Genomic DNA, 106,119 nt, shown 5'->3' on the forward strand with positions numbered 1-106,119 from the left:
CCACAACCAGGCCAAGCCAATGCAGCCTCCAACAGAAAAGGGAGAATTTGTATTTATTTATTTTTTACATTTATGTATATATTTATAGAAAGATGAAATATATAACCTTGTAAATAAATGTAGAAAACCCTTGAAACCTTCAAATAATTCAATAAGAAATTGGGTCACTGAATATTTTGTAATCAAGTTTTAATCAAGTTTAATCAATCTCTTTTAAAACATTTAGGATTTTAGTTTAGATTGAGAATTTTGAATACACTTTTTACCATGCAATATAAAGACGCTAGAGACAGTTTCGACAGTTCTTTGTGATAAAAATAACAAAACATCGGTATGTCTCTTTTAGTAAAAAAACAGAAAAACGGGGAAAGAGGGAGGTTTTGGGGCTCCTGTCGCGGGGAGGGGCAACTTCACTTCCCGTATTCCGACGCTTAACGTTGAACTGACCTCAGAAGACATTATATTTCACTCCACTTCTTGCGATTAATGCGATAACGACTGAGAAATAGGCTACTGGGCAAGTCGCTACTGGCAAGGTAGGGATACAACCTCAAGTTTGACATCAAAAATACTACGAGGAAAACTAAGGTTATGAAGTTTTGTGGAAGAGCTGCGGTCTCTTATATTGAGAGATCATCTCCCTAAACTTCATCCAAAAATCTGTCAATTGAATGTGGCCTTGGTTATCAGCAATGGTATATATGGTGTCTTTCGGGTCTTCTGGTAAATACGGCATATAGATAATCCACCACACAGCACTTCATTTCTATAAAATTTTAACTTTTAGAATTAGATTTCACTGCTCCCTACCGCCCTCCACTGTATATTTTGGTTGAAAAGTATTGTGGGAATAACAGGCGAACAGACTGTGGGGTCTGGATACAACGTCGATTGATTTATTGGATACCGAATTGAAAAGTGACGGTTAGTGATTCTTTTAAGATCTTAAATTATATTCTAGGAGGTGTGTACATATATAGATATGCAAGCCATTATTAACTTATCCGATTTTTGAGTGCCGTTTGGTTACGCGTCTTCTCCATGCTAGAGAACGGAACGTATCGGAGCTGCTGCGGTGACTCTGAGCAAAGGAGTCTGACGTAACGCAGAACACCAACCTTTGTCCAAATATGGACTTCCGGGCTGCAAGGTCGCCACAAATTCAAATTATTACAGTGAAAATGAGTGTGAATCAAACCCTTTTACAAGACTATAGACTTTGACTTTGTATCAGGTTTTGTTCATACCTACCAGTTATGTGCTTTGAAGCCCTTGCCTGTCCTCTGTTTTGTGCACTAAACTATTTGCATTTTCACAAGCTACTTTTTTTTTTACTTTTTTAAAGCTTACATACAGACACGTTCCCGTTTGTGATCGCTTAAAACAGTGATTCTCAACCTTTTTCATATCAAGGACCCCTAATTTAGTCCATATTAAAGCCACGGACTGCCATTTGATGAGATCTGAAAATTTTCTATTGTCACATAATCCTGTCCAGAATCCTAAGACTATCTGTATTGTAGGTAGAGGGATAACAGTGAAACTATGATCAAAACAATCATTCTTCTACATTCTCTAATTGTGTTAACTTCTTGTAAATGAAATAACAATTCATCAATTTGCTCGGGACCCGCTGGAACCCCCTCAAGGACCCCTAGTGGTCCCCAGACCCCACGTTGAGAACCACTGGCTTAAAACCCCAAGTTGGGTGCAACTGACAGTGCTATAATGAGATCATGGAGCTTTGTTAGAGCTGCCAATGGAAAATGACATGAAAGCAAATGTATTGAGGTATTGGCTATATGAATAACAACATACTTTTTATATTCCTTGAGTAATACTCTGAATAGAGATTAATAGAGATCCTGGAAATTACGCCCGAGCCATCTTGGGCCATGGTCTTGGGTTGGGCTTGTTCAGACCCTACTGCTAAAGACTGTTGCCTTTACATCTTTATTAACTTGAGCTTTCCTGATATCTGATTCTAAACACAATAGTTCATGGTGTTTCGCCCCCTACGAAATACACTGTGATGAGGAGAAATCAGACCTTTACTTTCTAAAAATATGTTTGCCGCTCTGTAACTATCCGCTCCAAAAGTTTACATAAATGAGATTTTAAAGCAATAGGTCTACAACTAGAGGAGTCTGATGGATCTTTACCAGGTTTTCCAGTTGGGACTATTACTGCCTGTTTCCACACAGTTGGCCAATGTCCCAAATTTTATTGTAAAATCTCTAAATTATCTGTAGTGTGCTACCTTTCATATGTGCCAGCATAGGCTACTATAGCTACTATATATCTATTGCAGGTGAGGTATGACTTGCACTAGGCATTGCTCTTCTGAATTCAAATAACCTAAATGGTAGATATAATGAATCTCCTGCTGATTCCATTTTCTCTGATATTACTGGATTTTCTACTAGATTTGTTCTCTGCACTGTTAGCCTCCAGTGACAGATTTCCTGAACTATGCACTTTAACAAACGTTTCAGCCAGAAGGTTGGCCTTTTCTACATCACTAATTGCTACTTCCTCTTTGTTTTGCAATACCGGTAGACCTTCATTTCTTCTTATTCCCTCCATTCTTTTGATCATACCCCATACACCAGACAGCTGCATGTCTCTCCCAATACTGTCACAGTATTTCCTCTAATGAGTACGTTGTGCTGTTCTTATTGTTCTTCTAACTGTAGCTTGGTCATTTTCATACTGTATTGACAAATATAAAGAGAGATGAGTTTTAACTTGTCTAAATACCCCATTTCTTGTTTTTATAGCTTCACTGCACTCAACATTTCACCATGGCACACCCTTTGCATGCCTAATCTCTGTACTTTCTGGTATTGTTTCTTCTGCTGTCTATATTGTAATATTGCTCAATTTGCTATTATATGTATCAACATCTAATTTATCTTCTAAAAGAAGTTCCACCACTCTACTTTCACTTAATATTTGGAATGTATCCCGGTCAACTTTTCAGTGTCCATCTTGGCATTTTCAACCCTTCTTACTGATGTAATTCTATTCCTATTTAATATAGGATAGTGAGCACTTCCAGTGGATTGATTCAATACATTCCATGAACTTACACCTGCAATTTTATCGGAACCTATTAAGTGTATTGCAGATTCTATATTTTGAGTGCTGTTATATCTTGCACCTCTACCATTGTTGATGCATACTAATCTAAGATCATCCAAGAATTCTTCAATAACTAATCAATTTACATCAGTGTCTTTACTCCCCCATAATGTGCTATGTGCATTAAAATCCCAACACCAAACAGCTCTGTTACTTATCCTTTCACCTGCTGTCTCTAATATACTCTGTTTAAACCTGTTGCGTTCCACTGAAGGATAATTAGAACCATTATGACGAACCATCCCATGACTGTGAGTTAGATGTATCTCCACTAAGAGTACCTTTCACTGTTGCCCAATGTAATCCTTTTATTCCAAGATATTTTTCTGCTGACTTGGTAATTATTTTGATTCGTTCAGAGCTCTGCAGCTCTTGACTGTGCAGAGCAGTTTACTGCATCTATCATGGACAGGATGCATTTCTTCTTGTCTACCATTTAAGTTTCTCCCTTTGCAATATCCTTGGCACTTTGCATTATTATCAACCCTTGCTTCTTTGGGAATAGGAACTGTTTCACTTATCTTTTTGACAGCTTAAGTGATTCCTTGTGTTATTTTGACTTGCTGTACCTCTGCCGCTTTCTTGCTGGCCTCACATCCATGAAATGCTGCACTATGTTCCCCTCCACAGGTGCAACATTTAAGCTTTGCTCCTTCTCTGCAACTTCTTCTCCAACATTTTTGTTTTCCTTTACATATTGACATACATGTCCATATTTTTGGCATTTAAAAAGTAACTAAACCCCAAACGCAAATCTGTGGTGAAGCCTGACACCTAATAGTGAAAAGTAGGGTACTGAACTGGTCATCTGCTATTGGCTGGTCTTTTTGCCAGGTGATGTCACCACCTGTTGTACTCCATAGAAGGTGACATCACCTGGCACAAACACCAGCCAATAGCAGATGGCCAGTGCAGTATCTTACTTTTCACCATTAGGTGTCAGGCTTCACCACAGATTTGGGTGGGGTTTGGTTACTCTTTAAAGCAAATAAGTGGCGGAGGAATGTAAGCCTCACTTCATAACTCATATACCCGATGCTAACCTTTGTTGGTAATTTAAATTGAATTCGACAGGGCTAGAGATTTTATTTATAAATTTTTCATTACTCACTAGTTGCTATTTTAATTAATACTAGTCTCTAATTCAGTTCTACTAGCTATTATGCATTACTAGTAACTATTAATCAGTGGTTCTTATTTCAGTTTGTACTTTTGGCTATTCTGCTGTTACTAGTAGCTGTTAAATATTGAAAATAAGACATTATCTCTTCAACATCACACCTGTATAATATTTGTACAGAATATCCAATGGTATACATTTTGCTAGACAGTGTCATACCATGTGGTTCAGTTTAGTGTTTTTTCACAAGTCTGTTTATAACAAAAGCTACAGAAGCATTTATTATCTGTATGTCTCAAGTGCAAGCGTATCTGCCCCTCCTGCACGGCTGTTGGTGGATAGACACTTTTTCCAGTGTGCATAAGAACCATAAGTTCACCTCAATGTAGGCTGTCACTCAGTATGAACACGCAATGGCTCATATGACAGTTTCAGTGCTGATTCATAGAAAATCAAGCGCTGATCTAATTTCACCTGTCCCAGAGCATGACTGGTGACTGTTACTGTCATGTTAATCACTCACACATGTTTAGTAGCCTAAATTCAAAATAACAATACATTGGTATTATAAACAAACTATTCAATGTTCTGAAATAGAAATTCTGTGTAATTATTGACAGCTATTAGTTTTAGTATTTTGTACCTGCATGTTTTTGTTTTTGTATGTACTGTTGATCAATCTCAAGCATGTTTAAAATCCTTGTTTTGATTTTACAGACATAAGGCTACCCTTTTGTTTATATTTTTATTTTCCAGTCACACACACACACACACACCAAATTTTCAGCTGTGTGCTTGAGCATCAAATACATGTGCAGTACAATTGTCTTCATTTCCCAATTCTCAGTTGTGTTGTGACAAGTTATTGTAACATAGGACTCCACGTTAAGCAAGGTCCAGGCATCCATTGAAATCGGTGTGAGGTGAAATTGTCATAATGTAAACTCAGTAATGGAACTGGAATAAACTTGTGTAAGGAGGCAAGATATTTTTCCCACTGCACATGATGTGTTTATCAGCCAAATTCAGGTCAGTTCAGTCAGTCAAACGCAGCTTCCTCACCTCATACTGAGTGATGCTTGCTGTTGTTAGGTATTGCTTTGCAACTGCAGTGGCTTATCTCTGTGTAACAAAAAGAATATTTGATTAGATTGAGCTTGCAAAGCTGTTTTGCCAAATAGTGGAATTTATTAAGTTTGGGCAATGTGAACAAAACATTTTCACTAACAGGCTACATACTGAAAGACAACTAACCTACCGGAGTGAAGCTGTAGAGTAGAGTGGACCTGTTCTTCTTGACAATACACTGGGTGAATGAGTCAGCTGAGTATGATATAACAATGTGGCAAAGCTGTAGTGTGTGTTGGTTAGCCACTTCGCCTGCGCTGCAGAGCACGCTTCATTGTGTTGCGATAAACAATTTAGCTTGGTCATCCGGCACAGGAGGCTATTGAAACCAATGTGGTGAGCTGGGTTTTAGATGCGAAGCACATCATGGACCTTTAAAGTAACTTTCATTCACTCACTCGCATACTCATGTAGGGCTGCAACTAACGATTATTTTCATTGTCGATTATTTTTTAGATTAATCGATTAGTTGTTTGGTCTATAAAATGTCAGAAAATGGTCAAAAATGTGGATCAGTGTTTCCCAAAGCCCAAGATGACGTCCTCTAATGTCTTGTTTTGTCCACAACCCAAAAATATTCAGTTTACTGTCATAGAGTAAAGAAACCAGAAAATATTCACATTTAAGAAGCTGGAATCAGAGAATTTTGACTTATTTTTCTTAAGAAATTACTCAAACCGATTAATCGATTATCAAAATAGTTGGGGATTAATTTAATAGTTGACAACTAATCGATTAATCGATTAATCGTTGCAGCTCTATACTCATGGTTAGCCTATCTGACCCCTTGTGGCTAGGAGGCATGGCGATCTCTACAGACAATACGCTGAACCAGACTTAGAGATGTACAGGAGGATGTTGGTTTGAATCCCCGCCTGTCCTCTGAGTCTGTTCACTGCAGCACAATGTTGTCTCCTCATCGCTCCACACTACGGGCAGTGGTGGGTAGAGTACTGAAAATCTATACTCCCATAAAAAATGACTCAAGTAAAAGTGAAAATTACCATTTGAGGAACCTACTCAAGTAAAAAAGGACCTGGTCAATAAATTACTCAAAGTACAAGGGTGTGTAGGGTGTGTGGGCCAGTGCAAAATAATGAAAAAACAGCACTTGTTGATAAAACTTTCTTAGCCCTTTATAAAACAGAATATAAGTCTGTTTAACTCTAGTGTTTACAGACATTGTCAAAGTAACCAAACCTATTACAGCCCCACAATGCAGTAGATACCGAATACAATACAATTAATTAAAACTCAGATTTTCTGTTCTGTAGTATTACTCCCTGTACCAAGACCTCAGTCAATCAACTAGAGAATGAAAACTTCTCTCCATTCACATTTTTCATTTGGGGATACCCATTCGTTGGAAGCTGCCTCTTGTTCTGGGTTTTGCTCCGTCATCATGGCATCGTGGTCAAAAGACAGGTGGAGCTTATTTTTCTTCCAGGCAGCTGGCAACTCCCCGCATTTAGAGCAGACTAGTTGTAACAAAGGTATAAATGGCAAATGTAGTGAAGTAAAAAGTAGATTACTGGCTCAAAAATATACTCGAGTAAAGAGTAGAAGTACAGTTTAAAAAAAGGAACTAAAAATACTTGTTCCTTAAAAAAACCTACTTTTTTACTCATGTGCGTTACCTGTAACGCGTTACTACCCACCCCTGACTGCGGGTCCTCACAAACTACAACTTAGAAAAATATTAGTTGGGGCACAGGGCCGTGAGGTGGGCAGGCTGTTCACTTCACAGTTCATAATGAAGGTGTTTATAATTGACTGTTCAGACTCCCTCAGTGTTCATGCAGTTCTAACTAGCATACAGTAGGTTCACTGTGGAGATTTTCCTTCCTGTTTATAATTGTTTATGACTATGGCATAAGCCTATGTTCATGGTTACATAACATCAAAGTTGGTGTTTTCATACTTCATTATTATTGATGTCACTGTAAACCACAAGTTTAATGCTTTAATGTCTTAACAATGGCAATGATTATTACAAGGGTTACAAAACTAAGAATTTGGTAGATTTTTTACGTTTAAGTCTAAACCACACCCACTTCCGCCCACTTTCAAATTTATCTAAATATGAATACAAGTTTGGTTGGTGAACAAAGACAGATACAAATACAAATAGTAGCATCTCTGAACACCCCTATGAACCGGGATCATACACCAAATTCCATTATGGCACTGTGTTCTTAGGACTACATGAAATAGCTGGCCTAACTTTGTGTGGAAATCATAGGTTTTATACAAACATAGTAATTATATAGTGTGCTTGATGACTGAGGGGCTTATGTTGCCACTGGTTGCGCATGAAAAGCTTTTCATTGTCCAATATAAACTGGTTCTAATCCATGCAGTGATATTCAAAAAGCAAAATGCAAATTGGCTCATACTTTTCACAGCATACATGTAATCTCCTCCCTGATCTGGAAAATGAAATTTTGTTTTTTGATTGGGCCGTTGAAACGGTGATCGTCCTATCACCGGCGATCTATTTAGAATGTGTGTATTGGCTAATTATGATTGGTGGGTGATCAATCGGTGCACCCCTGTTAAAAAGGCCTTGAGAAGCCATGGATTTACTTTAATGAAACTTGCAGACAACCTGAAATTGTACAGCTGACACCACTAATATGTTACTCAATGACGTCACATGATGTCATCGGCCCTCGTGAGAAGGACGTGAAAGACCAGCAAAAAATACAAAAAAAACAGGAAAAACCCTACATAGTCATGGTGTGTCTGTGTCTGTGTCTGTGTCTGTGTCTGTGTCTGTGTCAGGCATGGCGACAAGAGGCCATTCCTCCTGCTCCTCAATGAGTAACCATACCAAAGAGAGGGTGACAATGGCCAAAGTCACCCTGGAGAACTTCTACAGCAACCTCATCGCTCAACACGAGGAGAGGGAGATGAGGTAGGGGCCAACACACACGTCAATTGTTGTATACTTTCAAATTGTTGCTCAGTTCTCCAAAGTTGCCCATCTTAGCATTAAACAGCAACGAGTGAGGGCTCTGTCAAGAGAAAGCTGCACTCACCAACTGACTATAGTGGATTTCTGGGTATCAAAATTCAAAGTTACCACTCGCTGCCATTTGGGGCTGCCAACATGTGAAGTTGCCTAGTGCAACTTTAGGTGATAAGAATATAGAATATTCAACCGCGGGGGAAAAGATTCAGAAACGTGTAAAAAAAAAAAAAAGAAAAAATTCTGAGCTTGAGAAATGATTTTTGCAAATACTTTGAGACTTGCAGTGGTATATCACCATTTGTGAACGTGTGTGTTCAATTGCTGGCAGGGATGTTTCCACAAAATGCAATGTTGCAGGGCTGAAACCAAATTCACGTCTTGCTGAATGTGAATTTGGTGCATTACACTGTTGGTGTTCTCTCATTCACTCTGAAAAGAATACTAATAATAATAATAAAAGAAAAATGGCACAGTTTACCAACTGACTGTAGTCCTGTGTTTCAACACTGACCATTAGGCTTTACATGTGTGGCTAAACATGACTCATCAGGGCCAGGGACTGTGTAATCTATCGGGGGGGGCAGATGAGGGTGGGCTGAAAAAGCAGAAGTTTGACCAAAAGCCAAACGGCCCCAGTCAGTTCTATTTCCAGCTATGTCAGAAGAGGAAGTCTTCCTGTTCACAAACAATATTGTTCATACTTTCTGAGACCTATCAGTGCAGGAATGCAGAAATATATTTAATGTTGATGTTGTTATGTACATCATAATCAGTGTTGGGCAAGTTACTTGGGAAATGTAATCAATTACTCTTTACTTATTACTTCTTTAAAAAGTAATCTCATTATTTTACTTTTACTCTACGGGAACAGTAATTAGTTAGATTGCTCATTACGTTTCTTTCCATTATCCCCCCCATTCTTTATTCAACCTGTTGTCTTCGGGTCTCATATTCTACATTAAATATCAGCCTATATTCAGTGTCTTTAAATGTGACCATTTTCATTCCAAAAAATTGCATGTATTTAGTGTTTTCCCCAGAATATTTTTCTTGTCAGGGCAGAAAAGCCTCAAAGCAGCGTTCAGACCACAGAGCACTAAAACTTTCCAGTGAAATAACATTCATACATACTTTTGTGGAATCCAATCAAAAAGTGGCATTACAATCGAATCAAGTTAAGGGCTTCCCATTAACAACCAGTGTAGTATTCATTAATTCTACAATAAATATGTAATCAAACAAACTGATGGATCACTTTAACCCTATTACACACTTACAAACATTCAGACTTGGAAACTGCCCAGTACAACAGCCATGTACTTTGCCAATGCTTAGCTCCACTGGTGCAGTTAGGGATTACATCAAGAAGGTCCAGGGTTCGAATCTCAGCCCAGTTCCTCCCACAGTGCAAAGACTTGCACATCAGCTGAATTTGTATAGCAGCTTTTCATTGATTTCTCACCTTGCTGTTGTCCCTGTATTTGTCGTTAGGCAACAGAAGTTGGAGAGGGTGATGGATGAAGAGGGGCTACCTGATGAGGAAGTGAGTACTGTAATTAAGACCCATCACACAAACACAGACATACACACACACACACACACACACACACACACACACACACACACACGCATGCACACACTGAAGCCACTCTGTTTTGCAGAAGCGAATGCGACGCTTTCAGCACGCACGCAAAGAGACTGAGTTCCTTAGACTGAAGCGAACTAGACTGGGGTTGGATGATTTTGAGTCCCTCAAGGTGATTGGCCGAGGAGCTTTTGGAGAGGTGAGCAAACTTTCTTTTTTTTAATTTTTTTTCCTATTTTCTCCCAATTTTTGTCATTGCCAATTCCCATTGTGCTCCATGGTCCCCATCATCGCATGACCCCCCTCTCAACCAGGGAGGGTGCAGACTACCACGTGTCTCCTCCGATACATGTGGAGTTGCCAGCCGCTTCTTTCCACCTGGCAGTTTTTCTGGGATAGCGTACCGTGCACAGAGGTTCACGCTATTTCCTCCACATCTTACCTAGATTAGTTGTTGTAGATTTGATCGAGTCTGTTGCAGCCTGGAAGGTCGACCTTTACCCTCTGACTTCCAGGTGCGTCTGGTGCAGAAGAAGGACACGGGCCACGTCTACGCCATGAAGATCCTACGCAAGGCCGACATGCTGGAGAAAGAGCAGGTGTGTGTTGGCATTTCACTTTCTCAAGTCCACTTGTTAACTGTTGCTGCTCACCATCAGCTGCCTCCTCTGCTAGACTATTCTCATCAGCTGTGCATTTACAACTGGCCAGGTCACTGCAATACAAAAGATATTTTTAAAGGGCAACAATAAACATGTCCTCACTCTGATGCAGTCCCCCGTCTAGGCCAATCAGGAAAAAATATTATGTCACCTCTTGGTTGTTTGCTGTGTGGTACAGCAAGAACTGTAGTAGGTAGTGGTAAGACTGTGGCGGTAGACATGTTCCCTATTAATACACAGGGTTTACCGCCTCAGTTTTACCACTTGCACTATTTTGTCACCACTGCCAGTTTCTGATCCTTTGCATGTCCCATAAGCGATTCATAAAAGCACACCGCTGCATGAAAAATACCACTTGCTTTGGCAAGGCGGTATAGTTCCAACCTATGATTATCTATGTTTTGTTAATAAACAAAACATCTGTTTCACTATGTTTTGTCAATGTGTTTCACTGCTGTCCTTGGAAACAGGATGACCATATCTTTTCTAAACTATTTTGCATTGAGTGACACAACCTCTTCTGTTAATACACAGAGTTCTGCTGGCGAGAACTTTCTTTGTCTTTCTGACATATCTAGTTTGCGATCCATTGTGCTTGCACATAGGCATGGATCACTGGTGTAGCTGAGACCATACACATGTATACGCACTACATATCTATAAAACAAATTTCCGTATATTGACCTAATGAGGAGTTTAGGCATATACCCACTTATTTTTCTGGTGTACTTATTAACAAGCTGCATCAGCAGCATACAAACGTATGCAAAAAACATACAAAAAAAAAACAGCAAAAAAAAAAAAATCTGTGTGTGACCAATGTTAATTTGCAGACATGTAACACAAAAAATAGGCACAATTACAAGGCATGTGATTGGTTAATTTCTGTCATCTTCAATGTCACTGGTGGAGCTGCCAAAGTTGGAGCCAGTCTGTTGGCACTAGGGCTGGGCGATATGGACCAAAAATCATATCTCGGTATTTTTAGGCTGAATGGCGATACACGATATATATCTCGGTATTTTCTACAAAGTGGGCTAAATGTTCAGTTGTAAGTAGGGCTGGGCGATATGGACAAAATCAAATATCACAATATTTTTGACCAAATACCTCAATATCAATATTGCGACAATATTGTAGGGATGACTATTGGTGCTTTCACAAAATATGTACACAATGAGATTTTTGATAAATAATCATCAGTAATGTGGATATGACTAAGTGGGTAAAGGCAAATAATAGAACAGTCTGGTAAATTCAGAAAATGACATCACTTTACTGTAATGCAGCCTTTAAAACCAGGAAAAGACAACACTTATGCCATATCAAGATATGACGATATCCAAAATCTAAGACGATATCTAGTCTCATATCACGATATCGATATGATATCGATATATTGCCCAGCCCTAGTTGGCACCACATCTCCAAAAGTGATGGGGCGAAATTTGATGAAGACGTTCATGCTATTGAAAACGGGTATCATGTCCCTGTGAGGGATGTTTGCAAGATATTTCATGGATATAAGTGCATTTCAAACACTTTAAACATGCCACAGTTAGGGAAGATTTTTTTGAATAGTGCAAGACCTAGATATTTCCTCTGTAACTTCAGGGTTAGAAGGTTACTTCATGGCCAAGGAGTTCTCTTCTAAAATCATGTTGTGGAATAGTCTTAAGGCCCATTCACACCTAGAGCGATAACTATTGTATAAAGATAACTATAGCCTACACTATAACATACACTGTCGCTCAAGCATTCACATGTGACAATGATATTCTATTCACACTACAACAATATCGTAATTTCCGCGCCGAATATTACTTTACCGACGTGCTTTTATTTTTCTTGCTCTCTAAAGTAAATAAACAACACAGCTGGAGGATTTTGGTTCATGGATTGCTGGCAGCATCAAATGTCCTTTTACGAAGGGCAAACTGTTCTACAGTCTCATACTTACTGTTTTACACAATACTTACATTTTTAGCTACACATCATACCTAAAAACCTAGTAGTAGTAGACGCTTAGTAGTTTAGTAATCTAGAATCTTAGAAGTTTAGTAATCTAAAGTATATTGTAATTACTGTGTTACAGGGTGATAAAAAAAAAAAAACAGCGTGCACCATAAACACACGCAGGTGACTGAATGCGTTGGTCTGGCCCAGATTTATAGTATACCCAACTTTTTTTCTTAGGACTACACCACTGGGACAGACAAAGAACAGTCCATAGTCCCCTAAAATCTAAACTGAACTAAAACTAAGCTAAAAACAATTGAAACAAAGATACTTACTCTTACTAAAACCTTATCACCTATGATCAAACTTTCCAAGGAGCAAAAAACATTTCCACTGACCAACAAACATAAGCCTGGTACATCAAATGTACTTGTGCGAGCTGACTGTCACTGTGTTCTCTGTCTGTCCAGGTGGGTCATATCCGTGCAGAGAGAGACATCTTGGTCCAGGCTGACACCCTGTGGGTGGTCAAGATGTTCTACAGCTTCCAGGACAAGATGAACCTCTACCTACTCATGGAGTTTCTGCCTGGAGGTACAACAAACAAGTGTGTGTGTGTGTGTGTGTCTGTGTGTGTGTGTGTGTGTGTGTACCTCTGTCTTTGTGTACCTTTATGTATGGGGTACCACAGCTTGCACAGGAATGGGCATTCATATGCAGTATCACAGCGGTAAAGAGTCTGCAGGTTTTCGTTGCAACCTACAGACTCGTTGAATGTATGTTAATCAATGAAATGAGCTGTAGTGTTTGGCTGGAATGAAACCTGTAGACTCTTGAGCCTCCATGGACCACGGTGCGCATCCTTGGCATGTGATATAGATATCCACCCATTGTATCCCAGCAAACATTTAGACATTGAATAGATGTTGATATGATGGCCTGCACCAGCGTTGAAAGCCCATGTACATAGAGCACCAAAATGAGACGTCAGAGACACCATCCATAACTGCTACCTGAATTGTTTAGTCAAGTAGAGACCCGGATATCTTTCTTATACCAATTCAAAACTGTTTCCAAAGGTGTTTTAATATGAGTTTTTGTGTGCTATAATACCATTGTGAAATTTTGTGCTTGTTTGGATTGATATTGAACCTGTCGGTCATAGGCTACCTCTTGCATGTTGCCATTTGTCAAATTTGCTGGGATATCTGTCATACATGTTTGCTTGCTTGCACTCAGTACACCTTTTGTATAGCTGTCAGTAAGGTGTGTGAGCTGCTATCCCAGCTAACACATTACGTAAAGGCTACGCAATTTATTGATAAAGATAATCTCCCAGTTAAAAATGTTTACCCACTATTGTTATTGTTGTTCATTTTATTTGTTTTATAGCAAACCTGCATGGCAGGGTAAGATTCTGTGTTAAGTGAAGTAATCAGTGCATTGTCTTGTATCAGTGTCAAGACAGGCCAGAGCAAAAGAAGTAGAAGTTCTAATCATAGTTTTCAAAATAAAACCGCTATTGATGAACATAGGTTGTTTTTTGAGTAATACAAATTACCAAAATGAAAATAAGGAATACATTTGAGGAGGAGTCTGTATTACAATTTTAGCCTTTTATTCTAAAGGCAAAATCGCCTAGGCTTATCCTGGCTATCTCTGGCTGCTTGACTTAGCTGCTGACTGTGTTCCTGGAGGTGCTATGAGGCCAGGTGTTTACTGATTGGTATGGAAGTGGGATAAATGATTCTCGTTTAGTTTCAGAGTAGTTTACAGTGTTACAAATGTAATAGTTACAGTCACGAATGTAAAGGGAAGTTACACATCAGTTTATAATTCTACAGCAATCTATGTTGTTTTGATATCAGCTAAAACCGCAGCATCTGTGGTAATGCCTTGGCCAAGAGAGTCCCGACGAGCCCTTAGCAGTAGAGTGCTTTTACTGGCGCTGTGTGTACTGATCAAAGAGCTCTGCTCCTTGGTAGCAAGTAGGGCAGTATGGAATCTGTCCTGTAGTGGGGTTACTGCAGTTATCAGTACTATCAATTCAATTTAATTCAATTCAATTTGCTTTATTGGCATGAAAGTTTACAAACAATGTTGACAAAGCGTGAAGGTACAGTTGTGTGTGTGTGTGTATGTGTGTGAGTGTGTGTGCGCTCGGTTAGCACTCCATCATATAATGACTATCAATAGTCATAAGAGTTCAACAATAAATAATGCATTCAATAAAGCAAGAATCAAAAACACAACACATTGGTCAACGTGTGTGTGTGTATGTGTGTGTGTGTGTGTGTGTGTGTGTGTGCGCGCCCACATGTGTACAGTATGTGTGTATGTGTGTATGTGTTGGTCACTCTGTTCCTCAGGTTGTGGCAGGTTAACACATATTGTGCAGTCAGATCTGCTGTGTTTTTGCCTGGGTCCAGACCTTTGAATCCGCCCAACGAGTTGACAGTTCTGTCTGATATCAGGCAAGCTGTGTTTCCTTCTCTCAGGACAATTCCTAGTCTGGACTTGTCATCCAGCTCTTTGAAGTTGTGAATTTGGGAGCTGAGTTTGTTATTCTCTGTTTAGGGTCAGATAACATTCTAATTTGCTTTGACTTTTGGTTTCTTTTTTCCAATGTTCCAAATTGTTTCTTTGCATTGTGGCTTACTGCAATTTTCAAATCGTAGGATGCGCAATATTTGTTAAAGGCGAAATGTGTGTCAAAATACCATTTTAAATGAAATATTGTCGTGCTGCAGAGATGTCCTGGCCTACACATCATATTCTACAGACTTAAGAAAACATCTTTGTTTGGTACAGATCCCCGCAAAAATCACACCATAATCATTTTAATATGTTTTTCAATGAAAATGAGAATAATGAGGTAAAAATTATCATTCCCTCTAATATCGCAAATCATATTGCCATTGCAATATCAGTCAAAATAATCGCAATTAGATATTTTTTCAAAATTGTTCAGCCCTACAATGATCCCTTCTTTTGTAACAGGAGTGGACACAAAATGGCGACGCCTTACCTCCAACATCTTCTAGAAATCCACAGACAACACAAATCGTGGTAATGTCAGTATAGAACATTCATTGTTGATAAGTCCACTTCCGTGATTCTCCATTCAGTAAATTCAAGTTCGATATAGCCCTTTATCACAAGCATGTCTCAAAGGACTTGAGAGAATGAGCCTAACTAGATCTAACTAATCAACAGTCAACCATAGAACAGAATGATGTAAGACAAATGCAAGGAAGCAGAACAAAGTACAAGACCCACAATAGCAGGTTTTAGTAAGACATAACAGCCTACCTATTCTAACCTACCCAGCACTACCAGCTTTAGACCCTTGAAGCATACAAAGAAAAAATTCCAAGATTATCAGGAAAAAAATGAAAGAAACCTTGGGCAGGCCGAGTCAAAGAGGAATCCCCCACCGGGACGGCTGCCAAGCTAGTTTAAAAAAAAAAGAAAAGCTACTGAATGGAGCCGGAGGAGCTTCGTTCCAGAGTGCAATTTGACAACAAGCTTTAGAAAAGAGGTGAAAACAGCAACACAGCTGGCCAGCGTGTGTGTATATTGGTGTGTATCATATCTCAATGAAATCTCCACATAGCACACATTAGTTTCAGGATTGGTTATAAGCAGTAATCGATTTGTACAAAAATTTCAGGGGGGATGGTGGGGTCTTATGGGGACAAACAATTTGATAGTGGCAAAGACAGCATGGAGGGTGGGGGACCAGCTGTTTACCATTCTGTTTATATTGTAACGGCACAAAGATAATTCTACACTCAAAAGACACGCATGTTACGGATGTTAGGTATCAGATACTCCTGCCATTGCCCTTAACCAAGGCACTGGCCTCAGAATTGGGGTTGGTCCCTGGGCAATGCATTGTGGCTGCCTACTGCTCCTCAGTAGTTAGGATTGGTCAAAGACAGAGGACAACTTAACGTAACTTAATGTTATTCCTCTATGCTATTACAGGATGCTTTGCATCGATGAATCCTGTAATGTACTGTACATATCACTATACAGTTTTTAACCCATGAATGTTAAATTGATAAAATTAAAGATTTTATAACATAGCCTACCTCTGTATATTTTAATGGAATTCTTTTATATATATATATATATATATATATATATATTATAATTTGATGGGAGGTTTCCATCACACTGAGAACCAACAGCTGCAAACATAAAAAAAAAAAAAGAAAAAAAAGTGCAGCCCGGTCTGGATTTGGGGTTTGGTTGGTGTGGCTGCTCTTTGCTGTCTCCCTGACCCTGACTCCCTCAATCTCTTGTTGCTATGATACTGATAGAATGGACATTAACTTTAAAAGGTGATCGTACAAAATAGCATCCATAATATTTATTATACAATGGCCTGGCTGAATACTTTATTCTGATTGGCTGGAGGGATGTTGGTCATTTCAGATAACCACATGGCTCTGACATAGCTCCTTATCATAAGGATGCCAGTTAGGAGATGGGCATCACTTTTATGGCATCAACAACATCAAACCAGGAATACACTTATTTTAGCTTTATTAACGATATCAAAGAGCTTTCAACTCGGAAGAGACAGATAGTATCTGTCTCTTCCGAGTTGAAAGCTCTTTGATTTTCCACAAAGTGATGGATGACAAATGGATTTGACATGTGTGCAACCTCATATTTTGACCCTAGTGAAACAAGAAATGATGAAAGCAATACATTTTCTAGATTCTGAGATCAATAAAAAAAAAAGATTTTTTATACAATACATTTTGCTCATTTTCATGAAGGGTGAGAATAATTCTGGAGTTGACTGTATATGTACCGGTATATGTATCATGCAATTCCTGTATGCTCATTTCTGAATTTACAGTGCATCAATTCACAGTAAATGAAAAAAAAAGACTGACATGGACTGATTGCAATGCAACACTGAATTTATTTTTTGCAGTGGGATTTCAGTCCCTCTCAGTTTCCTCGGCTGTTTTCCTCATTGTTTGGACCAACCGACGGAAGAAGCGCCAGACTCTGTTCTTTTTCTTCTTGGTCTTTTTGATCTCTGAAAAATAAACAATAGACAATCAATGCCTCAATTCATCTTCATGGAAGTAGACATGAGCTACAGTGTGAGCGGACCTGATGAAGAACTCCTACCAGTTGGGAGGCTCAGAGGAACCAGAGGAGCTTCAGTAGGGAGGCTCACAGGAACCACAGGAGCTTCAATAGGGAGGATCACAGGAACCACAGGAGCTTCAGTTTGGAGGCTCATAGGAACCAGAGGAGCTTCAGTAGGGAGGCTCACAGGAACCACAGGAGCTTCAGTAGGGAGGCTCAGAGGAACCACAGAAGCTTCAGTTGGGAAGCTCAGAGGAACCAGAGGAGCTTCAGTAGGGAGGATCAGAGGAACCACAGGAGCTTCAGTAGGGAGGACCACAGGAGCTTCAATAGGGAGGCTCAGAGGAACCAGAGAAGCTTCAGTAGGGAGGCTCACAAGAACCACAGGAGCTTGAGTTGGGAGGCTCACAGGAACCACAGGAGCTTCAGTAGGGAGGATCAGAGGAACCACAGGAGCTTCAGTAGGGAGGACCACAGGAACCACAGGAGCTTCAGTAGAGAGGCTCACAGGAACCAGAGGAGCTTCAGTAGGAAGGCTCAGAGGAACCAGAGGAGCTTCAGTAAGGAGGGTCAGAAAAACCACAGGAGCTTCAGTAGGGAGGTTCACAGGCACCACAGGAGCTTCAGTAGAGAGGCTCACAGGAACCAGAGGAGCTTCAGTAGCGAGGCTCACAGGAACCACAGGGCTTCAGTAAGGAGGGTCAGAAAAACCACAGGAGCTTCAGTAGGGAGGCTCACAGGAACCACAGGAGCTTCAGTAGGGAGGCTCACAGGAACCAGAGGAGCTTCAGTAGCGAGGCTTGGAGGAACCACAGGGGCTTCAGTAAGGAGGGTCAGAAAAACCACAGGAGCTTCAGTAGGGAGGCTCACAGGAACCACAGGAGCTTCAGTAGGGTGGCTGACAGGAACCAGAGGAGCTTCAGTAGGGAGGCTCAGAGGAACCAGAGGAGCTTCAGTAGCGAGGCTCAGAGGAAACATAGGGGCTTCAGTAGGGAGGGTCAGAGGAGCTTCAGGAACCACAGAAGCTTCAGTTGGGAGGCTCAGAGGAACCAGAGGAGCTTCAGTAGGGAGGCTCACAGGAACCACAGGAGCTTCAGTAGGGAGGCTCACAGGAACCAGAGGAGCTTCAGTAGGGAGGGTCAGAAGAACCACAAGAGCTTCTGTAGGGAGGCTCAGAGGAACCACAGCAGCTGAACCAACAGCAGAGTCCATTTCTGGGCTTGGTGTTGTGTCCTCTTTCAGGCCGGGCTCTTCGCTTAAATCTCCATCAAGGGGGGTGGAGTTCACGGCTCCATCCACTACAGCTGGCTGGGTGGAATCATCTAGATCCACCTAAAGAGGGAGAGAAGCCGTTTGAATTTCTTTTTTATTATACAGTATCTTATCCAGCTACTCGATCATACATCTACGCAGGTCTTCTTACCTCTTTGGTGGTCAGCACTTGTTTCTGTGGCTCAAACATCACACAGATTTCCCCCACTGTGACGTCAACGATCCTGGTCAGCAGCTCTGGCTCAAAGCGCTTCAGCTTCTCCAGCAGGACATCTGGAGTGTACTTCTCTCTGACCTTGTTCTGGATAGTAAGGACCTTCTCATCCCGGATGGAGCAGGAGAAGGCAGCCTGGCGGTCCGCGGAGGTCAGAGTGACGGAGAGCTTATCCTCAACGGCCTTCGTGAGTCCGACGGCCAGGTCGCTGAGCTGCAGTGGGGGTACGGATAAGAGGATCGCCGGATTAATCCAGAAGCCCTGCAGCACTTTAGGCACAACCAGCATCACCACCTCCTGGGGGCCGAGGAGGCTGGAGCTGGGCTGCTGCTTCTCCATCAGGCTCCTGATGGCTCTGTCAGCCAGACAGATGATCTGAGGGTCTCTGTCGAAGAGAGACGCTCAAAATGAGTTGAAATACACATTTTCTGAAAAGACACAATTTCCCCACGGAAATCATTCAAGTTTCATCTTATCTCATAACTGTGACTTACTGAAAACAAGGACTATTGGCTTCAGATGAGTTCAGCACGATTCGGGCTAAAAACTCAATGACCATCATTTTCATGCTGATGTTCACCTCCCACATCTGAAACAAGAAATGGGACGTACCATTAAGATTTGACATATTTACAGGATCAATCTAGTGTTATGTGATCATTTACTCCAAACTGAGTCTTTTCATGATCTTGGTCTGGCGTGAGGAGAGGCTGGACACTTGTATCAAAACTCTCAAGATCAAACCTCCACAATCTTCAAATGGAAAGAAAAAAGAAGGTTAATCTTAACTGTTGCTCTATTTTCTTCTCATTAGTAACAGACATAGCTTAAAGGAATAGTTCAACCAAAATTGAAATTCTGTCATTATCTACTCACCCCCATGCCAGTAGAAAATCATAAAAAAATAAAGTTTGTTAGTCCATACAACAGAAAAAAAAAATAACGAAAAATAACCATAAAATGGCTCCATGCAGCTCTTACAGCATAATCCAAGTCTCTTAAAGCCAAAAGATCCCAAAGTGACATTTACACCATTATTTAGCTGAAATTGCCACTCTTGCTGTTATTTCAAAATACATCACGTGTGCGCCGGCCTCGATAGGTAAGACTAGCTCGAATTAGCAGAAACAAGACTTCAGGTTTGGCTGTTTAGCCTTCAAAATAAAAACGAAAAAAAAAATATAAAAAAAATACTGTTTTAAAGTAATGACTTTGTATTTAATTGTCAAATTCAGTAAGTGAGCACCCATATTAATGTTTGATGTCATAATAATAATGAAAAGGGTTAGTGCCATTTTTAAGTATAAACGCTGTATGTATTACACTGTGCAGAATACATACAGAACAGAGACTAAAGTGGACATAAAACATTAAACCGATTTTCTACTAGCATGGGGGTGAGTAGATAATGACTGAATTTTCATTTTTGGCTGAACTATTCCTTTAACATTTGCAGAGTTGATGACAGATTGAGTGGTGGACTGTCTCACCGCTCCCTGAGAGATGTCTTGCCCTGCGCCAGCAGCCAGTCAGTCATGTCCTCAGCTGTCAGCTCAGATGGGACCTGCTTTTGTTGCTGAAGCCTCAAAAACTGCACCATCATTTTTTTCTACAAGACGATAGAAAACATCAGATGTTCTCATATACAGTATAATCATAGGAGATAATTTACCAGAATTTGTCAGGTGTTTTATTTTGTGCGGGCCTGATCTGTTCAGGCAGAGATGACCAGGGAAAATACATGTCTGGGCAATTATGATGATCAAGATCGATCAATAAGTTGCCTTTACATTTTTTATTTAATCACACAGGAATGTCTTTTTGCAAGGCAACACTTGAATAGATGTTAATCCTGTGTTTTGACTTGGTTTGTTGGTTGGTATTGGGAGTGTAGCCTACATTGCCCTAAGGTCTGATACCGCTTATTGCAGGTTTAAGCTAACATGTAAATTTTGCCAAGCTGCTATAGCCAGTCAGTCTGAGTGTGGTGCCCCCTGTAGGTGACATGATGACACTGCTGATGAAAAAGGACACATTGACAGAGGAGGAGACCCAGTTCTACGTAGCTGAGACGGTCCTGGCCATCGACTCCATCCACCAAATGGGCTTCATCCACAGAGACATCAAGCCTGACAACATCCTGCTTGACTCCAAGGTTAGGAAAGTTATGTAAACGCACGCATGCACTGAGTCTGTAAGTTGCTTAGCAACCCTCAACGCTCCCACAAAATGTTCCAAGTTTTTACCTTTTTTTTTTAGTTCTTTTTGGAGGCAAAGGATCAGCGTTGTTGTCGTGCCTCCTGTCAGTACCTTTCTGCAGGAAAGCTAATGATCCTAAAACAATCAAACAATTAAACGACTCTTCTCTATTTCAAATATACCAATGGTGTTATTCTAAGTTCAAATTCCAAAGAAAAAAGTCAATTCCCGCACACACTTATCACCTCTGCATTGATTTATTAAAAAGAGTCGACGTTTCGGTCAGAAGGACCTTTCTCAAGACATATCAATCATAAAGTGACATTAGTGCTTAAATACAGCCCATGATTGCATAACAGTCCACAGCTGTGTTGGAGGTGTGTCCATGATCCCATACAACAGCTCACTCATTCAAGATTCCCTCAACATCCACAATCGTACACATCCAAAATCCTTTTGATATTACTAACAAGCAAAACATTTTTTCCCTCTGGTTAGTGGTATATATATATATAAGACATAGCCCAAGTCTATAGTATACAAATACCCCATTACATGGGGTCCTATAACTTCAAAATCATCCATGTATAAATATGCAAAATATATATATACCAAAACACATTTTCCGGAAGACATGCCCACCCAAAAAAAGGGAAACAAGAAAACAAAAAAAACACAAAACAACAAAAGGCAAAAGAAGTCAATCTCTATGTAAAATAGTTTATACCATGGTAGAAAAAACTTTTTATATATAAAAAAACACGCATTTGACAGTAGGTTGGATTTGACAGGACATTTCACAGGAAGACCCTGAGATCCAGGTCCTCGTTCATTCCCAATGGTGTGAGAGTCTCTAATTCAGTAATCCAATATGCTTCACGTTTCAGGAAGGCTTCCTTTAAGTTGCCTCCTCGTCTGGAAATTTGAATTCTCTCAATACCAGTATACCAGTATGAGGTCGGGGGATGTTTCATATGTGCAAAATGAAGGGCAACTGGACTGTCTTTGTTTGCATTTCTAATAGCAGAACGATGTTCCGTCATTCTAGTCTTCAAATATCTGGTTGTCATGCCGATGTATATTTACCACAAGGACACTTGATGAGGTATATGAGTCATATACCTCATCAGTCAGTGGTTGTACAGGAAATTGTGCCCCGAACCCTGTACTCTTTTCCTGTTACAGGATGGAAGAAAGAAGTGCACTTAGTTGTATGTTGGCACTGTATGCATTGACCACATTTGAAATTACCTTCTGGTAACGGTGACAATAGTTGGGTGGGTTTGGTATAAAGGCAATCTGAGTGTACCAATTTGTCTTTAAGGTTTCTTCCTCTACGAAAGGTTATCCTAGGTGGTTCTTTGTAAAGTTCGCCAACTTGTGGGTCACTCATTAGGATATGCCAATGTCTTTTGATTGAATGTTTGATTTGCTGTGACCTGTTTGAGTATCCAAGGACACATACCATGGAAGATTTGGAGGGTTTATTTCCACTCTTGAATCTCCAAATACGTTATTCAGTGCTGTATTTAGTTGCTCATCAACATATCCTCTATCCTTGAATCTCGCCTTCATAATATCCACCTGTTGTTCTAAAGACTCTGGTGTGCTACAGATCCTTTGTAGTCTGTGAAATTGACTAATGGGAATGGCATCCTTGATGTACTGTGGATGGTAACTGTCTGTTCTGAGAAGATTATTGCGATCTTCGAAAGAGATCTGTAATGAGCTTGTTGTCTTGTTTGATTATACACAGGTCCAAGAAGTTTAACTTTTGAGAGTCAAACTCCAGCTTGAACTTGAGTGATGGACTTCTGTCGTTCAGCCATGTAGTGAAATCAAGGAGCTTCTGTTCACCATCTGTCCAGAGAAATGTTATATCGTCAATAAACCTTTTCCAGTAGATGATGTGTTTCCGATAAGGATTGTTGTCTTCACTCAAGATGTATTTCATTTCAAAAAGGCCAACATAGAGGTTTGCATAGTTTGGTGCTACAACTGTACCCATAGCACAACCACAGCGTTGCCAATAGAAATCATTCCCCACACTGCAGTAATTTTTTGTCAAAACAAGTTCAGTTGCTTCTACTAGGAATTTTCTGTGTGAGGCATCAAGATCAAATTTTTTTGTCCAAAAAATGGTTCAATGCTTCTAGGCCACCTACATGTGGGATGTTGCTATAGACGCTCTCTACATCCAAGGTACATAAGATGGTTGATTCAGGAATTTGTAGTGTCTTTAATGATTGTATGAGATCATTACTGTCTTTTAAGAAGGTTGGTAGTTCAAAGAGGTTCGATGTGATGGTCCACAAAAACGGATAGTGGGGCTGTGACCGAGTTGATGCCCGCCACTACTGGTCTACCAGGAGGGTGTTCCAGGGATTTGGTAGGGTGTACAGTACCGGAATGGAGGGTGATTTAACATATAAGAAGTCAAATTCTTTCTTAGATATGACGCCTCTATTTACAGCCTTTTCCAAAAATTGGTTAACCTCATTTTGGTAGGTACAATGTAGGATCACTTTTCAACTTGCGGTAGTACTTTTCATCTCTGAGTTGTCTCTCAATTTCGGTTTTGTAATCTGACACATCTTGTAGCACAACCGCCCCTCCTTTATCCGCTGGTTTTATAATGAGATTCTTGTCTGATTGCAAGTCTTTCAAAGCCTCTCTCTCCGCCTTTGTCAAGTTATCATACATTGAGTATTTCCTTTGTTTATAAATCCTTTCAATGTCCGAGTTAACAAGTCTGCAAAACGTGTCAATGGAAGGGTTTCGCCTGTTTGGTGGTACAAATGTACTTTTACCTTTAAATGGGAAAGAAGGGTCTCTGATGTTGTGGGTTGGTTCCTGTGAAATTTCATTCGTGACCCCTGACGTCGATTCTAAGTTCACTCTGGTGATTAGTTTTATCTGCAGTATATAATGTGGAAATCAAAGATATGCAATCAATTTAGCAAACGTGCCGGTGTAGGTGAGAGAGACAGAGACAGAGAGAGAGAAGTTCTGCCGGAAGGTCTGCCAGCGGGTGATTTAAATTATATGCGCTGAAGTGTTTAGCTTGATGCTAGCAAAAATACTGCTTAGACTAGAAAACGGTTACAGAAATCAATAAATATATGTAGGTAACAACAGGCTGACTTTGAAAATCCTGCATTAAACGTAGACTGTGACAGAGACGGTTATGTGAAACCCCATTCATTTTCCTTACGGAGAAATTGCTATGGAACCGGAATTCCATATTTGGGCTTGTGGGCATCTGACTTACGAGGTCTATTAGCGTTAACGTTTTCCCCGAACTCAGACCCCTTTTGATCATTTGCATATTGTGTAAGCGATTCATAAAAGGACACCACTGCACAAAAAGTTCCAACTGCTCTAGTCAGATGGTATATTTTAGAAATATACCAGTTAAGCCAATGTGGCACTTTCCGCAAACATTTCATTTTTGTCCGCACCAACTTGCTGAAATTTGTTTCCGCTGCAAGTATACCGTGGCCTTGAGAAACAAACTATGTCATTGGCTTGTGTGTGTGTTTTCAGGGTCATGTGAAGCTGTCAGACTTTGGGCTCTGCACAGGGCTAAAAAAGGCCCACAGGACGGAGTTCTACAGGAACCTCAACCACAGCATGTCCAGCGACTTCAGTGAGTGCAGCAGTATGGCCTTTCCGGTCTAAAGGAGACACTATAATACTGTTGTGGTTAAAGCAAACACAAAGCATTTACTGTTGAGCTAGAGCTTTGTACCTAGACATTGTGTACTTGACATTGCCTGCATGTGATGAGTTGATGCATATCTCTGGACATATTTCTGTAGGTTTGCTAATTCCAGCTGTAAATATGTACTGATAATGAGAACAGACATAAATGCATATACATCCCTGCACATCGTAACATTTCCTGTATGGTTCCTCCATCTGGAGGTTTTGAAAAGGTGAAGAGCTAGTTATGTATCCATCCATATCTATAAATTCTCTCCATGCTATTTATATTTGGAAATTGAATATTTGATAAGGTGACCACATCTGCACACTTTATGTCTATATGTGGTCTTCTATAGGCTTGTTAATATGAATATGCACATTTGCATCTGCACATCATATGTATATCAGCTGTAAATTCACCGGTTTTCTTCACATTCCCATATTATTTCTCATCTTATATAATGCATATATCTTGGGGAATTTTTTATGTATTTCATACTGAAAAGATTTCATATTCTTAGTATATTTTCATATTGTACATAATCATTTCTCCATATTTTCAATTTTGCACACTATCATATTGCTTTAGTTAATTTTTTTTACTTTTCATTTATACTTAATGTGTTCCAATATTGAAATTGGTGGTTGTTATGCTTACACATTCCCCATTATTTATATTCTATTTTTCTTTGCTGCATCCCCATGCAGTTGTTCCCCATGGGGATCATTGAAGTTTCATCTAATATCTATATCTAGTGACTTTTCTCACCTAGCCTCCCAGAACATGAACTCAAAGAGGAAAGCTGAGACGTGGAAGAGGAACAGGAGACAGTTGGTGAGTTGATCTGTGGAACCAAGTGGCATTAAAACAGTATGGGTTTTTGAAGGCAGATACAGATATGTTTAGATTGAAGCTGCAGATAGCTGATATTTTGTGCCGATATTCAATATCTTTTAATTTGCCTATGTTCATGACAAAAGGTATTTGGTGTTTATCCCAGAATTTTATTCATGTCAGGGTGGAAAAGCTTCAGAAACTGCATTTAGACTATGGGATACTAAAAGCCAGAGCAATTAAATTCTTCAAAAGGTCATTCATCAAAGGTTTCACAGACTGTTGGGTAAAATCCTCCCATACCTCTGGTCAGGCATCTGATGTAAAATAATAATAAAACATTAACTAGTTGTGGTCAGGGAGGAAGCTCCATCATATCAGAGGTGGACCACACTGACAGATCCAGTGTTTAACAAAAGGACAATATCTGAACCTTAGTGCCAACTACATTACCGTTTCTGTCTGGTAGTGGCCATCTTTGTGTTGTTGTGGAGAAGAATGGACATCTTGGGATGTGATAGTTTATTCTTTTTCTCTGCGTTTCGTCTAAAAGCGCAGCAATTTTTTAAAATTATGTTTCAAATGATTAACTATAAAAAAAAAATGCTTGTTAGGACTTTCATCCTTGCTGACTAATTTGGGAGAATATTGGCTCATTCATAATATAACCACAGTCTGAGTTATGGCTATATTTAATATTACCAGTATCTCTTGTGGGCTAGCAAGTTGGAAGCCAAAGAGTAGTACATTATAGCTGCCATCTGAATAAATATTTTCCAATGAAGATAATGAATTGAATAGCAATCCACTAGGGATAATAACTGAATTCATAGAATTCTACTGCACACAACATAGTCCATCAGTATTAATTAGTTTATTAAGTTATTTCCCCTTCAATCAGTCTTTTCCTTTCTTTTTCTAACATTTAGTGGTTTCTAAACTTCCTTTTCTATCCCAAGTCTGTCCAACATGTTCTCCTTTGACCCTCGTTTCAGAACAACTCTGCAAAACCAACACTCACATTCACATGCATTGCTACAATAAGAATAGAACAACTTGGTAGAAATAGTCTTGGCCATATGCAGTCAGGAAGGGAGGCCAAGACAGGGCCACATCTGGACTGCACATGGTTTTGTTAGAGCAGAAACACAGAATAGTTGAAAAGTCACTGGATGAATGACACTCTGAATGAAATCATTGGTCAAGTCAAATGTATTTATATTTAGATTAGAGATTGATGTCACACAAGTAAAACTTTATTTATATAGCGACTTTTTAAAACACAGTTTGCAAAGCACTTCACAAAGAGAGAATAAAAAGAAAGAAAAGACATGAAAGAAATAAAAGGACACATGGTAACAAAACAACTTTAAGAAGAGACAAACCCTTAAAAGGTCCCATATTGTGTAAAGCAGGATTTCCCTTGCCTCTTTGATTATAAAGGAGTTGGATGTGCTGAATTGGAGGATTTTGGTTCAAGGTTAAAGATGGCTGTCGCCACGGCGTGCCAGTCAAAACACGGACATCAGGGTTATCTCTGGCCAGTTTATTCCCAGGATGGACAGGAGTGTGGTCTAAACAGATAAACAACAAACATTATCATCACATAGGTAATCTATCAAGCTATATAAACTATTACCTAAAGGTGGACTGTAGTGTATTTGCTCTAACAATAATAAATTCTCTGTATCCAGACCTACAGCAAAGTGGTTATAATTATACTATATTGCAAGAACCAAAATAATTAAGGAATGGTATCTATTTCACAATTACAATAACAAGATAAATAAATAATGTACTCAAACAGCATCACTGCCTCTCTCTCCATTATGTGACCAGTTACTAAAGGGATTGTGATATTCTATCAGAAGTTATGCTAAAGGTAACACAGTTACATATCAACAAAGCAGCTAAGGGTATAAGCCAATGCTACGGGTTTAGCTAGTTTCCATGCAGCAACGATGACACATTACAACATACTGTTCTTAAAAGGCTAATTGGTTACTCACCCTTTGTCACACACACACATTCTTAGGCCCTGTCCACACGTATACGGATATTTTTGAAAACATAGTATTTTCTCTGCATTTTGGCCTCCCATCCACATGAAAACAGCGTTTTAGGTCACTGAAAACGGCGCTTTTGGAAAACGCCTCCCAGGGTGGAGATTTTTCAAAACTCTGTTGTCGTGTATTCGTGTGGACAGGTGAAACTGAGCTTTTTTAAAACGCTGACATCATAACCTCAACTTTCGCATGACAATTGCGGTTTTATTTGTATTGTGCATGTGTCAGGAACCTACGAGCAGGGCCGTCGCAGGGGGGTGCGAGGCCCTGCTCATTGACATGCATGCGCATGAATCACTGTCACGCGCACATAGCTATTGTAGTTCTACTGCACGTGTAATTTTGGTGCAATTCATTTTTAACAAGTAGAATAATACAGCATCATCATGCACATAGTCTCAGCTATGACTTTTTGCTATTATAGTCTTTCAAAGGAAAAAAAGTCAACTGTAAAACTATTGGCTTTACATCATCAAGTCAGCTCAGGGGTCACTTTATTTTGGCATGTTGAAGTATGACAGTATGTTACAATTCAATATTTCAGGTCTATAGCCTACATTTCATTCAGATTTTAGATCATTTTTCAGACCGGCCATTAGTACACGTAGCCTACGGTCACAGTCACATGCATATAGCTAGCTATTCTAGATCTACTGCAGGCTGTACAATACGGTAATATATAGGCAATACATTTTGAACAAGTAGGCTAGAATAATACAGCATCATGTGTACATTGTCTAAGCTCATCACTTGTTGCTATAGTCTTTCAAAGGGAAAAAATCAACAGTAAAAACTAGCCTATTGGCTTTACACCCACTGATGACAGTCATCTCATCTGTCACTATTTTGACATGACATTTCTATGGAAAAATTACAGGTTAACAAAAGCTGGAATGTTTCAATTTGATATTTCAGGTCTATACATTTCATTACGATGTAGGGTTATTTTTTCATACTGGTCAGGTCATACACGGCCTAGCCTACTGTAGTGTGCACTGTACTGTAACTCAAACAAATGAGATCGACTCACCATACACATAAATGGATTAAGTGAAAGTCACTTTCCTTGCCTTCTTGGTCGCAAACTCAGCAATAAAATCCTTGTAATCCATCTTGGATGCAACATCCTTTTCAATTGATAGAAGGGCGAGCCCACATAGTCTGTCCTGCGACATGGAGTTGCGCAAATTAATTAGTTTCAACTTTGAAAAGCTTTGCTCGCCTGATGCCACCGCTACTTGGATAGTCAATAGGATCCTGAGCGCAATCTCACAGGTGGGGAAGGTCTTTGCAGGTCAGTCTCCTCCATTTCACATAATTTGGTCAGATCAAAAAGAAATCCAAAAATGTTGCCAAACTCCTGCATTTGTTTAAAACGGGTACGGAGAGCAGTGAGAGCCTGGTCCATTATCACGATAAAGTAGTCCGTTATATATGCTTGCTCTGGGTCTGGGGTATATTCATTTTGATTTTCATCCAGTCTGCGTTTCACTCGTCATGTTGCTTTGATTACAGGTTCAATGTCCATATATATATCTCATTATCTTAAGGGTTTGCTGGCAGCTTTATGAGACTGGCTACTGCTCGGTGGTAGACCTTATCCCTGACTTGAACATCTGCAGATCGTGTGTGGCCATCAGAACAGAGGTGGACCTCCTTCACCTTGCAGACCGGCCAAAGAACCCGAGGGAGATGGTGGTCGACAATCATGACCACAGTGCCAAGTGCAAGGTCTCCTGTACCTGTTTGCCACTTCTGCCGGGACTGCAGGGTTGGTAGGTACCTCTTGATGAAATGGCCCCAGAACTGATCAGCAAGCACCTGACTATTCCTCCACCTCCGTCGGCTTAATCTCTTGGATTCTGGGTAGACGACCTGAGGTAACAACGCATCAGGCTGCCCCATCAGGAGCTAGTTTGGGGTGACTGGGTCCGGATCCGCGATATCCGACGAAACATAGCCCAGGGCTTACTGTTCATAATCCCCTCCACTTCGGTCAGTACGGTTCTGAGAACCTCTTCAGTGAGGGTTTGACCACCAATCTTAGCCTGCAGAGCAGCTTTAATAGAACACACCTCACGCTCTCCCATACTCCACCAAAGTGCGGTGCGTTCGGGAGGTTATAGCAGAACCTTATCTTCTGCTTGGCAAGCTCAGTCTGCAGAGTAGGGATCATGGCTGTGAAGGTCTCCTGAAGCTCCCACAGATGTTTGTCCCCTGGTCGGATAGGATCTCGTAAGGAGTGCTGCGGCGTGCGACAAAGCGTCTGAGACTCATCAGGAATGAATCACTATCCATTGAGCAGAGGAGGTCAGTGTGCATACAGCGTGTAGTCATGCACTTAAATACCACCCCCCACTTCTTCTCAGTGCTCCGTCCCCGTTTCACTGAATAGGGGCCAAAACAGTCTATCCCCGTGGAGTAGAAAGCAGGCTTCAGGAGACGCAGCTGGGCTGGGGGAAGATCGGCATCTTAGGCACCTTCGGTTTGGCCCTCCACTTCTGGAACTCTGGGCAGGGTGCTGGTGGCGACGGACTGCTTCTCGGCCGCTGAGAATCCAGAACCGTCGTTGGAGCTCTGCAAAGACACGTTCAGGTCCTGGGTGGCATAGCTTGCTGTCATACTGCTGCACTAGGAGTCAAGTCACTAGATGTTTGGGGTCAAGTACTATCGGGTGCACCGAATCTGTGCTGAGGCCTTCTGCATGCCATAATTGACCCCCAACATGAATTAACCCTGTGTGGGTGTCAAACTCTGGGAACAGCATGACGAGGCGACTACCAGAGGAGATGAACTTGCCGGAATTTAGGGCATCGTACTCCTGTGGGAAACTCTCCCTTTGTGCTCTTTGCAGAATAGTGTCTTCAGCTCACTGGTAATCAGCTGCACTGAGCTGGGTAGTCACCCCATTTAGGGACCTGCAAGTAGCCTCCACCAGATACTTGAAGGTGGAGTACTGGCTGATATCCATGGTGTAGGGGCCAACGGTAGTAAACCCACAGAACCTAGACTTCCGTAGTTCTGCTGGGTCCTCTAGGGTCACTGCTGTAGGGGTTACCTGCCATAACTCAGGGCTCTGGTAAAGGAACTCTGCCCCTTGACTCCATCTATTAGGCTGAGCCAGCTTCAATAGGATCTTCCCCCGAGTTATGTCATCCACCGGGTTGCTAGACGATTCAGTACATCTCCAGCAGTGGCCATGGGTGAGCTCATGGATTTCAGCAATCCGAGTTCCTACACTTTGTATCTGCAGGACTCGTACTGCAGCCATGTGAGGACAGTGGTGGAGTCTGTCCATAACACTGTGTTCTTGATCTCCACAGTGAGTAGAAAGGCTACCTGAACTTGCCCTTGCTCATCCTTGGTGCGGAGGTATGCCACGGACCCATAGGCCACCTCCGAGGCATAGCAAAAGATGTGCAGGTGTCTGCTCACTTTGGCTCCATCCAGGTCAGATGTCACATAGCATCGAGGTAAGTGGAGTTGAGGTAAGTGTTGGAGCTTGCCTTCCCATGTCTTCCATGCTTGTTGGAGCTCAGAGGGTAGTAGGCGGTCATCCCACTCTCTCTCCTTAGCTCCGAGGCATTGCACAAGCACCTTAGCCCTGGAGGTAAATGGGAGTATGTATCTGAGAGGATCATACTGGCTTGCGAGTACACAGTAAATATTATGCATAGTTACTTCTGCATAAGGAGATGGGCGGTGTTTGTAGTGCAGGTTATCTGGAGCGCAATGCCAAGTTAGCCAAGTGCATGCTCTTGAGGATCGGCTTGAGACTCGGATATCCACAGCTCTGTACTTTTGGATTTCGCCTCCTTTGGCAGATGGCTGACCACGGAAGCATCATTGCTCGCTCACTGCCTAATTTCGAAGCCACCGGATGCCAACAACTCTCTTAACTGGTCCACCAGGGTCCGTGCCTCCTCTGGTGTAGTGGTGCTTAGCAGGCAATTGTCGACATAGAAGTTCCTTTCCGCTGCATGTCGAGCTCCATCCCCTGGCTTGCTGTGGCTGAACACATGCCTCTGGAGGGCAAATGTGGCACAACAGGTCGGTAATATTAATGAGCCTTAAAAGCACAGCAACAGAAACAGCCTGAACGTGTAAAAATGGATTGAGTGTTTTTGGTACATGACACCACACAAACAGCTTTTAATCGACCTCAAGACATAAAATAAAACACTGGAAAGTGTAGAATATGGGACCTTTAAATGCTATCTTAAAATAACACAATCATACACATATATGATGCAGAACACATGCAACATCAAACATTTACTAACCACATTATGATAAAGAGGCCAAACCAAATCAAGAAAAAAGAAAAGAGTCAATAGACTCAGCTGATCTAATCGGTTGGGCGAGACGATTCCAGAGAGTTAGGGCCAAAACTGCAAAGGCACGATCTCCTGTAAGACACAGTCTCCGTTTATAGAAGACAGCTTACAAGAAGCTGTAAAACTAGGGGTTGCTATTTTCTAGGAAGAATTCACTCAGTGGCTAGTTTATTAGGCCATGTTGTGTTTGTTCTGAGACTCTGCATACCACTCTTGTATTATACTGTTCTTTAGCTGTTTTGTGACCAATTCTTAACTTTGTCCCTCAGCCTCCCTCATCAATGGGCTGTTTATGTCCACAGGACTGCTGCTTACTGGTTGTTGTTTGTTACACCATTCTCAGTAAACCCAATACATTGATATTAATTTTACATGTGGCCAATTTAATCCAAAAGAGTTGCAAAAAAAATAGCGTTTCCCCTATAGTTTTATTCTTGTCAGGGTGGAAGAGCCTCTGAAACAGCATTTAGACCATGGGACACTAAAACTCTCCACTGACGATGACGATGATATTGGTGATGATGATGATGATGATGAAATGTCTCATTAGAATCAGTTCAGTTTAAGGGCTTGGCTTCCCATAGACAACTAGTATTGATTAATTCCACACTATTCTACAAATATTTGCTGCTTGGGTATTTGCCTTTCATAATGTTACATCATGAGTTGACATCACTAACTAACAAGAAAAGTTGTAGAGGACCGGTAAGCTTTGAATGCCTGGAATCAACTTCTGATACATTTTGAACTCTTGTTCATGAGACACAATCAGTAGGGAAAAAAGGAAGCACAGAAATCGGATTGCAGGAAATGAATGTACTTTAGATGAGTTGTGATCGTGTTGCTTGCAGTGTAAATGCACAGTTGGTGTATAAGAATAAAGCATAGTAATGTTGAGGATATACCATTGCTGAAGCTTAGTGGAGCCTATGGGGTTGTATTATGTGTAACTCTTCTTCTTCCTCTAAGGCCTTCTCCACAGTGGGAACTCCTGACTACATCGCCCCAGAAGTCTTCATGCAGACGGGATATAACAAACTCTGTGATTGGTGGAGCCTGGGGGTCATTATGTACGAGATGTTGATTGGTATGCCTTCCCTACAATATGCAACAACTGTCACTTATCACCAACATACTTCTTCATGTTTTACAAGTGATGATCACAAAGTTGATAATGAACTCCAAGGCTACTAATCGGATAATTTTTTTGTGGTAACGAGCAACTTAACACGTTGCAAGTTTTTCAATTTATGTAATCATTAGTTACTTTCTCAAACTTACATTTTGCTACTTTTATTTATTTATTTTATTTATTTTTTATAAATGAAAGCTACCTTGATGTTTTCTTTAGATAACAGCAGATTGTTACTTAGTGATGATTTCTATACAATAACAGTGATGACATCAGCAGAAGATGCATTTTAAAGGCATGATTTTAAGTGGGTAACGTGAAAGTACACTAACTTAGTAAAGTAACTAGTTATTATTAAAGTAACTAGTTATTATTTAGGACAAGTAACAAAGTAAAGTAAATAGTTAGTTTCAAAAGTAACTTTCCCCAACACTGCAAATAAGTCATATTTTTTTGCAATGTGACACTCTTTGGTGTCATATTTGTTGAAAGTGCAACGTAGGCAGAGTTTTTGATTACTGAATGTGTTTGTCTCTTGATTCTTTGGTTGTGTGTCCGCTGATGTTTTCCAAGGTTACCCTCCATTCTGTTCCGAGACACCTCAGGAGACTTATAAGAAGGTGATGAACTGGAAGGAGACACTGGTGTTTCCCCCAGAGGTTCCCATATCTGAGAGAGCAAAACACCTCATCCTAAGGTCTGGAAACAACTCAACCACACATGCAATTACACAACTGAAAATATTAAAGCTTTGTTCAGACAGGCAGATCAAAGCGGATTTTTTTCTCGCATAACCAACATCAGTCTGATTTGTTTTTTCTACACTACCAGATTTAGCTTGTGTGTGTCTGTAGGGTAAAGGTGTAAAACTCCTACTCAAAGGATACTGGGAAGTGTTAAGCAGAGGAAAGAAGGCAACAACAGTCCAAATGTTCGGTTAGAAGCTCTGGGTTTTTGCTTTACTGTCATTCCAAAACTATGTATGCTGTACACAGGCTAGAGTTAGCCAAAAACACAAAAAAAAGGTGACAGCGAACAAAGAATTTATAGACTGTATTTCCCCCAGCCCAGAGCCACTCACACCCCTGAAGAAATCAAAGCACTGCTTAAATACCAGCTGGTCAGTACCATTACCCCTTAGCAGCAGGGGTGCTGCCAAAAGTATAAATGGCTATACCATTTTGACATTCAAGCCAGTCATTTAGTCCTTACATTTATACAAGGTGATACTAGCAATAAACAATCTATAGAACTGCAGGGCTGTCCGGAAAAGAAAACAAATATACACAAATCCAAAACCCATTACTTTCCCCCCCCTCTCATCAACACACTTGGCAGAGTCCAATTGAAAACACTGGTGTGTAGTTAGGCAGTGTTCACGTGCCTGCGTGCGTGATTGTGCGGTCCCTCACCAGGAAGTGGACCTCGGCGAAAACAATGATTAATGGTGGAAAATAAAACAAACTTGTACAAAGGAAATACAGTAACAGAGAATAAAGCATCTGCATTAATCAACTAAACTGGATCCTAGTTTAGCAGATGTATACTTAACTTAAGAAATCACTAGAATATAACCAAGGATGAACTGTGAGTGTAGGGGGCTGTTCACCCGATTACTGAGAGAGTGCATGTAGCTCCCTCACAGTGTCTATGTGCTGTTACTTAGGTTTTGCTGTGAGGCTGACCACAGGACTGGGGCATCAGGAGTGGAGGAGATCAAGAGCAATCTGTTCTTCGAAGGAGTGGATTATGACCACATCCGGTAAAATCTATGTTCAGCGGTTCTAGCAGTGTGCTATTCTGGTAGAGAGTACAGTGTTTTTGGCCTGTACTCGGGGTATTCAAAGAAATGACCCAGTTTCCTTCTGTGGAAACTGGGTCATTGTAACAGTAATAGGATACAGGAAAGTAAAATATACAATATAAATAAGATGTAGCAAAAGGGGACACCTGACAGTTCCACGTGTCAAACATTTTAACATATTGCCTGTCAACATGGAAAGATTAAGAACATTAAGTGGAAATGTATGAATGAAAAGCATGAAAACAACAATTACAGCATTATAAGGGTGTGTTCAAAATAACAGCAGCAAAACATACAAAGAAAAACATGAATGACAATATGTACAATATGAAAATACAACAAAAAGAAAATGAAATATGCGCATTTATTAAAAATATTGAGATATATGAAATGTATACAAATATATCAGAAAATCGTAATATGAAGAAAACAAATACTAAACTGAAGTTCTGACTGATGTTTTTATTGGGTTTTTTTATGTTTTTTCCCCCATGAAGAGAGAGACCTGCAGCAATCCCCATAGAGATCAAAAGCATCGATGATACATCCAACTTCGATGAATTCCCCGAGTCAGACATCCTCGAACCAACTGGTGAGACAGAAACGAGTAACCCGGTCTCTCTTTTTTCCCTCTCTCCGTCTCTCTTATCCTTCATTCTTTCTTCTACCGTCCTCCCCAGCTTCCGCAGCAGCCAGCAACCACCCCGAGGCCGACTACAAGAACAAGGACTGGGTCTTCGTCAACTACACATACAAGCGCTTCGAGGGCCTTACAGCCAGAGGAGCGATTCCTTCCTATATGAAGGAAGGCAAGAGATGAACTCTGACCACTTACCCTCCCTCACACTGTTTCCATTTCCTTTTGCACCAAAACAAATGTTCAAGAGCCAAATATTCTCGAGTGTTAAGCATTCTGCCGTTTTTCAGGGTGTGTATTTATTCTCTGTCGATGAAACTCACTCCGAATGTGCAAAAAGTTTGGTATATATGGTATATGCCCACTTTTGCTCAGTGGAAATAATGTATGCACTCTGAATGCGTCCTCTCATCAGTTATCTTTGATGCCTCTACTCACTGCTATAATGTGTTGTACTTTAAAGAATGGAGAATTTTTTTCGGAGAGTCTGATTAAAATGACAAAAGCGTGACAAGGACTAAAAGAAATTTGGCCAGCTTTATATGAGGACACTTGGTGGCTTCTTAATCTCAACCTTCAAACGTTCAGTCATTGAGGTCAACTGAAATGTTAAAAAAAAAAAAATCTGAAAAGACTACGCTAACAATAATCACTACTAGGGTTAGACCGATATTGTATCCATAAACATATCCACAGATAATGATTATGTTTTGGTAAAACTTTATTTGGATGGTCCAATATCAGATGTGTGACTAGAGAAATCATTCCAGTGTGGTGCCTCACCCTGCCTTAAAGGAATGAAAATGAAAATTCAGTCATTAGCTACTGACCCCATGTCAGTCGAAGCTCCATTGAAGTTTGTACGAAAACCAAACACAGAGTGAGTTAGGCCCCATTGTTGTATCTCAGCCTTTAAATTACCAGGACCTTCTATTTACAGCTCCAAAAATGCAGAAATTGTCCATCAAACCACCTAAAAGACTTTCATTAGTGTGGCTTTCAATGGAGAGTTTGTGTGGAGAGAATACTGAATACTTGAATTTTTTACATGAAAAGGGTTCATTTTAAAGATATGGAATATCAGCAGCTTCAATCCAAAAATATATATTGGCCTTCAAAAAACGATATTGGTCAAACCCTAATCACAACAATGCACAAGCGCCTCGCACCTTAAAAATAAAAATCACCCTTCTCTTCTGTTCAATGGGCTGTAGGTATAGAAATTACTCTACTTTCAATTTATTGAAACTGTCCAATCTTTTAGTCCGATCAGTCATTAAGACGTCTTTTTCTTCAAACCTTTTTAATTCCAATCTCATTGCTGATGGATCGCTGATCTGGTTCGATATGTTATAGTTAAGGTGTCTGTGATGTGTGTATTAATACATTGCTGCTTATTTATTGCTGTGCCTTATCCAAAGAACTATAGGAACTGTATTTTATGACATTTAATCAGTATGCTGGACAGAAAACTCTTCCCTTTTCTCTCACAGCTTTGGTGCTTGAGAAATGTTGCATCATGTGTTTTTACAGTATTATTTTTCTTTTGTTTTCTTTATAGTATCCTCTGTCTTAAAGAACCACTGTTTTTTCAGATTCACGTGAATCTTTGTATACATTTTGTCAGTTCATTTCAGTTAATTTTACATTTTCTAATCTAGAAATTCAGGGTGATGGCACTTCTTGCACTTGTTGAGATCTTTAGATGCGACATACATGGAGTATATATTGATCTCTTTATTACAAGTATTTCCCTTTTTGTACGACTCAACTGTTCAGCATAAAATCCAGCTAATAAGGTCAAAGACCATTTTCTACCTTGAGATGCACATCAGTTGTAAGTCAAAATCTGTAGTGATGTTTGGTTGAATGATAGATGACTGAATGACGTTGGACCTTGTGATCCAGATATTACCTTGTCTTGTACTTTTCTGGTCTGTTTTTTCTTTTTTTTTTCTACTTTACATTCTGTGCTTTCATTTTGGATGGAAGTAATTTAGAGTTTGCATGTGTAGGTTTTCCCATTGTTGCTTCCCCATACTTTATTGTCTTGCTGGATAACTGTGGTATGTATGTTACATTTATATTTGTGCATTTGCTTAATATTGAAAACTAAGGTACAAATGAGATATAGACATTACTATGGTTTAAATATGTCTTTTTTCACAACAACTACAACCTTTATCAGTGCTGTTTTCAACTGTTATATTGTATGTGTGGGTTTTGAATGCCATGGATTTCAGTGCATCCACCTCTGTCAGCAATAAGATGGCATATATCAGAAGAACTTTAAATTAAGAACATGCAATAAAGCTTTTATACTGTTTGTATGTATGTCCTCTGTTGCCATTATGAACCAGTACAGGCATATTGACCAGCCCCTTTGAGCCTGTCTGAGGTTATAATCCATTTATCCAAAAGAGGGCATCAAAACCACTAGTCTGGAGCCTTTGACCCTGAGCAGGGTAATTAAAAAAGGCCAGTGTGGAGCAATGTCTGCTTTTATTCATTCTTAATCACTGCTACAGGAAAAAGCTGAAAAGATGTATGTGTGCCCTTTAAATAGGTCGACAATACACAGTGGGGAATGTTATTGTCATTTTGCCCATGTGGAGCTTAATATTCATTTATTCATTCAGTGGTCCTCATTCATCAAAGGAGTGTACACTGTAATCTATTGGCTAATCTATTGGCTAATATTCATTCTCTCGCTGATATTTATCAATTTCTGAGAGCGTGTACTGAAGGTGAACACAACTGAGTTTGCACATGGAAAATGATAATGACAGATGTGACTAATTTCTCTGTTTAGTGATGAAACAAATGCTATACTCTACAGTAATGTAATTGTTACATGTCGATTGTCAAATTGAATGATAAGTAATTGGGGAGTTGTGAATGGAGTTGTGTAATTGATGACAAGGCCTAGAAATAATGGTCGAGTGGCTTTCAAGCTGTAAGGAATTTTGCTTTTTGACTGATGCAACTCTTTAGAGACAAAATTAAAAAGAGGGACAATCCTGTCTCTGTGCAGGTGCTTCTCCACTCCACTCTTTTTAGCATCTGGCAGCTTCCAGTGGGAGATTGGGGATAGATCTCTAATATCGCAGTCTTCCCTAAACTGAACCGTGCCAGATGTTTTACAGTTAGGTCAGATCCCTTACTTGGCAGCTCAATAAATAAAATCAATTTTATTGATAAATTACTGTCCACAGGAATCTGGCTCATACGTGTTGCAATTATGGAATACTTAATCTCTTACCACTAATCAGTAGTCTCTTACCTTGGTTTTGTATCACCAAGCCCCATGATACAGTGGTGCTCCAAAATTGATAACGATTATTTACACAGACTAATTATTTATTGTTATTTTAATGTGGAAAAAGGCTGCATAATTCAGTTTTAAGTAGTGTGGTAGTCCACCCAAGTTCAAGAGGAAAGACATTTTGGGAAAAATTTTATTTTATTTGTTCAACACTATACAGTTTATGATGCATTCAGATGGACTGTGGTCACAATGAAGAATATCTAAAACTGTGAATTTACATTGAGTAGTTCAGATTTAGAAGGGAAAGGATGTTATGCAGTGACAAAATATGTCTTTAAAAAGAGTTGACAGTCCCCAAATCTTTAGCATTTTGTAATAATTTAACCACAAAGTAGAGGGGAAGATAGAGTATGGGAGACACTGAAGATCTCTGGTGGAAATAGGCATTCATTTGTCATTTCTCTGCCAAAATATCACACCTACAAACTAAATTGGTTCACATTCTCTCCATGAAATATATCAGTTATATCTTGTTCAGGGCTAAAATAAACTTTATTTTTGAATCAAAGTGTCTCTGTCAAGTACAGCTCTGACGTGGTAAGTTTAAATATTTATCAAAGCCATTTTGTCTGAAAGGATTGTGCAGTTTCCTCACGTGAGTTTGTTGGTTTCTACTCAGCAATAATTGGATTTGAGTCCACTGATCTAGTGTTGGCCTATTGGCTTGCTGCTTTCGTTAAATCCCTCTTTGTGTGGCTTGGGCTCTCCGAGTCTGCACCAGTTTGGCACTTTATCGTTTGGTTGAGGTGTCTCTCCCTGTGTTGAAGCCAAATGTTTTTCTCTAGCTGGTAAGTACGCTTTTATACTGGCTTTGTACTAAGTATCCTAACATTTTGTGTTCTGTTAACATTGTACAGTAAGTTTTCTTCTTCAAATGGGAAACATGCTATGGCTACATCTTGAAGTAAACAAGCTGGTACTTGTTCACTTGAGCATAGCCTACTGTTTAGTGTCTTTATTCAACCTGGGCAAAAATGGCAACTCAATTTGTACAGTATAGTGGTTTGATGAGCAGTGTTTCATGAACAGGGTCATCTTTCATCCTTTAAAGTGTATGACTATAGGTTTAGGTTTATATATTGCCTGTTCCAGAGAAAGGATCAAAGGCTTCTCTGTGTCACATGCACCTGTTAAGCACATGTCCAGTAAGCTACTGGGGTGGGAGATTTACACTGCTGAAATGACACTGACACATTCTACTGCTCACAAGTCATATTGTTCTACTCTTGTATAACTGTAACTATAATGTAGGCTTTAAAAAGCCTTTATTGCATGGCTACTCCAAAATACCATTTTAGAAATATTAAAGGGGCATGTTTCAATATATTCATTTGAACCAGCCATGCAATGAAGGCTTTCCAAAATGTTTTTGCTTGAGGTTTTTGTCTTGGAACTCCACACACAGGACTCAGTCTTCTGAGGAAACATCAGCTCACCTGTCATGACAATGAAGTGCAGAGCTGCAGCTATAGTGAATCTGTAAATCATACATCTATGCTGTAAATGTAGTGAGATAGCCAGACAACTAGCCAAGGCAGCCCTCTCAGCAAGCATTATTCCATACAATAGCGCGGCTTCACGGATGGGTATCATCTTTTTATTTTTTTTTTGGACCCACGCAAACGAGAGGAGGATGTGACGTTCGGTTGTTTGAGCGGGACAGAGCGATCGGATCTCAATCGGATCTCAATGTGGACACTGGAGACACATATTAATACCAGGTGTAAATGTAATCAGGTTAAATCATATCTAGATACAATCTGGATACGAGACGCATTTTAATGCAAGGTGTAAAGGGGGCCTCTGATTGCTTGATGAAAGATGATTCAAAGAAGATTCAAATCTGCCTAGTCCAGCCTATGCAAGCATGTGTCAGCTCAACCTGTGCACGCATCTACATATAACAATAAACAAAACAGTGAATGTTACAAATATGGATCATATTTGTATATGTTCACTAATTGATATGGAAATATGATAAACTAGAAAAGGTTACATTTTCTGAAGAAAATGTGTGTGCTTGCTTCAGCAAGACAAGGCTGAAGACAGTTGAATTCATTACAAAGAGTTTAAATGTCTGTAAATTTTTGAGTATTTTGATCTGGTGTGCTGAATTTATAGTTGTAGTAGTAGCAGTAGAAAGAGTAAAAGAGTGAAGACCAGTGCAAGTCTATAAAACAGTTAGAGTGTAGTAGACAGACTGCTGACACTGTAGCTGCAGTAGTAGTAGTAGTAGTAGCAGTACTACAGTACTAGAAGTTTCACTGTTTGAAGTAATTAAAATAGTAGCAGTTGTATTAGTGTGTGTGTGTGTGTGTGTGTGTGTGTGTGTGTGTGTGTGTGGTGTACGTCTATACATGTGTGTGATGTGTGGACATGCGTGTGAGTGTGTGTGTGTGTGTGTGTGTGTGTGTGTATTAGTAACAGTAGAAGTAGCAATAGTAGTAGTAGTAGTAGTAGTAGTATTTGGCAGTAGTAGTGGTAGTAGCAGCAGCAGCAGTAGTAGTAATACAACAGTAATACTAGTAGTAGTTTCAGAGTTTGAAGTAGTTGAATTAGTAGTTTAAAATTGTAGCAGTATTAGTAACAGTAGAAGTAGCAATAGTAGTAGTAGTAGTTGCAGTAGTGGTAGTAGCAGTAGTAGTAGTATTAGAAGTAGTAGTAGTAGTAGAAGTATTAGAAGTAGTAGTGGTAGTAGCAGTATTAAAAGTTTTAGTAGTAGCAGTAGTAGTAGTAGCGATGTGTGTGAATGTGTCTGTTTATGCACGTGTGTGTGTGTGTGTGTGTGTGTGTGTGTGTGTGTGTGTGTGTGTGTGTGTCCACGTGTGTATGTAAAGAGGAGAAGTGCAGAGAGCTGCATTAAGAGAGCAGCAGTGGTGCAAGTGGAGCTCAAATGCTCATAATTCAAAAACTACAAATTCCATCACTTAGATATTTACATTGTGAGAGAGACCAGGACTGGCTGAACATTTTAACGTGTGATATATGCATGTAGTGTTAACAATGTGGAAATTGTGACAGTTTAAATATGTGTAAACAGAAAAAATCTGTTCATAAGAGCCAAAAACAGTATAGCACTAGTGTTGAACAAACCATCATAGCTCAAAACCTACAAATCCCACTTAGGTATTTACATTGTGAGTGACAGGATAAGTAGATGAACATTTTGAGGTGTAATATTTGTATTTAGTGTAAAAATTGTGGAAATTATTATAGTGGAAATAATGTATGTGCAAAAAAAAAAAAGCTGTTGAAAAAAGGCAAAATTACTGTAAAGCAGTATAGTGTTGAACAAACATTCCTAACTCAAAAACTACAAATGCTATCACTTAGATATTTACGCATAAGTTAAAGCAACAACAGCTGAACAGTTTGATGTGTAATATGTGAATGAACTGTTCAAATTTGTGAAAAGTAAAAAGTGAAAAAGTTGAATTGGAGCTCTAGTGTTGAACAAACGTGTCTAACTCAAAAACTACAGGACTGCAGCAGGACTGCCTGAACATTTTAATGTGTAATATATGCATGTAGTCTCAAAGTTGTGGAAGTTGTGACAGTTTAAAAATGTGTAAACAAAAAAGATCTGTTCATAAGAGCCAAAAACAGTATAGCACTAGTGTTGAACAAACCATCATAGCTCAAAAACTACAAATCCCATCACTTAGGTATTTGCAGTCTGAGTGACAGGAGAAGTAGATGAACATTTTGAGGTGTAATATGTCTATATAGTCTTAAAACTGTGGGAACTACTACAGTTTAAATACTGCATGTGCAAAAAGAAACAGCTGTTGAAATTAGGCAAAATTACTGTAAAGCACTAGTGTTGAACAAACGTTCCTAACTCAAAAACTACAAATGCTATTCACTTAGATATTAACGCATAAGTTAGAGCAGGAACAGCTGAACAGTTTGATGGGGGTCTTAGGACTTGCCTTGAGACATACACTTTAACAGATGAAACATGTCATGAGACACTAATAGTGTTCTCAATTAATAGTTAATGGTTGGGTATGCACTATGCTATGTTGTAGTGACAGATCTTGGAATTTAACTTTTCCAGTTGTGATGATGCCAGTTGTCATGTTGCCAAAATCAATCTTTGGATGTCTGATTACATTGTCACAACATTGTGGCAACGTAATATGTATAACTGTGTATTCACCCAGACAATTTTTAGTTGGACATCGTTAGCCAGTGGGTAGCGCTGTGAGTTGAGTCTCGTCTTCAGATTGTGTCAAGATATGCTTTAGCTGGATTACAATTACACCTGACAGTATAATGCATCTCCTTTGAATTTGCATTTACACTTTGTTGTTAATGTGTCCAAATGTCTCTGATATTGGTTGGTTTGGGTGATCAGACCTTCAATGGGTCTTGGGTGCATTTAAACCTGGATTTGATGTGTTTTTGTTCTATCTGAATACACTCTAATCACCCAGTAAACATGTTAAAACCAGGTGTAAAGGGGGTCATTGTCACAGTATACATGTATGAAGCAGGAACAACTGATGAAGCTGTTTTTCACTAACTTGAAGACACTTTTATTTCCCCCATGTTTATTTCCCTGTCCACCACTAACCTCAGTTTATGACAGACGTCTGGTCCAGAGAGTGATGGTGCCTTCCAGTCCCTCGTCTCGTCTCGCCTCTGAGAGAGTGACCCTAGTGGTGGACGGTACCCACTTTATAGTGGACCCTGCCCTGTTCACTGCCCATCCTGACACCATGCTAGGAAGGTACAGTAAGACCTGCCAGTTAATGCTTGGATAATAGCCTGCTCCTTCCATGTGTGTCATGAAAGGCCTCATCCTCTGGTGCAGACAATCCTTTAAATAAAAGAGTCCCACATTTAGAAAAGAGGTATACAAGATGCAACTTACTTATACTCTTGTACAAAATTCAAATGCATATACCACTGTTAAGTTATTCTACCTGGATAACATTTGAGCAGATTTACCAATTCAAATTCAAACTCAACATCAAATTGACCAAGGCAGTGTCCAATTTGTAACATCTCACACAAAGTCTGTAGGCCTACAACTCCAAAGCCATTAGCTATCAGCAAATATTTGTGAATCTGGAATGTGAAACAATGTCCTCTCTTAACCTGCTGTCTGAGTTAATATCAAACCATGATCTATCCTCTTGTAAACTAAGAAATCTCCACATAGCACATATTAGGTTCAGGATTGGTTATAAGGTCTGATATCACTTATTGCTGGTTTAAGTAGAAGTAAAAGTACTGGTGTCAAAAGTCTACTTAAGTAAAAAATAACGTAAACATAAGTAAAAAGTAGCTTGTTTAAAATGTACTAGAGTAAAAGTTATTGAGTTATTTTTATTTTTTTTTTTAGAAAAGAGAGCATTGTTAGATGTGATCTTTTCCATGTGATTAAAATGATGAGTGAGTGATTTCAAACTAGACCATTTAGTGCATAAACACAGTAAAGCCAAATTACTCTTTGCTGACCATTCACTGTGAATGGCTCCACAATTTGTCAATTTATTTTGGTTCAGTTTCTGTTGCTTATGGAGAGCCACAATATATGTACTCTTTAATGGATGTGGAAAAAAAACAAAGTAAAAAAAAAAAGCTACTCAATTACAGTAACTGCAGTAAATGTAATTAATTACCTCCACCCTTGGTAAATGGGCTATAACTTTAAATGACACCGGTATTCTCCTTTAAGTGAAAGAAAGCAGAAATTATCGCTTTTCAGACAATAAAATTGATTTTGTTTCTATTGGTGGTTGTTTGTCTTATGATGATCACAGATTGGAGGTTATAGTTTATCCATTTTGTTATATACATCACTGGTTACAACCTCTGATTGTTAGGGTCACCTTTAAGTACAATAATAATCAACATAGCCACAGCTGTGACTCTTGGCTATCCAACATTAGTGCATTAGAGAAGGGTAATCTGAAAAAAGGCAACTAAAACCTGAATTTAACAATATCAGTAAGAAATCTTAATCTTAAATCTCAACCTGAAGTTTTTCTTGGAAGTTTCCATTTGACAAAGGCTAGACTATGGCCATGAAGGGATGGACCTGGTCAGCAGCAATGTTTAGGTTCTTTTATTTCTTCACGTTGAGACTGCCGTAACTCTCTCTATTCTGGCATGGATATGATGTGATGTGATGTTGGTCCTGTCATTGCAGTGAGGTGGTAGTGTTGTTATTGTTGCTGTCATTGTAGTTGTCTGTTTATTTGTCTGATATTGCTGTATGGCACACGACAAATTTCCAAAAGGACCAATAAATGCATCTATCTATCTATAAATCAAAAGTCTCTTTCACGTCTCCAGCTTGGCAAAATCACATCACTCCAATTCTGGCATCTCTTCACTGGTTACAGAATCCAGGATTCATGCTGTTAACCTGCCATCATGTAGTGGAACAGTAACCCCTCTCTGCCCTGTCTGTATGCTGCATACTGATGGTTTATTTATACAAGACTCACTGTCTGGACGAGGCAGAGCCAGCTGTTTTTGTAAATGGAGAGTACCTAATAAAGTGGCCACTGAGGGTAGAGCAGACTGGCATGTTAATTCACTTCTTTAGGATGTTTGGGCCAGGTCGACAGCACAACTTCACACGGCCCAACACCAAGGGAGAGTATGAGATAGCAGAGGGCATTGGAGCCAGCATCTTCAGAGTGGTTCTGGTGAGTTGGTCCTCTTATAGGATTAAGATGTGTTAATTAAGAGTTAGAGGTGACGCTTTGATCTGTGTGACTTTTGTTTCATGTCATATAGAATTTAAATAAATATCTTTTTCATCTGACTGTATGCTTTTTTAAGGTGAGCTGACTTTTTACATCCTGTCTTTCTCTCTTTGTATCTGTCTGTCTCCCAGGACTACTACAGGGGGGGCGTCCTGCGGTGTCCAGAGGGGGTGTCGGTGGCTGAGCTGAGGGAGGCTTGTGATTACCTGTGTATTAACTTTGACTACAGCACTGTCAGGTGTCAAGACCTCAGTGAGTAATTCACTTTATGTTATAGCAATATTATGTGGCACAAACCTGGGAGCTTTTACTTTACTCTACTTTTGGCTACTTTTTATCTCTGCATTTTGGTCAAATAATTGCACAATGTAACTAGGGGTCGACTAATACAGGTTTTTAAGGGCAATGCCAATACTGATATTTTTGGATTGATGCTGCCAATAATAGTTATTTTGTGTTGAAAAAATCACAACTATTCATTGTCATTGTTTCCCCTAAATTGCACAATGGAAAAGCCTCTGAAACACATTTATAACTAGAATAAAATATATACTGTATAGCATTATGGGACACTAAAACTGGCCATTGAAAGCAGGATAATAATAATCTCTCAGAGTCTCTCACTTTTTTTTTGTTACAACTAGGCCCACCTAGGATCTGGTTAGATTAAAAATTATCTTTTCAAGCTCATGTTGAGAATAGACTAAGAAGCTGAAATTTTAATTAGGATGTTTTTTGTTTTTTTTAAGAAATACACAATGCCTTACTTTGAATAGTAGGCTGTTGATTGATTGAACCGGTAACATTCATATCTAAATATATATATTTTAAATTTGAGATCAGTTTATGAACCTCAGTCACTCAGCAGATGCCCTTCTTCAGAACAACAGGGTTAGGGTTAGGGTTAGGGTTACAGGTAACATTGATATCTTGCCATGTGTGGTTGTGCCATGTGCCTCTGACTTTGCTTTGCACCATGCACCATTAATTCACAAAAATAGCGCCCTTAGATTAGGTGGCTAGTGAATGGTGCTGCTGTCTGATGGTCCTGTAGATTTATGGTGGTGTCATAAATCCTGTATCACAGGATACAGTTTAAGAATACATCACTGAATTCTCTATGAGACAGAAGGGTGGCAGAGGTGGAAGAGGTAAACATTGCCTCCTGTGTATTTACAATGCTGTCCTTAACAAACCACATTTACATTTCATCACTTTTAAAATTCCAAATGAAAGGGCCCCATACTTTACCATAGGAATTCATTAGTTTGGATATTACATGTTAACAAGTCAGCATTTATGTTTTATGCACCTCATAAGTGGAATGAATTACAAGGCTCCCTTAAATTGGACTCTCATATCCTTTGATGTCGCTGTTAGATGATGAAGGAATGTGCATGTTTTATAATGTTCCTCTTGTAATGTATTTGTCTCTGTAGCGTGTATGTCTGTATTGTGTGGAGCTGTAAATATTTTACATTTCTCACTTTTGATGCCTGCCACTAGGTGGTGAGAATCCAAGATGTACTGATTTCGTCTAAGATTATTGGTTCATGTTGAAGTCCAATTTCAGGTCCAGGTTGACAAGCGCATGCATAAAATATTGCCGGGCCTGCTTGTGTTGGGTCTTCGTTGCAATTGGCGTTTGACATGCCTAAGCCCACAGGTGGCAAGCATCTAACTAGCACTAAGCTAGTTTTCACTTGTTCATTGTATGTACATGTATATGCATATTGTTCCAAGGTGCAAAACCGAGGTTAGCTCTAAATTGGCCCTGCCTAGTAAAATAACGGATTTCTCCTGTTTCTGTAGGTGCGTTGCTCCATGAGCTGTCCAATGACGGTGCCAGGCGGCAGTTTGAGAGCTTCCTGGAGGAACTGGTTGTGCCAGTGATGGTGTCCAGTGCCCAGGAGGGAGAGAGGGAGTGTCACATTGTGGTGCTGACTGATGAAGATTCGGTAGACTGGGATCATGATAACCCACCACCTATGGGAGAAGAGTACTCACAGAGTGAGTAGTATGCCTATTACAAATATTAATAAATCCTTGCACTGTAACAGAGTGACCCAACCGGAGATCTTGTGTGTCCAAATATATTCTTTGGCGGGTACATATTATATATTTTCTTTGGCGGGTATATATTCTATGTGGGTATGCCCTGTGGGCTGAATTGTAGATGTTTCCTTTCTTAGGTGGGAGGCCTTTGTTTATATCTGATTTATCACAAATATGTTGGTAGTTACAACTAGGAAATCTATGTTGAAACAAATAAAAAATATTGTGTATTGTGTACACGATTATGTTTTATCCACTTTAAATTTGAGATCAGTTTGCGAACCTCAGTCACTCAGCAGATGCCCTTATTCAGAACAACATAGGACCCAATTCAGACTGTATAAAATTATAAGATAAGATAAGATAAGATATCACTTTATTAATCCCCTTGGGTAAATTCAATAACAATAACAATATTCCTACAAATTTGTTCTTGAGCTCTCGGCACCCTGGTGTACCGTACAGTAGATGACACCAATGATATTTGGGGAGCAACACAATGGAATCTATCCTTGATTGTCTTTGTTTGTCAGTGTCTGGCCAATATGTATATACTGTATATTTTTTGGTGTGTCTGCTCACTACCATTAAGAACTGCGCCACGCAGCAGCCAAACATAAATGACGTGACATCATGTCGAGATATTTTCAACACAGCTACAATGAAGTTTGATAGCAGAACATTTTTCAGATCATATTTTGGTGTCAGCCCCCTTCAGTAGAGGGGAGCATGGACTTCTTTCTAGAGCCACCATTTTGCACCAACTTGCTACAGAAATCCATCATAAAAGAGGCAAAGATACCAATTTGACAGCCTCAACAGACTAGAATGCAATGCAGCTATAAGGCTTTTTGTGTTTCGCGTAAGGGCGAAAGTCATTCCGGGAAATCTAAGAAATCATTAACTGAAGTAGAAGTAGACAATGCAGGTTGAGGGAAAGTGGGTACACCGAAAAAGTTACATTATACATTACATTATACATTATGTCATTTAGCAGACGCTTTTGTCCAAAGTGACTTGCAATAAGTACATACGAGTAGAAGGGGAAGAAGATCATGATGGATAGGTTAATACAAGTGGGGTCGAGGTGTAACCTGAAGTTATGTGTCTTCAGTCTCTGGCGAAAGATGGGTAACAATTCAGCTGCTCTGACAGAAGCGGGGAGCTCATTCCACCATTGTAGTGCCAGGGATGAGAAGAGTCACGACTGGGATGAACGACTTCTGAGTCCATGTAGCGATGGAGGGGCTAGGCGACCTGCAAGGGTGGAGGAGCGGAGCTGGAGTTTGAAACCTGACCAGTTATTGTAGATATGGAGGGGCTGTTCGATACTGCCCTGTAGGCGAGTGCCAGTGTCTTAAATTTGATGCGAGCAGAGATGGGAGGCAAGTGAAGTGACCGGAAGAGAATTTCGGTTGGTTGAACAGACAGGCTGCAGTGTTCTGGACGCACTGTAGAGGTCTGATGGCAGAGATGGGTAGCCTGGCCAGAAGAAGTGGGTGGGAGATGACCAGTGCCTGGACCAGGAGTGTATTCTGTGGATGATGTAGAGGGAGAACCTACAGGAGCGTGTTGTAGCAGCAATGTTGGCAGAGCAGGACAGCTGGTTGTCCAGGATCACCCCTAGGTTTTTGGCAGTCAGAGAGGGCAACACAGTGGTGTTCTCAATGGTAATGGAGAGGTCTGTGTAAGGGCAGTCTTTCCCAGGGACAAAGAGTAGCTCCGTCTTGGAAAAGGAGGTTGCGCTTCAACAATGGGATTCTCAGTGGAGTGCTAAACCCAAAATCCAGAGCATGTTCCAAAAACTATGAAAAGGTAGCATTTCTCAAATTTCCAAGTCAAGGAGGACAAAATACTAACATTTCATTTATTTATTTGGCTCACATCACAATAGAAAAACGCTTACACGTTTCAGCACAGAGCCTTCGGAAGAACGCTCTGAAGAAGGCTCTGTGCCGAAACACGTAAGCATTTTTCTACTGTGATGTGAGCCAAATAAATAAGTGAAATGTTAGTATTTTGTCCTCCTTGACTTGGAAATTTGAGAAATGCTACCTTTTCATAGTTTTTGAAGTAGCGCCGTCTTGTTTTATTACAACACTTCATCACAAAATAACACCTGCGATGAATTAAACATCACAGACTGATGATATCTAACAGTGTAAGAGTATCTTAAGGTGTCAGGTGTGAGCAGTTGTTTGTGTCATTGGTCATCATTCCATTAATGTTCTGTCCAGTTGTGTACAGCACCAAGCTGTATCGCTTCTTCAAATACATTGAAAACAGAGATGTGGCCAAAGCCCTGCTGAAGGAGAGAGGCATGAAGAACATCAGGATAGGAATTGAAGGTATGTTAACTATCTCCACTACTTGTTACTTCCCACGCAATTCTATAAATCGGCCCATTTAACTTCCTAACTCCCTTTTAATGTCATGCCTCTTGCTGTTATAACTACGTATAGACAAGTTGTTCTCTCTTGGCTGGATTTACATAAGTCCCAAAGATCTGAATGGTAACCCTTTGTAGCACTGGTCTTTTGGTGGCTCCCAAACAAGGAAAAACCTATATTTGCCAGTTTAGACAGCCTGAAAAGATGAGACCAATGCAGCAAAGGGTTTAAAAATGAGATGGTTATGAATTCATCTTTCCCTCAGTCATATACATATTGGTTGTCTTTGTGCTGTCTGGTTCTACGGTATCTCAGGATACCCCACCTGTAAGGAGAAGGTGAAGCGGCGTCCTGGTGGGAAGTCAGAGGTCATCTACAATTATGTCCAGCGGCCATTCATCCAGCTCTCTTGGGAGAAGGAGGAGGGCAAGAGCCGCCATGTTGACTTCCAGTGTGTCCGCAGCAAGAGTGTCCCCAACCTGATGGCCTCGCTGGGGGAGAGGCCGACCCGACCAACTGCCACACCCACCCCGCAGGTCGACGAGCTTGATAGGCTGATCGGCCCTGAACTGCGCCCACAGCCACTTCTATCTGCCAATATTAAACACAATTGAGAATGGGCCCATGATCAGGACATGAAACTAACTTTTGTTGTCAACCAGCAATGGCGGCAAGTGGATTCAGAATTATACTAACCAATTTCAAATCTTAGCAGCCAATAATGGTTGTGGTTTATGTTAATTTCTACACTTAGGCTTGAATTTATCAAGCATTTCTAGGATCTTTCTTACCTTTCAGGTTATAATGAATAAGATAGTCAGTAGGATCGGATTACTTATGAGCAGTCAGCAATCCAAGTCTTTCTTTTATTATTGATGTGTGATCAATGCTGCCTCCACGCTCTTGCTCTACTTTTTGACCAGTAGTGTTTTTACATCTTTGTACATTATTTGTATGAATGGGTGCCAGCTAATATTTTATTTGTGTACATAAAACATTAAAAGATAATCTGGACTATACAATAGGTTGACACTTTAAGCATGTAAATAGCTAGTTTGATATTTTTTTTAAATAAAGCTATAGCTGTGATAACCACAATCACTTTATTTCAGCAAGTACATTCAACATGTTTTTGGTGGATTGTTGTTAGACAGAATGAACACAAATATAATAATAACAACAATAACAATAACAACAATAATAATAATAATAATATTAATAATATAAGTACATGATGCTGTCCACAGTGCTATTGTAGGAACATTACAACCAGGAAATGCTCACATGGAAATGTCTTTGTTTTTTGACCACCTTATTGATTTTCCTTTCACTGGAAATTTTCACCACAGTATTTTCTTCTATCCCCCTGATGCATGAATTATAGGTGAATTTTTCTATTTCAACATTTTATTTCATGAAGCCACATAAAGCCCTCTTTTTTTTTTGCCTAAATTTGGACTTTGATCATTTAAAAAAAATATTTCTTGTTAGTTCTTAAATGTTTTCTTTATTTCATAGCAAGGACATATGACCACACATTTTATTCAATTACACATTACTTTTAGGTCATTAAGCCACATTAAGCTGTCATATTTAATGGTAGTAGCATGTATTATATGTAGCCATTATTCATGGCAAAGTAGCCATGAATAACTATTATGTTCATTAATCTGTAATGACAATTGTGTGCTTGTCTTTCCCACATATTGTAGTCCACAGGAACAAGTGATGAGATAAACAACGTAGGTAGGTGAGCAGATGTTATATGATATACAGCAGTGGTTCTCAACGTGGGGTCCGGGGACTGCTGGGGGTCCTTGAGGGGGGTCCCAGGGGGTCCCCAGCAAATTGATGAATTGTTAAACTTCATCATTATTTCATTTACAAGAAGCGAACACAATTAGAGAATGTAGAAGAATGACTGTTTTGATCATAATTCTGGAGAAAATTATATCAAAAAATAAATATATTCACAGATTTGGGTTAGAGAGACAAAATCTCATCAAATGGGGGTCCGTGGCCCTAATGTGTACTAATTTAGTGGTCCTTGATATGAAAAAGGTTGAGAATCACTGATATACAGTATGTAACTGTACTTAAGAAGATGTTTTTCCCCCAGCCGCCAACAGTGGCAGTAATGATCCCATTTTACAGCGCCGAGTACAACAATGCGGCGTAGAAGAAGAGTGCGCTGCCAAGTACAGTTATATACAAACGGATTAAGTCATAGGCCTATAAAGGTAAGAATTTGTCCTATGTGGTAACTTTTTTGAAAACTAACATGTCACCCAGCTATCACAAAGAGTTTAAGGATTTCATTTTGTATGGGAAAACCTTGCCCAGCTACTGTTTAAGTTTGAAAAGATTTTCTATGGAGGTGTAGGTACAACACGCATTAACACGGAAGTCAGTTTGGAACATGTGTCCTTCCATGCTGAAACACTAGAAAAGAAGAATAGTCGCATGGATGTAGCTTAGGTAAACATTGCAGTTTCTTATTTTTTGGTATTTATTGGGGAATAATGGAGAGTTCACACTAGATGACTAACTTTACTAACACGGAGACATTTAAGCTAACCTACTGAGCTAACTACTTATAACCGCTGTAATGCGAAAAGAGTGTTAATGTTAGAATCAGATTTATTGCCAGATACATTTACACATACGAGGAATTTGACCTAGTGAAGTTGGAGCGAAAGAAATAAAAATAGTAAATAAAATAATAATCAAGCACTTTAATCAAAATTAGAGAACAAATCAGAACACAGTGAAACTAAATACAGAGGGAAATAAACAGTGGTAAGACAGTAATGGCTCATTAAGTTGACTATGTTTAGCTTGTAATACATATGACTGTAGTGTTATACATTTATACACTTATAATAACTGTACATAAAGTGCCTGTGGTTTACAGATAAATACAACTAAACTTCAAACTTTAAATGTTCAAATTAGCTAAACTAGGCAGACTAACGTTACCTACTATCTACTACCTATCTTCTAGAACTGTTCTTGGCTCTCCTGTATGTGATATATGATATGAATTGCTTTTTACATTGCTCTGTGTCACTGCAGCTGTGTTGGGCTGTTTGCTGCCCTTTTTGATGTGTCTCCCTGTGTAAAGCGCTTTGTAGATTTGAAAGGTGCTCCATAAAGATTTACTTAACTCTCCTGTCTCTGAATAACTCTCTCTCTCTCTCTCTCTCTCTCTCTCTCTCTGATTAAATTCAGTGAGGCTTTATAGGCATGACCATAGTAGATTGACAGTATTGCCAAAGTACATAGAAGTAGGACCAGGACAAAGTGTGATATCAGTAGGAAAAATCTCAACATTAAAGGATACGGATGGTGTTTTTAAAATGCATTTCTTATCGTCAACAAATCCTATGAAAATAACAAAATCAACAATGCGTTTTGCTCTACTATGGAAGTTTTTATTGGACTTTCATAACTGTGACCCACAGAAGACAATCTGCATGTGTGTACCATGTTCCACAAATATTTCACCATCCACAAAAATATTGAATGATTTCCAAAAATGCATAACTTATTATCAATAAATGTATTTTAATTTAAAATAAAAAATAGTGTAGGTTTTACAAATGTGTAGAAATTGACACATTTTCAGAGCAAAAAAAATGCATGTAAAATGATCTCTATGCATTTGTGGATCAAAAGTGTGCATGTGAAATGGTCTTTACACATTTGTGGATCGCTTCCAGTTTGTTTGTGGACCACGTGACATTTGTGACTTCCGTGTATTTATTTGCGGATTTTTGTCCAATTTGTACCGAGCCTACTGTATCTGTAGTAGCGATCCACAAATGCGTAAAGACCATTTCACGTGCATGAAAATGTGTCAATTTCTACACATTTGTAAAACCTATACGATTGTTAATTTAAATTAAGATACATTTATTAATAATAAGTTATGCATGTTTGCAAATCATTCAGTATTTTACAAAACAGTGAGTGAAAAGTGAAAAATACATGTTTGTGGATGGTGAGATATTTGTGGAACATGGTACACACATGCAAATTGTCTTCTGTGGGATACAGTCCAATAAAAACTTCCATACTCTACTCCCATTACTTTCACGACTTCCCATGTTCCCTTTTTAGCCTTCAAACTGGAAGTCATTGGCTCCAATTGTAAGCTAAAAACCTTTAAATACAGCTCACAAAGACATAGTTTCAATTTAGACTATCGTTACCATGAAAAGTCAGGTTGTTGTAGTTATTACCAAATCAAATTCAAATTGGGAACAAATTCTTCATTACGACGGGGACTATTTTCGGTGCTAAGGAACTACTTTCCTGAGATGGAAAACGTGTTTACGGTCGGCCTATGAAGTCGTTTGAGGAAAAAGGCATTCATAGGATTTGTTGACGATAAGAAATGCATTAAAAAACACCAACCTTATCCTTTAAACTGGAGTGAGATGGAAGAAACACAAGAGCTATAAAAGGAAAATTAACATAGGTTATGGAGATAAATGACAAGGTAACAATATTAGAAGTAATACAAGTAAACATCATTTTCAGTGGCTGTATGTGTGTGCATGTGTTAAATAATGTAGACTACATCGGAGGGCAGGGTAAGGTCAGTCACTGTTCCTCTAGTGATGCAAAGTTGGGCTCCTTAATGAGATTCGGTTCTTTATGAGTCACTCAGTGGCTGTGACCGGAATGGATCCCTATCTGTTTTAGGGCAGTAATACATATACACTACTACGTACGTCAGACATTTTTTCTTAGTGTATGAATCGTAAATTGACATTGGCCAAATCCCAATGTCTACCCTATGGACTAAGCACTGAGCCCTCGTGGACTTAATTGACGTCACTTGTGTGTGCAGCTGTAGTGCGTGAGTGCAAGAAGTCGCGAGGGCTCGAAATGGTATAGGAGGAATGGGACAGCACTTTGTGGGGTCATGTGTTGTCTTGACAACGTCAGATGTTGCCATCTCCTGTCAATTAATCAATTGGCTCGGCCCGAGCCCGAACTAGTGATGTGAAAATCGTCCTGAAGCCCGGCCCAAATCTGTCAATAGCCTCGGGTTCCGTCGGGCTTGGGCCGGAATGCAGCTCTCTCATATGGAGGTATGAAAACTCAACAGTGAAGTGATGAAATTTTGAACACAAGTCTACAGAAGAGGATTAGGGCCATGTGAAAAGTGTATTTGAGTTCTCAGTTCAGAATTCTGACTTTTTTCTCAGAATTCTGAGATTAATCTCAGAACTCAAATTTTTCACACATGGCCTTAATCCTCTTCTGTACAAGGCCTAGGTTGAAAACAACCAGAAATATAGCTGCAAGCGGCGATTGAGGGGTCCAAGCACAATTTGATATGACAGACAGATAGACAAAACATTACAGAAGGTAGAAAGACACACACAAAAAATAACATGTTGTGAAGTTCGGACATGCAGTCTGACACCGGCTTTTGTGTTGGCCCATGACTTCTGTCAAGTTCATCTTTTCATATGGTCATTTGCCCAAAAATTAGAAACTTAAGACATTATGCTTAGTGGTCTGAGGAGATAGTTTTACCCACGGGATTTGAACCCACAATCTTTTGCATAGTAGACCTATTCATTAACCATTAGGCTACTGAGTCCACAGGGGGGCAATGGAGGGAGCACAAAAAAATAGGGCCAGGTAATGATACTGTCCAAGCTATAGGCTATTTAGAGCCTTAGAGTATTTTAACTATGGTCAACTATGGTTACAATACCACCAAATGTTGCATGCTACCTCAGAGTTGACCTGTGCACATATGTACCAAATTTGTTAAAGGTTGGCCAACAACTTCCTGACTTATGGCAATTTTTGTATATTAGGTCTTGCCTAGAAAGCCAGTTGTAGCAAAACGGTATGGACTATCAAAAAACTGCTCAATAACTTTTGTGCAGGACAGCCCAGACATGCTGTGAGCGAAAATTGGTGAAGATTGGACAAAATACGTAGGAGAAGAAGTGAAAAAACTGTTTTGGACAAAATTCAACATGGCGGAAAACCTTGTGGGCTGAAACGGGAGTGGCCTATATGGATAGATGCACTTGGCCCAAGGAATCCAGCAATTAAGGAATTTTGTTCCTATGATCTACAGTCACCGAGTTATGGCCTTTTAACATTTGAAATGTTGCTTTAGTTCCCCCTATAGGCGAAATGACACCAGTGCACACGTGTACCAAGTTTGGTTACCATAGGACAATGCGTTCCTGAGTTATGGCGATTTTTGTGAAATAGGTCCCACCCATGACAGTTGACCAAACTTTGGAAGTCTATTATATGAAAACGGTGTGGAATATCAAAAAACTGCTCAATAACTTTTGTGCAGGACAGTCCAGACATGCTGTGTCACAATTTGGTGACGATTAGACAAAATGTGTAGGAGGAGTAGCGAAAAAACAGTTTTGGACAAAATTCAAAATGGCGGGAAATCTAGTTAGGCGGAAATGGGCGGGGCCTGTATGGATGGATGCAGAATGAACCAAGGAATCCAGGGAAAGAATTTTGATTGTGGCCCATACGGTTCAGAAGTTATAGGCCAAAACGTAAAGTTGCTTTTTATAGCGCCACCATGAGGCCAATTGACTTGGGTTTCGTTGCCTGAGTAGCGGCTGAGACTTTCGACGTATCTGACAAGTTTGGTCACTGTAGCTCTTACGGTTTCTGAGATCCAGATACTTTTAGGGCAGAAGAAGAAGAAGAAGAAGCGGAATAATAAGCCTAACAAAAACAATAGGGTTCCCAGCACTACGTGCTTGGACCCCTAATTATCAGGCATCACTGGCTACTGTATGCATATAAAAAATGTAGGCTACTTACATTACTTATTGGGTTTTTTTTTTCAAGTGTGTGCTGCATTTATCTTGGCCATTCAGTTTGGTCAGACATAATTTTTTTTCACCTTAAAAGATCCCTAATTTGGTCTTCTTTTTGCTCCCCTTGGCATGTTTCTTGGAACACAGGAGCATAGTTTTGGGGGGGAAAATGCACAGTTAACAAGAACTACACTACATGCAAGATACAGTTAAGAGGAAACATTGCAACCAGTGTGGACAGTATTTGGATTGGATGTTGTTGTTTCTCATGTTATGCAGACATTGTCACAAGATGCTGAGTGACTCTGAGGCTTTGGAGTTGCTTTCCTTCCTGACCCTTGACACACGACCTGATGTCAAAGGTCAAGCCACTGAGTACATCCTGGGCCTATCTGCACACAGGTATGATATATAAAAATAATAATATCCAGGATTATTTTTCATCTTAATGTAAAATAGTCGTAATAGCAATTAGCCCATCAGTAGCTATTAGTCCATCCATTAGAAGGTGCTTTACAATGACAACCACTGGGCTTCTTTCTTCAATGAATGTTTTTTTTTTATATATATATGCATGTTTACTATGCAAGGTTAAATAAACTTGATTAAATTAGGTTGCATTGTGTTTGAAAATTCAAATTTGTATCAGCTGACCTTTAAGTTAACAAAGTATATCAGTTAATGCAGAATAACATGCACAATAACAGCACTTACAGTTGACTGGGTGTAGCAGGGCAGAAGTTTGACAAACTGACTGTTGGAAAAGTGGTATCCTATGATGGTTCCACGTTGAAAGTCACTGAGCTCTTCAGTACGGCCCATTATACCGCCAATGCTTGTCTATGGAGATTGCATGGCTGTATGCTTGATTTTATATACCTGTCGGCAATGGGTGTGGCTGAAATAGCCGGATCCACTAATTAGACAGGGTGTCCGCATACTTTTGGCCATATAGTGTATCAAAAGGTATACTTTGACTCACCAAAGGAGTCCATTTATGGGTTTCTCACCTATTGTGTCCATGTATTTAGAAGCTTGTAAGTCATAACTGTAAAGTGATATTGATTTGGTGTTCTCAGGGTATGTAAAATAGACACTAAACAGAATATATTGAAAATTACATTAATTTCTGAGCATCCAGTCTTAAGTTACATGACTTTATGCACCCCTTGCTTCTTCAATCAGGTTGTTTTCAGCACCCTAAGAATTTTTGTTGTATTTCATTCTGTCCATTGATTTAACCACTTTTGTCGTCAAATATCTTTAAATATAACAACCCATTTCTTAAAGGGGACACTTCACAGATTTAGGATGGTTTTGCTTTGTTCTACTGTTTAGAAAATTTGCTGCTCTACCAATTTCTCATCTGCTTGTTTACTAACTAGCTATTGCTATAGTAATCCATGTCTGTTCTCCAGGGATGGCTGCTGCTATCTCCGCTCTAAACCTGACTTCCTGGTGGCCCTGGTTGATCTGACCGCTGACCCCTCTATTGCTATCGTGAAGGATTGTTACCACGCGCTCATTAATCTGTCAGCTGATGAGACACTGCACCAGGTAATTTGTCTCATTTGGTTAGATTTAGGATTAGCCACTCTGGCATTTCATAGTAGACAGCTACACTGAACACTCAATAATGACACCTTAATTCTGTGATTAGCAATTTAATAATCTTAAACGTCAAATTACAGAAAATATGACGACATTTAAGATTATGTGATGTTATAACAGGTAAGTTGTAACATGTAACAAATTGTTGTCACAAGTGTATATAAATATCCATGCATATGAAATAATTCACAATCTGTAGGCCACACCTTGGTCCCTCTTTGAGGCGTTCAGAATGTGGCTTCTTCTGATCCAGTGTCCCATGGCATCCTCTCACCCCACCCTGGATAAAATCATACGAAAATCGCAGCATTATTTCTCTATCAAACATAACTTGTAATAAGTTGCTGCGCTCATCCATGACTCAAACTGCAAGCTTTGGGAGGAGACAATGGGTCAAGGAATGAGCAGTTTTAGCGAATTAGCTTCTACTAACTACTAGTTAGCTATCTTGCTAATCTTAATAGTAATTTCCAATGCAAAGCTAAGTGGATAACTAGCAGAAGGTCAAGGTTGAGTCAACTCTATCTAAATACACTGTTCTTACACCATATTCTGTAACATGAGCAAGGTTGTAATTGTCTACTAGCATAAATGTTTGTTTTCTGTTTACTTCTCCGGTTGTATCTACTTCAGATTTTCCCTTAAAGCTCTATGTGATAACTTTTTTGTGGTGAAACATTCACTTTTAATTGCTATTAGTCTTGGAATGGGCTTTTCCAAGCTCCAACGAAACCATCATCATAATTCATCATCATTCTGAGCTGCGGTAATAGTAGCATAAATAGGAAATAGTAGTGTACTCGTAACATCTGGGTACTATATTAGTAGCTAACTACCGCGGCTGTGTTAGCATCGTAGCTATATTTTAGCCCATAGCTTTTGGTGAGTAGTATTCTACAACGACAGACACAGTGTTTTATCTCAAGCATCTTACCATATTGTTAGTGTTTATGTGATCAATAAGCACATGATTGTTTGTTGTCTGACATCATTAAAAGTTTGACGGCAGTGAAATCGATAGAGTGCAGTTGCAAATTCTGACCAGAGTAGCCGCTGACATGCCAAGTTATCACATAGAGCTTTAAAGTCTGTGGCTTTTTCCTTTTGGCTAAACTCTACCGATGACCCGCCTCTTGCACGCTAGATTACTGCCAGGCACATGTTGGGCACTGAAAAGTCACTGGCGCAGCAGACAATGGCGCCCTCTGCTGTGCTGAATTGGTGCCTAAATACTGCCCCATCGCGAATCGTAAAAGAGTCCAAGCCCTATTGCAGGAATTAGGAGTAAGGGTTAGGTTAGCCTAGTGGGCACTGTATCCTAGTTGGTCTAGTAGTGGTGACAGTGCTTCGGGAGTGTGAAGTTCTCAGTTCACATCCTGATGCTTTTTGTTTCATTAATGTTTTCAGCCACAAAAGGGCAGGCGGGCACCACCGTTTTGTGTTCAAAACAAGTCCAAATGCGTTTTTGTTTCAGGAGGAACTAAGGAACCTAAGCACTGTGCATGGCAAAAAACGTTACTAACAAATGCACAAATGCACACACACAGCCCGGCTCTTATAGCGGTGTTCCTCCTTAGCACTTAAACTCAGCTATGACAAAGCCAGCATGATTAAATATCAGACAAAATATAAGATGGTTTATTAAAATGAGGAATATCAGACTAACTGTATTGACATGTTCAAATGAAATACTACTACCCCGAAAAAACCCCACTCTGTTAGCCTATTATTTCTTACAAAAATGATAATGAGCGAACCTTTGTGACACCACAAAGTTACAGTCCAAAATCCAAATGGCTCGTTTAGAGGCTTGCTTTTCTAATATGGATTGTGTGGATTTAGTTGGCGACCGTGCATTTTGATACTTTCACCATGTTTAGATAGACCATCCAACTCCTTTATAATCAAAGAGGCAAGGGAAATCCTGTTTTCTACGATATGGGACCTTTAAGGAAAACATGAAAAAAAGTAAAATGTGCAAGAATGTGTACGTTTGTTTCTCCTCTCTCCCAGGTGTTGGTGACAGAGGCCAATAGTCTTCCAGTGTTATTTAAGAACCTTTTGGATCCAGAGTACTTGTTCTCTGATCGGATCTGTACCATCCTGTCCAACCTGACCCGCCACGGAAAGACCTGCAGGACTGTCCTCAAGGTTAGTCCTCTGAAAGACCCATGACCCCAACTTGCCTTTACTGCTTGAGGCCCATGAATGTGGCCCAGAAAAAAAAAGACATTGCCTTCATGGATGACTGCATGATTTAAATGACTTTTTAAGTACACCTGTACTTTATCCTGCTGTGTTGGTTTGAAGAAACCAACATCACTTAAAGGCACAAGTTGCAGCAGGTAGTACACTGTACATCTCTAGATTTTTACATGCATCTAAAACAATCAATATAAAAACAGTGACAATAAACATTAAAGACAGTTTTAAATATACATACTCTCATTATCATGAAAATCATCCTGTGGCTTGAAATTGGCTTATTGTAAGCTAGTCCATTGTGTCAACACATGCCAAAAACTGAATACAAACTTAGCCAACCGTGAAGCAAATAGCGAATATTACAGCACTGCATTTCAAAATAATGCTGTTCTTAGTCATTTTAAGCTCCATATGTAATGTAGTGTTTCTCGTTATAATGAGATAAGTTGGTATGTCATAATAACAAGAAAAGATGTCATGATAACGTGAAAATATCTTGTTATAACGAGAAAAAGATCTCGTTATAACAAGAAAAGTTTCTCGTTATAACGAGATTGTCATGAAACTTGGTACACATAGTATCTGACCCAGATCTACAAATTTGCCTCTTGGACCACCAAAGTCCACTTAGGTTTTCTGCCATTTTGAATTTTTGGAAAAACATTTACTACACCATTTGACCGATTACCACCAAAAATGGTCAACATCTGTGGACCAAGCTCTTTAAAATCTGTTAACAGATTTTTTTTATATGTACTTCCTTTTTGCTGATATTAACTCTTAACATTGTGAGGAAGCGTGGCATGTAGGCTAAATTTACTTCACAACAGATTTCCCAGTCATCATGAAACTTGGTGAACATGTCAGAATATACTGAGTAACCATGTATGCAAAGCCATTATAAGGTAGACCAGTAGAATGACTATACAAAACACTATAGAAAATACTTTAGCATGGCGGGTCATGATTTTACAGTAGGCTATAATTATGTATATATCTATATTCCTTATATAAGGGAAACACTGGAAACACTGCTTTTTGCCTCCAGATGTGTGCGCATCCAGACATATCACGTGATCTGGAAATGGTCAATATGGCAGCTACCATGGCCTGTGTTTTCAGTTTACTTGACATCAGTAGTACCACAAACCAGAGGGGTCAGTTTATCCATAAGGTCTTAATAAACCACCACAGACAGCGGCTGAGTTTTCTCTTTTTTCCACCGCACGAACTGAACTGCAGAACTGGTAGGAGCAACTGCAATGTTGAGGAAACATAGGATAGAAAATGTGAGAATGTCTCACAACACTTACCGCCATCTCCTCTGGCCTCCGGTTAAAATAATACCAAAAACCTACCCACCACGGTGTCAGGTGACTTGACGATTTTGCCCGCCACAGCCAACAATTTACCCGCATTTGGCGCGATGTTAATTTCAGACCATGTCTGTTATGTTTTGGGGTGGTTAATCTTAATCTTAATTTTTTTATCCTGAGATTAATCTGCATTTATTTTACAGATAGTTTCACTTGCTATTTAATGTGATAATTCCATTGAGTATTTTGATGTTACAGGTACAGTGATGGAATAGATATGTTTGAGATATATGACAATAGACTGTGTAATATATGTTGTGTTTACTTCCTGTTTCAGGTCCTCCAGGAGGAGGTTGGTCTAAGCCATCTGGTGGAGATTTTCTGTACTGAAGGATACAACAAGAAGGCTTCCCTCCACTACCTGGGACCTTTGCTTTCCAACCTAACGCAGCTATCTGAAGCCAGAAACTACATACTGGACAAGGACAGGTGGGTTGGGGGTGGGGGCATTACAACACATCCTGTCACTCCTTCAGACATACTGTCAGAACTGGCCTCTAACAGTAACAAACACAAAACACGGATCATGATCTTCCAAAAGAAAGCCAGATCATAGGGAAAGAAGTACCAGTTTACACTTGGAGAAAACATCATAGCACACAGCAGTCCTTATACCTATCTTATATCTATTTACTCTTTCAAAAGAGCTCTCCTCTTTCCAATATTGCTATGAACTGAACTGAGAAAACTACCCGAAATGCATGGACATAATTCATCGATAAATGAATTAACCAAAGCAGTTTCTGAAAAGTGTACAACCAACCCAGTGGAAAGTGCAACAGTGATACAAGGTTGTGAGATACTGTATTCAAGTAATATTACATCTGCTAAATCCAAAAAGACTTTCAAGCTAAAAATCGTAAAGGAATCACCCAAGACAGTCATTGCAGACTTCTCATCAACAGCAAATGGCAAGGTAAAAACAAACCTGCTCTTCTTCACACACAAACGAAATACATGGCATTCAACTGTCACATAGACATTCCTACACATAAAGAAGAATGGAATTAGCAAAGGAAGGCAAATTTCTTTATATGAAGATTAAAATACAACCTGCCCAATGCTTACCATTCATGTTCATCATAATGGTACAGTAATGATCCATGGATCCAGAAAATGCCTGGATAATTTCTGGAGGAAGCTGAAAAGAAAGAGAAGGAAAGCTTGGCCTATTCAGAAGACAAGAGCACGACGCAGAAGACGACTACACTCAGCAAGCACCCAGTACCACTCGCCCCTGACACCACAAAAATTGAAGACACTCAAGGAAGGACTTTTGGTATTGGAGTCATACTCTGATCCTCCAGCAACAAAACCAAATCAGAGAACTGGAAGAAGATAACCAATCTCTGAGAATGATAATATGGACGAAAAGGGAGGAAATATCCAGCATCAAGCAAAGCAGAGAAATGTAAGGCCGACAGAAACAGGATCATTATGCCTCTGATCTCCCTTCCTCACTCTCTGAACCTATCATCCCCGCCGCCCCCCCACAAAAGACGGCCACAAAAGATCTGAATCATACATTCATGAAGATGGTAAAGGAGTCCAAACTGAAGAGACCAAACACAAATCAGACAAAAAACAAAGAAAAGAACAATGGTTTGACAATGAATGTTCCTTATTTAGAAAGCAATAGAGAAAGCTTTCAAATGAAAAACACAAACACCCTGATAACCAAGAATTACGCCATGAATACCACACAGCCCTGAAAATACAAGAAAATTATTAATCAAAAAAGGAAAAATACACAGATAATGTACTAGTCAAAATAGGCAATAGAGGCAATGGAGTCTGTAGAAAAAACTGAGTCCATCCAAACATAAAAATGACATTGCAAACCAGAATGGCAGTGTTTGGAAAAAATATTTTTCCGATCTATATCAAAATCCAGAACACCATTGTCTAAATACACACTATAGTTCCACAATTGAGAAATTGAAATCATTAGAAATTGCAATAAAAATATCCAAAATGCTCCAGACAGCCTAATCACATTGGAGGAGCTAAAAGAAAAAGTTCCAGATTTGAAAAATGGAAAGGCATGTGGTATTGATGGTATCAAAACAGAAATGATAAAATACAGCAGCAATAAACTTCAAATAGCCATACTAAAATTATTTAATCTGGTTGTAGAAAGCATCTCCTGCATTAGCATATCCTGAAATTTGAAACAAGGTACTGATTACTCATATATTTAAGAATGGAGATAATCTGAACCCCCATAACTATAGAGGAGTATGTTTGAACTCTAACGTGGGGAAGCTATTCTGTAGCATTATAAATTCAAGAATTCTACCCTTCCTTACGGAAAATAATTTACTAAGTAAATCCCAAAATGGCTTTGTGCCCAAGCATAGAACAACAGACCACATTACTTACCCTTCATACCCTTATTCAAAAACATGTGCACCAAAAACCTAAAGGAAAAATATATGATATAATATTGTTGATTTTAAGAAAGCTTTTGATTCAATATGGCATAATAGTCTCTTCTATCAATAACTCAGAAATGGTTTTGGGAGCAAAATATGTGATTTGATTGAATGCAAATATTCAGAAAACATGTATGCTTTAAAAATCAGACAAAAGAGAAGAGAATTCTTTAAACAAGGCTGCAGGGTCCACCAAGGTTGTGTCCAGTGCTTTTCAATATATACATCGACCAGTTAGCAAGAGTAGTCCAAGGACTTCCAGTATCTATGTAATATGTTACAATTGGTGTTTGTGTGTGTGTTTCAGGTGTGTAGTCCAGAGGTTATTGCCCTACACCCAGTATGAGGCTTCGACGGTGAGGAGGGGAGGAGTCATAGGCACCCTACGCAACTGCTGCTTTGACTACGGTGAGACACACACCGAAAGATTAGAGATGTGTGAAAGCTTCTATATCGCCAAGCAGGGCAGGTTTCAGCAGCCTCCTAGTTGGCAGAGGCTGGGCCGTAGTGGCAGTATTGTGCAGCTGAATGGCAGTCGACACGGAGGATGCTTGAAGTGCTCCTTGTTTCACCATAGGGGAACCAGAACTGAACCAGAGGCTGATGGCCATTTCAGACAGAATAGCCCATGCAGACTCGCGTTGACCCTCTGAAATTTGACCTCTGAGCCAGTCATGATACCATAGAAATAATTTCTAGGGCTGGGACCACTTAGCTAGAGCTGCAACGATTAATCGATTAATCGATTAGTTGTCAACTATTAAATTAATCGCCAACTATTTTGATAATCGATTAATCGGTTTGAGTAATTTTTTAAGAAAAATAAGTCAAAATTCTCTGATTCCAGCTTCTTAAATGTGAATATTTTCTGGTTTCTTTACTCCTCTATGACAGTAAACTGAATATCTTTGGGTTGTGGACAAAACAAGACATTTGAGGACGTCATCTTGGGCTTTGGGAAACACTGATCGACATTTTTCACCATTTTCTGACATTTTCTGACATTTTATAGACCAAACAACTAATCGAATTAATTAATCGAGAAAATAATCAACAGATTAATCGACAATGAAAATAATCGTTAGTTGCAGCCCTACACTTAACGATTTAAATTATCCATAACAGGCAGAAAGTAACGTAAAACAAATTTTTTTTTTTTTTTTTTTGTATGGATAAATAAATGCCATTTGGTTATCCAAACACTCCAGTCCTGGTTTTCCCTAGTAACCTTTGACGTGCTGTGATTTGCTGCCTAGTGAGCCACAGCGTGACTGAGCCTGTTTTTCTTGTGCTGCTGCACAAGAAAAATGCTGTCCAGTGTTTAGGTTTATTTGTGGCGCATCGCCACAATATCAGCATTGTAAGTACACCTGATTCTGGCATGTAGACAGGAGCATAATGAAAAATGTTATTCTTGTCTCAAGGAAGTTTCAGTGACACGTCAGTAAACTATGGAAGCCCATTCCCGCCACTCAATAAAATAAAAAACGACTAAATTGTGAGTTTTTTTCTCAGAATTCGGACTTTTTATCTCACATTTCTGACTTTATATCTCACAATTTGACTTTTTATCTCACAATTCTGACTTTATTTCTCACAATTCTGACTTTTTCTTCCACTTCCATAAAGTCAGAATTCCAAGATATAAAGTCAGAATTCCAAGATAAAAAGTCAGAATTGTGAGAAAAAAAGTCAGAATTCTGAGAAAAAAACTCCCAATTTAGTCGTTTTTTATTTTATTGAGTGGTGGGAATGGGCTTCCATTGTAAACGGTTGTTTCATTGTTCAGGCAAGATGGCATCAACTCATCGGTCAACTGTAAGGTCAAACTCTCAAAAGTTCTGGACGATTGAGCGTGCCTGACAGGCAGGAGTGCATGAGTTGAACACAAATGCATTAGTTGGACTGGATTGAGCCACTAAATACTCTGCATCCCCACCTGTCCGCTCATCTCTTATTAATAATTACTGATCTCTGGGCGGCTATTGCACTCAGTCTGAAATGGCCATAAACGTGCTGTGTATGTACATCAGCTCATCGTAGAGAGGGTGGGAGGCATTGTCCAAAATTATTTAGTTGTCCACACCGAAGTGTGCCTTGTATGCAAATCGGAGGAGGTCCAAGTACTCCAGGGGTCTGAGGTGTTGCAGGTCCAGCCTCTCAAAGCCCTTCATTATTTGCCTGGGTCCAGACCTTTGAATCCGCCCACTCCACCGAGTTGACTGATTCTGGTCTGGCATCGTGACATGAAACAGCGGTTTCTCTCGGTTGAAAAATCGACCGGTCCAATGAGCGCCGGGGGGGGGGACTAACGATTAGCCAATCAGCGCCACGGGCGGGACTAACGCCGTTGTCAAGCTGTCGTCAAGCTGTGCGTTGGAACCAAGGAGGAGTAATAACAACAATGGCGACCGCTGTAGACAAGGTAGACGCTGCTATCGAGGCTGTTCTAAATCGATTAAAAGTACCAATTACTTTGAAATCCGAACAGCACTCTTTGACTGCTTTGAAGGCATTTATTCAAATGGGAGATGTTTTTTTTCGCATCAGTGTCGACTTAAAATGACGTTAGATTCAGGCGGATACGTCGGTCTCTAGTGATTGGTTAGGGAAAATCGAATCCCCCTCCCCCACGGAAATCGGTTAGAGTGGAGGCAATGTCAGACTGAAGATGGAAATGGAGTGTAACGAGTTGACAATTCTGTCTGATATCAGGCAACTTCATTATGTGAATTGTCAGTTGGAATGTCCCTTCTCTCCTCTTATTCCTTGTAGTGTTGTATAACAGGTATATCACAGCATAAACAGCTGGAATGTTTGGAATGCGCTAGGGCTGGGCAATATATCGATATTATATCGATATCGTGATATGAGACTAGATATCGTCTTAGATTTTGGATATCGTAATATCGTGATATGGCATAAGTGTTGTCTTTTCCTGGTTTTAAAGGCTGCATTACAGTAAAGTGATGTCATTTTCTGAACTTACCAGACTGTTCTAGCTGTTCTATTATTTGCCTTTACCCACTTAGTCATTATATCCACATTACTGATGATTATTTATCAAAAATCTCATTGTGTAAATATTTTGTGAAAGCACCAATAGTCATCCCTTACAATATTGTCACAATATCGATATCAAGGTATTTGGTAAAAAATATTGTGATATTTGATTTTGTCCATATCGCCCAGCCCTACTTACAACTGAACATTTAGCCCACTTCGTAGAAAATACCGAGATATATATCGTGTATCGCCATTCAGCCTAAAAATACGGAGATATGATTTTTGGTCCATATCGCCCAGCCCTAGAATGAGCTCTTGCACATAGACCGTCACCTATTCTCCGACCCACTCGTAGACACAGCCTTGGATGTTTTAATGAGCAAATCTCACTGAGTTTCAAGCAGTTGTCCATGGCCTTATTCCTTCTACATCTGCTATGACACTGTCAAAAGGGTCTGGCTGCAGACCTCCACTGTCAGGCTAACCTCCGCTGTCAGGCCAAGGAGTCAGGCCAGCTCCATGCTCAGGTCTCTTCTTCTCTCATTCTAATGACGCAGCCCAACGTTCTTCTTCATTGTCGTTTTTTTTAATTGCTCTTTACCTCCCATGTCAGGACAGCCACTGCTAACTTTTTCTGTCGGCTAATTTTAATGGCTCAATCCGATGTTGTTGTAGGTCGGTTAATCAATGTTTTTGTTTGAAATTATGTGTCTAATGGGCTGTTTTTGCATTTTTTTTTGTACGTGTGAATAATTAAGCGTATGCATGAATGAATGAAAACAAGCAGTAAAAAAAAAATAATGAAAACATCAGCTAGAAACGGAGGGGAAGGATGAGATATCTCCTGCAACTTCTACTGTTCTGATATTTCATCTCTCCCGGTTAGCACTATCCCCAAATCATAAGACAGTCATGAAATAGCCTAAGTTGTCGCCTTAAACATTTTGCTAAATCATTAGGGAGATTTCACCACCAACAACTGTGTTTTTTGTGGCAGCCTCGTGGGGCTTTTATTTTGAAAAGAAAATGCGCTTCTGCGACAAGCCTGGAAATGTGGCGAGTTTCACGAAACTTCAGCTTGAGAGGGTACTGGGAGTTCAAAATAACTGACGAACTCCACCTGAGTGTGGAGCTGGCCTGACAGCGGAGATTGCCCTGACAGTGGAGGTCTGCAGCCAGACCCCCCTCGACACTGTGGCTTCTTCCGTGGATTGATGGCAGCGTGATGTGTGCCAACATATCCAGGTTACAAAGACAACATTTCTACTCGTCAATTTTGCGTAACAAGTTGGTCCTTCTGTCTCTGTTAGTATATTATGTGAAGGCAATTTTAGATTATATATCACCTGTTCGTTCTATGCAAACTGTCATCCTGTATCTTCGTTGGTTCATTATCATCCAAATCCAGTTCACAGTCAGAGCCCCCATTAGATTCCATCAGGTCTATTTTGCTTGTTTGATTTTACCATTGTATAGTCTACTTAGTCTACGCAAGAGTCCATTTCAAACTGTCTGTGGCTACACCCCAGGGGATTATTGGAACTTCACCTTTCCATAGTTACAATGGCAACAATTATTGATCCTACACCAAAGTCTTCATCGTTTTCATTAGACTATTAGGCAATACCTGTGTGGTCTCCCCATTCTATTCAAGTCAAACAGTATATCCAGTTGTCTGACCCAGTCTCCTATATCTGTTCAGCCCATCATGAGTGGTTGCTAAGTGATGCCGTGGACATCCTGCCCTTCCTCCTGCTGCCATTGGCTGGTCCAGAAGAGCTGACAGACGAAGAAAATGAAGGTGTGTGTGTGTGTGTATATTTACTCCTATAACTTTATTTTCCCCTGCAGTCTACCAGTCGATAATAGAACTTTGTTTAAATTAATAAAATCTGTCAAATTTTAACACATTAAAACCTACTTAATGTTATACAGTATACCTACTGTAACGTCATAGGTTACCTACTGTAATGCCTGTAATGGTGTACCACATAATGTACCCACGGCAACGACATTGTGTACCTTCTGTAACTGGTGGCCCTGCAGCATCTTTGAGAGGGTTAGAGTACTGCAGCCACAATAACCCTAGCCCTAATAGCAGTTGATATGATATCCAGGTCTGCCAGTGGACCTGCAGTACCTTTCAGAGGACAAGAAGAGAGAAGAAGACCCTGATATCAGAAAGATGCTGGTGGAAACGCTAGTGCTGGTATGACACAGCACATACACATACACATGCACATGCTCACATATCGACACAACATTTTTGACAATGAGCTCTGTATATCTTTGTCTAGTTGACAGCGACCAAAGCAGGCCGTCGGACACTAAAACAGAAAAACGTCTATCCACTCATGAGAGAGTTCCACGGCTGGGAGAAGGATGCACATGTTGCAGCGGCCTGCGAAAAACTTATCCAGGTAAGAAGGAATTAATTACCAAATAAGCAAAATGATTAACTACCAAATCCATCAACTAAATTAGAAAACATAAGCATTAGTAAGAAGAAAAGCTGTAATAAGAATTATGATAAGAGCAGTTCAGACTGAAAATTCAGTCATTATCTACTCACCCCCATGCTAGTAGAAAATCGGGTAAAGTTTGTTAATCTAGACAACAGTCCCGGAGATCCCTGGAAGAAGTACCTTGCAGCATTCTCCAAAACAACTGAAGTTGCTGGAGACCTGTCTTCAAAGTTAAAAAAAATAACGGAAAATATCCATAAAATGGCTCCATGCATCTCTTACAGCATACTCCAAGTCTCTTGAAGCCAACAGATCCCAAAGTGACTTGAAAACACCGACATTGACACCATTATTTAGCTGAAATCTCCACTCTAGCTGTTGATTTTAAATGTCACGTTTGCGCGCAACCCAGCCTTGATAGGTAAGACTAGCTCCAATTAGCAGAAACAAGACTTCCGGTTTGGCTGTTTAGCCTTCAAAATAAAAGTGTGAGATTTGAAAATAGGTAGAAATACTATTTTAAACCAATTACTTTGTATTTAATCGTCAAATTCAATAAGTGAGCACCCATATTAATGTTTGATGTCCACTTTAGTCTCCGTTCTGTATGTATTCTGCACAGTGTAATACATGCCGCGTGTATAGTTAAAAATGGCACATTTTATGTCATTTTTCATTATTATTATGACAACATTAATATGGGTGCTGACTTATTGAATTTGATGATTAAATACAAAGTAATTGCTTTAAAACAGTATTTCTACCTATTCTCAAATCTCGCGCTTTTATTTTGAAGGCTAAACGGCCAAACCGAATTTTCATTTTTGGGTGAACTATTCCTTTAAAATGCTCAGTTCAGGTGACATTTACGAAAAGGATTTAGCCCAATCCTAGATTTATCCCCAGTGGTCCCCTGTACAGTATTTGCTGTTTGTTCTGCTGCCCAGCATACTATGGGGTGAAATCAAATATAACATTCTTCTTCGTGGATGAAGTGGTGGGCATGCCTTTATTGGTTAAATAAAGGTTAAATACATAAACACAAAATTTTAATTTTTCATTTAAATTCATGTCAAGCTTTGTTTTACCATGTGTTTTATTCTGTCTACCGATTTTATTTTTGCTGTTTTTCTTTTTCAGGATTACGTGAAGTGCTTTGTAACTGTTTTTGATACGTAACTCTATTTTGATAGTTACGTATCAGTCCTTATTAAAAGTAATTCAGAGTACTTTCAAGTTACCTACTTAAAAATATGCCTTTATGGCGATCATCACTGAGTACACAAGCTACTGTTATCTAAAGAAAACATCAACCTCTGAAAGGCAAGGCCACATTCATTTACAGTCAACCAGAAAGATTAGAGGTAGCCTTAATTGATCATGTCTGGTCCCAAAATAAATAGCAGATACTGCTCACAGCACATTGGCAAGTGTTTTCAATTCACCAATGCACAGCTTACAGTTACAATAATGTCCTTACCTTTTTCTTCTATCAGTTCAAAATAATGCAGATATTTCCAAGTCCTAAAGTTAATTGTTGTGTCCATTCCAAAAGCTAGTCGTACTTGTAACAGCACTCCTTCAGTGTTTCAAAATGTACAACTACTGAGTTGAAGTCCATGCAAAAAGCAATGTCAATCTCGCGAGACCAGTGACTCCATTTCGAGCATTTAGTGAAAAAATACGGTTACAGACTAACAAGAGTCATCAATTGGCACTCATTTTCCTCGGTCAAACAACTGTGTTGCTCCATGGACCTTCTCACTCCAATTTAGTCAAATTACAGTGATGTCAGGGGTAAACATAAAGGAGCATTTCAACTAAACGGAATGTATTATACATAAGAAACTATAGGAAAATCTAATGTTCTAAAACAAACCAAAAATATGATTATAGTACAAATTAACTATTCAATATCACTAGTATTTAAATTAACACTATTTTCATGATTTCAAATTTACAAATCACAAAATATCTCAAAACATCTGTTCTTTTAGAATAGCTCTTTAAAGTAGTCTACCAGCATCCACTGCACGCCAGCCGCAGCCATACTGCATAGTCTGCTTTTAATAACATCATGTAGCAATAATGTCATTTATTTTTTTTATTTGTACTAAACTAAACATTTAACCATTTGAAAAAAAAATGCAAGAAGCAGAATAAAGAAGAATGAAAGAATGAAATGCAAGTTTGATAAAGTATCTAATAACTGATTACATAAACGTTAAGTTACTCATTACCACATAAAAGTAATCAGAGTACTCTAATGCATTACCCCCAACACAGATTTACATTTCATAGCGCATTTGTGCAGGATGTGAAAATGTTTTTGTTTTTTTCGCCAAACATGTGCAAGTAACCTACAGAAACATGTCTAAAGATATGTCCAGGTTATGTGCATTAGTTCATGTTGTTGTGAACCTGGAAGGTTACCAGTTTTTGGAAGCTAGCAGGAGAGGTTGTTGGCACAACTCCATGTGACACGGAGTCCTGATCACTGGTCTGGGCATTTCTTATAGCCTGTTTTATCGACCATTAAGTGGTACTGTAACATTCACCCACACTGTGATCTTTCTCTCTCTATCCCTCCCTCTCCCTCCTCCTTCCAGGTGCTGATTGGAGACGAGCCAGAGCAAGGGATGGAGAACCTGATGGAGGTGCATATTCCTGAGGATGTGGAGGAGAAACTGAAGGAGGCTGACACTAAGGAACAGCAGGAGCTGGAGAGAGAGCAGGAGGAGAAAAACAAAGTTCCAGAGGGAATGGAGAGGTAGAGGATAGAGTAATGGACTGATGACAGACTCTGTTTCACCGTTCTGATGAACTCTCATCTTCAAATGATGGTTTTGGTTTTGTTGTTGGACTGTTTTAAGGATCAAGTTAAAGGCAAAATCCATACTAAACACTGTTAAAAAACAGCTATTGGTGATGTACCTTGCATTCGTGGGTCCGTTTTGTTTGTTTGGTGGTGTATTTGTCTCATTCCCATGACCCATGGACGAATGTAGATGACATGACATGGAGTTTAATAGGAGGAAACTTTTCAATGATCTAAAACATCAATGGTGTTGGATTGTTTGGTGTTAGTCCAGAATGTCAGTCATAATCAAAGAGCAAGGACTTCTTTCTAAACCCACCATTTTGCACCGGTGTTCAACAGTCATACAGGGAGAAATCCATCATAGAAGAGGAACAGATACCAAATGCTCCACCAACAGTAGCCTCAATAGTCCACAACTCAGTGCAGCCACAAGACATGTTGTGTTTTGAGTAAAGGGCATGACATTTGCTTTTTCACAGCCTCTCTACTATTGCTATTGCTCACTCCACCTACATATAAAACCCTGCTCAATACAACAAATCCAGGCAGATTCTCTGCCACATGAAGAATTAAGAATACAATAAAAAATGCTAACATAAATGGTCTTTTCTTCAAGTTTTTTTCATTGCAGATATCTAGAAAATAATATTGGCCTACAAGTGCATTGCTATGATATGGCACACCTGCAAATTATATGCTTAAATTATATGATTATGTGAACATAATCGTCTCTGTCAGTCTACGTTTAATGTAGGAGTCGGTCTGTTTTTACCTACGTATATTTATGTCTCTAATGACACTGGGTCCGTTAAGTTCTGTAACAGTTTTCTAGTCTAAGCAGTATTTTTGGTAGCAACAAGCTAAACAACAGCAACAAGCTTCAGCGCATATAATTTGCGTCACCCGCTGGTGGCGGTAGTGTAGGTCTCCCCCCGGCATACCTTCTCCCTTTCTCTCAACTCTCTCTGTCTCTCTCTCATCTGCGCACCTACACCGCCACGTTTGCTAAGTCGATTGCATATCTTTGATTTCCACGTTTTGCAAAACATGACAGTATAATCATATACTGTCAGTATGTTATCTTGGAAAAAACCCCCCAAAAAAACGAGCTATTGTGAATGGTATAGGTAGTCTCACTGAGAACATCTCCTCCTATGTGGACCACTTCATAAAACAATATGTAAGAACTCTACTTTCTTATGTTAGAGACTCTATGGATTTTATTGGGTCATTGAAAACCTTTGATAATGTATCCGATGATGCTCTGCTTGCCACTTTTGATGTCCAGAGTCTGTACACTAATATTCCTCACGAGGGTGGTTTAGAATCTCATCAGCATTTTTTGAGTCAGTGCCCAGCCACTTCCAAGCCCAGCACTGAATGTCTGTTGGATCTAGCTAGCCTTGTCCTTACTAACAACTTTTTTGTTTTCAAAACAAATATTTTCTACAATCCAAGGGCACTGCTATGGGTAGTAAAATGGCACCTAACTATGCCTGTCTATACATGGGTGTGTTTGAAAACAACTTTATTCTGAACCCAGTAAACCCTTTCTTCTCTAACATTTTAATGTACAAGAGATTCATTGACAATATATTCATTATAGCAGACTCCACGACTGAGGAACTTGATGATTTTCTGCTTCTGAACATCTGAAATTTACGATGGAGTGTGATAAACAATGTATACATTTCCTTGACGTTAAAGTATACAAAAGGGAAGGTAAACTCCACACGGATTTATATCGTAAACCTACGGACAGAAACACAATACTACGGCGGGACAATTTCCACCCTAAGCCCATTCATCAAGAGTCTTCCTATCAGTTCACAGAATTTGCAGTGATGATGCTTCCTATAACAGACAGGCTGCCGACCTCACCAACAGATTCTTCAGGAGAGGATACAAAAGTGAATGGATCGACATGGCGAGTGACCGCTTCAGCGTTGTGTCCCAACCGGAGTGCCTTCAAACACGAGGGGGGCGTAAGAAATTCAGCAATGCCCCTCTGTGCATCACCAATTACTCCCCATTGGGCTTTGAGCTTCGCAAAATCATCCAAAGACACTGGCATATCATCGGGACAGATCCCAAACTCAAACAGGTTTTCACAGAACCCCCTAAGGTTGTTTTCAAAACGATCTACTAATTTCCGGGACATTCTTGTAAAATCTGACATGCCTTCTCCCTAAGTGCCATCATGCATCACCCCTCTGCCTGTCGTTAACTACAGATGTGGCAACTGCGCCCAATGCGCCTTTACGCACAGGTGCAAGTCCTTCAGCCACCCTCACTCAGGCCGCAGTATCCCTATACACGGGACAATCACCTGCAGCACCACCCACATCATCTACCTCATCCGCTGTCGGTGCGGGCTAGCGTATGTGGGTAAAACCTCCAGAGCTCTACGGACTCGCATCAGTGAACACCGTAGCAACATCAGGACTGGAGATGAACGCAGACCCATTGCACTCCACTTCAAACAGGCCGGCCGTGATATCAGCACTCTCAGATATATTGGCATTGAGAAGGTCAACAAATCCCCCAGGGGAGGGGGATCTGGAGAAGAAACTTCTCCAGCGTGAGGGTTTTTGGCTCCACTCACTCAATACCATGTCTCCATCTGGTTTAAATGAGGAATTTGATTTAAAGCCCTTTTTATAATTGCCTCCATATAGGTGTTATATATACCCAGTATCAGCAGTATCTGCACATGTGTATATATATATATATACATATATAGTTCTTTTCTTTCTGTGGGCCTATAGGCAAGTTAAATATCATGTGACCACCTGTATGCAATTGTGATGTCATTACCTGCCTGAGTATATATAGCCCCTTTTTTCCTCACATGGGTTATTTGCCTGACGAAGACCTTGCTGGTTGAAATGTTACAATAAATCCTTTTGGAGCTTACATTCAGTGTGCGGACATCCTTCCTCGTCTCTCTGTAAGTTGCTGATTTTGTCCTGCACCTGTACGCAACTTGGGTTGGATGTGCACACCACTCCACTTTTTCTACTGTGCTTGCTAGTGGCATTAGTTAGCATTAGCTGTTGTAATTGTGTACAATCTAGCTCACATTAGATAGTTCAGGTTGAGAGAGTTGTTGTCTGTGAGGCATGGATAGCAAAAAATAGACTGTGGCAACTGTCCCACTTCACTATTACATGGCTATGTAAACAGAACATCTCATGCCATGCAGGGGGACTGGCTGACCATTTTTGGTCCAGCTTTGTGCGGAATTTACCTTGCAACGCAGCTGGATTCGCGAGATCACGATCATGCGAGAATCCATCTTGCCAGGCTTCAAGTTATGCGTTTGTGGTCGAACCACAGTGGTGCGGACCAATCAGTGTCCTATGAGGGCAGCTGGGGGCGTGGTTTAGGTGTGGAGCGAGAAGCGACTGTTCGTTCACAACAATGGTGGCTCCTAAAGAGGCTAGCGTAGCGTAGGCTAGCGAGAGTATTTCTTAATTGAAAGAAGAGCAAAGAACGGCACTGAAGGCTTTTCTGGATGGAAAAGATGTTTTCGCTCTTCTCCTGACCGGCTTCGGCAAGAGTTTGTTTATATGGTTCGTTGATCTGATTGGTTGAAGTTAGCCCGTGATAGACGGTGATAGACAGATGGTTCATCCAATCACCTGCCAAGTATTTTTTGAAAGTGCCTGCCCTTTTCCAAACAGTTTCCAAGGACGACTTCCCAGATGGTTCTGTGTAACAAACCATCTGGCAAGTCAGGTTAGTGCGGAATTACCTGCCCAGTTTACAGGTACAACAAAAATGGCAGTACGAGACAGACAATCTTACCTCTCTAGCAGTAGTAATGGTTGTAGATCCCCAGCTTCCTCGTACTCTCTGGCCCATTGGCAAAGTAAAGTTCAAGTTGCAGAAGTGCAAATCAAGGGAAACACCTATACTCGTCCAGTAAGCAGGTTAGTGGCACTTCCTGCTCATAAGGATCATGAGGAGCATTGATGGGTTTTCCTTTATTGCAAATATGACATAATATTTGGGGGTGGCTTTGGAAAATCCTGGTATTCCAGCGCACCCTTCCTGTGGCACTGTGGCACACAAGCATGCGGGGCCTTGATTAACCAGGTGGGTGGGGATCGAATTGCTGCGGACAATTGTTGTGTCTTTGAGTAATAAACCAACAAGTTATTCAACCACTGAACATTGTTCCTGTGTTGTGATTGTGATAGGATTTTACCCTTTTCCCTAATAAGAGTAGAACCTCACTCTTTTACACAATATACTGTATTTTCAAATGACACTTATAGACACATACAGTAGATACAGATATAGGAAGTGCAATGTTGGGCCATGGGCTCTAGGTGCAGTTGCTTAAAAAGAGTAACAAGCAACCAACATGACGTGATGTGACATCGAGTGCATTAGAGATCGATTTAGATGAATTTATCTACATTGACCAACTTTTGATTTTGTGCTTCTGTATGGGAAACACTGTATCTCACAGTCAAAGACACCTCTAGAGGCCATCTGATGAAGTGACATCTCACTAAGCGTTACCTGACTGACTGACTGACTGACTGACTGACTGATTGCCTGACCTGAATTTGCCTTGTGATGCCCTCGGCTGCGCCATGGGGGAAAAAAAAAAAGGAAAGAAACTATTGTCCACATGACGCGGCCTTATTCATCAGGCGGATGGCTTCAGGGATGAAAGTCGCTCTGTGCCAGTAGAGCACCTGGGTAGCTGCAGACGGTGCCTGAGACGGAGCATTTGGAACTGTGGGTGGAGGACATGAGTACTGTCCCGCATGATGTCCTGGGCCTTCCTCCTGACCTGCTGAGGCTAGTCTTCTGAGGGGCACTCCAGTTATTTTTGAGCAGGTGTTTACTATGGCTTGGAGTAAAGATGCTTCTTGGATTGGCCAAATTGACATTCCTAAATGTTAACTAGAGTAAAGTGTTTTTAGTATTTCAGAGCTAGTTGGAAACTTTTGAGCCTCCTGTTGTCAGTACAACCTCTCAATCACAAGCAGGAGGACACCGTTGTAGATATAGGGTTAGGGTTAGATATAGAAGATTCCACCTTCCATCATCGGGAGAAAATAACAAATCATCAAGTGCATTAAGCGAAAATTTATAGGATATCAGCGCAGATTTTTAAACTGTGACTTCTATGTAATTCCTGCCTTGATAAGGGCTAATGCTCCAACAGCAGATTGCCATCTTGAAAATCTGTCTTAAAGGGTCTGGAAACCCTCTCTAATGACTACACAAACAATTTTTAAAAATTCAAATCAAGTTTATTAAGCAAGTAAATGAGTTTACAAGGCAAGTAAGAGTAACAACCGATTCCTGTCAATGAAACAAGCACAGTTTTGCAACCGTACCCTGATTCCCCTGCCGCACATCTAAACCTAGTTGTCCTGCAGGGGTCTTTGGTCTGAGCTTGATGATGTTTGTAAATCTTATCTGTAGAATTGCATTTGAAAATCAATTGTGTAGTGTTCAGATGGCTGTGGTGCCAGTCCAGTAGTGGCGAGGGGATTTCAGTCCAGTGAGTAGGAACCCAGGCAGCAGCAGGAAACATAGGAGGAAGATGGCCAGCACCAGGGCACCACAAAGACAGCGTAGCCAGGAAGAAAGGGAGCGCTGTTCTGATAATACTGCTGGACTGAGGGGGGAAACACAGACACTTCACTGTTGTCACAGTTAAAAACAGTAGACCCACTGGGAATTGTATTGTTTAAGTTATTCAAATGCACAACTGGATTTCAGATGACTATATCGACCATAAACATATTGAAAGACTGGATTAACGCCAGACACCGATGTAAAAAGCGTGACGACTCACGGTTCAGAGGTATCGCAGTCTGCTATACTTTGTTCACTGGGCTTGGCAGTGATCTCATACCCCGATGACTCCTGGTCCTCGGCATCCTCTGTGCTTCCTTCTTGTTCCAGAATGGCCGACCGGCGTCTGTGGCGCAACCCAATCTGTGGAGAACTGGGACACACACTGGGATTATCAAATCCAAGAAGGCCAAGTCAATACTTGTGCCCTTTTGGAGAACATTCTTCCCAAGATGTCTTGGAGAGAAGAAACCTCTCTAGAGCACAGAGAACTCTTTACAGTTTGAGATGGACTGAAGAACAGAACATCTTTACAGTTTTAGATGGGCTGTATGCTTGACGTCATGCAATTGATTAAGGAATTATTGTATATATAAAAATGCTTAAACATAGCTTAAATGGCTTTAAATGTATAAAAGGCCCTGTAACAACGCATTATGTAATAACACCGCATTATGTAATAACACCGCATTATGTAATAACACCGCATTATGTAATAACTCGACAAAATGTAATACATTTACACATCATTGTGTAATAACACCCGCAATATGTAATACATTTCCCCGCATTTTGTAATAAATTATTACATATTGCGGTGGTTATTACAAAATACGGGAGTCGCACTTTTTTTTTTGATGAAAATGTAATAATATGGTGCATTATATAATAACCAACCAAAATGGATGTCTTCTTCATAAAAATCGTTATAACATTATAACAACAATGTTTATTTTATGCATTCTAGCATGAATCATACTAACTCAAAATTCATTTTAAAAAGATACTATTAGTTCAGTAGATTAGTATAGTATCTTTCATTGGTCAAAACTACATCAAGTGTCACTGTATTCCTTAGCTTAATAGAAATTGTACTTGAAGGTTCATAGAATTTAATTAAGTGAAAAACAACCACATCATATAGCCTAACAACACACTGATTTGCAGTGGATTTCTAATATACAAACGGTTCAGTTTTAACTTGCAAAAACGACTTATCAAGTAGCCACGATAGAAAGAACCATAGATGGTTATTGCATAATGCACTGTATTATTACATTTTCATCATAAAAAAAGTGCAACTCCTGCATTTTGTAATAACCACCGCAATATGTAATAACTTATTACAAAATACAGGGAAATTTATCACATATTGCGTTCAGGCTGTGTATTACAAACTGCGGCAGATTATTACAAAATGTGGGTGTTATTACATAATGAAGTGAAAATTTATTACATTTTGTCGAGTTATTACATAATGCGGCGTTATTACATAATGCACTGTTACAGGTGGCCCACATCATAAGTAGGATATTGGGCTAAAATAGTTTAATTGCTATTGCTCAAACTGACGTTTGAGGAACCAACAGCTGTAAAACGCTAAAGAAGAAGAACACACACAGCCCCAGCCAGTCTGTGATCAGTTCGATTTGTCACTTCTTGTGTAGAGATTTCCCAGCAGTGACCATACTGATTGAACTGAATTCAGACAAATAGGAGAAACTTGCATATATTGTTATATTAGATGTTATTCTGGTGTCTCAATTAGTGGGGATGTGGTGCTCTTCTGTTGCAGCCCCACTTCCTGATTTAGGGTGATAACCGATGGATAACCACCACCATTTAAATACTATGCTGGTCTTACAATTTCCCCCCGGGGATAAATCCATTTTTTGAACTGATAACATGATTGACGTCTACTACCAACAAATGTGTACCGTCTGAATATTTTCTTTCAAAGTATTTAGTAAACAAACGGAAATAATAATAAAATAAGGAAAAAGACAGAAATACCATTGCCTGATTACCATAAGATTTACCATAGCAGCGAATTCACAAAAAATATTTTTGTAAGTTATAAGCACAGTTAAAATATGTCTTTGACCAATGTGACTACTGGGAGGAAACGTCTCATATAAATACACACAAAATATAGAGAGCATGTGAACCACTCACACAATAGGATTTATGGGGATGTTGAGATTCATTCAGTAGTCAATACAATCAATATAGTGCCAATTCCATCCAGTATATAAAGTGAGCTGAAGACATAAGAGAGATGTAACCTTGGGTAGCAGGCTTCCCCCTCATCTTGCTGACTCTGGCTGCTCTGTTTGAGGAGAGGGCTACTTCCTGGTGGATATGAATATACCTCCAACTGCCTTTAGGAAAAAGAAAAAACACACACAAATGGAACCTGGCCTAGCGTCAAATTAGGTCACCATTGCATTGTTAGGTTTTACTCTAACACTTGTGCAGCAATTCATATTCATACATTAACTTTCATAACCAGAGGGAGTGTAGTAATCTCCCTGACTGGAAAGCAAAATTGTCATTATTGGTTGATGATAAATTATCATCAAGTCGAGTATTTCAAGATTAGAAAAAACAAGGTATAAAACTTTATTAAGCTATTCAATCACTTGTAGTTAGGTAAAGAATTAAAGGATAATTATTTTCAACCTTGGTTGCCATCATGACAACCGACTGTTGAAAATGTCATCACTTTCTTCGCTGTAGACCATTTATACCTCCAGGTTGCTGGGAGTGCTGCCGTCCCAACACAAATACACAGGGACAAAGCGGTAATCTCCAACAGTTGAATACAAAAAGCAATTAAATCACATCCTTTCAATAACACTCACACTGCAGTTACATACAGTATGTCTTTAAAAAGCAGCGACTAAACAGTTATCACAACATTTCAGTTATAATAGCCCATTTGCTACTTTTTTAGTGTTGGTCACACACACCGCATTCAAGTCATGTCAGAGGAAGCAGAAGAATGGGATTTTGTTGCTTCAGTTTGAAAGAATGGTTCACTTTTTCTCGTTGGAATGCCCATATCCAAAATCATTTGTATTTATGAATTTAAAATCAACTATAAACAAACAACAGCAGATATTTCTCACTTTTTGTGAGTGTATTAGTGTGAATAGCACTGATAATTGTGATTTTTCATATCTTGGACCACCAACATTGGGGGATTTACTGCTATTTTTTACTGCCTGACACACTTCCACATTTTGTGATGCTGGGTGGGAGATATCAGCCTACCAAAAATTCCCACATATCCTACTGGTAATTACCACCAGGAGGTTGACGTGACATTGTTTCACAGTCAGCAGTTCGTATTTACATCCATGAATCAATGGCCAAGTTGTCAATGAGCTGATGCTAGTTACAATAACATAATAACTTGCAAATATGCAAGTTTCAGGCAATGGATAATCTGACATTGGATATAGGAAGGTCCCACTGTCATGTGAGTGCCAGTGACCAATATTGTGTTGAATGGACGTGTTTTTTTTTTGGTGAACAATTATTTCTTATTTTAATGTGAAAGATAGCAACCGACCTCCAACATTGTTTTACTTGGGGTAGACAGCTGAACAACAACAATAATGCAGGGACTAGATAAGTAAAGAGACATTAATAACAGAGGATAAAACAAGCAAAAAATAAAATAAAATAAATACATAAATAAGATAAATACATAAAAAATTAAATAAAAGGAGGAAAAGTGAATATAATCTGTGCCGATACATATAGGTACAGATAGTGGTGGAAGAAGTACTGAGATCTTTTACTTAAGTTAAAGTAGCAATACAACAATGTAAAGATACTCCATTACAAGTAAAAGTCCTGCATTCAAAATCTTACTTATAGTAAGTAAAAGTACATAACTATTGGCAGCAAAATGTACTTAGAGTATCAAAGTAAACATACTCATTATGCAAACTGTCCCCATTTAGAGAGTTATATTTTTCATAAATTATTGGAATATTAATACTGATTTATTGACATACATGTACATGTAAGCAATATTTTAAAGTTGTCAACGTGAAGCTAATCTTAACAATTTAGCTATACTTTTGCGTAGTCTAATCTATAACAATGCTATTGTATAGTTATTTTATAAAGATGATCAAATGTTTTAAATATAAAATATTGATCTGAAAAGTAACTAGTAACTATAGCTGTGAAATAAATGTAATGGAGTAAAAAGTACAATATTTCCCTCTAAAATGTAGTGGAGTATAAGTACAAAGTAGCATAAAATGGAAATACTCAAGTAAAGTACAAGTACCTCAAAATTGTACTTACGTACAGTACTTGAGTAAATGTACTTAGTTACTTTCCACCACTGGGTACAGAATATATATATGTAAATAACATGTATATATGATTCATACTGATGCATATACGTATACCGATGAGTATACAACAACAGTGCTCCAGGCAACCTGGAGGTGTGAACACTCTAACAGTGAAATAAGTGATGAGATTTTCAACACAATCAACCATCATGATGGCAAAAACTAGGAAAATAAGGCCCAGGTTGCAAGTGGCTGCAAGTGAAATTACAGTTGCAGTCTGATCAATATCATGGGTGTTATTTCATCAGGCAGCTGAATAATTAATCGGCTCTGGATCTATAGTTTGTGATTTTCACCTGGTTTCCTGTGTGACAGCGCCCTCCTCTGGTCCCTGACTGTCAGTGTCATCGTTTGTCTGACAGCCCTCTTGAAACTTGGCCTCCAAGTCACTGAGCTGTATGGGAAAGACTAGATTGGTCATAAACATTTGGGGGGGGATATTTGAGCAAAGATAGTTGGGTCTGCATAAAGAAAACAGCTCTAATATTACTTATAATATATAGTGAATTAAACAAATTGAATCTCTTTTTCTAAAATTGTTACCTCCAAGTCTGTCATTATCTCTTCACCCTCATGCCATCTCCAGAACAACTGAAGTCAGTGTTACCAAGCAAAACACCTATACAGTTTTTCAAATTGCCTACTTTGTGCAATAGATGCATTTTGAAATCTGATGGGAATGATACGCCCCCTCAGCAATTTATGGGATTGATAAAGTACTACATGTCCAGAGTGGGCAACCCGGCAACAGTGCTAGGACAAAGCACTAAATCCGCGGACTGTCCCCAGAAACCTGGTCACTCTAACACTATACATGTAAATGATTTCACACACCTCCATTCTTTGTAGACATGCGGCCAGCACAGTGGTTGGTTTCAGAAGCAATAATTGTTTTTATTCCCCTGGAGTTTTGGGTGGTAATCGTCTGACAAGAAAGTTCACTACACAGCCAGACTGCATGGAGGGATTTAACAGGATTTAATCCAGTGATTAGCCACAACCTCTCTGGGTCATGCAGTTTGTGAAAAGTCACAGTTCTATTCCGCAATGATGCCCAGTCACAGAGTCTTACAGGCTTCTCTCTGTTGAAGCATCCAGGAACAGCTCTCACTTGAACCATTTTTAGCCCTGCAGCAACAGGGGCTCTATGGATTGCGTTGTTGGTCGTTCAGTCGGTCACTCTGTTCACCACTTTATGGTCACATGGGTGAAAGTGTGCCGCAGGGAGTTAGGTTGCAGACTCTCAGTCAGGAGGCCTGATTCCACAAAATTCTATGTCACAGGGCTGAGAGGGCTGGGAGAGAAGCTGTATCAGACCAAATACTGGAAAGGTAACATTAGATCAGAATGAGGCACTTTCAGCAGAGCTATTTCAGTTTGTGTGACGTAGACCAGTGATTCTCAACCTTTTTCATATCATGGACCCCTAATTTAGTCCACATTAGAGCCACAGACCCCCATTTGATTCGATTTTGTCAGAATCCCATGACTATCTGTATTGTAGGTGGAGAAAAAAACAGTGAAACAATAGTCAAAATAGTAATTCTCCTACATTCTCTAACTGTGTTAACTTCTTGTAAATGAAATAATGGTGAAGTTTAACAATTCATCAATTTGCTGGGGACCCCCTGGAACCTCCTCAAGGACCCCTGGTGGTCCCCGGACCCCACATTGAGAACCACTGACGTAGACCATGCATAGCAGTGTGAACGTGGTAGTGGGGGAGACTCACATGAACGAGCGAGGTCTGGGTGTGACGAAAACAACGGCCGTAGTGAAGATCTGTGTTACATAATGGTGTAAATATCGGTCTTTTCCACTCACTGTGGGATTGTTTGGCTTCAGAAGACTTGGATTATGCTGTATGAGCATGTCGTTTGATGTCATTTTATGGTAATTTTTTGCCCTTTTTGAAACCGATCCCCACTGACTTCAGTTGTTCTGGAGAAGGCTGCTACAGAGTTGTGCTGGCAACCTCCCTGTGTGTTATATGGACTAACAAACTTGTGTTTCCACTGGCATGAGGGTGAGTAGATGATGAAAGAATTTTCATTATTGGGTGAACTATTCCTTTAATGCCTTTAAAAAAACAAATTGTGCAAATCAGGACAAGGTAAAAAACAAGGCTCAATCAAATGCTTCACTTTTGGGAAAACCAGCTGACCTGGGTCTGTGTTGGGATAAGGGTGATGCTGACTCTTCTCCTTGTCAGATGCTGATATGGAAAAAGACAAATTATGAGTCAAGAGTATTCAGTAATTTTTCGACATTTTGAGAGAATCTTGCTTCCATCATGTATTTCCTGTTCAAACAGGATATTGGGGTGGGACATAACACAGGGAGGGGTCATTCAAAAGTGTAAACCAATGGGATATCATTTAGGGAGAGAAAGGTAACTTTATTTGATGGGAGGGGCAGGGGGAGTGGGATTGTTCAAAAACTTGTGATGGTAGCCTACTATTGGTTGAAATTTTTATTTATACCTAGGGTACACCACTGGTACACTGTGACTGAGAAGGAAATTAGAGAGAAGGCAACATTTTCACAGTCTGATTTTACTGTTAATTTTAGGGTTAGTAAAAAGTGCTGTGCTTGAGAGGAGTAGTTTGCTGTATTTTTATATATAAATCAACTTTCAGACTCTACATATTTGAAGACAGGGACGCGCCAGGAATCTTGGGCCCCCTGACAAAAGTGAATTTAAAAAAAATTTACAACATAATTAGACTTAAAGGTCCCATATGGTGTAAAACAGGATCCCCCTTGCCTCTGTGATGATAAAGGAGTTGGATGGTCTATCTAAACATGGTGAAAGTATCAAAACGCACGGTCACCAACTAAATCCACACAATCCATATTAGAAAAACGAGTCTCTAAATGAGCCGTTTGGACTTCCATAACTTTGTGGCGTCACAAAGGTTCGCTCATTATCAATTTTTTAAGAAATAATAGACTAACAAAGTGTTTTTTTCAAAGCGGTTGAGCGGTTGTCATTGTTTATTACAGGAGAGTTTTCCCTGCCTCTCGCTGTCTGCAGCTGCTGGGCCTGTGGTGTGTCACGTTTCACTCTTGAAACGGTTTGCCAATCACAACAGAGAGGTTGTTAATATTAATGAGCCTTAAAGGCACAGCAACAGAAACAGCCTGTTCTTGGTAAGGCTCAGAGAGATGCTGGAAAATGAACGTGGAAAAATGGATTGAGAGTGTTTTTAGTACATGACACCACACACACAACTTTGAATGGACCTCAAGACATAAAATAAAACACTGGAAAGTGTGGAATATGGGACCTTTAAAACTGACACAATAAAAATCTATAATCCCTTGCATGTTACAGGGCCCCTGCATTTCTGGGGGCCCCCTGAATCATTCAGTCCATACAGTTCAAGTACATCATCGTCATTTACCTGTTGGGAGCCTTGTCTGACAAACAGGTTTCTCACATCAATGTCTTCTGTAATGACACAACACAGAACTACAAATATTAGTGATGTAAAATTTACAAGCCCTTAGCTAGCACTATTTCCAGATAACAAGAGGCTGCCTGGGTCAAACCCTTGAATCAAGTCCAACAGTCTGTGAAGTAAGGACATTTTATTAATATAGCACCTCTTAAAGCAATATTCCACTTAGTTTTAACATGGGGGTTATTAGTCACTTGACCGCTATGAAAACCAGAATATAAACTACTCATCAAGATTGGATGCAGCTGGACGAGTTTGGACAGGAACTATCTCTCCTAAATGGTATCCCTCTGCTATGTTCTCTGCTATCAATAAAAATGCTACTTGGCGAAATGATGTTCTAAAACGTGGACCAACAGTCAACTGAAAATCACAGTAACGGGATCTGTTGTTGAATCTGTTCACCACCGTGTGTCAGTTTTCAGGCTATTCTCGTGGCCTCATTCAAATGAATGGGAAGAAAAAATCTGAACGCTACAAACTCGTCCAGCTGCATCTGTTCTTGGTGAGTAGTTCATATTCAGATTTTCCTGGTGTTCAAGTGCCGAATAACCCCCACGTTAAAACTAATAATGCTATAAGACAAAATCACAAAGTGCTTCACAATTATAACAGTGAAAAGCTATACAGTAAAACACAAGTAAAACAGAAACTGCATGGAAAACCTAATTAAAAGCCTGTCTGAGTCTTCAGCTGCTGTTTAAAAGAGTCCACAGTATTAGCCAACCTGATATAAGGAGGCAGCTGTTCTATCACCTCGGTGCTACGGAGGCACAAGCCCTATAACCACTCGCCCTGAGTCTACACCAGCAGCCCCTGGTCCGAAAATCTAAGAGATCTGCTGGTAAAGTATGGGGACAGAAGTTCTCTAATATATGCAGGTACCTGCCATGCAATGCCTTGTCGATAAATAGCAGGATCTCGTAATCAATAAATAAAAAAAATAAAGGAACCAGCAGCCCTTTCTGGCCTCAGGAAAATCACGTGGCTATGCATCTGTGTCAAAACCTCAGCATCTACTGAAACACATGCTATATACAGGGAGAGTTTAATTGGGCGCAGGTGCACCTCACTGACCAGCTGAACTGCTCCTCTCTCTGCCTCCTGACCAAGGCTCAACTGCCGCCCTTGACACAGGATCACTTCTCCTTCAAACTAAAAGGGGGCAGCACTTGCCTGAGTCACTGTGTATCCTGCCCCTGCTGCGGTGAAACAGCTTCCTGGTTGCCAGTAGCTCAGCGCTCTCTGCAATGTGGCGGCGCTTAAGGTGTTCCATATGGATCTGCATCAGCTCCGCTGAACAACTGGCACGTGCCTCCTGAGTGAAGGGGATAAGTTGACAACTAGTTCAACACAGTCAGGCTATCTTTGTGATAGCTGACTTCATAAAACCCAACAATGGCGATCCTGGCTAACCAGTCTCTTGAAGCTGGTTATCCACTGGCTCTATCAACCCAGGATTTCCCCATCCCTCTATGAGTTTTCACATAAAACAAGCAGGGTTTGTAACAAATAGCCAATCACATGCAGCATGGACAGATCCAGAGTAGCATATATAAGATAAGATAAAACAATACTATTGATTGCAGTGGCTTAATTTAATTAGGTTGTTGCAGCAGCAAAAGTAACATGATTCAGCGGGCAAAAGGAAATATAATATAAATGAATATAATACAGCTGCTAACAGCAATATGGTGGCCAGGTACAGCTTAGCTATTTATACATGAGGATAAAAAGAGAAAAAATTAGGAGAAAACTTTAATCTGTTAGGCCTTCACCTAAACCACCCTCCATTCATAGGTGTATCAGGGTCACATTACAGTTGCACCACCCAAGATTCAAGACCTTTCTCACCATGGTCATGTCACAAATTTGTTGAGCCAGCTGGGTAGTGAGTTCTCCAGTTTATCTGTTTTTTTTTCCACAGTATGACTGCATGATTGCGGGGTATAAAAAGCTGTGGCATTTTGAGGGTCCTGGTGGTCTTAATGTCCAAGAAAGTCTTTTGCCACTGTTACTGTGGAATCTGCATAGTGTGGGGGCCATGGTGTGCCAGCATCTCATCATCAAATGGCATTATCCAGCATCAATTATAGATATTTAAATAAATACACTTAAATGTGTGAGGTAGAATATGGGCACAAAAAAAATACATTTCTAAATTGAGTCAAAGCCCCTTCAACGCATGTGAGTCAAGTGATCCGTATAGCTTAGAGGAAGTAACAGGAGATTGATCCTGACCTGGTGCACAGCCCCTAGTGTCTCGGCAGTGCTGATGATCTCATCCATCCTTGCTAGCACTGTATTCAGCCTGGCCTCCATCTGATCCAGTATGTCTGACCAGTCACTGTCCATACACCTCCCTTTCAGAGTCTGAGAGGAGAGAGAGAGCACAAGGAAAAAAAGATATTGTTCAGTCTTAAGGAAGTACAACCTCCTGAGCTGGGAAAACACGATCAAACATGCAAACATGCCTAGTCTATAAAATATTGCATGGGGACTGAAGTGTTTTGTCAGCCAGAGGACATACACAAGTCAGATCACAACAGAATCCTAAGGCTTTATATGTAGCAGCATGTGAATTACATCTCAGTTGGAAATTATCGGTCCATGGTCTGGTATTGTGTCTAATTGATTAGGAGTTTTACTATGGCCTAAGTACAATGTAAATACACTTCAATGAAGCTTTCCAACCAGTAAGTACACTGTTCTAAATAATTACACATAAAAAGTATGCATTAGTATTTCTATTCTCTTATTTAGCATTTTGTGGTAAAGAAGAACTTAATAAATGAACTAAAGTGACATTGCACTACATTTCAATTAAGTTTGATTATCCTACACTGTTAGAAGAAAGTGTTTTGAAACCCAAAAAGTGGTGGCAACTCTGCTGCCACCATTATAGTGGAGTTAAAACCTTGTTTACACTGGCGTTTCAAGACAACATTGAGTGTTACAAAACACCCTCTCGTGACTGTTTTGAGATCCGAAAATGGTGCTTTGAGGCACTCAGGTCACAGAGTTTTCAAACCTGATATGGAGCATGGATACATCAATGAGATAAGTGGTTGGAAACACATTCCAGAGATTCAAACTCTTTTTTTCAAGGATTGGAGACACTCCTGATTATAGAGATTTGAAAGACTGCACGGTGTTTTGAGGTCTGTAAAACCTGGAACTCTAAAACCTAGTATGGTGTTTCGAGAGCTTATTTTACTCAACTCCATACACCACTTCAGTGTTTTGATGTCTTACTTTCATGGGCTGAAAACACCACTATGGTGTTTCAATAGCTGACTGTCAGGGAATCCAAACACCACTATGGTGTTTTGATTGCTTAATTTATGGCACTCCAGACCACCTATGATATATTTAATCCCTTTTAGTCCACACCACTATAGTTAATCCTTGACAGTAACTCTGTTTTACATTGTTTCATATGGTTTCATATGATACACCCTCATATGGTGTATCAACCAACTATTTTACCTATTTGTCAAATATTGTCAGGCATTTTTATTTATGCTTCATTTATGATTCATGCTGTCACAAACAAATCTTAGTTTTATCAATAAACAATCAGCAGCATACAAGATATCGTATTGTAAGGCCATCCATGCCCACATGAAGCAATGAGATACATCATATATCCATATAAGTTATGTAAAAATTCATAAGTAAAGTCAAAGATATTGTGTGACAATTATATTGTATACTGTATAGACAATTGCACAATAATGAATAAACATAAGTAAAGTCAAAGATATTGTGTGACAATTATATTGTATACTGTATAGACAATTGCACAATAATGAATAAACATTGGTTCAGTGGCATCCAAAATGTTGTGTGTGACGGATGAACAGATGGATGGACAGGGACTGATCCATAGTATCCATATATTATCTGTTAGGGTTAAGATTATTCAGTAGTTGTATCTGTATACATTTTGGGATACTGCTACCACAAAATGAAGTATGAGAAAGCAAGGACAGTGAGGGCATCAGAGAAGTTGTGCACAGCCAATACAGTTTTATTTGTTTGTTTGTAAACTGTATAATATACATATAATAATATAATTTCTACTTATTCATTGATATTTTGAATGGATCACTTTCCCTGTACTATTGTATCAGGGCATTACTACTTTTTATTATGTAAAACATTTATCCACTTCTTCAACCAAAGACTTAAAACCCTTCATATCTAGATGGAGATTCTTATCAGTCCTTATCCCACTTGACACTAACAGAGCACACACACACACACACACACACACACACACACACGCACACACACACCTGCAGTGTGTCTCTGCTGTATTCCACCTCCAGCTGCAGGTTCTGCTGGGCTACTGAGCGGTCATGTTCCTCAGCCTGTAGTCTCTGGCTCAGGGTGTACTGGTCACAGCTGAAGGCCAACGCCAGCTGGGTGAACGCACTCTGCCAGGATACAGAATATTCTGTACAGCTCTACTGATGCTAGGGAAAATTTTGATTTTTCGCACATTGCTGACTAGCTGAAGTGAGAGCTTTTGATAGAGGAAAAATGGCATGTTCTGATTCCATGTGTGTAACTATGACATACTGTATGTTCAAAACAACACTGGGGAAAATCCCACATGTCAATTTTACTCTCTATCTGAGTACCCAAGTCTTAACATGTTGTCAGTCTTGCAGCATTGATTATGTTAGTAAGTTATTAGTAAAAAAAAACATGTATATCAAACATGAAAAACAGTGTGTACAACAAGTTGATAGTTGGATGGCACTACTTGAGAGATGTTAGCTTACCTCAACCTCTTCTTCAGTCATATCTGCACCCCTAGAAAGAGGAAGATGAGAACAAGAAAGAGAAGACAGGATTGTCTGGAATGAATGTTCAAACTGCAAGTGCCTTTGTTTTTATTAATGATGTATGCCATATTATTGTAGTTTTGCATGAACTTTACTTTTGCCTCCATCCACAGGATGTACCATCAAAAGACAAACCAACTCACCAAACTGACCAATCACCATGCAGTATATATAAACATGCTTGTAAACTCACCTGGGGAGTCCAAGCCTCTCCATTATAGGAAGATCCTCCCAACACACTGGAGTCTGATCCTCTGGACTGGACTCTGAGGAGAGAAGAGGAGAGGAGAGGAGAGGAGAGGAGAGGAGAGGAGGAGAGGGGACAAGAGACAACAAGAGAGGAGGAGAAGAGTGTAGAGAAGGAGAGGAGATGGTTGGAGGGGATGTGAGAAAAGGAGGAGAGGAGAGTAGAGGAGGAGAGGAGAATGGAGGAGACAAGGAAAGGGAGGAGTAGAGGGGAGGAGAGGAAAAGTGGAAAGGGGAGGAGAGTAGAGTAGGAGAGGAGATGGAATAGGACAGGAGAAGAGAGGAGAGGGGAGGAGAAGAGAGAGGAGAGAAGAGGAAAGCAGAGAGGAGCAGAGGAGAGGAGGGGAGATGGAATAGGACAGGAGAAGAGAGGGGAGGAGAGGGGAAAGGAGGAGAGGGGAAGAGAGGAGAAAGAAGAAGAAAGGAAAGAGGAAGGGAGAGGAGGGGAGATGGAACAGGACAGGAGAAGAGAGGAAAAGGGAGGAGAGGAGGAGAGGGGAAGAGAGGAGAAAGAAGAGGAAAGGAGAGAGGAGGAAGGGAGAGGAGATGGAATAGGACAGGAGAAGAGAGGAGAGGGGAGGAGAGGAGAAAGGAGGAGAGGGGAGGAGAGGAGAAAGAAGAGGAAAGGAGAGAGGAGAGGAGAGGAGAGGGGGAGAGAGGATTTAAGTAGAAAGAAAGGGAATAACAATGGGAAAATATGACAATTGACAGATGATACATGGCTAGAGGAGAAACAGAATTAACAGCTCATGCTAATGACATACCATCATCACTGTCCTGGCTGTCTCCTGGTATACCAGCACAGCCACAGGCAGTTGTTTCTGTCTTGGAGGGCTAAAAAGAACAAGAGGCTTAGCACTTAGCATTATCATCAAGTCATAAAGCTCATTATCAACAAAACAAGATGCAGTTGATTACCTGCATGCTCATGATCTCTCCTTCAGGCCAAGTTTACAAGAGGTGAACATAAGGTTTAGACTCTCATATGCATCACTGGTGTGTGTGTGTGTGTGTGTGTGTGTGTGTGTGTGTGTGTGTGCCAAATGAGTGCAGATACTGCTGGCTGCATGTGTTGTGGATATAGAGTGGGTTTTAGATCAGATTTGAAAAAACACTCCTGGCTCATGCTTTGCCTAGAAAGTGATAGAGAGAGACAGAGAGAGGGAGAGAGACAGAGAGAGATACAGGGGATGAATAATTGAATCGTACCATAGAAAATTGTTCAAAAGTATCCCCCTGAGTGACAAAATCGATAAAAGGCAAGGAATCTCAAAACAGATTTTGAAAGACGGAAGCACCACCTTTTATGGTGAGTGTGATGGCGTTCCCTCACATCCTTCACATCATGTTGTGTCTTTTATTATTGTCAGTGGCAGAGCTGACAGAAGCAGTCACAGCAGCCTTTGTATTCAGAATGATATAGCATATACTAATATCATTGGATGGAATCCTTGAAGGTCTCATATAAGTAAAGCCCCCGAAATGTTCTCAACTTTAAGATGGAGAGACGAAACAGAAGAACGAAGTAACATGGGAATGGCGACATAAAGGAACTGAGATTGAAAAGGAGAACAGCAACTACAAAAAACTTTAATTCTTTGATTCTAGGAGCAACTATTTGCTGAAAGGACCATTTAGTTTGGATCAGACTGGACTCCACACTACATTTCTAAATTATGTTGCTAGAGGGAACAGAGAGAAGAGGTAGAATCCGCACACTGTAGATCTCTTGTTGATCTCACGTTGCCTTGCCATTAAAATTATTGGGAACTATCAATACAGTGTGCAGATTCTACCTCTTTCTCTCTGTTAAATATTTTTTGGATCCAGCACCTGTAGTAAGTCGTTTTTTTTTGGATGTGCACACTTCTTCCCATGGCGCAGCCGAGGGCATCACGAGCCAAATTCAGGTCAGGCAGTCAGTCAGTCAGGTAACACTTAGTGAGATGTCGCATCACCACACTGATGACGCTTAGCGACCTGTGTGTGCAGTCGACGTCATCAGCATGGTAGCAGTAGCTGTAGCTCCCGGCTCCAAAAAGCTGTGTTTTGTGAAAAAGGAGGACTTTACTGAAACTTTTATGGTGGCGTGTACATGATACTAAGCCCAAGGACACTCAGTGTAAGTTTGAGCCACCAAGGACACGGAGCTTTTGACGTTTAAAAGGCGCATCAACCGGTGAGTATCTGAGTGCCCAGTTGCATGAAAAACCTGAGGTGTCAAACTTAAGTTTGTCCCTTTAGGCAAATAATTCCCTGAGGCCAGGGATTTCTTTAGGAGTGCTGCATGAAGCCCCTAAAATGATCTCCTCAGCTAAGGGCTTATATTTAGTGTAACCACTCTGCGCGATCTGCAGAGGCTCGGCAGAGATCGCTATTATTTTGAAACATCTATAAAACTCACAACTCCCCTTGCAATTTCATCAAAGTTTACATTTCTGTGACACCAAACCATGTCATAGATACTTATTTCATGCAGACTATGTATCATTTTTGTGTACTAAAAACAGACTGGCTGCAAGCTAGCTAATGGGAAAATGCATTGAATGCATTTAAAATTTATTTAATCCACCAAGCTGCTACTTTGGTGGATTACAATCTTGCCAACAAGAACGCTGGAAGCATATCTGACTATCTGGCTAGCCAGCCTAAAGCTTCCTACACATTAAACATAATTTTCTTTGACTGCAATATTAGTTAATTTCAAAATAATAGCAATATAAAAATGGCACAAATAAGAGACCATGGGAGGCCCCATGACATTTAAGGAAAGGAAATCTCCACAAGTGCAACCCATCAGTAATAATATATGGATCTTTCCTTATCTGCAGATTTATCTAAGGATATTCCCTGAGGGGGGAGATAAGTGAGATGTGCAACTCACTTGAGTTTAGGTTTGTGATGCTTAAGTGCTTTGAATTGAATTGAACACGTGCACCATGGGTCTGTACAGGATCTGTGCTTGTTTCTACTTTAGAAGGTCATCAAACCCTGGGCATTTCATCAACTTGGTTGCCCTTGGACTTCTTCTTAGTGGCTGGGTCATCACAGCAATCATTGCATACATGCTCCACCAATATATACAAACACTACATGCCAAAAGAGACTCCCCGGTTAACATTCATAACTGCTTCAAGCGCAGGCTTTGTGGTGTCATTCCTGTTTCCTCACCACGGGCTATAACTGATCTTGAAGAGTAGGCTTACTAACCCCTCTCAATCACCATGCCAAAGAATGAATTGGCTAACCAGTATCCCTAGCCATACATTGTGAGCCTGATTAATATTACACATGCAGGTGGCCACTTTTTTTACAGCTATACCATTAACACTTTTTACAGCTTTTTACAGCTATACCATTAAACTACGAACATTTTTATATCAACCTTTTTGAAACAAATCATATTTTGCCTGAGAAGAACAGTATTTACTAGAAAAGGTTTACTGATGACATAATATTTCTGTGGACAGATGGATAATAGCTACTGCTAGAATTTTCAACATGGATAATCATCACTCAAGTCCATCACTCAAGTTCAAGTTGGAGTTTGACTCCCACAAATAATATACATTTCCTGGACTTTTATATAAACAAACAAATCAACCTGCTCATCACAAATTTATTTTGGAAACCCACAGATTGCAATAATTTACTTATTAATGAAGTCATGTGCACCGCCACCACATCAGCTGATCGTCAGCTGATCCAAAAAAAACACCAATCATGTTCGGCACTTCAAACAAGGCAGTCTCATTTAAGCTGTCAGCCCCTCATTCAGCCGCGTGGTTCCTACCTGCCACACTCTGCTGTTACTGGTTGTGCTCCCTACTCCCTCCACCTGACCAGAATCCTCCTGCTCTGATATGTTACTAATCAAATACACTTAGGATGGTATTTGTGTAGGCTTGTCTCTTGTGTCTGCTGGGTTCTTTTCTGTATACCCCTGGGTATCAGCCACAATACATTATGGATGCCATTCCATATGAGCTGGCTTCTCATGTGATTTTCAGTTTAGCTCAGTTGGTAAAGCATACACTAGGTTTGCCATGCCAGAGTTCAAGTCCTGGGTGAGTCAATTTAGCAAGCACCAAAGTGGTCACAGCTTATCATGGGTTATGTGCTTGTTAATAAATAGAGAGCAGAAAAGCCTGTCAACTCTCCCACGGATGTTTACTTGGATATTTAGACAGGGCACAGCAAATGAAACATGCTATCAGGAGACTAGTAACCCACAAGTGGGCAAGTTAGTCAAAGAACCTCCTGGGATAACTTTTCACAGAAGAAGGAACCTTAGAATAAGAATAAATTGGTACACTCAGATTGTCTTTATGTTAAACCCACCCTAGTGTTGTCATCCATGCTAGAAGGGAATTTAAAGGTCCCATATGTTACACTTTCCAGTGTCATGAGGTCCATTAAAAGCTGTGTGTGTGGTGTCATGTACCAAAAACACTCTCAATCCATTTTTACATGTTCATTTCCCAGCATCTCTCTGAGCCTTGCCAAGAACACGCTGTTTTTGTCACTGTGTCTTTAAGGCTCATTAATATTAACAACCCCTCTGTTCTGAAGAGGTCGTTTCAAGAGTGAAACGTGAGGTGAGACACCACAGACTGTTACAGACAGCGACAGGTAGGGAAAACTCTCCGGTAATAAACAATGACAACCGCTCAACTGCTTTGAAAAAAGTAGTGCGGGGCCCTTGGTGGAGGATCTTCAAGGAGGGCTTGAAAAATCGATCCTTCTCCCCAAGTTCAGGACATGCTGGACAAGTGATGAAGGCATCCACAAACTTGGTACATCATGTTCTGCTTTAAAGTTTTGTACTGGGTGAACACAATAAAGGCACAACTTACAATTGAAATGACCATGTAAATTGAGTAATATGTACATGTAAGTTTTGCTTGCAGAAGCAAAATCAGCTATATGGAACATTCACTTGTGCAAAACAAATTGTAATCCCATTCTGCTCCAATGATGACTACTAATGTACACAAAGAAAAATAGCCTGCACATTGTTATTGCTCCATTGCAGTTTGATTTCTAATCTCACTGTGACTGACTTTGATAGCACTTAGACCGCCCTCTAATGGTGAAAAGTGGAATAACTGGTATGACCAGGGTTGAGGAGGGAAGCACCACCTGTGTATAAATGGCACCACCGTGACAACTCTAGGTGACACACTAATAATGATAATTATAATATAATGATAATGTAATGTATAAGGACAATGTAAAATATAATATATATTTTGGGATGGTCAATGTGTATTTTGGAATGGTTAAAAATAGGTTTCTGGGACGGTTTGGGACGGTGGTGAAAGAAGTTAGTTTTGAGTTTGGAAATTACCTACAAAGATTCGATAAGGGATTCGAGAGGATTCGGATTCGATAAGCAGATTCGATACTGGATTCAGATTCGATAAAATGCTTTTGAACCCCAACCCTAATGAGACCCCACCAATACATACCCACAAACCCCCACGTGTCACACATGATCACAGTTACAGTAAGTATCATACACACAACTGGACTTACAAAGGAAAGAATGACAGTACCTTCACAAAAAGCTAAAAAAAATGGCAGGTAAGGTAACATCATGTTGTCACACCACTCTGCTGATGAGATTAAAAATCAAATTGCATGGGAGCAATAACAGTGTGCAGACTATTTTGTGACCTCAGTCTGGCAGTTGTGTTTTTAATATTTTGGATGTGCGTGATCTTATAGCACTTTTGTACAAATGTAAACAAACCCTTTTGTAACTACAAAACAGACGTTCATGTACATCAATAGAAGGTGTTATAGGAGGGAATATCTCTAGAAAAAATCTTTTTTGAAATTCTTCTTTTGTCTTGCATTACACAGGCCTTGACTACATCAAAAGCCATTTGAAGGAGCAGCCGTTATTGCACCCAGGTGACAGCAACCGTTCCTCAGAGGAGGAAGACTTCTTCTCCACCATGTAGCAGGCCAAAGTTCAAGAGAGCACCAGGCAGCTAGAGTCATATTTGGTCTGCCCAGGTGACACTATGGATGTCCTGAAATCTTTCCCAGCAGTGTGCAAGTTGTCTGTGAAGCTTAACACACCTCTGCCTGCCTCAGCAGCATGTGAGAGACTTTTTACCACTGCAGGACTGATTTTTAGACCCAAAAGAGCACACTTTGATTCAAAGAACTTTGAGAACAAGCTTCTGCTGAGACTGAATATAGGATTCTGTGGGTCATGTTAGAAAGGGGAGTTTGGAGTGGAGCTAAAGTCTTTTTTAAGTTTATCTGTTTTAGAGCTCAAGTCTTTGAATACTGTTCCGGTATTAGATAATAGTTACACCTATCATTATCAAGGGTTCTGTAGAAGCTACATTTCCAAGTCTTACAGTGTGTGAATTGTAAAAGAAAAGTATGGAACTTAACAGTCATATTACCCTGCAACTATCAGATACTTAATGTTGAACTTAATGTTGAACATCAGTCTATCTTCAAGTCCCAGTCAAGACATTAAGGTCTGGAAAATATCTGGAATTTTAAATGGAAAAAGTGCAGGAGCTCTGAAGCTGGCTTGAGCAAAGTTGTGTGCAGACACACTGATATGAAAAATATTTGTTGCGCTCAGTCTCATATATCACGTAAAATTTTGTTATTTGATCAACAGTACATACATTTGTCAAAGTGTAATAGACTATTTCTCATCCGTGATTCAGAGAACCCCTGTTTAGTACATTAGAAATGCCTTTTTTACAGGACTACTTTTACTTTTATACTTCAGGTAAATTTAACACCATATACTTTTATACTTTGACTTGAATAAAGGATTTGAAATGGTGCTTTAACTTTTACCAGAGGATATTTTTTAGATGACTATTTGCACCTTTACTTGAGTAAGGAATTTGTGTACTTCTACCACCTCTGATGATAACTACATTTTAGATTAATCAAGAATGAGAAACAGAAACCAATCACTGTCCACTTTACATAAGTGAAATATCCCCCCACATCTCTCCGCTACTGTGGCAGTGACCAAGTTCTAGACGAGGGGGTAACCTAACGGAAGCCCTTCTTAAATGTGAGGATTACCATTCAATCTATTGGGATTGGAATACTAATGGCCCATTGAATTACTGAATTACAGACTCTCTCACCAGCGGCAATAAATTAGGAGCTGGATCTTAATGGGTTTCTGTTAAGTTTTCCATTGGTACAGCTTTAGCAACTGAATATTATAAAAATTCCTTCACCCTACCAAATCCCCAGTATATTTTTAATCTAGAGTTATATTTTTATATGTAGGATCTATTTTTCTACTATTATAAAAACTGTTCTTTTATTGTTCTGTGGCTTTTTACCTCTTGATGAATTTACTTAAAGCATACTACCAGTTGGGTTTGTTTGGACTTGAAAATTGCTAGAGATAGATCACAGTAAACATGATGCCTTCATTTGGCTTTGTCTAAATTTCTTTTTTGTATTGATACCGGATTATTTATCATTTAATTGTGTCGGAGTTGAGTATTTTCATAGCAGTGTGCGCATTACATTACACTCTGCTTACTGTCAGATGTAACCTGACACATCCTTTACACAGCTGTAAATGATCACGCAATTTTAAACCTAGATAATTTAATAAAAAAATTGTATAAGCACTATGCCACTTTGTTGCTGATATGTCTTGAGAAACATCTTACAACTGAAAAGTCAACACAAAATAAGTTAATGCAGAGGCGATCCTGTGTGTGGGGGAATTTACTTCTTTCTACTGACTATGAACTTAAAGCAATATTTCACTTAGTTTTAACATGGGGGTTATTTGGCACTTGAATGTCATGAAAATGAATGAGGCCTCTAAAATAGCCTGAAAACTGACATTTAACACGTTTGTGAACATATTCAGCAACAGATTTTCATGATGGTCAAGTGCCAAATAACCCCCATGTTAAAACTAAGTGGAGTATTGCTTAAACGTGACTAATTCCCTGCACTACAATGAGAGCGCTGTACTATTCTCTACTTTATCCTGTGTCCCAGATGAGTGTTGCCTTCATGTTTCAATTCAAACCCTGAATCACAACTATGGGGCACAAATATACTACAATATACTGTACATAATACAATATACAAATATACTACATCATTCAAAAGGAAGGTCAATGGTAACACCCTTTCCTTACCTGCCATGGTAAAGGGTCCTTCGATAATAGCTACATGTTTCTCAGTCTCCACAGACATTCTAAAGCTTCCTCTTACAGCTGTTTAAATTCCCACACCAGCTGTGGTTTTTCACATTGCACACATGTTCATCCACACACACACACACACACACACACACACACACACACACACACACACACACACACACACACACACACACACGCACACACACAGAGTACCACCTTCAGTTTAATTCTTCAATTTAATCTAAGCCTTCCAGCTCTAGCTCCACTACAATTGCAAAGACAGGAAATTATATTGCTCAACAAAAAAGAGAAAGCAGATGGAACAAATTATGCACATTTGGACCCCTTGCATATATGATTTTGCACTGGACTGTAAATTTGTACACTGCAATTAACTGTTTTAATTTGTAAATCAGGCCAATAGGAGTTCTGTATTAGCATGACACAAATATGCTGTATGTTTAATCTTCAATCGGTGTTCTATTTGTTGCATTTTTATCTAAATTTGCCCTCAGGGATCATTAAAGTTTTTCTTGTCTTATTATTTTATTTTATGTGGTACTGGACAATAAATATGCCAAACCCTCGATCACCTACCTCTAAGCACTTTGCCATTTCTTCAGTCACTGTAACTCATTCATTGCCCTTCATGTCCATATCAGCAGCAGACATCAAGCCAGTAGAAAGATTGGAAGACTGTTGACTGTGGGATTATCTTGTCTTGCTGTCTCCTGTTCTAGTTGTAGCAAATCACCAGAGATAATCTCATTAAGTGTCATGGTTGCCTCCTGTTACAGTAAAAGCAGAGAGGTCACCTAGAAACACAACATACAAGAACAATCAATGAGCTCCCCAAATAGAAAAACTAGTCAACTGTCCAACATAGCAGAAAAAAAACACATGACATTGGCATACATTACAAGATATTTCAATAAATCCCAAGGGATCCAAGTAATTAACTTTAGAAAAAGGGTGACAAAATATGTTAAATAAGGAAATGATCTTCATTCAAAAAGCATGACTCCATGCTGAACTTCACTTAAACAGTTTAAACTGCTTAACAGTGGAGATGGCTAAATGATCAAACTTTTTGAGCACTTCAGCATGAACAATAAAAACTGAGTTGGATCATACAATCCATTAGGGGGAGCAGTATTTTAAAATAATGTTCTGCTACAGTAAAACAACATTTCCTTATAGCACTTCAAGTAATTAGTATTCATTTTTGAAATAAGAAAAATAGTTGACCTAATGTAAACAATAAAAACATATATATTCCACAATATATAGATTAAAAATGTGCCCCCCAGGCAAATGTATATTAATTTTCTTTACACAGGTAAATCAGGTAAATACAGTATATTACTCATTTTCTTTTCACAGGTAAATTAGTATCTAGCATAGAGAGCATCCTCACCTTCCCAATTACGGTATGGTATGGCAACACTTCAGCACAGCAGGAAACAACTGGATAATGCGGTGCGTACTGCATCCAGAATTATTGGATGTGAGCTTACACCATAGCTGGAATCTACCAAACCAGACTACAAAGGAAGAGCCTTAATATTCTTAAGGACCTCTCTCACCCGGCCAACCAACTTTTTAAATACCTACCTTCTTTTAAAAGACTCAGTAGCCTCAGGACCAGAACTTCCGAAAAGGTTCCAAAATAGCACTTATCCATAGGCTGTCCGTCTCCATAACTCTTCTGCTCAGGCACTACAGACTGTTTGTCAGATCTAAATACAATCCCTATGGTACATACTGTATGTCTTAGTTTTTGGTATTTTAGTTGTGGTATTTTATTTTGTTTTATGGCATTTTATTGCTTCTATACCTTATGTTTTACTTTATGTTTTAAGTGTTTTACATCTTGTGGTTCATTTGAACCATTTTTGTCCCTCTCTGTCACAGGTAAATTGGTAAGTCTATCATTCACTTTTCACAGGTATAGCAGGTAAGTATATTACTAATTTTCTTTTCACAGTTAAATCAAATATAGTAAATATATTGTAGTATATCAAGGATATTGTCTTGGCTCATTTCGCAATTCAAACTGCTTTCATGCATTCATGAGTACAAAATGTGAACTAGGATGCTGTCGGGGCCGACAGCAAGGGTATATCCCCAAAATTCCCCAATCCTCGAAGGCCCCATTAAGTCAAATGTAATAAAAAGCCATTCAGTAATCACACAATAAGACTCCAGGGTTAATCTTCCCAACTATATTGGTTGTATTAGAAAAAAATGAAGAAAAGGAAATGACTGGTTGCTCTATATTGGCAAACTAGGATCAAAAATGTGTTGGGTGCTCTTGGAAAACGGGGAAAAAAGAGTGCTACAAACAAAAGGGCAATCCAGGCACTCCAAATATAAAAATATAACCACAAGGAAGGAAATATTTAAAAAGCCTTTATTGTAGTGGCTAAATCATTAAAAAAGCCAACATGTTTCGACCACTGTAGGTCTTCTTCAGGGCTTTAAACACAGACAACACGGGTGTGGCCTCACCTAATAGCAACAGCCAATGGGAGGCAGTCACATGACCCAGACAGGTGAAACAAATTGAAAATAATGAAAAGAATATATAAATAAAACAAAACAGGCAAAAGTAGTGTTACAAACCGGTTGGCACTTTCAAATGTATGCATTGCCCTCACTGTGATAATGTTGTGCAAACTAAATGTTTTGTTGATGCTAGCACAAACAGAACTTATAAACAAAGTGAGTTCATTAACTGTAACACTACTTTTGTCATATACCGTCTGTCTTGTCCATGTGTGGAAGGTTTTGTCTACATAGGTCGTACAAAAAGACGCCTGAGGGATCGCCTCGCCGAGCATAAATATGCCATTAGAATTAGGAATTGCGATTACGCCATGGCTAGACACTTTAGTGAATGCCACAATGCTAATGATTCTTTATTGGGCATAGAGGGCATTGAGCACATTAAACCTTTGGTCAGGGGGGGTCACAGAATACGGAAACTGTTTGGATCCATCGACTGGATGCGTTACAGTATCCCGGTCTCAATGAGGATATAGACTTCACATGTTTTCTGTAATTTTTCTCTGTATAGGCTCTCCTTTTTTCTCGCAGCCTATGAAAAACCTATATATGGGTACCTATTTCCTGTTTATGATGTACATGTAATATTTCTGGGTAATCTCATCTCATGTTATTTTGTTTTATTTATATATTTTTTTTAATTATTTTCAATTTGTTTCACCTGTCATGTTATTATCTGGGTCATATGACTGCCTCCCATTGCCTGTTGCTATTATATAGGTGAGGCCACACCCGTGTTGTCTGTGTTTAAAGCCCTGAAGAAGACCTGCAGTGGTCGAAACATGTTGGCTTTTTTAATGATTTAGCCACTACAATAAAGGCTTTTTAAATATTTCCTTCCTCGTGGTTATATTTTTATATTTAGAGTGCCTGGATTGTCCTTTTGTTTGCATATTGTTTGTATGTCCCAACTATTTTTATTTTGCCAAATAATAAAATTTTTCCTTCTGGGCTAATCTAAAGTTAATTATATTTTACATATCCTCTATTATACAATTACTCCTAAACACTCCAAAATGAATGGATATACTCCTCTAGGGATTGTCTCCCCAATAATAAAGGATATGTGCCTTAACTATTTTTTTAACACTCAATAATAAATTTAACTAATTAAATGTAGCTGCTAGCGGCGATGGCTGGGTTCATGTCAGTACAGCAGCCAGGGCTGAAACGTGGAAGTTTGCATTAAGATTACTGTCAGTTTTGTCATATTAGGCTTTGAGCCATGAGGCCCCAAGCTATCAAGTTCTGATACTGAAGAATGTAATAGCAAATTAAAAGGTGTCAATATCCAACTTCGTTTTTGTTTTATGTGTTTAGCTGTACGCTCAAAATGCTGCTGTTGGGCAAAATCTGGTCGGATCTGTATGGGAATTGGTGTGCATGTTCCACATAAGGGTTGGAACATGATTGCCAAGTTTCATAGCGATTGGTGAATTGGGAAATTCTGTTTGAGTTATATGCCAAAATGTCATAGCCCACTTTCAAACTTCAGATTTTGGTCCTAGAGCATGCGTACCGAATTTCGTGCAATTTCACCTATTGGATTAGGAGATACAGTTTTCTGGCCTTTGTGGCGCCCCCTATTGGTCAATATTTGAATGGCTTTGCACACATGTTCATTCATTATATGTGAACATGTTGTCCAAGTTTCATCATGATTGAACCATCTATCACAAAGTTATCACAGTTTAGCTTATAGGCCACGCCTCTTTCACAAATTTAAGAGTTAATATCTTCAAAACTACAGTAGATATCAACAATCCATTAACAAAATTTAAAGAGCGTAGGACCATAGGACCATCGGCCATGCTACTGAGGAGGAGATGTTAAAAATGTGTTTTTTCAAATCATTCAAAATATCTCAAACATTTCCAGGCAAACCCTGAAGGGCCTTATAGCAAATTTGTAGAGTATGGTCAGCTGGACATGTGTACCAAGTTTCATGTAAATCGGACAAACAGTTTGGGAGACAAAGCCCTTTAAACTTTTTATTTTTGACCTTTAATTATAGTGCTACCATCAGGCCGATGGGGGTCATATGTCTTGTTGTCTAATTGAAGCCATACTAGACCATGGTGCAAAGTTTACCATGGCATGTACCATCTCACGGGAAATTGAGCCCAAAGAGAAAAACAATAATAATAACAAAAAAAGTACCAGTACAAAAAATAATTAATTAATTTATTAATAATAATCACAGAAAGTGCAAATTTCACACAAATCTCCATAATTCCCTGAACAATTCTCTTGACAAATTTCAATACAATATAACGCACCATTGGTGAAATATGGGTCCAAATAGCATGGAGATTAATTTAATCAGTTAATTAATAATAGTTATAATAATCATAAACACATCAAAATCAATACAGTTCCTCCTCTAGGGGTCATCAATGTCCATACCAAATTTGAAAAAAAACTCAAAACTCGAAACTCATTTCGGGGATATAATTAATACAATCAATTATATAACCTTTGAAATACAGGGTAACAAGGTTGACTATTATGATTGTTACCATCAATAAATGTTTTTTTCAAGCATTCAAAAACATACAAAATAGAGCTAGGAAAGTTACTCGTCGTGCCATTGTTGTTTTCCCTCCATGAACATGATTATTATATTTTTTGTAGATTTTATTAGATTTTATAGTAGATTGTAGATTTTATTATTGTATTTCTCTTAGAAGTTGGATGAACATACTGCGGGACATTGCAAAATGGCTTAGTTTCAATAAAAAAAAAAATGGTTACAATAAACAACATACACTGAGGTAATACAAATTATGCTTTATTAAAGGAAATCTGTCATAGTTTGGATCAAGCAATTTGAATGTAGTGTTGGTACATTCAATATTTTACACAAATTATATTGAAATGTATCAGAGGGACTTCAAAAAATGCCCCGATTTTGAGGAATGACTGACAGTTAACCGTGGTATTGACAAACTTTAGGCCACCTCTCTAGGTCAGAGAGAGCAGCCTTGAATTATTTGGCTAATAACAAAGATATTGTGGTGAAGAAAACTGTCAAAGGAGATACAAATATAACCAAGAGGCTTATGGCCAACTGAATAATACTGAATTTTATCAACCTCTCACATGGCTAGGTCCTCCATAAAGACCTCTGGAATCAAAGAAATTGATACCTTGACTAAGCCAGTATTAAAGTATATTGACTATTTTTTGTATGTATTGAATAAAGGAACTAAAAAACATAGATAGAAACATAGATTCTTTTATAGCCACTATGGATGTGGAGGCGCTGTATACTACTATAGCACATGGACAGGGACTTGCAGTCCTACAACACTATTTGAGCTATTTGTGTCTTTTACTGAATGAAGTTTGAAAAATTCTATCTTTGTCTTTTAGGACAGACTGTTCAGTAAAGCTAAGTGTTGTCCCATGGGAACACGCTATAGCCCAAGCCCAAGACAACTGGCTTAATTGTGGTGCCACAGTATCAGTTCAAAGTAAAAAAATAAACAACCGCTCTCTGGTCCGCCTCGAAGAGCTGGTCTCAGGCCGCTTCCAAGTGAACTATGAAGCGGTTCATTTCTGGGGAGAACACCATTCGAACCAATCTCAGGAAGCGTACCGTTTAATCTGCATTTTATTGGTTAAAAACAACACATCCTTCACATCCTGTTTTGGTGATTGGTTGAACTAGCGTTTGCATGG

General features: G+C 39.6%; 3 protein-coding genes across 4 annotated transcripts; all 3 read left to right on the forward strand.

Moving 5' to 3' along the window:
* The first annotated feature begins 418 nt into the window (after positions 1 to 418).
* Positions 419 to 38,368, forward strand: stk38b (serine/threonine kinase 38b). Of its 2 annotated transcripts, XM_071537169.1 has the most exons (14): positions 419 to 536; positions 8,177 to 8,309; positions 9,858 to 9,909; positions 10,028 to 10,150; positions 10,467 to 10,550; positions 13,043 to 13,166; positions 21,177 to 21,331; positions 24,922 to 25,024; positions 25,857 to 25,918; positions 33,291 to 33,408; positions 34,027 to 34,150; positions 35,120 to 35,215; positions 35,755 to 35,849; positions 35,938 to 38,368. In XM_071537169.1, exons 2-14 carry the CDS (start codon positions 8,179 to 8,181, stop codon positions 36,075 to 36,077), a joined length of 1,407 nt encoding a protein of 468 aa, XP_071393270.1. In that variant the 5' UTR covers positions 419 to 536; positions 8,177 to 8,178; the 3' UTR covers positions 36,078 to 38,368. The 2 variants fall into 2 exon arrangements, with proteins under 2 accessions (XP_071393270.1, XP_071393271.1); XM_071537170.1 differs by lacking the exon at positions 35,120 to 35,215.
* A 7,419-nt stretch (positions 38,369 to 45,787) lies between these two features.
* kctd20 (potassium channel tetramerization domain containing 20) lies at positions 45,788 to 51,023 on the forward strand. Its single transcript, XM_071537187.1, has 5 exons — positions 45,788 to 45,890; positions 46,082 to 46,202; positions 47,763 to 47,960; positions 50,243 to 50,353; positions 50,711 to 51,023. Exons 1-5 carry the CDS (start codon positions 45,789 to 45,791, stop codon positions 51,007 to 51,009), a joined length of 831 nt encoding a protein of 276 aa, XP_071393288.1. The 5' UTR covers position 45,788; the 3' UTR covers positions 51,010 to 51,023.
* Positions 51,024 to 52,569: 1,546 nt separating this feature from the next.
* Positions 52,570 to 73,733, forward strand: hgh1 (HGH1 homolog (S. cerevisiae)). Its single transcript, XM_071537184.1, has 10 exons — positions 52,570 to 52,635; positions 57,505 to 57,627; positions 58,644 to 58,782; positions 60,850 to 60,987; positions 62,695 to 62,846; positions 65,160 to 65,260; positions 69,561 to 69,659; positions 69,976 to 70,067; positions 70,156 to 70,278; positions 72,933 to 73,733. Exons 2-10 carry the CDS (start codon positions 57,518 to 57,520, stop codon positions 73,095 to 73,097), a joined length of 1,119 nt encoding a protein of 372 aa, XP_071393285.1. The 5' UTR covers positions 52,570 to 52,635; positions 57,505 to 57,517; the 3' UTR covers positions 73,098 to 73,733.
* Positions 73,734 to 106,119: the final 32,386 nt, after the last annotated feature.

Source organism: Centroberyx affinis, unplaced genomic scaffold (genome assembly GCF_046629955.1).
Source record: "Centroberyx affinis isolate AG114_WGS23_722 - 3 ecotype Tasmania unplaced genomic scaffold, CSIRO-AGI_Caff_v1 ptg002987l_1, whole genome shotgun sequence".
NCBI classification, from domain to species: domain Eukaryota; kingdom Metazoa; phylum Chordata; class Actinopteri; order Beryciformes; family Berycidae; genus Centroberyx; species Centroberyx affinis.

Coding starts and splice junctions, on each gene's coding strand:
- hgh1 (XM_071537184.1), top strand. CDS start 57,518: ATGCTGAGTGACTCTGAGGCTTTGGAGTTGCTTTCCTTCCTGACCCTT. Junction 70,068..70,155: donor TGGTGGAAACGCTAGTGCTG/GTATGACACAGC, acceptor ATCTTTGTCTAG/TTGACAGCGACCAAAGCAGG. Junction 70,279..72,932: donor CCTGCGAAAAACTTATCCAG/GTAAGAAGGAAT, acceptor TCCTCCTTCCAG/GTGCTGATTGGAGACGAGCC.
- stk38b (XM_071537169.1), top strand. CDS start 8,179: ATGGCGACAAGAGGCCATTCCTCCTGCTCCTCAATGAGTAACCATACC. Junction 35,216..35,754: donor GTGGATTATGACCACATCCG/GTAAAATCTATG, acceptor TCCCCCATGAAG/AGAGAGACCTGCAGCAATCC. Junction 35,850..35,937: donor AGACATCCTCGAACCAACTG/GTGAGACAGAAA, acceptor CGTCCTCCCCAG/CTTCCGCAGCAGCCAGCAAC.
- kctd20 (XM_071537187.1), top strand. CDS start 45,789: ATGTTTGGGCCAGGTCGACAGCACAACTTCACACGGCCCAACACCAAG. Junction 46,203..47,762: donor TGTCAGGTGTCAAGACCTCA/GTGAGTAATTCA, acceptor CTGTTTCTGTAG/GTGCGTTGCTCCATGAGCTG. Junction 47,961..50,242: donor GGGAGAAGAGTACTCACAGA/GTGAGTAGTATG, acceptor TGTTCTGTCCAG/TTGTGTACAGCACCAAGCTG.